This window comes from Hemicordylus capensis, chromosome 3 (assembly GCF_027244095.1).
Source record: "Hemicordylus capensis ecotype Gifberg chromosome 3, rHemCap1.1.pri, whole genome shotgun sequence".
Lineage (NCBI taxonomy): Eukaryota > Metazoa > Chordata > Lepidosauria > Squamata > Cordylidae > Hemicordylus > Hemicordylus capensis.
In genome coordinates this window covers 320938580-321082758 of record NC_069659.1, presented here as the reverse complement: position 1 = coordinate 321082758, position 144179 = coordinate 320938580, and the positions used below count along the sequence as shown (strand labels likewise).

Here is a 144179-nt window from a genome sequence, read left to right as displayed (position 1 = left end):
TATTGAGAGGCTGGCTGCCTCTGAGGCTGGAGGTGGCCTATAGCCCTCCGACTAGTAGCCGTTGATAGACCTCTCCTCCATGAAGTTGTCCAAACACCTCTTAAAGCCACCCAGGTTGATGGCTGTCATCACATCTTGTGGCAGAAAATTCCACAAGTTGATTATGTGTTGTGTAAAAAAGTACTTCCCTTTTGTTGGTCCTAAATTTCCTGGCAATCAATTTCATGGGATGACCACTGGTTCTAGTGTCATGTGAGAGGGAGAAAAATTTATCTCTGTCCACTTTCTCCACACCATGAATTATTTTATAGACCTCTATCATATCTCCTTGCAGTCGTATTTTTTTAAAACTAAAAAGCCCCAGGTGTTGTTGTCTTGCCTCATAAGGAAGGTGCTCTAGGCCCCAGATCATCTTGGTTGCCCTCTTCTGCACCTTTTCCAGTTCTACAATGTCCTTCTTTAGAGGTGGTGATCAGAATTGTATGCAACACTCCAAGTGTGACCACACCATAGTTTTGTATAAAGGCATTATAATATTAGCATTTTTATTTCCAATCCCCTTCCTAATGATCCCTAGCATAGAATTGGCCTTTTTCACTGCCACACATTGAGTGCCACACACAGCTGCCACACATTGAGTCAACAATTTCAACAAGCTGTCCACCACAACCCCAAGATCCCTCTCCTGGTCAGTTTCTAACTGCTCAGATCCCATCAGCATATACTTGAAGTTGGAGTTTTTCATCCCAATGTGCATCACTTTGCACTTGCCAACACTGAACCGCATTTGCCATTTTGTCACCCACTCACCCAATTTGGAGAGATCCTTTTGGAGCTCCTCACAATCTGTTTTGGATTTCACAACCCTAAAGAGTTTGGTATCATCTAGCGATGTGCAAAAAATTTCGGGCACAGAATGATCTGTGCCCAAAATGAACAATTTCGGGTGATTCGGGGCTGAACCGAAAAACCCCCGATGTCCCCCGATATTTTTCAGGCACGAGCCGAATCACCCGAATTTCGGGCATGAAAAATTCAGGTGATTCGGTTCACGGTTGATTTTTGGTGATTTTTTAAAGTTTTAGTGACTTTGGGGCAGTTTGGGGGCATAGCATGGGATCTGGGCAAAAGTAGTGGGGTGGGGTGGTAGTGCCTAATGGGTGCAGGCTACCACCCCAATTTCAGGGGGATTGGGCAAAGGGCTGATTTTTGGTAAATTTCTGAAAATTTCATGTCTTTGGGGCAGATTGGGGCATATTGGGGCAGAAAGTGGGGCCTGGGGCAGAATAGTGGGGGGGTGGTAGTGCCTAATGGGTGGAGGCTACCACCCCAATTTCAGGGGGGTTGGACAAAGGGCTGATTTTTTGAGAATTTTTGAAGTTTTAGTGACTTTGGGGCAGTTTGGGGGTAGAAAGTGGATCTGCCCCAAAATAGTGGGGTGGGGTGGTAGTGCCTAATGGGTGGAGGCTACCACCCCAATTTCAGGGGGATTGGGCAGAGGGCTGATTTTTTGAGAATTTTTGAAGTTTGGGTGTCTTTGGGGCAGATTGGGGGCAGAAAGTGGATCTGCCCCAAAGGAGTGGGGTGGGCTGGTAGATAGTGCCTAATGGGTGGAGGCTACCACCCATCCCCAATTTAAGAGTGATTGGGCAGAGGGGTGAATTATGGTGAATTTATTTGTATGAGGTTTGTCTTCATAAGGTGAAGTGTGCTAAATTGATTACTTCCTCACATTATTCATAGTAAAGGAAAGTGTGAAAAAGTGAAAGTGGGGTCATGAGAGTTGTTTAATTGAAAAGTATCTCATTTGCTATGATAGAATGAGAATTCACACCTATGATAGAATGAGAATTCGCCCAATCCCCCTGAAATTGGGGTGGTAGCCTGCACCCATTAGGCACTACCACCCCACCCCACTACTTTTGCCCAGATCCCATGCTATGCCCCCGAACTGCCCCAAAGTCACTAAAACTTTAAAAATTCACCAAAAATCAGAATTTTGCCCAATCCCCCTGAAATTGGGGTGGTAGACTCTACCCATTGGGCACTACCACCCCACCCCAAAGTTTTGCCCCTGGGCCCCTTTTTACCCCCCCGAATCGATTCGGATTCGGATTCGGATTAAATCCGAATCCGAACCGAATCAAGGGTGATTCGGGTGACCCAGATTCGGGCACAAAACAGAACAGGGGTGATTCGGTTCGGGTCCAAGCCGAATCACCCGAAATCCCGAATTGCACACCCCTAGTATCATCTGCAAATTTGGCCACCTCGCTGCTTACCCCTGCTTCTAGATCATTAATGAATAAATTAAAAAGCACCAGTCCCAGTACAGATCCCTGGGGGGAACCCACTTCATATTTCCATCCATTGTGAAAACTCTCCATTTATACCTACCCTCTGTTTCTTGTTCTTCAACCAGTTAGCAATCTACACATGTACTTGTCCCCTTATCCCATGACTGCTAAGTTTCCTCAGAAGTGTTTGATGAGGAACTTGTTGAAAGCTTTTTGGAAGTCCAGATAGACTATGTCTACTGGATCACCTTGATCCACACATTTGTTGACACTCTCAGAGAACTCCAAAAGTTTCATGAGGCAAGATTTACCTTTGCAGAAGCCATGCTGGTTCTCCCCCAGCAGGGCCTGTTCTTCTATGTGCTTTACAATGTTATCCTTGAGAATGCTTTCCAACAGTTTGCCTGGAATGGACGTTAAGTTAACCAGCCTGTAATTTCCCGGATCAACCCTGGATCCCATTTTGAAAATCGGTGTTATATTTGCTACTTTCCAGTCTTCCGGCACAGAGCCCAATTTCAGGGATAAGTTATATATTTTAGCAAGGAGGTCAGCAATTTCACATTTGAGTTCTTTGAGGACTCTTGGATGGATGCCATCCAGCCCTGGCAATTTGCTAGTTTTCAGTTTTTCCAGACAGTTTAGAATATAATCTCTTCTCACTTCTATCTGACTCAGATTTTTAGCCTCCATCTCCGAAAAGCCTCGTTCAAGAACAGTTATATGCTCAGTATCCTCTGCTGTGAAGACAGATGCAAAGAACTCATTGAGCTTCTCTGCAACCTCCATATCCTCCTTAATAATCCCTTTCACTCCTCCATTGTCTAATGGTCCAACCGCCTCCCTGGCAGGTTTCCTGCTTCTGATATATTTAAATAAGTTTTTGTTATTCCCCTTGATGCTTTTAACTAAATGTTCCTCAAACTCTCTTTTCACCTCCCTGAATGTGCCTGCTCATTACATAATTTAAACAAGTTGTTCTAGTAAGAACTAATCAGCCTACTTTCCTTTCACTGTCTCTACATCTGGACTACATTTGGTGCAAATACAGGTCCACAAGTTAGATCTATTGTACCTCAAATGTTTATGTGTCTGCCATCTTGGATGGGTGTGGATGTCATCATTACAAACTGCACCATTGAAGTGTCCCTGTGTGTCACTCACTACAGCTGTTCCAAATTTGGTTCCAACCGGTTAGACACTCCTCAAGTTAGTGCACTTGAGCCTCAAGGGTTTATGCATCTGCCATCTTGGTTCAGCATGGATGACATCATCACAAGCTATGCCATTGAGGCGTCCCTTTGTGTCACTCACTGCAGCTGTACCAATTTGGTTCAGATACATTAGGCAGTCCACATATTAGCCCACTTGCACCTCAGATGTTCACACATCCACCATTTTGAATTGGAGTGGATAACATCATCACACACCACACCATTTGGGCATCCCTATGTGTCTCTGCAGTTGTCGCAGATATGGTTCAAATTGGCTAGGCGGTTCACAAGTTAGCCAACTTGCACCTCAAAAGTTTATGTGTCCGCCATCTTGAATTGGGGTGGATGACATCATCACAAACCACATCACTGAGGTGTCCCTACAACTGTACCCGATTTGGTTCATATTGGTCCAGACGTTCCACACAAACTCTAGAGTCATTTGCATGGTGCTCCTGTGTTGCATGAATGCTTTCACCTTACAAAACCATTGCCCGGTCCCTGGCACAGGTGTACTGAGATGGTGTATTTAACAAGCATATGCTTCCAATATGCCTTTGTATCAGTACTTCAAAGGAACACTTCACTGAATACACATATGGTTTGCAGAGGAGATGCTGACTACTACAGAAAGCAGTTCACCATATTAAAAAACCAAGAAGAAGAAAATGCATTCACACATATTTGCATCATAGTCCTCAAATGTCTCCAGAGTTGATCCTTCATCTTTGGGCCTCTGACTGCGGTCAATTGGAGACAGTATTTTGGAGACAGTAATCAGAGATGTGTTTGCTGTAATCAAGCAAAACAACCATCTAGAATGAAAAAAATGTCTTGTAATGGACAACCACTCTTCTCATACACATGAACAAGAAGGGATCCCATTGCCAAAGAGCCCACAAACTGTCAAAACATTCCACATTGGCAGTAGATTCACAAACCCATACAGAGTTGAATCCCCAAGTCTGATACTCTTAGAAGAAACTCTAAAGGGTATGTTTTAGTATCCAAAAACAACATTGCTGTTGGTATCCAAGATTAAATATTAAAACATCTCTTATAAATCCTATAACTTTGTTTATAATAAAATAACATTTTATTATGAACAAGCAAACAGAAATACAAGACCAAGAACTAAACAAAAATTACAAGAAAAATTCTTCACTACAAACGAATGTCATCACAATTTAGATAAATAGATTAAAAATATGCCATACATTCACAAAACTGAAGAGCACAGATAAGCAAGGATACTGAGAGGCAGCGTGTTGTAGTGGTTAGAGTGCTGGATTAGGACCCGGGAGACCCAAGTTCAAATCCCCATTCAGCCACTATACTAGCTGGGTGACTCTAGGCCAGTCACTTCTCTCTCAGCCTAACCTACTTCTCAGGGTTGTTGTGAAAGAGAAACTCAAGTATGTAGTACACCACTCTGGGCTCCTTGGAGGAAGAGCGGGGTATAAATGTCATCATCATCATCATCATCATCATCATCATCATCATCATTGAGAATCCCTGCTAAAGGGCAAAGAGGCACCTTTCAAAGTGGTGCTCTCAAGGAGAGAGCCACTCTCTTTGTTTGCCCAACATAGCATCCCTATTAATTTGGGGTGTGTGTGTGTGTGTGTGTGTGTGTGTGTGTGTGTGTGTGTGTAAATGGGGGTACACTCAGTCTAGGTGTGTCCAGTTGTCTGTGGTCTGGTCTCTGAGTCTACTCTTCTTCAATCTTCTTCTCAGTCTTCAGGTTTGTGGGGGCTGGGGCAAAAGCCTTGAAAATCTGGAGGGAAATGGGGTGGCTGGCCAGGTGGCCACTGGCCAGTGGCCACAGGGGCTGGGGCTGGTGGCACTGGTGGCTGGCACAGACAGACACAGCAGGAACAGGCAGGCAGCGATTTGCTCAAGGGGGTGAGAAAAAAATCTTATGGAGCAAAAAGCAATGCAGCAGATAAATCAATTCCAAGGCTGAGATGCAGTAGTCATGGCAGGCTGGGCTCAGGCTGGCAACACGGCAGGCATAGGCAATGGCATGGCACCTCTCAAGGGGGTAAAAAACATTCTTCTGGAACAGCAATGCAGCAGATAAATCCATTCCCAGCTGGCATGCAGTAGCCAAAGCAGGCTGGCAGGCTGGGCTCAGGCTGGCAACAAGGCAGGCAGGCATAGGCAATGGCATGGCATCATCATGGCAACTTGAGACATGCCATGCAATGCAAACTAGTTCTCTCTCTCTCTCTCTTCAGAAAGGTGAATGCAGAAGAAGTGCAGATAGGCCACAGCTTATTTGAGATGGCCCAGGGCTTCTTCCATTGCCATAGCACAGTGGAGAATGTCAGTTCTTCATAACATCAAGTAATTTATTAAATGTCTTTATTAAGAATAATAAAATGATTCCGCAGGGATAGATTATTCATAAAGAAAAGCATTCTACCGGTTGTTTCCAGCAGTATTCTATATTTTACCTAGCCACCCCTAGCTGGAACCAGGAGAGCAAGGCAACCAGTTGGGGTTCAGGGATCAAAACCAGTAGTAAAAAGTCAGTAACATGCCAGAGGCCCTGAGCAAAGAAGCACCTTTTAACGTGGTGGATCTCTTCTGTTTAGCAGGGGGAGAACAATTGCCCCTATCCATCCCCAGCTCAGCATCCTTCCATGTCTACCTTGTGTTTCTTTTTAGATTGTGAGCCCTTTTGGGAGCAGGAACCACCTTATTTATTTATTTTTCTGAGTAAACTGCTTTGAGAACTTCTGAAAAGTGGTATATATTTGTAGAGTAATAGCTCAAACTGAGCAGACAATCAGGAGCCTGGGACAAACCAGGAGCCAAAGGTCAAGAACTTAAGAACATAAGAATAGCCTGCTGGATCAGGCCCAAGACCTCTCTAGTCCAGCATCCTGTATCACACAGTGGCCCACCACTTGCCAACATGCCAAAGGTCAAGCCAAGCAGACAGGTCAAGAGGTAAGTAAGAACAAATGCACCAGCCACAAGCGAGACCTTGAAACTAAGGCCACATTCACATGTAACGCATAACCAGAGTTTCAAGGGGCAGAGATTTTCTTATCATTACATGTGAATGTGTGCAATTCCAGTTCTGCGTGGCGACTGACCTGAGGTTCTGTTTTTTAATCTGAACCCTAGGGTTGTAGTGAGTTTCATCACTGCAAGACACAGCCTGCATTTTGTCTGAATTTGGAACCTCAGGCTACATCCCCTTCCACTGGAGTTGAGGGAGGAAGCTCCTCCCTCAGCTCCAGCTGTGACTGTGATTGGCTGTGAAGGCTGTTCTTCATGCAAGAAGAAAGCCCCCACAGCCAGTTCCTCTTCCTCTCTGCAGTCTCACTGACTGCAGAGAGAGTGATCTCCATGGAATCTGAATTCAGACAGGGGAGCAGAACTGCTGATCCATTAGACCTGCAGTCCCACATTATATGCAAATGTGGCCTACAGAAAAATATGCTTCAGATAAGTACGCTTCTTTTACTCTTCCTGTCTGCAGTGAAGTCAATAACATGCCCTTGAGGGTGCGGCCTGTTTTTGGTAGGGATGTGCACGAAGCATTTCATGCACATCCGGGGGGACTGACCACCCAAGATGGCTTCTGTGCATGCGCAGGTGCCATTTACATGCTGATGCTGCCCACAGGCTGCTGGGAACAGGGAACTTCCTGTTCCCAACCAGGAAGAAGCCGTGTGACGTGGCTTTTCAGAACAGACAGTGCAGCTGCTTAATATGGACTGCGCTGGGGCAGCTGGGGGGGTTGCATAGGAGCAATGGAGGTGCAGGTAAGACCTGCCTTCATTCTGTTAAAGCGACCACTCACCCCCACCGAAATAATTTGGCTGGGGCAGCTCGAAGCATTTCAGCACCTCGAAATAGAGGCACCGAAATGCTTCGTGCATCCCTAGTTCCTGGAGACTCAAAAGTTGCTACAGTGCATCAAGTCACCAGAAGGGGCAGTGGTAAACAAAGTCTTCACCTCAGGGAACTCTGACAATAGTACATGTGGCAAGTGTAGTTACAGTATTACTATTATTTAGAATATTTACATACCCTTGATAAACAAAGAATTCACAAAATGGTTGGTTCACCTGGAAGGCTTACATAGGTAAAGGCTAACTCTGTGGCCCACATCCTGTAGAAATCACAGCCTTCCACGATTAGAAATACAAGGAATACATTGTTATATGGGTGGTAGAACATGAATATCAATACACTGCACATTTCCTTCAAGAGCTTAATGAAAAAATACTCTGAGTCCTGTCCTATAATCCTAATGTCCTAATTTATGGTTTGTTTGTTTTTCCATGTTACATTCTAGGTACGAGTGGATACATATTTAATAATCCCACCTTTCAATACAGGATTTTATACAAATGCTAGCAGCACAAGTATAACACATATATGCAAATTGCAGAACATACTGAGAAACTAGAAAGAGAGCAATTGTTTTCAGAAATGTGGTGGGTTTCCCACCCACCCCTCCCCCTTAGGACTTCAACTTGGTAGGTAATGCTGTATAGAGTGGATTTGTTGGACCAAGTCCATGAAAATGTATTTTCCATATGAGACTCCGTGGTTTAAAGAGCAAAGGGGTTACATTTATTGTGTTTTGACTGGAGACGTATTTATGTATATGGGTTTGGAGAGGGAGAGCGAGGTGGGGGTGCAGGATGGAAAGAATAAAGAGCCAGTTTGTTGGTTGCATACATATGGTGCAGCTTGGTTAATAGGTAATCTGAATATAATTCCTTTTTTATGAATTCCACAATATAACAACTCTAACCAATGCTTTGCTATGCAAAAAACAACATTATTTTGCAAATGACCTCCCAGACAAAATATAAGGAATCTGATCTGAACTTTAAAGTGTGTTGTTGTTGTTTTAATTATGGACTGCAAATGAGGAAGAAGGGTGCCTACAAGAGGGGAGCCATTTGGCACAGAGGCCTTGAGCTGCAAGTGAATATTATCTTCCCCATCTGCGAACACACCCACCTGTGGTGGCTGGGGGCAGCACTTTGCCACCCCCTGCACTCCTCCTCACCTGCACTTGAGGAGACCGCCTTACCGTGCCTCATCGAAGGTCCACTCCTGTTTACTGCCAAGCTATTAAGCTGTGATCCTCCTTTAGAAATAAGAATGATAGTTTACCTAAGCATACTAACAGGATTCCAATTTTGGAGATTTTCACTGGCAAATCTTTCTTTCAAGACTTCAGTTTATAGGGCCTTTCCAAATGCATCTGGATTACCTCTGTTCAGAGTAGACATGGTTTCTGTCTCTTCCTCTTTCTGGCACCAGGCTTACATACTGAAATGCCTCCTCTTCAGAAAAATACCCTCTTCACATAGGAAAACGGTATATTTCATGCTCAGATTTCCCTTTTCCAGCCTGCCAAGTATCTAGCATGGCCTCAAAGCTCTCCCACATTCTTCATATAAAGCATCTTACCCACATTCCTTTACATGCTGGGGCACATGTGTGTAAGACAGGCCCTGGCACTGTCAAAAATGAAGCCACAAACACCTCCTCCCTATGTCTGCATTTCCAAGGCAAATTCAATTATTCAAGTTCTGGAAACATTAAAACAGTCGTACATTGGGCATTGGCGGGGGGGGGGGGGGCGGGGGAGAACTGAACAGAAGGAGTACTGTCAAGTAAAATTCACTGCATCAAATTATTTGTTTGAATCACGATCATATGTATTTTTATTAAATTCTGTAAGACCATTAAAATGCAAAAAAAATCTATTTGAATGCCCTTATAGTAAAGTCATTTCAAGACCAAGAAGAGCACAATTGATTAGTAATAGTTAACCTGTCAGGTAGCTTGCCATTGTGTCTTGGTCTGGAGTATGTATGGCAATGTAACGACAGATGCAGGAGTGAGTAGCTGGTGGCAAATGGACCACCAGAGAGACCTAGGTCACCTTCATTGGGGCAGTTGAAGTTGAAGACAAATGGTTCCCCAGGCTTTCAGCTCTCACAGCTCATGCTGATATGGCCCTTTCCCCTCCAAGGGCTATGTTATCTTTTGTCTGATTTGCAAAGGAGCCTGTGATCTGTAAAGAGCTAACCCTCTGTAGTTGCAGGTTCAAGGAATGGAAAGATACAGTGGCCATTGATGTGCATCCTAAGTCAGCTAGGTGGTGAATTGAGGATAACACAAAACCTCAATGGGTCTTGTGATACTATCTGGGATACCTTTGAGCTTTTTAAGGCTGATGATGTGGGCAGGATTCTCCCCAACATGGGCACAGCAACCTATAGCCTGGACCCTTGTCCCTCCTATCTTGTTAGGGCTGCGAGGGAAATGTTCTCTCCTGGCTTTAGGAGACAGTTAATTCTTCTCTTCAGGAGGGGTTTGTTCCATCAGCCCTAAAAGAGGTGGTGGTCTACCCTCTTCTGAAGAAGCCTTCTCTCGACCCTGATAATCTGCATAACTATCGTCCGATCTCCAATCTTCCTTTTGGGGGGTAAGATTTTGGAGAAGATGGTTTGTGCTCAGTTGAAGAGGGGGTGAGTGTTCTGTGCCCTGGCCCCTTTCTTGTGGGGTTCCACAGGGCTCAGTCCTTGCTCCCATTCTTTTTAACGTCTACATGAAGCCACTGGGCCTCGTCATCCATTGGCTTGGGGCAAGTTTTCCTCAACCAATCAATCCATCCATCCATAAGCTGATGATACTCAGGTTTATATCTCTACCCCTGGCCAAACAGGTGATGCTGTCCATATGCTGGCTCAGTGCCTGGAGTCTGTCAGGACATGGATGGGACAAAACAAGCTCAGGCTTAATCCCTCCAAGACTGAGTTGCTCTTGTTCAGTGTGCGATCTGGCCAATTGCTGTGTGTGATGGGGTTGTGTGTCCCTTGAGAGAGACGGTTTGTGATCTGGGTGTCCTTCTGGACTTGCAGCTCCTGCTTGAACAGCAGGTGGAGGCTGTGGCCAGGGGTGCTTTTGCCCAACATCAGCTGGTTTGCCACTTAGGCCTTTTCTCAACCGGCAGGCCCTGGCAACAGTAACTCATGCCTTTGTTACCTCTCGTTCGGATTACTGTAACATGCTCTACCTAGAGTTGCCTTTGAAAATGATTCGGAAGCTTCAACTAGTCCAGAATGCAGCGGCCCACCTCCTTAAAGGTGGCCGTAGATTTAATAGTGTCACACCTCTTTTATGGTCACTGCAATGGTTGCCTGTTCGCTTCTGGGTCCAATTCAAAGTGCTGGTCCTCACCTACAAAACCCTTATGAGCTTAGCACCTGTATATCTCTGGGATCACCTCTCTCAGCCGATTGTATCATGTCCTGTGAGGTCTTCTCAGCTGGCCCTCCTTAGTGTCCCAAGCCCCGGGGTAGTGAGTGGTGCCTGGGCCTATAGGAGGGCCTTCTCTGTGGCCGCCCCTCTTCTTTGGAACATTCTTCCTCCCAAGATTTGTCCATCCCCCTCCTTAGTTGCTTTTAAGGCCCTTCTTAAGACCTAACTGTTTTGCCAGGCTTTTGCCCTTTAATTTTTTTTTAATTGTTATTGGTATTGTAGTTGTTCACCACTTAGAGTCTTTGGAGGAGGCAGTATACATTTTCAAATAAATAAAATAAAATAAAATAATATAATATAATATAATGTTTACCAGCCCAAAGCAATCTAGAATTGGGAGTTCCTTTGGGCTCTGATGGTCTCATGGACCCCAAGACTCAGGTACTGATGCCTCTTCTGCACATATTTCAGGTATGTGTTGGCAGTGAAGAGCAAAGACCAGTTATACAACTGATATGGTGCTTGGAGCCAGGATGGATTTGCACATGAAAAGCTACCGACAGTTCATGTATCTCCACTGAGTTTGTGGAAGTTGGCTTTAACTAGTTAAGAATGGTGTAGAATGGTGCATTTTTATTAATTTCACATTAATAAAATTCTGTCCTAAAATGTATTTTCTGTGCCTTTTGTCTTTATTCCAGGCATATGGAACACACATTAACGAGAATTTTTGGAGGGTGTATTATCTTGTGGCAGATTCAGGGCTACTGGTGAATCTTCCTTGGGCCTCCCAAATGGACAGGTTCCACATCGTGTGTGTGTGTGTACACACGCGTGCGTGCGTGCACATGCAAACAAGGCCTTTCTAGCCCTCTGTAGACCATGCTGGACTAATGCATTTTGCTCTTGTCTATCTTCTCTTGGCTTATTGGGGGACCAGACAGATGGCAAAATGTCCCCACCACTGCCATCAGAGCAGCTCTTTGAGATCAGTCTGACCCTTGCAAGCTTTGCGAGGAGAGCCTCTTCCCAGGGGCGTAACTACCATTCGGCAAGGGGAGGCGGCTGCCTGGGGGGCCCCACGCCTTGAGGGGGGCCCCCCAGAGGCAAGTCACATGTGAAGTGAGTTTGTGTGTATCAGCGAGTGGCCCATTTTAAAATTTTGTCTCTGGGCCCACTCCAGCCTCGTTACGCCCCTGCTCTTCTCACACTCTTTGTAAAGCTTACAAGACACACAAGGCAAGAACAGGCGGCTGCTGGCATCCTTTCCTGCCCTCCAATTCTCACTCCACTTTCAAAGCTTGCAAGGATTGGTTTTGAAAGGAGTCTGACCCCCACCAGAGCATGATGGGGCAAGGCTGCTTTTGGTGCATCACCTCAGGCCCCACAATATCTCAGGCCTCCCTGGGTTCTGCAAGCTGAGATTTTAAATGTAGTTCCTACAGTGCCAGTATTCACTGCTATCCCAGTGTAATAACTGATGACCATCCTGTAGACCAGGATGTGTGTATCTTTATCAGATCTCTATCAGATAAAGCCATTTGAAGCCATTCGGCCATTGATCCTGGGCTGCTTACAACATACTGAAATTCTGGCCTGACTAAAAGTTAGATGATGAGAACATCACAGATAAAGAGAACAGCAAAAGGAAGTTTAAAAGTTTCTAATTTGGATTATTGGTCACTGTAACTGAGGAGTAACATTTCTCAGGGATCTCGTTGCCATAAATATTTTATTGGGATACTTTAATGGAATCAAACTAGAAGTTAGCTCAACACTCCTAAATTTCTTATTCACTAGAATTAATATTGCTTCTGTGCAGCATTTCAGTTCTAACAGAAAATCACAGCTCAAGTAATTTATGGAGAAGATAAAAGGAAACAATAAAGGGAATAACATGTACATCCAGAAATTCAGTGGAAACCTGATGTTTATTTGTCAAAGCTGTACAGAAAGGAAATGAAGCGAAACAGTTTAGGCTGTTAACTTACCCCCTCCAGGGGTGTTCTCCAAGATGGTGCAGGGGTGGTGGTCTGTGGAGGTTTACAAAATGGTGCAGGGGTGGTGGTCTGTGGAGGTTCCCCCTCACCCAGCCGGCCTCCCTTCTTTCTAAAACTGGCCCGTTTGGTTTCCCCCAGGTTTGGTTTCCCCCAGGTGCGGTGGCTATTTTGGAGGCCACCGCACCTGCACAATGGGCCTCTGTGTGGCCTGAGTCATACCTCCTTGCCTCTGGGCGGGCAGATCACCCTCCCAGATGATCACTGGCTGCTGTTAGTTACTCCAAGGGCCAGGGTGCCAGGACATTTTTTTTTTTTTAAAAAATGCTCACGGACCGAACCAAACTGAACCGGGGGAGGGGCGTTGAGGGGGTGCTGGGCCAAACTGGCACAGTCTGGTTTGGGTCCGGACTGAAGTCAAACTGGACCAGCCAGTTCCATGCACAACCCTACCTACCACCTGTTCTTTTGACCCTTGCCCGACATGGCTTATACTATTGGGCAGTGGGGTTGTTGTAGAAAGCCTAGTAGAGATAATAAATGCTTCTCTGAGGGAAGGCAGGATGCCTCCTCATCAAGGAGGCAATCATTAGAACAATTCTGAAGAAGCGTACCTTGGATCCCTCATAGTTGAGCAATTACGGGCCTGTCTCCAACCTTCCGTGGCTGGGCAAGATAATTGAGAGGGTGGTGGCCTCCCAGCTCCAAACAGTCTTGGAGGAAACTGAATATCTAGATCCATTTCAGACTGGCTTTCAGGTGGGCTATGGGGTTATTCTTACAGACCACAGCTACTCCACCTTCCCGCCCACAGTCCCTCACCTGCTCCTCAGCAGAGTACCCTGGAGGGAGAAGCTGGGACCAGACTGGGCCACCAGCCTCCTCCAGCCAGGTCTCTGTAATACATACCAGGTTGGCGCCTTCATTCAAAATCAGATCATGGATGGTTTCTGATTTGTTCTGGACCAACCTGGCATTATAAAGGAGCAAGGTGAGGTCCCAAGGTCGGTTGGCACTGCTCCCCAAGGTCATAGAGCTGGCAGGACATCTGGAAGGAGAAACAGCTATTAGATTTCCAATTCCCTTTCCCCTGTAAGGGCCCACTGACCTGGCAATGTTACTTCTTCTGTTCACCACCACAATTGCTGCCCAATAATCAGTGGATATGCCCCCTGTCTCCCCCCATCTCCAGATAAGCCCAAACACATAAAACAGGACTAATTAAAACATAATCACCCAGGACTAATTAAAACAGAAGCTGCACTATTAAATACCCACCAACATGTGAATTCTTGGGCCAGGAAACCTGGCCCTCGCCCTTGCTGTCCCCCAAAGGGGCGACCTTCTTTGGTGTCACCCCTTCGATGGTGACGCCACTGGTGGCGGGCCCACTGCCACAAGCAGCATTCCTTTATAGGCCCAGAGATGGCAACCCTGGTCAGATGGTATGCAGGGACTGCTGAGTCACTCCTGGGCCCTCCACATAGAACATATGTGGTATATGTTCTATATGGGACATCTTGAGTACATGTGGAGTATATGTGGAACCAGTTATATGCAGATTTCTGACAATATTTATATTCATAAGTGTGTCCTCTGTAATTCATCTGCATAGTGAACTGTAACAAGACCATACATGCATTCATCTGCTCATATAGTCCATATGCACTGTGGTAATCTCTTATAAATAATCCCTAGCCCATGCAAGTGTGAGCTCCTACTGCCTGCTCAGTTTTAAACCCCTGCTAACTGGGCAAAGAGGCACCTTTTACTGTGGTGATTCTCTTTATTTAGCAGGGGGAGAGTAACTGGCCCTATCCACCACCAGCACAGTACCTCCAGTGACTGTTGCTGGTGTCTGTCTTGTGTTTTTTTAGAATGTGAGCCCTTTGGGGACAGGGAGCCATCTTATTTATTTATTATTTCTCTATGTAAACCACCCTGAGCCATTTTCGTAGGGCAGTATAGAAATCAAATTAATAATAATAAAAATAATAATAATAACCCCCAGTGAGGCACTACCTTGGCGTGGGTGTGGGGCTTGTGTGCTCTGAGGAAGGTGAGAGCTATGCCAGAGGTCCAACCATACTGGACAGGTCTTACCAGAACAGCCAGACAAAGAGTGCCACTCCCATCAACAATATGGTGAGACGTAACTTTAATAAATCTATACCGGATCGGTCATTGCCCGGGTCAACAAGGACCGTGCCAGGTGCTGGAGTCCCTGGACATCTGGTGGCAGTGGGCAACAGAACTCAGGATCTCCAGTTGAGCAACCAGGGCTGGAGACTGCAAAGTTACTGGAAGAAACGTCGCTTAACCGAAAAACATATACGAAAAATGCCAACAAGGAAATAATGATCTGCTATTTCAAGTCTAGTCCAACTAGAAGAGGTTATTTAAAAAGAATGTACCAAATCTGGAAAGTGAAGCATCCAGATACAGAAATAACAGAACAAAGGCTAGTAGACCAGAGAAGATTCATAATAAGAAATAAAGTATTCACAGGAGTTGAGCTGGAAGAACTGCAAAGAGCAACACAGGCTCAAGATATGGAACAAGAATTACCACCAACTGAAGAAGTTGCTCAGGCGCAGGTGGAGGAGGTGTTGGAATTAGAGGATGCCACTGTTGCTGAACTGTTTCAAAATCAAAACCAGGCAACCTCCCCTTTGCCTTCACCTCAAAAACCCAAATGCCGTTTAACAGAAAAGCAACAAGAACTAAAGCAAAAAATAACTGAGCACATGAACCAAACAACCACCAGGGTTCGACTTCCAGCACGAAAAACAGTTGCCAAAAAACAACTTGCTCAGGCATTAAAAGATGTCAATGCTGCACTTGCAGAAATAACAACCAAGAATTTGCAAGAAACAAACCAACTAATGTACAGTGCAGCAACAATAACAACACAAGAGCTCGGATATAAGATCAGTGGACCTGTAAAAAAAGAAAGCAGTGCATCACTTAAATGGAAGATTAAATTAGAAAATAAAATCTCCAGGCTTAGATCAGATGCTAGTAAACTGAAAGATATGAAAGACAAGAAGCTGAAGAATGAAAACACCAAACAGTATCTGATCCAAAAATACCACCTAGATTCAAGGAGAATTAGAGATGTCCTGGAAATAATAAAGCATCAAATAACAGCAGTGTCAAAGAAGATTAGCAGATACGAAGACAGAATTACGTAAGACAGGCAGAATCTCCAATTCCAGTCAAATCAGAGACATTTCTACCAAAGCATAGAAGGAGAAACTGCAAGAAATGTAGAAACGCCAAATAAAGTAGAAACAGTGCAGTTCTGGGGGAAATTATGGGACAATCCAATAGACTATAATAAAAAAGCAGGCTGGGCGAAAGAGGTCAAAAAATGTAACCAACAAATGCAAGATCTAATAATAACATCAGAATTAATAAGTGAAAGAGCAAAGAAAATTAAAAATTGGACTGCACCAGGTAACGATGAACTGCATGGCTTTTGGCTTAAACACCTAACAAGCCTTCATAAACAATTATAGACCGATAACCTGCCTGCCAACCATGTTCAAATTATTAACTGGAATAATAGCAGATGAAGTGATGCAACACTTATTAACTAACAAACAGCTTCCAGTTGAACAGAAAGGAAATTGCCCGAACACCAGAGGCACAAAAGACCAGCTGCTGATTGACAAAATGATTTTAGAAAATTGCAAGAGAAGAAAAACAAATCTAAGTGTTGCATGGATTGACTACAAGAAAGCCTTTGATTCATTGCCTCACACATGGATACTAAAATGTTTAGAAACAACTGGTGTCAGCAAAAACATTCAGATATTTATTTTAAAAGCAATGAACATGTGGAGTACACAGTTAACAATCAATGGCGAGACACTTGGACATGTTAGCATTAGAAGAGGCATTTTCCAAGGGGACTCACTATCCCCTCTGTTGTTTGTAATCGACATGACCCCACTTTCACAAATACTAAACAAAACAGGCCTCTGATACCAAACATCTAAAACATTGAGTAAAATCAACCATCTGCTGTACATCGATGATCTGAAATTGTATGGAAAGTCCCAGTCAGAAATTGAATCACTGCTAAACACTGTTCGTATATTCAGTAGTGATATGGCAATGGAGTTTGGACTAGACAAGTGTGCTGCATTAATAATGAACAGAGGAAAAATAAGAAAAACAGAAGGAATAGAAATGCCCAATGGAAGCAACATCAAGAACCTGGAAGAGAAAGAACATTACAAATACTTGGGTATTCTCCAGGCTGATAACATTGCACACACTGAAGTTAAAAGAAAAATTGGAAGTGAATACATCAGGATGGCAGGAACACCATACAAGCCATAAACACCTGGGCTATACCTGTTATCAGATACAGTGCAGGAACAATAGACTGGACCCAGGCAGAGCTAGAGACGCTAGATCGTAAGACCAGGAAAATCATGACCATCAATCATGCTCTGCACCCCCGCTATACCTCCCTCGCAGCTCAGGTGGAAGAGGAATGCTGAAAGTCCATCAAACAGTAGAGGAGGAGAAAAGAGGCCTTGCAGAATATATCAAGGACAGTGAAGAAGATGCACTTCAAATGGTCAATAACGAGAAACTATTCAACACCAATGAAACAAAGCAGGCCTACAAGAAAGAACAAGCCAAGAACCGAGCAGAAAAATGGAAAAATAAGGCACTGCATGGTCAATATTTGCACAATATAAGTGGAAAATCAGACATCAACAAGACCTGGCAATGGCTTAAGAATGGCAACTTGAAGAAAGAAACAGAGGGTTTAATACTGGTTGCACAAGAACAGGCACTAAGAACAAATGCAATAAGAGCAAAAGTCGAAAAATCCACAACAAACAGCAAGTGCCGCCTTTGTAAAGAAGCAGATGAAACCGTGGACCACCTAATCAGCTATTGTAAAAAGATCACACAGACTGACTACAAACAAAGGCATGACAAGGTAGCAGGGATGATACACTGGAACATCTGCAAAAAATACAAGCTACCTGTAGCCAAAAATAGGTGGGACCATAAAATTGAAAACATTGTAGAAAATGAAGATGTAAAAATATTATGGGACTTCCGTCTACAAACAGACAAACATCTGCCACACAATACACCAGATATAACTGTAGTTTGAGAAGAAAGAAAAACAAGTTAAAATAATTGACATAGCAATACCAGGGGATAGCAGAATAGAAGACAAAGAAATAGAAAAAAATCACAAAATATAAAGATCTACAAATTGAAATTGAAAGGCTGTGGCAGAAAGAGACCAAAATAATCCCAGTGGTAGTTGGTGCCCTGGGTGCAGTTCCAAAAGACCTTGAAGAGCACCTCAACACCATAGGGGCCACAGAAATCACCATCAGCCAATTACAAAAAGCAGCTTTACTGGGAACAGCCTATATTCTTCGATGATATCTATAACAACAACAGCAACAACATTGACAATAAAAATCAGCCATCCCAGGTCCTTGGGAAGGACTCGATGTCTGGATAAAATAAACCAGTCAGTAACACCTGTCTGACTGCGTAAACAAGAAGTAATAATAAATATATAATTTGTAGACTTCTAACTACAAGAAAACTTTCACAATCCTGAGATCTTATGTGTGTTAGCTTTCAAGATACTGCATCCTCTCTAAATGGACACCTGCAACAATATGAGAAGCCTACTAGTTCAGACAATGTGTTTGTCCTTCAAGCCAACCTTGAGGTTCTGTTGTATTTATAATTTAAGAGAGGTAATTCATCTAGTTATATCTGGCTTATAAGACATCAAGTCTCGGATTTTAAAACATCTAAGGAACCAGTGATCTTGAGTATTATTGATTTAAAGTTCTCATTTAAGCTCTGCATAGATCCCAATCAATCTTCTTTACTGTTAGTTACACATGGTAGCCTCTGTGTAATTTATAGCCACATTACACATTTAATAATATGCCTACTGGGAATTTCCTCTGTAGAGAATTCCACCACCACCACCACCCCCAACTAAGTTTGCTTTGAAGTTTTCAAGGTCATACTGCAGTCCTTATTCCACATGTACTTGTTTAGCTGAACCCATAACACATATTCATTTTTCATGCTTGTTTATATGCAGCTGTGGTTTTTTTAAAATGCAGAAATGTTAATTATTTTTGTGTCACGTTCAAGCTTGGTTGGAGTATAAAACTACAAATTTATTATGAGAGTGGAGTTGACAGCTACAGTTGGGGCAAATAGCAGCTGTGAGTATGTCAGTTCCCACACTCAGGCATGATGGGCCTATAAGGCACAAGGCAGAGAACGTGAGTCAGGGACATGGGTAATTGCTGATGCTAGAGCAGGGGCAGGCAAGGGAGAGCAAGGCAGCAAAGAGGTTACTGGTGAATGGAACTATGGCAAGGCTGGAATCAAGAACAGAAGGCAAGATTGAGCAGCATCTTAGAAGGAACAGGCTCTCCTTCTGCAACTGCAGGGTTAATATAAAACCTAGAAGCACCTTCCCTTCCTGGAACTGGCTGGGACCTGGTCTATGGTGTGCGACTACATTCACTTCCTCCATCTCCCAAATAGGTACATCAGAAGGGAGGTCATGGACAGCCAGGAGGTCATTCCTTCACCAGTACGGGATATTGGCCCTGATTGTGCCCTATCATTTCTCTTGTGGTCCAGTGGACAGTTGGAGAGGGTCTGAATTGGGCCCTAGGTCTGACTGGGAGCGTCAGATCTCCTGAGATTTCAATCTTCTCCTGCAGGTCAACTCTGGTTGTTTTCCAAGAAATGTGATCATTCTTGGATCATAGTCAGTGCCAGAGGCTTTTGCACAGGTCAGCTCCTCTTTCGTCTCAGAGGAGGCTTTCGTATTCAAGGAGTCCTGAAAATGTGGGACAGTACAGATTTGAACTATGTCAGGGGCAAAGGGTTAAAACTCGCCCCCCCACATCATGGGCCCGCCCTACCCATGATATGCAGACCCCAATTACACAATCAGTATATCATTAAGCTTCTCCCTAAACTTAAGGTTTATGAGCAGAAGTTTTAAGCTGTTACGATTTTCATGACATGCTTTGATGTCAGTAACCAGAAAAAGGCAGTTTTGCTTTGTTTGGGGTTTTTTCTCAGTCAGAAACGACCTTTAACTTTATTTGATATGCTGCATTTTAAACATCAGCCAGGGACAAATGTTTCAGATCATAAGCTAACATTGGCATTGTGCTGATGGCTTGACATGCCTAAGAAGGACCATATGACTAAGTCATTTTCTGTTGCAGTCCGGTTTATGGTGGTGCATATCAAATTTATGAAGCAAAACTGCCCTTTTCTGCTTACTGACATCAAAGCTTGTCATGAAAATGAAGCATTTTCTCAGTGCTCTTCTTTGGCATTCCCAAGCATTCAACTTGTGGGGTAAAATAACCCAACTAATCTCTTTTTATCTCATCAGGAGAAAAATGCAAGAGAAGCATAAAGCTGAGCAAATCAATATGGAACCAGTTTTATGCAGGGTTTCTTTATACACGTCCTACATGCTGTGAGTTTCAAATTGCCATTCAGAGATTCGAAATAAATTTGCCTTTCAGCTTAATTCAGTTATTTTCTACAGTGTAGCTTTACAGCCCACTGTTATAGAAAAGGGGAACAGATTTTGAAAAAACTACTAACCTTTGAACAAATCCCATTCTTCCAGTAATAATATTGCTAATGTTGTTCTCTGTTAGAACACAGAATAATTCATTCTTTCCAGCCAAAATGCTTAAATATACAAAGAGAATGACCAGATAATTACTAGACAATTGAAGAAGACTACAAAATTATCAGTTGCACTGAACTGTCTGTGGCCATCTTCTTGCTGAAAACCTGATTAGGAGAGAAAGTTAGAAAGGAGCTGTTACTTACAATTTCCATAGTAATTTTGTCGTATAAAATGTCTTACAGTTATCTCTTTGAACATTACAATAAGCTCCTGGGGCAGATAATTACTTTACAGATGGTGTAATTTATGTCCAAACTACTAAACGTGATGGCACAAGATCTGTGATAGGATTTCCATGGTTTTAAAAACATTGAATAGCAACTGCAGGAGCCCCTGATTCACTTGGGGGCTGTGTTTCTGGGTGAAGGGCTATTGAACCCTTGGCTATCCACACTATTTCTCCATTCACCACCAAGCTACAATCTGAGGCTATTCTCACGATGGGGAAAAACTGGGCTAAAGGAGCCCAGCCCAGTTTTCCCCCATCGTGAGAACCACCAGGCTCACAGGCGAGCCCAGTGGTTCTCTGGCGGCTAGCCTTAAATGAGGTTAGTGGAGCGAGGTTACTGGAGCGCTCCACTAACCACGTTTTCCCGATTGTGAGTCACCATGGCACAGCTCCATGCCACAGCGACTTACGAAGAGACCCTCTCCAGGAGGCTGAAACAAGCCTCTCAGTCTTGGGGGCATCCTGGGACTTCCAGGGGCTGGGCGGCCCCCAATGCATACAGCCCCCACTGGCTCTGTGGTGGAGCCGGTAGTCTTGTTGGCTGCCCAGCAATGAACAACTGCTCATCTGTGGGGAGAGTGGGCTAAGACCGCTCTCCCCGCAGAGCCTGGTAAGGCTCTCCACACTGCTCGTGTGGAGAGCGTCTTTGTCATTCTACCTTATGTTTCTTTTTAGTTTGTGAGCTTTTTGGGGACAGGGAACCTCTTATTTCCTTTTTAATGTAAACTGCTTTGAGCATATTTTTCTTGAAAAAGCAATATATAAATATTTGCAGATAGATAGATAGATAGATAGATAGATAGATAGATAGATAGATAGATAGATAGATACTATCTATCTATCTATCTATCTATCTATCTATCTATCTATCTTCCCATAGCTATTTGTCCCATATGGTATATAAGTTTTCCCCCATAAGACAAATAGCAGCTTTAGGGGAAATGGCTTTCATGGGGGAAATCCAAGGCATCTTTCCCACACATGCTATTCAATTCATTTAAAATAATGGTTGATCATCTTGCATATCTTGCAATATTGTATCTAGTTGCACTCAAGTTGGAACTAGACTGAGAGACAATGAGGCTGTTCTGATGATCAGCCAAAATCTGGCTAAGAAATCCAAGCCCGGTCTTGACTGATCATCAGAACTGCTGGGAGCCATGTGGCTCCCAGCTAGTGGTGTGCCCGGACCGGTCCAGAGCCATGGAAAAGGCCTCCGGACCGATCCAGAATTTGGCCAGTCCAGCAGTCCAGCAGCGGGGGGGGAGTGTCACTTTAAGGGTGGGGGGAGTACTTACCCCTCCCGCCGCTCTTCCCCCTCCCGCCGCTCTTCCCCCTCCAGTGCTCATCTTTAAACAAATGTTTTTTGGGCGGCAGGGTTCCTGCCTGCCGCCCCTGCTCCCATCGTTGGCTGCAAAGCTCTAAAGTAAGTAGAAGCTGGCGCTACTCATGCGCCCGGCATGGCGCGCACACACCCATTGTTGCCACCGGCACGCACACCGCATACGTCATGCGTGAGCGCTGCATACGTCACGCGCACACGCACCAGCGGCGGCAACAACGGGTGTGCACGTGCCGCGCCGGGCACATGCATAGCGCGAGCTTCTACTTACTTTAGAGCTTTGCAGCCAACGATGGGGGCATCTTTAAACAAAGACGTTTGTTTAAAGACGAGCGCCGGAGGGGGAAGAGTGGCAGGAGGGGTAAGTACTACCCCCCGCCCTTAAAGTGACACTCCCCCCAGTGCCGGACCACACCTCCGTGGTTCCGTGCACATCCCTACTCCTGGCTGCAAACCTTCCTCCGGAGCCCACCTTTAAAATGAGGTTATGGGAGCAAACATTCCCTTAATCCCCCCTTTTTTTCACCATCTGCCAGACCCAGATGCACTTGCATGGTGCATTATGCAAGTTCCAGAGGCCTCCCAGCCCCAAAGCCTCCCTGCTGCCAGGAGCAGCCAGCAATTGTCTGGGCGGCCAATCCGCCTGCCCAGCAAAGTGAGGGAGATTGTCTGAGGGGGAGGTAAGCTTTTTGAGGCTTCCTCCACTGCCTCTTCAAGCCCTTTCTAATGGATCGTGAGAAAGGGCTCAATTTGTTGCTCAAGGCCACCCAAGGTCATAAGCTCAGATCCAGGATCCATCTGACTGGCCGATAGTTCAGGGGATGAGACAAATTCTATGACTTAGACCATTAGTAACTCCATATCACTGTAGCTCCCAAAAGAATTAGGGGGATTATAGCAAGCAGCCCCACCATGATGGGCCTGCCTTCATCCTCTGACTCAGAGGAGTCCCTTGAGGAACTTCCAGCCCAAACCAGTACTTAGAAAATTGGGCAGGGACCCTTTAAACAACAGAGCTTTCCTCAGAATGGTAGAATGGGTGGGATCAATCTATTCTACCTGGACAGCAGTCATGAAAACTGGCAGTCAGCTCCAAGCTTCTGCTGGAGCAACGTCCATGTTACATTGTTATACCCAGCTCTCTGGCTTTCCTGCTCAGAGCTCTCTGAGGTTCTGACCCACTTTCACTATCCCAGGTCTGTGTCCCTCTCAGATCAGCAGACAGCTCAGCTCAGCCTGGAAGAGGATACCAAACAAGCTTGTAGATGAGCAAGGAACCAAAACAGTGAACCCACTGAGTCTATCTCACAATTTTGGAAAATTAACTCATAATCCCACAATGTATTAGAAACTAGAATCTATAGAAGGAACAAATTGTGTGGTGGTCAAAACCATACTCTCTTGTGGGTGGTTTCCCCCTTCATAATCCAAACAATGTGAATAGAACCTTAAACATTTGGCTAAGCCTTGGCTTTTGAGGTTTATGAAACTTGAGCACTGTGGCCATCTAGGTTTGGAAGCATGTATTGTGCCATTGTGCTGCCAACAAAAGGAAGGGCATTCAAATCAACAGGATTCAAATCAACAGGTTTTAGAGATTAAGAGGTTTCCTTTGTAAATCTTCACAGTCATAACAAATCTACATGAATATTAGGATTTCTGTGGCAGCTACACTATATAGTAGTTACCTTTTGTCACGCAGATGTAAAAGCTACATTTACTAAAACCTTTTTATGTTTTTCTTGGTGGTGATACTCAATCCTTGGCAGAAAACTACCAAAATTTGCTCTCCATAGCCGATCCAACACTGCCAGTTCTAGGAGAAATTGGAGGTCATTTCTACTGTTCATTAGTCTTCTTCCAAATTGCCATTGGTCTTCAGAAGTCAGACTTTTCAGTGGTTTGGCTGATACATCTTTGCAGGGGAAGCAAGCCCTGGAACAGTCTTTCAGTTGGGTTGGAAGAGGATTATGTGCATCTTTATTGCAGACAAAAAGGAGCCAAACTGAGCAATGGATTTCTGGAAAAACTATTCAGATCACTGGAAAAGTATATTATCCCATGGCTACCATGGATGTGTTCTATTTTGCTAGTTTTCTTACCCAAACCTGAGAGTGCTGCTTTTCCTCCATCTGCCTCACCTTCAGATTTGATCCCATTTCACCAATCCCATCTCCTGAGGCTTGAGCATACTCCTGATGTGCATGTGTTGCACAGCATTATGATGTCGCAAATTCAGTGACACCCTCTGATGCATCATATGAACATAGGTTAGGCGATTCTGGCATTTTTTTAGTTACTAAATGAAAGGGGTGTTTGCTCAAGAGAATATGATGCATCTCGGTGCAACACTCCCTTGCACTCTGAAACACTCTGAACATGTCACAATAAACCCATCACAATGACACATTCCTTATAGTTGATCAGGGTCTCAAACTGTGTCCCTCCAGCCGTTCTTAGAGTACAGCACCCATCACCACCGGTCACAATGGCCAGTAGTCAGGGGAGATGGGAACTGTAAATCAGCCTCTGCAGGAGGGCAGCAGTTTGAGATCCCTGTGGCAGATTATCATCCCCTAGGGGATGACAACATCCCCATGTAGACGCCTGGATGACATTTCCTATACAGTTGTGTACATGTATCTGGCCACAGAGTGAAAATGGAGCTGGGAGAGCAAATTCACATCCTCTGCACTCCATGGCAAGGAAGTCACGAATGCAAATGAAGCATTACATGGCTAAATCCCTCAATGTCCAAGTGAAATACTACATCATCTGCATTTAATTGTTCCAAAATTCTAGTTTGCCACATGCTTGCCTAATAAATCAAAGATAAAATGGTTGGCAGGCTCATTAGGCTTCTGTAGTGCTGACAAAAGCTTGCCTATGGTAGATTTCCTACAGTGAATTCACTACCTAGAACTTAAATACAAGGCCCTGGCCTCCTCATGTTTAGCTTAGTAAATTGAGAAACATCAACCACTCATGGAAAAATTGAGGGGAGGGGGAGGGGGGGAAATGCTATGTAAGGACCTAACCATTTTTAATCAAAATGGGTAAGGGACAATTGGAATATTTCTACATGTATCATATCTCTAATCCTATCCATTCATTTATTAGATTTTGGACCAGACATATAAACATTTTTCTAATTTGGCATAGAAAGCAGAAGAAGTTATATTAGTTTTACAGACGGATTAATAATAGATATGAAAATATTGGTTTTGAAATTCAGTCAGATTAACTTCCTGGACATTCAAGTTAAGTAATGCAGACATCAAGTAAGTATACCATGACTACAACACTTTGCTTGGATTTTAGAATCCAAACCCTAAAACACATCAAAAATCATTTACCTTGCAAGGAGTGTTTGGAGATTGCATAATTTGTCAAATTATGAAGAATTTTGTTCTTCATATAGACTCAGAGACTATATTATGATTTCCATCATGGAAGCTAAAGCAGCCCAGCAACATTCACATCTATACATATAGCTTTTTTTAAACCAAAATGTCCAGTTCACTATAGCCAAATTATGTAGCATAAAAGAGAGTAAAGCAGTGCCATTATAATTGCACTGCTTTATAATTAAATGTACTGGTATCAATTTATTCCTAAATTATGTAAGCAACAATACGGGCTTGAGTAAATTCATTTATTTAAATGTAGTCATCATTTTATTGTGCTCCTTGAAATGAAAATCCAAATCCTCGAGGATTTCCTTCTTATCTGAACAGTGCTCTGTTAACAAAATTCAATAATGTATTCAAAAGTTTAGATTCATATAAGACTTTAAACAGCTGCAATTTAAATCGATTGCCAACAAGCTGCCCAATTCGTAACTGATTCCACTAAAGTTTATGGTTTTTGTTTTCAGTTTTATTTGTTTGTTTGCTTGCTTTGTTTTTTTAAGGCACAGAACCTAGGCATTGGTTAAGGCTTTTTAGGAACAGAATTTGCTGCCACTTGATTTTGGATGTCATCTGGTGCCATTAGAAACTTGAGTTCAGGCTCAATTATTTGAGGCTTTGACATCTCCTACTTAATTCATGAATGCTCAGTATTCAATCCTGGGTATTTCTAAAGTCTTACAAATGCATATCAAACACAGGTTGCCCAAGTTTCTGCCTGTCACCACTGTTGCAGTACACAGGAAAACCAAGAGCACATAGCATAAGCAGAAAGAAGGAGTTGGGCACATGATTTGTGTGAGCTGGTCTTGAAGGTAGAGAAGAGAGCGGGTCTTGTGATAGCAAGCATGACTTGTCCCCTTAGCTAAGCAGAGTCTGCCCTCTGGAGACTAGGGAAGAGCATCTAGGTTCCAAGTTCACTCCCTGGCATCTCCATGATAGAGTTGAGAGAGATTCCTGCCTGCAACCTTGGAAAAGACGCTGCCAGTCTGTGTAGACAATACTGAGCGAGATGGACCTATGGTCAGACTCAGTATATGGCAGCTTCCTATGTTCTTATGTGTGTGTTAAAAGTACCATGTTCAACCAGCATTCTGGTTAAGAATCTCATGGACAGGGAAAATCCATAGAAAGCTGCTACACAAAACAAATCCGGGGAAGAATTAGATGTGATGACTGGCAGGCTTGCTACCCAAAAATTGCGCAAGCCCCTCCCCCATTAATTATAGGCATTATGGACATCCATAATGTGTAATTTATGGGAATGCATTATGTAATTAATTGTTTTTCACTTGATCCTAACTAAGAACTAGAAGATAAAGAGATTCTTCCGGCTTCTTATTCAATACAGGTAAGTAGTTATGAGCTGACCTGTTATGCGTACATAGGGCTGCAATGTTTAGTCAATCACTAAAACTGTAGTAGTGGTAGCTGAAGATGAAGATTAGGTAGTAGTAGTAGTCGTTGTCATCATTATAATAGTAGTATTAGTAGTAAAAATAATTTATTTAAAAATGTGCCCCAATGGACTGGGCAGATCTTTACATAATTTTTAGATTATTATTTTTTATATCCAATATCTACCAAAAAAACAACAACCCAACAACATGGCAGGTTCCATATTAAAAAAGCCAATGGCATTTCTCTTTCCATCTTACATGGGAGAAAATGTTTCTTCTAAGATGGTGCCCTCTGTGACAGATATGTGCACCAGCTAAAAAGAAAAGAAAATACGGAATATAGGAAGCTGCTTTATACTGAATCAGACCACTGGTCCATCTAGCTCAGTTTTTTCTCCACTGGCTGGCAGCAGCTATCTTGTGATAGCTCCTTCTACCAAGGACCTTCTGTTCATGCAATGATCTTTTCTGCTTGCACAACTCACCTTAGGAACATAAGATTAGTTCTTATGTTCTCAATGCGCCCTCCATTTACTGGACTGCTCCATGAGCAGAGCTGTAAGTTTGGATTTAAGGCATTGTTTTCTTCATAGGCAAATTTATGCAGAATTAACCAATTAATTAAAACAACTAAGATTTCTTTAACTAGGTGACAGCCATATTTTTAAAGTATAAACTCCTTTCAAAGTTGGGGGGGGGCCTTCAAAAATCTCCATTATGTATCTTGAATGCGGCATTGCACCCACACAAATAAAGACATGATGTAAATCTTTTGGATGTAAAGGGCTACAACTTTATTAATTAAATATATCAGTTCAAGCACACGGGGATGGACACTCCATCCTCATACAGTACAGTAGCTAGAGACTTGTCACCCAGGTGCAAGACTCACCTATAACACATTGTGTGACACACCTTGGCTCCAGATAGCATCACTAAATGGATGATGGTGCTGTCTGTCTTGGCCAATCTAAAGTCTGCCTTGGCATAGCCCACCCCAAACCGTGAAGCGTTTTGGATAGGTGAGGCTTCAGCAGACTGGAGATAGCTCCTAGTCAGCACCCCCTGGGCCATGACTAGGAACTGACAGGAACTGCTCTGAATGCCAAACATACTTTAAGATGCTCGCTGACCCTATGGGGAAGATGTTCCCATCTGCACTGTACCTGCCACTGCCACCACCTAAGAGTATGAAGTGCACAAAAAAGACTCCATACCAGGCCAATCAGCATGGAGCCAAAAAAGGCCTGCCTGGCCCAAAAGGATGACCAGTAAGTGCCCACACTATGGCTCAGGAGTGCAGGGGGTTACTCTCCAAACATGGTCTGCTAGCTGGAGTGGGCAAGAGCCTCAACAGCTGCTTGGCTCTGCTCTTTCCTTGCTGCCAGTCAAAAACTGAAGCCCCTTTGCCTTGTGCTCCATTCAGTTGTGGCTCAGGCAAACAAATATACCCAGGACAGGCTGAGCAAGCAGCTCCAGTCTCATCTAGTTACTGATGAGAGAAGGACTTACATTTGAGCTCTGTCGTTTCATCCGGTTCTTCATTCCCAGTGAAGGAATAAGACATACCCAGTAGTTTTGAAATCTGGGACACAATTTCCATAGCTGCAACCCAGGAAAAACAAATTCACTGGAGAAGCTGAAACTTCTGTGTGGAGATTGAATGCTATAACTTTACCTTACAGGAAAGAGAGAGAAAAAGAGACCAAAATAATCTTTAAAATAGGTTGGGGATGCATTCACTGCAGAACCATGCCAGTAGCAACAGAGCAAAGAGGAAGCTTAAAAGGTGAGATGTAAACAAACCCTCACTTTTATTACCGTATTTTATGGACTATAAGACTCACTTTTTTCCTCGAAAAATATCCGCCAAAATTCAGGAGCGTCTTATATGTTTTAACAGTTTAATATGTTAAAACTCTGAAAAACTGGATTAAAATTAAGGTGCGTCTTATAGTCCGTAGCGTCTTATAGTCCGTAAAATACGGTATATTTTGCTTCTCTCTGAAAACATCCTGGCTGTGCTTTCTTTCCACACATTTTAATAGAACAGACTGCATCATGCTTGAAACCAGTTTTCAGTGTTCCTGCATATACAGTAGTGGTTTACATGTCCCGCAGGCCGCAGCTTGACATGGGCATTGGCCAAACCATCTGCTGTGGGACTATAACACATGCAATGATGGTGCGGAGCAAGAGGGCAGTACAGAAACGACTGACCTCTTACACAACCACATATCGCATGCTACTTCCATTGTTTCCAGGGAAAGTAGCACATGATATGCAAACATGCAAGAGGTCAGTCGTTCTGATACTGCCCTGTGCAGCACCATTGCTGCGCATGTTAGAGCTCTGCAGTGCTGCAGATGGTTCTGCAATGCTCACATTACACAGCAGGACATGTAAGCCAGTGCATATAAAATATATCTACATAACAGCCGATTCTGATGGAATTATTTTCCTCTATTGAGGAGTATCTATGAAAAAAATACCTAATCTACCTATGAAAAAGAAGAGGCTGGTCAGAATCTAGTCTTGTGCTTGTGAATCTTTGCTACAATTACATGTGGATTTTGGCGGAACCTTTTTCCTCCACAAGTATTATTCCATGGATGAAAAACATTACATCAGAATTAGCCGAGTGTGTACACAAAACAATTGGCTCACAGAAATGTGTAGCTAAACCTTCAGGCTTTACTGCATATGTATGCAATGAATACAAAAGAAGTACTTAGAAATCCATCAAGGCAATGTTCTATAGTTTTTTATTACTAATGGGCATAATGGTTATGTTGTTTTCTCTGTAAAATGGAGCTAAGATCTTTTAAAGGTGCCATTTGTTGCACCTAGACAATCTTGTTTTTAAAAATCTAATACAAAGTTTTCAAAAAGTCAATTCAATATATTTGAAAGTACCAGACAGACACATAACCACAGTATACAGTGAGCCCTTTCTCATGGCGGGGAAGGCTGCTCAAACTTACTTTCCCCGCAGACAATTCCTCATTGCTCCCTGGGTGGGTAGATTGCCTACCTAGACAATCGCCAGCAGCCTTTGGCAGTGTGGAGGGTTGGGGGACAGGATGTATACTCCCGGCCCCCGGAACTCCCATAATGCACTGCAGAAGTGCATTATGGGCATCCTAGCAGCGTCGGCAAAAAGCAGCACTGGCTAAAAGCAGCCGGCATTGCACACGAACAGAGAGATTGGGTTAAGGGAGCAAGAGCTCTCTTAAGAGAGTGGCTGCGCAGGTGGGTTTGCTGCTGGGGCTTCACATGTGCAGGCAAGAGTGGCTGCCATAGCCTGCTCTTGGTGGCACATGTGAACAGCCTCAGAATATTGTAACTGTATTTAAAGTATGGAATGGAGCAGCAGGCTCACATATGAAAAAGGGAACTTGTAGTGGTGACAGTCTATATTGCAAAAAGTTCAAGGCTGATGAGAAATAATCTCTGAGACTTTTACATTTTCACTCCTCATATATTTCAGTCACCCATCTTTTTTGCCTGTCATCCACCCACTCCTCACATTCCTGCTGTTCTTCTTATGCCAGTTGCTGCCGTTCAGCTCATACCAGTCCAGTTTCCCTACGTGGCACATTATATGCCAGTTTTCTCATGTGAGGTGCATTGGAACCAGCTGGGAACCATACGCAGCTCATAGACTATGGTTTGGCAACCCATTAGAGAATGTGAAGCAACTGGGCAGCCCATGAATGCTACTGGACCCAGCTCCAAATGTAAAATATAAAAGCCACAACATTATATAAGTTGCCATATGAGCATTTTAAAGCATTTTGTCCATGTAACAGAGCAATAACTATTACTTAAATATGTAAATGGTTTGGAATAATTAATGTATTATCTGCTTCATGATTAATGCAGCCAAAACCAGGCTTCTCACAGTCGATATCTCCTTGGACATGCATCCATACCCTACCAAATCATGTTGGTATTCATGCTATGCTGCCCAGATATTCTGCTATAGAGTTGACCAGAGAGGTCCCAACAGAGAAATATACACATAATATATCACTTTCATAATGTTTCAGCTGACAGCTGTACATTGCTGATGCAATCTCATCTGTGGAAATGCTTTTTTGTAAACATCAACAGGAAATATTATTTCAAACATTCTGTATTGATGAAGGATCTTAAACCAACTTGAGGGGGAAAGGATGATTTTAATAGGAAATGCCAAAATCATAAACTTTTATAATTGTAAGGGACCTTGTAGGTCTTCCAACCTCTGCCTGAAAATCACTAGAGAGGAAGAGCCACCACTGCAAAAAGCAGGCTGTTCCACTGTCAAACAGTTCTTACATAGTTGGGAAATTCCTCCTAAGGTCTAGCCCGGATTTCCTCTTTGTAGTTACAACCCATCAATTCTAGTCTTGCCATCAGGAGCAACAGAAAATAAGTTTGCTCTGTTTCCTATGTGCCAGTCTTTCAGATATTTGAAGAAAGATGTCATGTCTTTTCTTCTCCAGGGTAACCATAGCCAGCTTCTTTAGACATTCCTCACACTTTGAATGTTGTGAGCCACCGATACCTAAATTGTTCACAGAGGTGCATTTTTCCACTCCTCGCTCTCCCACACCATGTTTTAATCTGGGAGAGATTAAGCTGTACTCAAAAGATGGGATATTGCATTTTCAGTAATGACTTGGGGCACATCTCTTTAAGAAAACAGACACCCAGAGGTTTATTCAAATACATTAACTACATAATAAGAGGTTTTAATTTCAATTAAAATAAGTCATTCTAAGTAGTTTTACTTACTTATGAAGCCTACTTTATGTATCTTCCAACATCCAAATGACATTAAGAATTTAGAATGAAATCCATTTGACTGTATTTGATTGCCATCCTAGGAAATCAGACTTGTTAATCCACTATGTTTTCTTACAATATAATTATAAAGGACAAGTGCTTCTAATGTGTGTTACTGCCATCTGTTTTTACGATGGAGAATTGTAATGAAAAGACCTCCATCAAGATAACCAAGGACCCTCCTCCTATGTGCTGTGAATTTGGCTTTTATCGGACTGTAAATAAATTAGTTTTAAAGGGGTGGTGCTTGTACTTTGAGTTACTTATACTGTGTGCTTATACTTTGAGTCATTACTTTGAGTGGCTGCCATCTTGTTTCAAGATGGTGGATGGAGAAAATATTCCCCCAACAGAATACCCTAGGTCACCTTCCCATGTGGTATGAATTTGGTTTCTATCAAACTGTCAACACAAGAGTGCTAAGAGAGTGGTGCTTATACTATGAATGACCATCATTTTGAAACAAGATGATGTCTTGAATTTAAAAAAAGAAAGAAAAAAAAGATCCCCATCAGGGTTCCTAGAGCCCATTCCCATGTGTTGTAAATCTGGTTTTCATTAGGCTGTAAACACAAACATTATCAGGAACACACACATACACAAACACACACAGACACACAGACACAGACACACACATGGTGATTTCATAAGCCTTCTTCCCTTCAGAAAGTAGGCTAAAAAGGGGGCTAACAACATCAAAGTTCCAAACTATATGGCAGATTAGCTATGAGGACTGTTTGATCATCTAGAGAAATGCAGAAATTCCATTAGGCTCAAAAGAACAACTAGAACTGAAATTGTTTCCACTAGCTCTTGTCTCTGGAAATTGTCATCCAGCACTATTTATACAGAATCCAGAGACTGCTTCATTAGACTGTTGCAATCCAATGTTTTTTGCCTTATCCTCTCATGTTTTTTCCAAACCTGATTTGTAGTGGGGTTGCAGTGCCAGCCTGTCTAATGTGGACAGGAAAAGCATTACTGAGGAGTTTTGTTTTTAGGGCTTGTGTGCCTTTCAATAAAAGCTTGGAATTGTAGGTCCTATCCATCTTATTGTTTACTACTGATAAATAGGAAATTAGTAATGGATAGCCTTTTAATCTTCCTTTCCTAATTATGTTAATATGAGTTCTGTTCCCACAGTTAGGCTTTAATTACCTGTTTCCTGCAGTTTTTTTCTTTTCATTTTGTGTAGCCCCTCTCAGAAGAAAGATATATTGATGAAATCTCTATAATGCCCTTATACAAAACTAGGTGAGGCCCTACTTGGAGTACTGAGTACCAGGGGCGTAACTACTATTAGGCAAGGGGAGGCGGTTGCCTGGGGGCCCCCATGCCTCCGGGGGGCCCCAGAGGCAAGTCACATGACTCCTTAACACCCGCTGAGCTTCCTTCATTATTCTGGATGATCCTTCCTTCGCACGCGTTTGAAAAGTCCAGAAGGATCAAGAGATGAGATTGCTGGGTTACAATCCACCCCGCTCCAAACACACCCACACCACCAAATATTCACCATATTCATAATGGGGATGTGAGTGTGAGTGCACTATATATTGTGAAGTGTGTGTGTGTGTGTGTGTGTGTGTGTGTGTGTATCAGTGAGAGGCCCGTTTTAAAATTTTGTCTCTGGGCCCACTCCAACCTTGTTACGCCCCTGCTGAGTACAGTTCTGGTCACCATACCTAAAGAGGGACATTGTAGAACTGGAAAGGGTGCAGAAGAGGGCAACCAAGGTGATCAGGGGTCTAGAGCACCTTTCTTATGAGGCAAGACAACAACATCTGGGGCTTTTTAGTTTAGAAAAAAGACAACTGCAGGGAGACATGATAGAGGTCTATAAAACATGCCTGGTGTAGAGAAAGTGGATAGAGAGAAATTCTTCTCCCTCTTGCATAACACTAGAACCAGGGGTCATCCCATGAAATTGATTGCCAGGAAATTTAGGACCAACAAACTGAAGTACTTTTTCATAAAACACACAATCAACTTGTGCAATTCTCTGCCACAAGATGTGGTGACAGCCAACAATCTGGATGGCTTTAAGAGGGGTTTGGATAACTTCATGGAGAGGTCTATCAATGGCTACTAGTCTGAGGGCTATAGGCCGCCTCCAGCCTCAGAGGAAGGATGCCTCTGAACACCAGTTGCAGGGGAGTAACAGCAGGAGAGAGGAAATGCCCTCAGCTCCTGCCTGTGAGCTTACCAGTGGCATCTGGTGGGCCACTGTGTGAAACAAGATGCTGGACTAGATGGGCCTTGGGCCTGATCCAGCAGGGCTGTTCTTATGACCCTGGGGCAATTAATTATCCTATTTAACCAAAAAGCCTCAGCCGCAGCAGACCACAGATCTTTCACCTTGTCAGCTGGTAGCTGAAACACTCAAAGCTGTGTTTGATAGACTCTCATTACTAGAGAGGAAATTGGACATTGTTAAGACTCTTCTGCATGATCTGTCTAAAGGGCAGATTAAGAGGGGGAGGATTGATATAACAGTGGGGAGAAGAAGCACGGCTGTGGCACTTATCAGACCTACCACAACTCCCATGTGATTCCAGGAGGAAGAAGCACAGTTAATAGAATATTACAACCACACCATATTTCTCTTGTAGTATACTCGAATAGGGTAAACTACAACAAGTGGTACAATTTCTATGCCATTAGATACTCGCTAAGTCAGCTCTTGAATTGCAGTCTGAGAAATGTAGACCTCAAACAATTTGAGAGGCTACCATCTAACCATTTCCAAAGTAGGTTTATGTTGGGTTTTTATTTTTCCTGGATCCCGAATGGGATTTTCCAAAGAAAATCCTAGATTGAAGGTTTTGAGATATTCCCTAAATGCTGTTTTGCCAATGCCATCTTGGAGCCTTTAGTTTTAAAACCTCCCAGGAAAATACCAGAGCAGCTGGGTGAACAAGAGCACCGTAAACATGCTGAGACGGAACCCAATGTGTCTGAATTATTTTCACCCATGGAATCTCACTCAGTTAACTCCCTCTTCATGCATGTTACAATCGATGAGCTGAACCCTTCAGTAATTAGCATCTCTTCAGTGATAGAAGATCTGGCTGATAGAAGTAACCAGCCTATCCGGAGGCAGTCTGTGGAGCTGACGGATAATAAGGCAGACTTTTTTCCTCCTCACCAGACATGACTAACGATCATATGCCTCCCTCACAGGGCCAGAAGGAGGCTGACTTGCAACATGAGCTGGAATTAATTAAGACAGACCTCCCACTTTTGGTACACCTTGCAGAGGTATTTAACAAGCCAGAAACTCTCCCTAAGAAAGATCGGTGGTTTAATTTGTTGGCTGACCCCAACTTCGCAGTTGCTATGCCTCTTCCGGCCAAGATTGTTTTAAAACTACAGATTTTCCAACTAAAAGCAGTACTTTTGAAAACCAAGTTGCTACAATGAACCCAAACACTCCTACTGTTCCATCACAAACTCTAGTTCCTCGCATAGAGTCTAACCCAATGGTCCTGAAGGAAATGCAAGAGAACTCCCCCCTGCCCCCCAGAAACAGGTCAAGCAATCTTGGCCCAGGAAACTCTTGGGGGTAGAGAGGCTCCATTCAGCCACTGAAGGGAGGCAGATCAGCATGGGCTTGCTTTAGTGTCATGGAATGGGGGGGGATGGGAATCTAGATCCAAGGACCCCTCATGTTTGAGCCTTTTGGACAGATTTGACATCATACTGGTGTGAGAAACCTGGGCGCTCTCTGAACTGATACTTAACGGATTTTGTGTGTTTTCCCTTCAGGCCATTAAGAGTAAGAAAAATGGCAGACCCAGTGGGGGCCTTGGGCCTTTTATCTTAACTAAGTTATGGGCATCATCAAAATGGGTCTCTTCTTTGGGTAACATAGCACTGATTGCAGAAGTTGCTCATAATCAGACTGCAGTGCTGATAGTCAATGTATATCTCCCCCCGAAATGCAGGACCCAGGAAATTAAGGAAATTTGGGGAAAACTGGAAGGGTACATTGCTGCCCTCACAGAGGAATTTCCCAATGCAAGTATAATTCTGGGAGGCGACTTTAACACAATAATGGGCCCCAATGATGAAATACTTTATGCCCAATGTAAGAGACGTCCCCCTATTTGGGAAGAGTATGTGCTTCCATACATGCACCTCTCTAAGGACAACATCTCAAACTTGAGTGGGTATTGTTTGGCCCAAACGACCTATGGCTGAGATGTATTTGTTTTAAATGGCTCGGTGGATAATGGCCATCCGGCAGAGTTAACATTTTGGGTGGGGAGGAGAGCGAGCGCCACTGACTATTCTATTATTACGAGGAGCCTGGCCCAGTGCTCTCTGAGATTGGAAGTGGTCCCACAAGTGGAAAGTGACCACCACCTAATTACTCTGCTGCTGCGAAACCCACTGGGCCCTAAACAATATGAGTCAGTGCCTTCTATGAAGACAGAGGATAACTGCTGTCATGTCAGATGGTCCCAGAGTTTGGCTGATAAATTCTCCACTCTTCTCCAGACACATCACCTACAGAAGTTGAGCCAAGAGATGCTTGATCTCTTGGACCTGGTTCAAATCCTACAAGTATATAACTCCATTACTTTGGAATTACAAAAACATCTTACATCTAAGCAGCGTGAATCCTCATGAATCCTCTAATAGACAGTGGAGAACTTCCAGACCATGGTTTGACCAAGATTGTGTGGAGTGTAGATGTCTTCTTTTGGACAGATTCCAATCTTATAAGATAGATCCTGCTTCAACATCAGTGCAAGAACTAATGTTACAGAAAAAATAATATAAACAGCTGATTAGACAGAAAAAGCGGGTCTATATGAAATCTTCTTGGGATTTGTTATTGTATTCAATCCGATCAAGACAAGAGTCCCTTTTCTGGAGAACTGTGGCAGGGATTCCATTTGGAAGACATCTGATGCCTGATGCCCAATGCCCACATCCATCCGGAGCTTTGGGAGAGGCAATTTTGAAAGTTGTACTGGGAGGAAGGGACTTCGCCAGGCCCCTTTACATTCAATGAGGAGCTATTACCTGACTGGTCGCTCGTTACCACAGCAGAAGTCTCTGACCTAATACACCAACTGAAGCCAGGCAAGGCCCCCGGCGCTGACCTAGTCCCACCGGAGTTGGTTTTGTCCAATGTGGACTGGTGGGCACCGGTGCTTGCTTCATTGTTTACTTCCATTAATAGATCAGGGTGCTTGATGCCGAAAGGGTGCCGAAAGACTGGGGCTTGTCTATCATTGTACCTATCTATAAGAAGGGGTGCAGAAGTGAGCCAGGCAATTATAGGCCAATCAGTCTTCTGAGTACAGTTAGCAAACTTTACGCTAAACACCTCTATTGGAAGTTGAGGGAATGGATGGAACAGGACAACATTCTTGCAGAAGAGCAAGAAGGGTTCAGAGAAGGGAGGTCTACTGTTGACCATTGTTTTGTTCTTCATCATCTCACACAGAAATATGCTCAGTCCTTGCATGTTGCCTTTGTAGATCTTAGGTTTGCCTTTGACTCAATCCAACGGGATAGGCTCTGGGATAAACTGAGAGCCTCCTCCATTGATCGGAGACTCTTAGCTCTAATTAGAGCCTTACACGTATCGTCAACCATGAGGGTTAGGTGCAATCCACAGGGAGGAATCAGAGCTATTCCAATTGGAAAGGGGGTCCAACAAGGATGTGTGCTGGCGCCCTTGCTGTTTTTAACTTTTTTGTCAATGATATGCCCTTGGGGGCATTGGCTGTTTATTGTAAGAGAGAACAGTTGAGCATTAATTATCAGGAAATGAAGGTGCTCTCCTTTGCTAGGAGACCTAAGAGACGGGTATGGAAGATAGATAGAGCAGGTCCAAAATTTTGTATACGTGGGGGTAGCTGTTCATTCATCAGGATCAAGATGGGCCCATGCCTCTTATGTGGCCCAGACTGCCCAGAACAGTGCCCAAGCTATTTTGCAGTTCTATAGAACCAGGGGAGGGCATTTTATCCCCACAGCCTTAAAACCTTTTCAAACAAAATCATTGGCACAATTACTGTATGTTGTCCAACTGGGTCCTTACCCAAATCTGTCCCCCCTAGAAGTGGTGCAGTCTAAATTCTTGAGAGCAATATTTCAGAAACCCAAGTGCACCTCTAATGCGAGGCTCAGATTGGAGGTGGGTCTCATTAGAGTTAAGGCCAGACAGGCGCGTAACAATGATAGGGCAAGGGGAGACAGTTGTCTGGGGGCCCCACTGCCTGGAGGGGCACCCCAGAGGCACCTCATGTGACTCCCCATTGCCCCCTGCCCAGCCCCATAGCCCCTCAGCCACTTGCCCTCTTCACCGTCTCTCCTGCTTGTTCTGCTGGCCCGCAATCGAAGCAGCAGACAAGCTGCAAAGAGCTCCTTTTCTCCCGCCTCTCAGCTGATCGGCGGGTGGGCGGGGCTTCCACGGAGGCCTCCGTGTAGGCCGCAGTGAAGCCTGAACTCGAGTAGGGCCCAAGCCAGCCAGGAAGGAGGAGGCAGCCAGAGTGTTACCCAGACCAGCATTTGCCAGGTAGAGTGTGAACTCCTTTTTGTGGTTACCTTTCCCGCCCCCCCCCCCCCGCCATATATAGGGATCTGCTTGCCATAGGGCTTGGATAGGGGGGAGGAGGGACCGAGAAGTCTCTGAATATTTATTTTGAAACAGCTTGGAAAATTTGCTGACTTAAAAAAAACTATCTAAAAAGTCCTATAAGTGGCTTGTTTCATGGCAGAAAATTGCAAAAACTTCTGGAACAGTATTATATTAATTTTATTTATTCATTCATTTATTTATAAATGCACTTATGTTCAAGTTGTTTTGCAACCCAGAAGGTCTGAGTGAGAACTGTGAAGCATGTGTGGTGCTTTTATTTTATTTTTCTTGTGTGTGAACTGCTCCCCAATAACTTGCAGGGACTTCAGGGTAAATCTGGCCAACATGTGGATGCAGCACCTCCATTCCAGAGGAGATGTGTCTTAAAGGGCTTTAAAAGCCTCCTGTGAAAAACCTCCTGCAATCAAACTTGACTGAATTTCTTCAGAATTCTGAGAAAACAAACATAGGCTCACCCTGCATGGTTGAAAGTCTCCTTTGCTAATCTGCAGCGAGGGGCCCATTTTAATAATTCATCTTTCTAGTGTGTTCTAGGCATTAAAAGTAATACAAATGTATAGTACTCAATGTATATCACTATATATTGTGACGTGTGTGTGTGTATTCAGTGAAATGTATTTGCAGGCAGCATACTTATTTTGGAATATCAGACTTAAATCCTTGGGGGCCTGGGGTGTGCGGAGGCCCTGGACTTTGGGGGGGGGGGGCCCATTTTAAAATCTTGTCTCTGGGCCCACTCCAACCTTGCTACGCCCCTGAGGCCAGATGATGGCAAATGGCACTGTTTTATTGGCTGAGGGTTTTTCCCTTGGACACAGGGCTGAGCCACTTAGTATTAGAGGATTCCTATCAGTCGACCTGGAAGTGTGCTCTGAACCAAAAGATTACCACCTTGGGCCTCGATCAGTCCGCCTTGCTTACGCAAAGTTTAGAGACAGCTAGGAAGCTCATTAAACAGAGAATATAGGATATTGAGAGACAAAGAGATATAGCTAGGGCACCTGCCTTTCAGAGCCAGGAATCAGTCAGTTATAGTTTTGCCCCAGCCCCCTATCTCACTATCTTGGAGGTGCCCCCACTTAGAAGAGTTTTTACCCTGGCAAGATGCAATGCCCTGCCTTCAGCCATCTTAGAGGGCAGATATAGAGGGACTCCCTATGGGGAGAGGCTCTGCCTATGTGGAAAGGGTCAAATGGAAACAGTCACCCATGTGCTATTGGAATGTTTGTTCTATAGAGACCTGCGTCGGGATCTCATCTACCCTTTGATGGCTAAATGCCCAGGTCTTGATTCTCCTCAGATGATTGGCAGGCTGTTGGAAGGAAGTAATTCCAGCACCACTAGACAGGTAGCGAAATATTGTAGTGCAGCCCTCCATTTGCGTAAGATAAAATGGGAAAATAGGTGATGGATTTAAGGCCAGAGCAACTTTTGCAGCTACAGTGTGGCTAACTGCAGGTGGGCATGCAGGTATTGGGATCACTTGTATATCATCAGTAAATCTAACAACAAAATTTGAATTGTTTAACCCCTCTTAGATTCAGGAATCGGGAAGGCAACTGTTTAAATTTTGATCTGTATGTAATAATCTCATAAGTATGAAATACTGCTGTCTCCTTTTATTCTTAGTTATGTATTTTTAGTAGTTCTGGTGGGCCCACTTTCAGTACCTTGATCTATGTTCAGGAGGACTTTTTAAAATTTATTTGATTTTATTGTTTGTAGTAGAACTTTGTTTTCTCTTCTACATTTGTTTTAATCTCATGCTGGTCACTGACTGAAATAAAGAGATTTGATTTGAATTATCCTATTTGAGGGGCAATTCATCACTAATCAACAGGAAGCTGTGATCAACAGGAAGCAATAAAATGGACAAGACTTGCAAACAGAACACTTAAATAACTGATAGCATTTTTTGCTGAATAAAACATACTTGTGAGTAAACATTACAGATGGATCGTGGCCACTGAGAAGCATTGCTGAATAATATAGCACTGCATTAAGTCTTGTGTGGAATCTCCATTAGAGAGCTCAGGAGGGGAAATGATTGTATCTGCCCCAGCTACAGCAGAAGTGCACAGGTAAGGGAGAAGGAGAACTGCTAATTTATATTGTCTGTAGATATGGAGTTAAAGTTCCAGATAAAGTAATTGGTTTAGGAAATCTGTCAGGGAGATAGATTGAACTACATGCCTCATTGCTAGCTAAATACAGGAAGAGGGGAAGAGAGAAGAAGGAAGTCTCTCACTCCAGGTGAAATAATGAATCCTGAGACTATCAGTCTAACAAAGGGGAATCAGAGTAGAGAAAGTCAGAGGGGGGATGCCCTTACTGGCTCTACCCTTAATTGCTGGTGCTGGTGCCATCAGGAACTGCATCTCCAATACATTTTAATGCCACTTGCAATTAATTATGGAAAAGCAATCTCTCAGCAGCACTAAAGGGCCACAGTGTGGAAGAAATTCTGGTTATCCATGCCCGATTAATCCCATTGATTTCTACAGGACTGAATAACTGCTTTCATGACTGCAGCCCAAGTCATTGGTACATCTGAATGAAATAAAGTCTAAATGGGGTTGGCTTGCACACCAAAGCTGTGGTTAATGTGCTGCATGCCATTACAATTGGTTTTATTTTTATTTTACTCTTTGGAAATCTGTGTGTCTACTTCTATGAAATGATCTATTGCAACACAGGAGCCAAAAAAGAAATTTCCATGGGTTTCTGCAGAGTATTAAGTTCAACAACAGTCATATTTGTACAAGCTATAAATGGAACCATCTAAGTGAAAGCAAGGGTTTTGCAGTGCATTTCATTTAATACACACTCAGTTGAACAAGAACCCCCCCCTGGAAAGTTCAGCATTGTTTTCATACATCTTATAGAAATGTAAAAACTGAGCTCTGCCTTAGTTTTTCATCTCAAGGTTAATAACTACAGAGGCTTAACTATAAAAGAAGCTAATGAAAAAGTGGTCTTAAAGTATCTACTGTTGTTTTCCTTCAGGAAGTCTCCCACACCAAACTTTAATGTCCTGACATAGTTGTCGGCTGAGACATCACTGTGAAGCTCTTCTCTGATGTTGCACTGATGTGACTGTTTGTATATTCTAGTCTAAAACATGGACACAGGGGCATGGTCTGGGAAATGAGCTCATGTCATGATGTCAGGGGTTGGCCAACCTGAGCATTGGCTGGGGGCCCATGCTCACAGATGCTCCATCACTGCTGCCTTCTCCCACAGAACAAACGATATAACTTGGTGTGGGAGCACTTTCACAAGAAAGCACAAGGGAAAATGAAAGGGAGACCCACCGTGTGGTGAGATTTTTTGTAAATGGATGTGACCTCTTCTAAGGTGGTGTGACGAGAGACCATGGTGCGACATACCAAAATATAACATACATGCCATGGGCAATTAAGTATCTCCTCAAAGGCTCTGTTAGGGGTGTGAACTGAAAAACAGTTCATTTCCTGATGCTACAGTATTTCTTCTGCAACTATCTTGGCACATCTGGGGAAATCACTCATGAGGTAACACAAATGGCCTGTTTTCATTCACTGGTTTGTCTCTTTTGTTCTCCGTTGATTTCAATAGGAGACTTGTACTTTGGCCTGCAACTATGCAGTTTTCCAGGCAACCCAAATGATATTTGCAAGCACTCAAGGACTCCTCCAATGGATCACACCTGCCAAATTCAGACATATAGCCCCCAAAGTACTAGTTTAACTGTCACTGAAAAGGGCATACTCAGGTGCATTAGTTTAAACTAATGATAAATAATGACAATATTTAAACTAATGATAAATAACTAATTAACTCCTCCTACTACTGCTATTAATAGCTACTCAACTAATGGTAAACAAATATTAAAATAACTTTTAAAATAAGGCACAGCAGAGAAGTACCTACCCAGGTGGACAAAATCCACACACGAAGCTCCAACACCAAACTTTGGCAAGGCGGAAGATCGGTACTGTACTTCTGCCTTAAGACCTAAATGTTGAAATGGATGGCTCCCACCTTTTTCAATTGTTCTGTTTGACATCTACTCAAGCCAAGCACAAAATGGATTCTGTACATTACATTGGATAATTCACCCTGAAATCAATGAACCTTAAGCTTTGTAAAGCTATCTATAAAAACAGGTTGTATATCAGCAGTAGAGCCTTGGCTTTGCATACAGAAGGTCCCGGTTTCAATCTCTGGCTTCTCCAGGGAAAGACTCTTTCCTGAAATGCTAGAGAGCTGCTGCCAGTCAGTGTAGGCAATATTGAGCACGATGGACCAATGGTCTGACTCAGTATAAGGCAGCTTCCTAGGTTCCATTACAATCCTAAGCAGCATACCTCTTATTCAGACTCACATTCATTTGACTCCCAGACATTCTTCCCCCGCCCCTTCCATATTATTTAGTCAGATAAAGTTCTACTAGTCACATCATATTTTTTTAATCAGCTGACATGAGATTTTGACACATAAAATGATCAGTCATTATGATAGGAAAACTTGATTTCTTTGTGGAAAACTACATGCGCCAGGTATGCCTCTAATTTCTTGCAATGATTTTTCCAAGAATTGCACTTTTACATGGCAGTAATATAAAAGAGACTGCCCAATATTGCTTAATGCAAAAACTTAATACAAGACATATGAGCTGTGCTGAGAAACACAAAGATCACATAAAGTAATTTATGATTTATAACAGATGGGTTTTTTAATGCCTCTTTATAGTAAAAGTCTAAACATGACTTCCTTAAAGGTAACAAATGGATTGCAATGGCTGTATAATGCAAACTGTGCAAGACCAAATCTAGGATATTCAAATGTAGCAAAAGTCTTCTCTAACTTTTTAAGGCTATTATGGGGAAATAACACACCATTATACACTTAGTGCTTCCTAAAATGATCTTATGAAATGGCTAACATGAAAAGCATAGGAAGTAGATACTGCTTGAATATAAAAAGATACATATTTTAGACTTTGCAGTGTTGTCCCTGTAAGATTAAAGGCTTACAGGGCATATGCACCCAGGTGGATGAATTCCAATACATAGTCAATCCTTCCCCACACCAACAGACCATGGGAAAAGTATCTTTCTTCCCCACTCATCCATGCTGTCTCTCTCACTCACCTTTTCCATCACCTCAGTTTCTGCCATGCTTCCCGGATTTTTGACCTGCTTGCTTCATATGTTGTACACACATTGTGCATCACACAGAGCCTTTGGATGGGGTGGTACAGAAGTGTAATAAATTAAATAAATAAATAAATAAATAAATAAATAAATAAATAAATAAATGTGTTGGTAGTAGCAGCTATTACATGGCCTGTGCATGACTGAAAAAAATCAGAATGGATCAGGTTGGATTTGAAATCATAAATGTCAGTATGAGACCTTTTGTACCCTTCAGAAGGTCAGGGTCGGTAAAGTTGGGAGAGATACAATTGGCAAAAATCCCCATTGAAGTCTATGGGGAAACAAAAACAAACAAACACCCAACCAGTTAGGCTATGAGATCTCAAAGCTGGCACACAAGAAGATAAGGATGGTTGGACTCTGTGTTTTTAATTAGAAGTGAATGCAACTATCCTTTGATTTTAAATTAATATTTAAAAGTAACTGAGAAATGGTACTCACAGAGAATACAGAAGAAAAATTATGTCACATCTGATAATCACAGAGGAATTGATGTAACATCAAAAAATCTCAGGGGAAATGACCTAACATCCGGGAATCTTCTGCTTTCTCTTTTAAGTTGTAAGTAAATTAAAGGCTACAGCCACCTAATGGCACTTGCCTAGGAGGCAACAGGCTGCCGATTCGAATCCCCACTGGTATGTTTCCCAAACTATGGGAAACACCTATATCAGGCAGCAGCAATATAGGAAGATGCTGAAAGGTATCATTCTCATACTGCATGGGAGATGGCAATGGTAAACCCCTCCTGTATTCTACCAAAGAAAACCACATGGCTCTGTAGTCACCAGAAGTCAACATCAATTCAACGACTCAATGGCACAACTTTACTTCAAATGAAAGGTTAAATACTTTTTAAAAATTAAAAATAAATAAATAGGCAGGCAAGCGAGCAGGCAGACAGAGAGGTGCCAGAAAGTGGGTCTCTCCCCCATCCCACCCACAGTGATCCGGGGGAGCAGATTCCCACTGCCATTTGGAGCTTTTGAAATGCTCCATTATTATTTTTTTGAACAGGGTTTGAAAAGTGTGACCCTAACTAGACCGTTCAGATTCTCTCTGAAGCCCTCCAATTTGGGTATGTCTGATTTTACATACATGGAGGACAGGGTGGACCCCGTGATAATACAGTGAAGTCTTGTTTGTAGGGGTGTGCATGAAACAATTTTTGTGTTTCAATCTGGACCTGAATCAAAATACCCCCATTTCATTCCAAATCTAACCCCACCCCCCAAAACACCCCTGTTTTGTTTTGTACCCAAATTTTTTCAAATCTGAATCCGAATCAATTTGGATTTTAAAAAGGGTCCTGGAGCAAAAAGAGTGTGTGTGGGAGGGTAGTGCCTAATGGGTGGAAGCTACCACCCAAATTTCAAAGGAATTGGGCAACGGGCTGATTATTTGTTATTTTTTGAAGTTTACACGTCTTCAAGATCTTTCCAAGATTTATAGGGAATAATGGGGATTCCAGCAAATGTATCGCTTCACGTCAGGGGGGAAAATCCTTTGGAATCTGGGTGGTGGCAAGCACCCATTAGGGCACTACCATCCAACCCACTCTTCAGCCCCTGAAGCCCCCTTTCTGCCCCAAATCTGCCCCAAAGAACATAACAGCACACATCAACAACAACAGCAGAGCTTTGCAAAGAACCGGGTTTCCAAAGCAAGCATGATATCACACAGATGCAGCAGACTAGGCCCTATGGCCAACCACAGTGCCCTGCCCTCTCAAGAATTTTTCGTCCACAAGCAACAGAGACACAGCTACATCTGTGGCACTCAGGCATCAAAGCAGGTTGAGTAAGGAAGGGTGCAAACTGTAAGGAACAGTGAGGTTTGGACCCCCTCCCACGTACCCAAGTAGAAGAGTGATGATCCTGACCACAATGGCACACAATTTTTGGCACATTTTTTTGACATTTCTGCAACAGATTGGAGCCTGTGACAACACACAACCTATTTGATGCAAGCAAATCTAGTTTGAATAAAAATGATGATGATATAAATCTCAATATGATTGCTTGCCCCAATCTTCATTGCAAACAAGAAGTCCACACACGAGAACCAGGATGCCCATCCATGAGGTCCCCAAAATACAGCAGAACAACCATCCAAGGTATTTGAATTGAGTAATATAGATACATTGTAACTAGGAAACAGATACAAGGGAACAGATAGGGAGCAGTAAGGGAACAGAGACACAAGCAGATACAAACATGCAGCAGATAAATCCATTCTCAGGCTGGCATGTAGTAGCCATAGCAGGCTGGCAGGCTGGGCTCAGGCTGGCAACAAGGCAGGCATAGGCAAAGGCATAACATCATGGCAACTTGAGGCATGCAATGCAAACTAGGGATGTGCAGAACATTTTGAATACAAAACGTTTTGTACCCGAAACAGGCCATTTTTTTTTTGTAGACAAAACGAAACGCCCATTTTCCAGATCCAAAAGTTTTGTATGCAAAACAAAACGCCCCTGTTTTGGCTACAAAATGTTTTGTTGTTTCGGACCTCCATTTTGTGGTGATATCTGAGTCACTCTCCATTTTGTGTTTGACATCTCTTTGAATTTCCGACCATTCCAGCCTTCCAATCGGTGACCTAAAGCATGGGTTGACTGGCTGACGATTCCTTCCTTGTTCCCCATTGGCTCTTTTGCCTCTTGCCACTCTTTACTGACCACACATTGGCCAGGGGAAGGGTCAAAGAAGAGGCAAGGGTGGGGGGGGAGTTCAAGGAAGGTTTTTCAATTCATTCAGCAAGTTAGTAGTCACCATTCCACCTTTCTGCCGAGAGAGAGAGAGAGAGAGAGAGAGAGAGAGAGAGAGAGAGAGAACTAGTTTGCAGCATTGCATGGTTCAAGTTGCCATGATGCTATGCCATTGCCTATGCCTGCCTTGTTACCAGCCTGAGCCCAGCCTGCCAGCCTGCTATGGCGACTGCATGCCAGCCTGGGAATGGATTCAGGGCAGTGGAGGCTCTTCCCTTTGGGCAGGGTGGGCAACTGGGCAACACCCACCCACCAAAAATGACCAAAGAAACTAATAAAAATGGTGCAAAAACAATTATAATTGTCAGCCATTCTGTCCTCTGCCACCATTTTAGTTCTGACTGACTCAGTCACTGCAGCCCTGCACTCCCCTGCCTGTAGCTTGCAAGCCTACAGTGTTGACATATTGTGGGCACTGGTAGTAAAATTCCTTAAACACCTATAAGAACACATGAAACAGTTTCAGATAACAGTGTTCATAAGGCAGGAGCCAATCCCAAGGCTGGCCTTTATTGTCAAAAGATGGGCTGAATTGTCTGCCTCTGACAGCAATCAGTGTGGCCGGGGGCAGTCCTTGTTCTAGTCTTCTGAAGGAAGAGAGCCGCAATCGCCATTTTGTTCACTCTTGGACAGTGTGCTGAGAGAAGAGCTTGCTGAGAGACCATTTATTTTGTTTATTTAGCCTCAGATTATGTGAGTTAAGTTTATATAATTGTCAGATTATGTAAGTTATGTAATCGCTAGCAGCAATTATAGTGTGGTAGGTAGCAATGTGCGTTTGGGCACCTTTGAGGAACTCATCGACACAAAACGAAACAGGAGGGGGTAGTTTAGAAGCTTTTTACACCCGCCTCCCTAGTTATGCACTCTGAGGCCCTGCCAAGCCACACACCACCACCCCACCGCCGCCTCCTCATTCACTCAGCCCACCAATTTTTCCGTGCGGGACAGTGGAATAGGCATGGCCCCTCCCGCCCCTGGAAAGAGCAAGCTGCAAGTGTGAGAAATAATTATAAGCCCCTCATGCTAGTACTATGTGGAAATAACAACTTGACTTAATTTGTGGAGGGTTTGGGGGGGTTTTTTTGTTTTTGTTTTTTGTTTTTTTTTAGCATTTTTAAATACACCAAAGCTGCAGAGCCAGACAGATGGTTTTCTAGGCATTCAGGGTTACAAGTAAAAAGAGAGAGGGAAATGATCGATAAATATTTTAAAACTCTCTGCTAGGCATTTCTGAAATAGTAAAAAGTGGCAGGTGGGCCAGGCTTCCAGAGAGGCCTATGCATAGGCCTCGCTGGAGTCTGAAGCTCTCCAGGCAGGCCTTGGAGATCGGTAGGAGCAGACAGTCAAGAAAGGGTTAACTTTTCTCCCAGCCTTATTGGTTCTCCTGGAGTCTTGTGCTCCTCCCCCGCTTGGAATTTGTATGGAACTGCAGAGCCCAGGAAGCTGGCTGTTGGACTGAGGGTCTCCCTCCAACCAAGAAGGAAAGGAAAACATTTGCTATTTGAAAGTAAACCCTTTGCTGTTTGTTTTGTGTGTGTGTGATTTGTTCCCCTTGGTCATGCTACCATGTTGCTCACTCTCCCCCATGAACTGTGTGTGTGTTCCACATGGGAGAGAAGTCCCATCGTGTGTGTGTGAGAGAGAGAGAGAGAGAGAAAGAGAGAGAGAGAATTTTTAAGCTTTAAAAAACAACCAATTTTTTTTTCAAAATATCCCAGAACTATTCTAGTGCAAACTTGTAAGAAAAACCCTCCCCATCAGTATACCTTGTTGTGAGGAAATTAGTTAGTGCAAAGGTATTAAAAGCTTTGAAAAGAATGGGGGGGGAAATGCGTTGGCAAAATGTATCTGTTTTTGTTTTTGTTTCTGCCTTTTATTCCTGAAGTTACACTGGCTTATAGCTCTAATCTGGTCTCTGAGTGTGTTGTTTTCATCCCTCCCCCCTGCCCCCGCTTATTAAAAATATTTCTGTGCTGATTTTTTAGCAACAGAGTTCTCACAATGGCTTGAATAGCAAAAAATGAGAAAATGGTTCTCTTAATGTTTCCCCTTTTAAACATTAATACTTTATTTTATTTCACTTTGTGCTTGTAGCATACTCCCCCACCAAAAGTCTATTTTTGTACATTTGCTTCAAAATAAGGCTTTGCAAATCCGTTCACAAGAAACTCATTTTTAAATTGCACATGAAATGGTTGTCTTTAAATTCTGCAAAACTGAGATAACTCCATATGAGATGCAGCTCCCTGCCCCAAGGAGCTTACAATGTATATTTAAACAGTGGGGTGGGGGTGGTAGGCAACCACTGGTAGTAGTGTGACAACAAAGGGAGAGAGCAACATTTATTTTTCTCATGACATCCTCTAACCTTCTGGACCTGCTTCTCTGATCAGGACCGTTGTAATAGCCTTGGGAAAGTCCCTTTATCCCCTCTGAGAGCATATACTCTCCCCAGCCTTCAGGCACTTCCAACTTTCTGGTGTGTTTCTTCAAAGACTTTGTTGCGATATTTGTAGCTAGTGAAGGGTGCATGGCATAAACAAACAGGCTCAAGTAATTTTCTCATCTGCAGAACAAGACTGAAGGCAAAAAGCCTTTCTTGGGAGAGTTCACAGATCTCCATGGGGAGGGGTGGGCAGTAGGAGCCAAGTTCTGCTGCAGCTGTTCCCCAAACAGCTGTGATAGGACAGGCAGGAGGCATCTGGCCTTCTATGCATGGAACTGGATGGGCAGATGTAGAGTCTGCTGTCCAATTCCTCTCACTTTGGAATTTACTTAATGAAGGTGACTGGTTCTGTGAGGCTGAACTCTACTGTTCATAAAAGGATGACCTTCCCATAGTCCTGCAGTCCCTCTGAATGGAACAACAAAAATGCCAAGAACTTAAAACTGAGTTCTTGCAAATGGAGGGGTGAAGGGGAACAGGTCACAACAATCCCCAAGCTGAGTGATTAGCAAAGAGAGTTTTGAGGAACTGTGTGGATCTCTGAGTGGAACAAAACATGCATGTGTATGAATGGATGAATTGTGTGTGTGTGCTCTTATGAACATGGATGTGCGTCTACATGCGCGGATAGAATTTTGGTTTATGTGCATGCTCTTTGGACTTCGTGTACACATGTCTGTAGCTGGTGACAAGGTCTCCGAGAACATGAGCACACAGCCCTGTATACAAAGTGTGTGTCATAGTGAGAATGTGGGAAAATCCATGTCAGACATGTACTCATGTCATGTTTTTATAACATGTTTTTATAACTGTCTGAAAATGGGTGTCCTTGAGTGTAGAGGCTTTTACAGGTATGTTCCTTGGAATGACATAGCCAGCTAATGGCGCAGTGGGGAAGTAACTTGCCTAGGGAGCAAAAGGTTGCTGGTTCGAATCCCCACTGCTATGTTCCCCAGACTCCTATATTGGGCAGCAGTTATATAGGAAGATGCTGAAAGACATCATCTCATACTGCATGGGAGGAGGCAACGGTAACCCCTTCCTGCATTCTATCAAAGAAAACCACATGGCTCTGTGGTTGCCAGGAGTCGACACCAACTCAATGGCACAACTTTACCTTTTACTTCCCATATGCCCACAGGAGTCAGTGTTGTTGTGTTTTGTTTTTTTGTGCCACCCACTTTAGCTCTGCCCACCTGACTGGCACCCACCCAGTCCCAGGAGTCACCAGCCGCCACTGTTCAGGGGCAGAAGAGTGGGTTGGGTGGTAGTGCCCCAATGGGTGCCTGCCAGGCTGCCACCACCCAGATTCCGAAGGAATTGGGCAAAGGGCTGATTATTTGTGATTTGTTGAAGTTTACGTGTATTTAAGATTTTTCCCCATAGGGAATAATGGAAGTTTCAGCAGAGCCATAACTCCACTTGAGGGGCACCAGGGTGGCCCAGAGTGAGTGGTGGTGTAGTGCACTTAGGGTGCCAACCACCCCCATGAGCTGCTAACCCATGAGTTGCTGGGTTCTGTTGTTTCTGAGGTGTTCTGAGTGTAGATTTACCACTGCGCCTGGTGGCGCAGTGGTAAAACTGCCGCCCTGTAACCAGAAGGTTACAAGTTCAATCCTGACCAGGGGCTCAAGGTTGACTCAGCCTTCCATCCTTCCGAGGTCGGTAAAATGAGTACCCAGAATGTTGGGGGCAATATGCTAAATCATTGTAAACCGCTTAGAGAGCTTCGGCTATAAAGCGGTATATAAACGTAAGTGCTATTGCTATTGCTATTGCTATTGCTATTGCTATTGCTAGATTATCTGGCAGCGTATGAGATTTTCAATGACAAACCAAGAATCCAGAGAATCTACACTCAAAACATTTGTTTTGTATACAAAACTCTCAGGTCTTGAGAAAGGGCGATTCGTTTCGGCTACAAAACACCCGAAATGGCCCGTTTCGAGTACAAAACATTTTGTACTGGACACACATACACACATGCCAAAAGAGAAACATGTTGCAAAAATGCTATGTTGCTCCACTTACTTCATCTTCATTGTCCGAGTTATTAGATTTTTTAGAACATAAAGATACACCTCTTCATTAATCTTATCATTCCAGTAATAAAGAGACAGAAGACTTTTAAAGAAAACTCCCCACATAAACATGCACAGTAAGTGAATACAGTAAGTGTGTTATAAGGTATAAAGTTATTCTCTTTAAAAATGTGTATTTACCTTAAGGGATGCATACAATTTTAACCTGGTTTTTCCTGTGAAAGTCACAGCCAGAATGGTAATTGACTTGAAGAAGAATGTTCCATAACTAACAGAGTAGTATGTAAAAAGACAGGATATGACAATATGTGCCATATTGTCATAACCTGTCTTTTTACATACTACTCTGTTAGTTATGGAACATTCTTCTTCAAGTCAATTACCATTCTGGCTGTGACTTTCACAGGAAAAACCAGGTTAAAATTGTATGCATCCCTTAAGGTAAATACACATTTTTAAAGAGAATAACTTTATACCTTATAACACACTTGCTGTATTTTTCACCCCACAAAATCCCTGAGGTCAATAACATTTTAATGGTCCCAGATCCATATCTGGCAGTTATAATTCACATATGTTTAAACACTTCAATCTTAAGCACCTCAGCTACCATACCTAAAATGTCTTAGGAAAATTCTTGCACTACTGGTCTAATGTCATGTTTTCCAACACTGCACTAGTGTTTTAAGGAGATGCAAATCTTGAACAGCTGTCTATCTGGTTAGAAAAGAAAAATAGTTGCCAAGGAAACGTTACTTCTGGTACATGGTAAGATCCCCCTTACTTCTTAACAGGAGCCAACAGAATGGAACAAGCCACACTGCCATGGCTATACAGTTTCCTGTTTAAGGCTGAACAGGGTCTCCATAAGTACACCAGACCAGACAGCTCCAGGGGCTGGAGCCAAGCAGAGTAACAGGGCTGAGTAATGCAGCAAAACAATAATGTTTCTCTCTGAGTCTAGCACAGAGACAGGCAAATTTGGCCCTCCAACTGTTTTAGGACCACAACTCCCTGTACCCCCAGCCACAATTTATTGTGTTTGGGGCAGATGGTTGGGAGTAGTAGCTCATCAACAACACCTGAAGGGCCAGGTTTGCCCACCCTGCTTTAGCAACAGACTGCCAATTCTTACTGCTGCTGCCTAGAAAGGGTGAATTGGCCCCACCCCTTTCCTTGGAAAGCCCCTTAAAGGGGCTTTGCTCAATTCCTCATCTCCAGTAACATACAACCAGTATGTTTCTGGAAACTCCAAGCCAGAGGGCAAAGTCGGGGTTGTGTCCTTGTGCTGAGTGGGGCTGCTTGTCTGGAGGTTCCAGGGTCAAGGGGGTCTGGATCATAGATTGCTCCCAGCCTTTCATCCCCTGAACTCTCTTCATCACCCCCAAAGTGTTGGAAGTGAAGGACTATACGCTGTCTCTTGTCTCAATGACATAGGAGGACAGACTAGTGAGTCAGAGGGCTAGAGGGTCAAGACATTGGTTATCCCTGCTCTGACACTATCCCTTGATATGTAGATTGCTATTCTTAGGGACTTCCTTCCTTCCAGCCACTTCCTACTTCCTTCCCTTCTCTTCCCTTCCTTCTTCCTTGCAACATGCAAGCTCCTCTCTCCCTGCACCATGTGTGCAGAGATGCAGAATCCATCTGCATCCAGATAGCTAGCTAGATTAGAGATCCTATCTCTTCACTTTCCTATCTAGAATGGAGTTCTTTAATAAACTCCTTATACTTATTTGAAACTATGAACTGGCTCCAAGTTATTTTACTCTCAGCATACACGCATGCCTAACTAAATTCCGTTGTGTTGTGCCTCTGTGCACTCTGCTATAATGAAAAAGGGTTTCTCTTAACAGATAGAATTCCCAACACAAAGGGGGGGGGAGATCCTGAAGCTGAGGTCATGACACACATGAAATCACTCAGTTCACAGCTGAACTGACTGTTGGACTCCACTGTCCAAGCTGGCAGTGGCATATGACTCTCCTCCAAGTAATCATCCTCCAGGAAGAGAAGGATTACTCCTACACAGACCTCTACAGCGCCATCTGCCCCACATCATATGGGCTGAGGTGAATGGCAGGCCCTGCATGTATACTGAGGGGCACAATGGCAATGCTGGCCATGGAAATTGGTGAAAGTTGCTTACAGGATATGCAAGAGAAAGAAGAGTTTTATGACACATATCAGAAAACAGTGATAGGACAACCCTTCCCAACTGATGAAATATGCATTCTGCACTCAGGTATCTATATCCAAATACAGTGTGCGTTATGAGACGTCATCCTCATAGGACGAGTAAGTCCGAACTAATTGAAGGAACATAGTTTTACCTTTGGTTAATTGGTAACATGGGAGGCACTCTTTGAAGTTCCACCTGTTCCACATAAAGCCTTCTTATGTCTACTGATGCACAACTCTCCTTGTCACAAGGGAATTCTAACCACAAATCACAATAATTTCATGGCATCCAACAGCATAAAGGCTCATAGCTATTCCTCTTCCTCACCCATATTTACTTGTATATCCACTAAGACTGTGTCATTTATTATTGTGCATCATAAATATTTACAAGGTGCTATAATTTTTCCATACTTCATTTGAATGGAGGTGTCCAGCAATAACAGAATAAGAAGATAACTGTGAGACTGTTTTAAAGTCAAAACTGACAAATTATTTACAAGTGATAGGAGAGAGAAAATGGGCAGTTTCTCAGAAATATAACCTCTATTAGTGAGCATCTGGAAAAAGAAATACAGTAATATTGGAAATTAGCTTATTAGACATGTATTTATTTATCCTTTTGGATAGATGACATATTATTTAAAAAGCTTGTTTATTTATTATATTTAACATATTTATATACTACCCAAAACCTGCATCTCTGGGTGGTTTACATTAAAACAGCACAAATTAAAACAAAATTAAAACATTAGAACAATTTAAAATTTAAAAGCATTAAAATCTATTAGTCTAATTAAAAGCCTGAGTGAACAAATGTGTCTTAACCATTTTTTTAAAAAGTTTTCAGAGATGGAGAGGCAATCCCTGGCCTGGTATAGATAACTATAGATCAGTTTCTTTCTCTCTCTCTCTCTCTCCCCATTTCCTACCAACTCTATTCCCTGCCCAAATATCATTACTGGCAACCTTGCTGAGGTGCTAACCATTGGCTTTACTGTAAATCTTTGCTCTTCAATAAAACCTAACCTTGCTGTCATGAAACATGTCTGTACTTTATGGTGCCCTTCTGAGTGTATTCTGGGTGTATTCTGTTCATTGCCAGCTTTCTTGGTACCTCAGTTTATAATTTGGCTGTATGCAGGTTTGCACTAAATTGAATTAAATTCCCCACATTAAGCCAAAGCATAGTCACAAAGAGTGGTAACTACCACCCTTCAGAGCAAACCTAATAATAGATTAAGTGGTAAATGTGCGTGCAGCCATTAAACTGGTAATAGTTATGGACGGGCAGTCCTAAATCTCTTAACAGTATTCCATCTTTAAGCTTCCGAGGTTGTACAGTCCTGATACAGATTTACTCTCCCTGTCACCTAAATAAATGCCAGTAGAGGATAGATATCAAAGCAACAGTGAAATTACTCAGTTGAGAAGCATTCTATTTTTTTTCCCTTTAGAGGGTAAAGTACAAAGGTTTCTGGGAACCCAATTATAACTCTGCTGCTGCTAAGATGAACACTATCAAAATACTTTCCTGTGTTTACTTAAGATTACCATTCACAATCTACCCGTTTATTGTGCAATGGCTTCAATGGAGACATCTGCATTTCATGTCAGCAACTTGAGTACTTTTACAGGTGACAACAAAGGCATTGCCTAGCACAGTGGTCTAGTCAAGAGAGTGAAAAGGTACATTTCAAGAATGATGTTCCTGTCATTGTATGTTGCCTTTTAAAGTGGTCAGCTTCCTTCAGGTTCCCAGGCAATTACAATAACATATCTCCTTCTCAACTGTGAAAATATTTCACATGTCTTATCCATATGCTCTTGCTTTAACATATCTGGTAAATGCTAAAGATGTTGGAATGGAAACCGAGTCACCAATTTACATGACCAACAGCTGCATGCAGTGCTACCCCATAAACCTTCAAATGGGTCCTATGCTGTGTCCTGTCAAATTCAAGCCAAATTATTCTCCATTTACATTCCAGTCACCTGCCCTGTTGCTTCAGCCCCTGCAACTCCTCTGTATACCAAGGGGCCATTTCTTAAGCAGGTCAGAAGGGCAATCATGTCTACCACCCTGGTGAGTTCCATATTCCAGGTTCCCACCCAGATTCTGTCAGGGCTTTGACAGAATCACTAGCAGCACCAACATTAAAACCCTCCAAGGCTTTTTGGAATCCTACAGGATCCAGCAGCCTTTTTGGGTGGACCATTCTAATAGGTCCACCACCCCTGCAGGGGTGGATTGTGGCTGTGAAACCAACCTTAACCAGGTAATGGTCCGTCACTATAAACTGGTGAGAAAGGAAGAATGCCATTAGGTCCAGAGATAATGAGACATTCATTTTGAAACTCAAGGGTCAAACGTCCTTTTTACCCTTCACATTAAATTTGCATGTGATTATCATAGAGGACCTTTGGTCTTCTCTTCTAAAATGCTGCCAGTATGTCAGGATTACTTTACTGACTTCAGCCTTAGGGTTTTTGGCACCCTAGGCAAAATATGCCTTTGGCACCCCAGCCAAAAAGTGCAGAGCCCTATGTATTCCCAGGTAGCTGCTGGGCATGTGCAGGGCTCCATGTTTCTTGGCTGAGGTGTGTGTACATGCCTTCCCTGTCCCCAGCTAGCTGCTCGCTGTTGTCACCCTGTAGTTGCCTGCCCAAGCACAGTCCCCACCACTGCTCAAAGAAGAAGAAGAACTTTCTCTTTTGTTGCAAACTTCTGCCTGTCCTTCCCCACAACAGCTGGGATGGTAGCATGGCAGCACTGGGGCCTCTTAAAACTCTACACTTCTTGGCTTGGGAGTGTACCCCTTAAAATCCAGCACTCTAGGCAACTGATGGTCACCTACATGGCTGGGGCAGTCCTGCTTCAATACTTAAAATAAAATAGCTCAATAGCCAAAGTGTGATATGAATATTCACATAAAGAACAGAAGACCTAACATTGTCTGGAATGGAGCTCAGTTTCAGAAAGGTTCCCTGTTATTTAAAGCTCATAGTGGAAGTTACTGAAAAATAGCAAAGGATGTAAGGAACACCCATATCACTTTGCTGAGGTTACTTATTCTCTCTCACCTAAATACAATTGCAAAAGAGTTTGAATGTCCTTCATGCTCAGCTAATGACTTCAGGTTTCTGTGTTGCTTTTAGCAAGCTCATGGGGATTGACAAGTCAGAGGTCACACTAACAGCTTATTCTCTTTGGTGTGTTTTTTTTGGGGGGGGGGGGGGCGTTTTGCCAGATGTATTTTTGTCCCACATCCATAAAACTTACTTAGGCATAAACATTACTACTGATTATTCTCTTGTGGTATACGATTCATGGAAATGTTTAAAGACACAACATTAATGCCAATGTTAGTCAAAGCATCAGAGGACTAAAGTTTGTATATTTTAAGATGATCACATTTACTGTAAATGCTTCTCCTGCAAAGGAGTGGGGGAGAAATCCCCTTAATAAAGGAAACTGGCATAGCAGGGAGAAAGCTATGCCTCAATTCTTCTTTCTCCTTGATATGCTTATTTTCTACTGGTAAGAAGTTCTGTATGCAGGGGCGTAACAAGGTTGGAGTGGGCCCAGAGACAAAATTTTAAAATGGGCCCCCCGTCACTGCCTTCCCCAAAAAACTTTTAAAAATATATTCAAGGAAGCTTGGGCGGGCGTTGGGTGGAGGAGACATGTCTTGGGGGGGGCAAGGCAGTGGGCCCCGAGACAACGGTCTCGGGGCCCCTATTATAGTTACGCCCCTGTCTGTATGAGTATGAGAAGCAATCAGCTATATAATTCTCCCCTTGCAATCTGAAGTAGTGCAGTTTCAGGTGTGCTGTACCTGCTTTTTCCAGTCATGTAGAGGGGCCTAAATAGATTAATTCTGTTTTGCTCTATATAATCCCCACAGAGTCTTGCACTTCCTTCTAAGGGAGCAGGGAGAGAAGGAGAATAACTGCACTACACTAGTGACTGGCTAATAGGAAGAAAGTGGTGCAAGGAGCGAGAGGGAGGTATAGCCAGGAACTACCACCACATGCATGTATGCCTGATCATAGCCCTCTTCGGACACTGAGGTGAGTCTCACGATTGCCAAAAAGTGGGCTAAGGGAGCCTAGCTGTCTTTTTGGCGATCGTGTGCTGCCACGGTGGCCGCGCGGCTCTCAGCAGCAAACCGTCAAAACTACCCCTCCCCTTAGCCGAGGTTAATGGAGCGAGCACTCTGTTAACCTTGGGGTTCTGCCTGTGTGTCACCGTGGAGAAACTAATTATATATATATATATATATATTAAGTCAGATTAAAAACCACAATTATTAAGTTCAAATTAAAACTGAAAATTATAAAGAGCTAAAGAACTGAAGTACTTGGAGTACCGCATGCTGTTGCAGAGAAATTACTTATCTTCCATAAGAAATTGTACAGCAAGCAACTTTAACTGAGTAACAAGAGTTTGATATTAATTACTAACTGAAATATTTCCAGACCAAAATTTTGCACAAATTGAACACTATAATGAACTGCTCCCCTAGATTCGCTGATTCACGTGCATTAGCCCCAAACGTTAGTCAGGAGTGCATAACCAACACTCCAGGGCAGTTTCATTAACACCATGGCAAAATCCCAACATTCCCCTTCTCATTGTCTCATTCTTGAATTCATTATTATTAATTATTATTTCTTGTTTACACAGTCAGACAGGTGTTATTGACTGGTTTGTTTTATCCAGACATTGAGTCCATCCCAAGGACCTGGGATGGCTGAATTTTATTATCAATATTGTTCTTGTTATTATAGATATCGTCGCAGAATATAGGCTGTACCCGGTAAAGTTGCTTTTTGTAATTGGCTGATGGTGATTTCTGTGGCCCCTATGGTGTTCAGGTGCTCTTCAAGGTCTTTTGGAACTGCACCCAGGGTGCCAATTACCACTGGGATTATTTTGGTCTTTTTCTGCCACAGCCTTTCAATTTCAATTTGTAGATCTTTGTATTTGGTGATTTTTTTTCTATTTCTTTTTCTTCTATTCTGCTATCCCCGGTATTGCTATGTCGATTATTTTCACTTGTTTTTCTTTCTTCTCAACTACAGTTATATCTGGTGTATTGTGTGGCAGATGTTTGTCTGTTTGTAGTCGGAAGTCCCATAATATTTTTTTTTCCTTCATTTTCGACAACTTTTTCAATTTGATGGTCCCATCAATTTTTGGCTACAGGTAGCTTGTATTTTTTGCAGATGTTCCAGTGTATCATCCCTGCTACCTTGTCATGCCTTTGTTTGTAGTCAGTCTGTGCGATCTTTTTACAACAGCTGATTAGGTGGTCCACTGTTGTTGTTGTTGTTGTTGTTACATTTATATCCCGCTCTTCCTGCAAGGAGCCCAGAACAGTGTACTACATAATTAAGTTTCTCTTCACAACAACCCTGTGAAGTACGTTAGGCTCAGAGAGAAGTGACTGGCCCAGAGTCACCCAGCAAGTATCATGGCGGAATGAGGATTTGAACTCGGGTCTCCCTGGTCCTTGTCCAGCACTCTTTTATCTGTCTCTGAATCTGGCATGCCTTCAATTTTGTGCCAATCTGTAGGTTATGGCATTTTCTCTTCTCTGGATGCCAGTGACAAACCTTTAGGTCGAATTCCTTTATTAACTCTGCTTGAGCATCTCATTTCTTGTTCCATTTCAATCTCCCCTTCTTGATTGGAACTTTCTTGTTCTATCTCAATCTCCCTTTCTCAACTGAGTTTCTCTATTATATCATCTATATATTTAATTCTCTTACGGCCGACCTGGTAGAGAACTCCTTGGGATGTCGAGATGTGTCTGGGTACGTCTGGATGCCTGCTGGAACTCTTGAGAGGTCCTGCGAGAGTTCCAAACATTGCCTTGGGAAGGAACGGCAGGAGCAGGAACATTGCCTGGGGCGGATGTTTAACGGGCGGCGAGGTGCCCTTTGGAGGCTGGGTCAGGTGGAGAACAGGTGGTGAGACAAAAAGGGGCATAGAGGAGGCGGCGGGCGGCTGAGCCGCACCACCGAGAGGATCCCAGCTAGGCGGGCAGCGGCAGGGGCGGGCTCCTGAAAATGGCCAGGCAGAGGCTGGCGGAGCAAATGAAGCTGTTGTGGCAGGCATGGGGGCTGGGAGGGGGGAGAATGGTGGAGGAGGGAATGGGGCAGAAGGGAGGGGGGAAGCAGCACAGATGCTGTGTGCCGGGTCTGCTAGTAGTCTATGATTACTTGTTCATTTTGTGCTGTGGTTGCTGTCTAGCCTTTTCACTTATTGGAAAATCCAAGTCACAGTCAGACATCACACTGGTATTTGACTTTTGCCTCTCATCAAAATATACACAGTCTAACAGTCTTTGTGATAGGATCAAGTATTTTGTAGCTTTTGTTATTCAGTTAATAACCTATGAATATTCCTTCTTCACTTCTTCAATCTAATTTTCTTCTTAGTTCTTTAGGAATATATATATATCCTTTGCATCCAACCAAATATGCTTTAAGATAGGTTTTGTCCCATTCCACATTTCAAAGGGTGTTACTCCTTTGATTTTAGTTGGAAGTCTATTCTGCAAATTAGTTGCAGTAATTACAACTTCTCCCCAGTATTTGTTTTCCAGATCGGAGTCAAGAGGCATACTTCTAGACATTTCAGTCAAAGTTCTTTTCTTTCTCTCTGCCACTCCATTTCACACTGGAGTATAAGGTATTGCTCTTTCATGTTTAATTCCTTTGGAATTAAATGTTTAATTCTTTGGGAAAGAGGTGAATACAGGTAGACATGATACATATGCAAGGAGCAGAGGGAGTGGGCAGAGGGAAATCATTCTCCCTTACTCACAACACTAGAACTAGGAGTCATCCCATGAAGGCCAGGAAATTTAGGACTGGCAAAAGGGAGCACTTTTTCACAGAGCACATAATTAATCTATGGAATTCTCTGCCACCAGATATGGTGATGGGCACTAGCTTGGATGGCTTTAAAAGGGGCTTTGATAAATTCAAGGAGGACAGGTCAATCCTGGCTACTAGACTGGTGGCTATAGGCCACCTCCAGCCTCAGAGGCAAGTTGACTCTAAATGACAATTGCAGGAGAGTGAGAGCAAGAGCAAGAGAGAGGGCATTCCCTGACCTCTTGCCTGTGGACTTCTCGGAGGCATCTGATAGGCCACTGTGTGAAATAGGATGCTGGACTAGAATCCAGCAAGGCTGTTCTTATGTTCTTATGAGGGCGCTGTATGTTGAATAACAAGATGGAGAGAATGCTGGTGCATTTTTTAAAGATACTCAGCTGAAGACACAGGAAACAAAGCATGTGGCATTACATTTTGGCTTAATCAATACTTGTACAGGAAGAGACTTAAGTAAGGATAGTAGTAAGAGGCCACATAAGTAAAGGAGGAGGAGGAAAGAATGTTAGTCTGAAACGTACCATGTGTCCTCTTCTGATGCTGAAGCATTAGTGTTGTGCATTTTGGAATTTTCTTGTTTTGATTTGTACCCAAATTTTCTGAATCCAAATCAGCCCTGTTTTGTTTTATAGCCGAATTTTCCGAATCCGAATCGATTTGTATTTTTAAAAAGGGTCCCAGGGCAAAAAGAGTGGGTGGTGGTGGTAGCGTCCAGTGGGTGGAAGCTAGCAGCCAAATTTCAAAGGAATTAGGCAGAGGGCTGATTTTGTGTGAATTTTTTAAGTTTACACATCTTTAAGAATTTTCCCATAGGGAATAATGGAGATTCCAGCAAATGTATCACTTCAAATCAAGGGGAAAGGGATGACCCAGAGCGGAGTGTGGTGGGTGGTAGTGCCCAATGGGGGCAAGGAAACTTCCAGAATTATTTCAAAGAAATTGGGCAAAGGGCTGATCTTTTGTGATTTGATGAAGTTTATGTGTCTAAGATTTCTCCCATAGGGAATAATGGAGGTTTAGGTTTCAGCAGCCCCATAATTCCACTTCAGGGGCACTGGGGTTGCCCAGAGCGAGGGGTTGTGTAGTGCACATAGGGTGCCAACCACCCCCATACCCACAAGCCTGTGGGGTACTGGGTTTTGTTGTTTCTGAGGTGTTCATTGTAGATTCTCTGGTAGCATATGAGATTTTCAGTGAAAAACAAGAATCCACTCTCATATGCTACCAGAAAATCTACACTCAGACCACCACAGAATCAACAGAACCCAGTACCCCATGGGTTAGCAATCCTTCCCCTGGCCAATGTGGGGTCAGTAAAGAGTGGCAAGAAGCAAAAGAGCCAATGGGGAACAAGGAGGGAATTGTCAGCAGGTCCGCCCATGATTTAGGTCAGCGATCAGAAGGCTGGAAGGGTGGGAAATTCAAAGAGATGTCAAACACAAAATGGAGACTGACTCAGAGATCACCACAAAATGGAGGTCCGAAACAACAAAACGTTTTGTAGCCGAAACAGGGACGTTTTGTTTTGTATACAAAACTTTTGGATCTGGAAAATGGGTGTTTTGTTTTCTCTACAAAACACCCAAAACAGGCTGTTTTGGGTACAAAACATTTTGTATCCGAAACGTTTCGCACATCCCTACGAAGCATAAAAGGAAGGATTTCTGAAGATAGCCAAAGTCATGCTTCACTATACTATGCATTCAAACGCATATGGTTTATAGCAATAGCAATAGCACTTACATTTATATACTGCTCTATAGCCGGAGCTCTCTAAGCGGTTTACAATGATTTAGCATATTGCCCCCAACATTCTGGGTACTCATTTTACCGACCTCGGAAGGATGGAAGGCTGAGTCAACCTTGAGCCCCTGGTCAGGATCGAACTTGTAACCTTCTGGTTACAGGGCGGCAGTTTTACCACTGCCCCACCACTGCGCCACCATGTCAGCTTTTAGTCCAAATTTGTCTGTTGTGATGGTCTTACACTTTGAACCATAATCTTCCCAGTGATGTCATTCGCATTGCTCTCTCCTGGCATTTTTCACATGTTAATAAGGCAATCTGAAATTCTCCTCCTGTAGAAGGTCTTTGTTGTACTGAATACTACAAGAGCTGCCTGTCAAAAACCCAGCTACAAAATCAGGCCTATCTTGACCTATAAACTGTAGCAGATAGTGTGGCACCAAAGCTAGAGGAAGTGGTCAAGAATGGAGAGAGTACCAAGAAAACGTTGTGGAATCCCATAAGATTTTCATCCATGTACATCATGGAATTATTGGGATTTCCTCCATGAGGCTGTATTTTACTTTTAAAATACAGCATAATTGTTTGCTGTATTTTACTATTCTATTGTTTTGTGAGCTGCCCAGAAAACAATGTGCTATTTATGTATTATTGTCCTAGGTTACCTTCCGAGGTAATGGTAGTAGGCAGGAGGAGGCAGCAGCTGTTGCCTCTTGCCTGCTGCCTCACCAGCTATTCTCCACCTCTGCACTGCCCCCACTGCCTCCTCCTCCTTCTCCTCCTCCTCTTTATTCAGCAGCAGACACAATGAGTTGCTCCCACTTCTCCTTCCCTATTTGCTACATTTGAAAGGAAAGAGGAGAGTGGTGGGCTAGAGCACCAGAAGATGCTCCCTCTTCTGCTCCATCCCCCTCTTCCTTTTCAAATTTAGTGAACCCAGGAGGAGAAACGGAAGCAGCTCATCATACTCTGCCACTGAGAGAGGAAGAGGAGGAAGAAGAGGAAGGAGGAGGAGGAGGAGGAAGTGATGTTGAGGGTGTTGGCAGGAGATACAATCTGATACAGGGAGTACATCATCTGGTGCCTCATCTCAGCTGTCCAAAGGCACTCCACTGCTGGGAGTTTTGGTGTCATTTTATGGGAGTTTAACGATAAATGAATGATTCTGCTTTAATTAGAGGTAGAAATGGTTAGAGGGAGGTCAGGCTGAAATCCAGCAATTCAGCTCATGGGTCAAGAATGAAGAAGCACGGTCAGACAAGCAAGCTTACCTTTGACAAAGCAGATAGCACCAACCATCTGCACAGTGCTGTGCAAGAGAGACTCCCAATCCAGTGCTGGAAATCATGCACACAAGTGTGACATGCAAAGATCCAATAACAGCAGGAGGAGGTTCTTGAACCAGAGCTTCTAGCCAGGCTAACCTCCTGTGCCACTGTCTCTGCAAACCTGGCAGATTGTGTTGAATGCAATAAGACCATCTGGACTGCAGTAATCATCAGTCCAATCCCTATTCAGCTGGGCCTATAATCCCCTGGCCTCAGAGCTTGCTCTTCAGTCTGAGCAACTCATCACAAAGAGTAGCAGCAACAAATTCCAGCTGCCCTCTCTGGAACTTGACCTTGGGCCTAGCTCCATGCCTCTTGTCACCCTGATGATCAGGGCCTGATCTGTGTTATCTATCCCTAACCTTGCCTGGTTTGGATCACATCCATTTGCCCCAGTACCTAATGATCTGGAGCAAGCCTTGGCTGAAGTCTGTCAGCCAGGAACCACATCTGCAGCATGTAACCACATTTCGATTCAACAGGGAATGAATGTACATTGCCTGCACAGGATCAGAATGCTAATTAGCATTACATACACACAAATATAAGTATGCATTAAATCCTTGTAGGCTAAGCAAAAATAAATAAATAAATAGACGATGGGAAAACTTTACTGGGTTGTGATTCTGCTCCTAGAGCAGAATATAAATTGAAAGCAACAGAGTGAAATGATGGAATGTAGTAAAATAGCAGTTGCCCTATCAGTGCCCATGACATATTGCATTCCAGTTGGAATTGCATATGCAAATAAGTGATGACATGCAATTGTTGTGGATGGCCATATCTCTATTGTCTGAATATATTTTGTTTGTGCTTTTATAAGGAGCTTGTCAATTTAAAATATGACATGGTATTTGGCTACAAAGGGGGAAATGGCATCTGAAACCAATAAAACTATGCATCCTTCTCCACAGCCAATTCTTACACATTATTGTTTGAATGTGTTTTTCATGTTTTGCAAAATCTACACCATACCCCACTTTCAGTCTTTAGAACTTTTCATGTCAGCTACATTTCCTGTAAACTAATTGACATTTCCAATAGCAAGCTCCTATCTCACTCACATTGAATGGTAACAAGGTTTTCTCTCCCCCCACCCTCTAATTTGGTTATTTTCATCTATTATGGAATAATCCTCATTACATTCTTGTGGGCTATGTACAACAGCTGATTAATATTTTATTCAATAATAAAATCCATAGAGAGATGCTTCCTCCCCACTCTGATTTCTAAGGCACAACATTTTAGTCTGAGACACTTACATGTATATTTTTACTTTATTTTAAACTTATTTATCCTTTTTTAACTTGTTATTTTAAATTTTTGTATATTTTAAACTGGTTGTGAACCACCTTGAGACTTTGGTTACTTAATACACGAAACATGTGTTAAATAAATAATAAATAGACTAAAAGAGAAGTAATTTCTCTTTAGACTTGGCATGTAGTGTTGTTTGCCACCGTGAAATAAACTAAAATAGTGGGTACCATCTAGACTAATGCAGTTCTCACATAAGAACTTTACTTGTGCAATTGGAGGCAATTTTTGCCAATCCCCATTTCCTCTGCTGCCCCAATGCCCCTTGAAGATATCCCTGAGCCCTCTAGACATCAAAGGCACCTGAAGGACGGGGTGATTGTTGAAAACTGCACCTACCCATTGCATGGGTGAAACATTCTTACAAAAGGGCCAGGTGCAGAATTATTCTGGATACTACCCAATAGTTTTTTTAACCAAACTAACAGTGATTTGACCAATTTCCAGCATCACTTTTTCCTACACACTAACAATGAATACAATCTCATTCAGAGGGATTAGAAATCTGGCTGACATAATGCACTAGTTAAAATTGGAACCTGTTGCTTCTCTTCCAGAATTCTGGAATCTAAATGAAGAAAATGAATGTGATTTTATGTTAATATTGTTTACTCCAGTAAACATACACTCTGGAGTGAACATACACTCCAGAGGTGCATAACATATATTGAAATGAGAAATAAATGCCACTAGCCATGGGGTGGAGGCAAACAAAGTAGATGATGTTAGAAGTAGTGTTCATGGGACAATGTATGAGCATTAATGAAGGAATCTTACAACTGTGTGATATTACTCTCATAGGACATTTCCAAGCACAAGAACATACAAAGCTGTTAGAAACTGGTCAGACCATTGGTATTGTCTACTGTGACTCATATCAGCTTTGCAGCATCTTTCCCAGGCCTCCTACCTGAGATCTTTTAACTGGAAATGCCAAGGATTGAACTTTGCTCATGCACAGCACGTGCTTTAAAGTTATTATTGCACTGCTTGTGCAAAGCATGTTCTTAACAGGCGTTGTTGTTGTTTTGCATGACTTAGGAACATAGGAAGCTGCCATTTACTGAGTAAGACCAGGTCTATCTAGCTCAGTATTGTCTTCACAGACTGGCAGTGGCTTCTCCAAGGTTGCAGGCAGGAATCTCTCTCAGCCCTATCTTGGAGAAGCCAGGGAGGGAACTTGGAACCTTCTGCTCTTCCCAGAGAGGCTCCATCCCCTGAGGGGAATATCTTCCAGCGCTCACACTTCTAGTCTCCCTTTCATATGCAACCAGGGTGGGCCCTGCTTAGCTAAGGGGACAAGTCATGCTTGCGACCACAAGACCAGCTCTCCTCCTTAAAAAATAATCAGGCAGTAGCTAATGATTGAAAGTGATCTTGTTTTTATGAAAGGCCAGTGTGCAAAAAACTTTGGATTCTTACACTAAAACACAAACAGTTGAACATGTATGTTCTTCTTGTGCACATAGTTTTCTCACAGTCTTGAGGCACTCTGGTATATGTTTACACTCACCATTTAGGAGAAGTGTTCTTAACATTTCAGCATGTCATATTTTATTTCTAACTCAAAAGGTCTGTGGGGTGGGGGGGATTCTGGCGTAGTATCTAGTCAACCCTCCATGTTCCAAGTAACACTTCATACATAGAAATGTGACACCACTTGCCATACTTTGGAATGTGACAAAAGGCTGAGAAAAATCAATGTTGAAGTGAGACTGTGTCAAGTATTACATCAAAAGAACCAACTTTTTCTAGCAGCAAAGTAATATCCACATAAACTGCATACTCTTCTTTAATAAAAACCTAACCATGTAACTTATTTAAATTAGGTAGATCCTTGCAAAGAACACTTTCCCCTACCATGAAAAGTGGCTGATCTCCTACAGTAGGAAAGTGGTACATTCTAGAGTACACAATTTTATTTTATATTATTTTATTTCCTTTGAAGGTCATTAAAGGCTACTTCAAATGTGTTGTATTCCATCCTATGACAAGGAAATATTTAATGCCTGTTTGTGCTGGACTTATCTACAATTTCAAATTTGCTACACAAGCTCCACACCATGAGCCAAATCATATAGCAATAGCAATAGCACTTACATTCATATACCGCTCTATAGCCGGAGCTCTCTAAGCAGTTTACAATGATTTAGCATATTGCCCCCAACATTCTGGGTACTCATTTTACCGACCTCGGAAGGATGGAAGGCTGAGTCAACCTTGAGCCCCTGGTCAGGATTGAACTTGTAACCTTCTGGTTACAGGGTGGCAGTTTTACCACTGCGCCACCAGGGGCTCCTATGCTCTGAATCCTCAGCTTGAAGTCTGAGTCATCTGTTTGTCACCACAATTTACCTGAATAGCCAGATGTTCTGAAAACATCACTAAGGTTTTGCCACTGAGAGAGACAATTGGCACCAATGAGAGCTTTTTTCCTTGGCAGCCACAGGGGACCTGATCAGAATCAGAATTGTGACTGCAGAGTGGTAGGATAAAAGCTCCCCTCTTCCCTGCTGTGGTCTATTTAACAGTAACAAATGCTTGCAAAGCACATGCTTAAAGAGGATGGTGCTGTAACTCAAGAGTTGAGCATCTGCTTTGCATGCAGGAAGTCCCAGGTTCAATCCCTGGCATCTCCATGCAGGGCTGAGAAAAATTCTTCCTGGAGAGCTGCTGCCAATCAGAGTAGACAAAACAGATCTAGATCGGCCAATGGTCTGTCAGTAGATGGTGGCTTCCTATGTTCCTAATGTATAGGTTTTGTCCTTTCTTCATGCAGATTTAGATGCTTCTCTGTTTTCTTTAGTTTTCCCTTTCAGCTGGCTAGTTTTTCATCTTGCACACGGATTTCTCTGACAAATCCTTCCATGATAAATTTACCAATGATTTTACAACATGACTATTAAAATATTTTGCAGAGTTGAGAAAAATCTGACTGTTCATCAGCACAGGAGGTTAAGGAACAAGAGTGCTCAACCTAACCATGCAATCTCATGCTCTTATAGATGTTTAACCTAAAATCTATCTTCTAGTACTTTAACCCTATCTTTCTTCATTATTATGTTAATTACCACTAGACAACTAATTTATTTGAAAATGTGCATTTGCAATCACTTGGTGAGTGGGGCTTTAGACGTTTAAGCTGCCAGAGATTTTATTTTGGAAAATATGCCCTTTCCATGTTTTAGTTATTTATTTATTACATTTGTACACCGCCCCAAACTTTCATCTCTGGGCAATTTACAATAGTATAAAACAAGTTAAAATATATACAAAAACTTAAAACAATTTAACAATTTAAAAATCACCACAAATAAAAACCTTACAATTTTAAGGAACAGAAAAAGCTTGGGTGAAGAGGTGGGTTTTCAATTGCTTTCTAAAAATTGTCAGAGATTGGGAGGATCGTATCTCAGCAGGGAGCGCATTCCACAATCTCGGGGCAGCAACCGAGAAAGCCCTTCCCTGCGTGGCCACCAGCCGAGCTGGCAGCAACTGGAGACAGACCTCTCCGGACAACCTCAATGGACAGTGAGAATCATAATTTTTAGATTGTGAGCCCTTTGGAGACAGGGATCCATCTTATTTATTTATTTATTATTTCTCTGTGTAAACCGCCCTGAGCCATTTTTGGAAGGGCAGTATAGAAATCGAATAAAATAAAATAATAATAATAATAATAATAATTTAAAAATGGCTTCTGGCTTAAACACCTAACAAGCCTTCATAAACAACTATCAAAACAGTTCAATCACATTATGAAAGGCAGTGATATTGAACAATGGCTAACAAGTGGGAAAACTCATCTCATTATGAAAGACTCAGCAAAAGGTGCAGTTCCAAGTAATTATAGACCAATAACCTGCCTGCCAACCATGTTCAAATTATTAACTGGAATAATAGCAGATGAAGTGATGCAACACTTATTAACTAACAAACAGCTTCCAGTTGAACAGAAAGGAAATTGCCCGAACACCAGAGGCACAAAAGACCAGATGCTGATTGACAAAATGATTTTAGAAAACTGCAAGAGAAGAAAAACCAATCTAAGTGTTGCATGGATTGACTACAAGAAAGCCTTTGATTCATTGCCTCACACATGGATACAAAAATGTTTAGAAACAACTGGTGTCAGCAAAAACATTCAGATATTTATTTAAAAAGCAATGAGCATGTGGAGTACACAGTTAACAATCAATGGCGAGGCACTTGGACAGGTTAGCATTAGAAGAGGCATTTTCCAAGGGGACTCACTATCCCCTCTGTTGTTTGTAAACGACATGACCCCACTTTCACAAATACTAAACAAAACAGGCCTCGGATACCAAACATCTAAAACATCAAGTCAAATCAACCATCTGCTGTACATGGACGATCTGAAGTTGTATGGAAAGTCCCAGTCAGAAATTGAATCACTGCTAAACACTGTCCGTATATTCAGTAGCGATATAGCAATGGAGTTTGGACTAGACAAGTGTGCTGCATTAATAATGAACAGAGGGAAAATAACAAAAACAGAAGGAATAGAACTGCCCAATGGAAGCAATATCAAGAACCTGGAAGAGAAAGAACCTTACAAATACTTGGGCATTCTCCAGGCTGATAACATCGCACACACTGAAGTTAAAAGAAAAATTGGAAGTGAATACATCAGGAGAGTCAGAAAAATCCTCAAGTCCAAACTCAATGGCGGGAACATCATACAAGCCATAAACACCTGGACTATACCTGTTATTAGATACACTGCAGGAATAATAGACTGGACCCAGGCAGAGCTAGAGACGCTAGATCGTAAGACCAGGAAAATCATGACCATCAATCATGCTCTGCACCCCTGCAGTGATGTCGATAGGCTCTACCTCCCTTGCAGCTCAGGTGGAAGAGGAATGCTGCAAGTCCATCAAACAATAGAGGAGGAGAAAAGAGGCCTTGAAGAATATATCAAGGACAGTGAAGAAGATGCACTTCAAATGGTCAAGAACGCGAAACTATTCAACACCAATGAAACAAAACAGGCCTACAAGAAAGAACAAGTCAAGAACCGAGCAGAAAAATGGAGAAATAAGCCCCTGCATGGTCAATATTTACACAATATAAGTGGAAAATCAGACATCACCAAGACCTGGCAATGGCTTAAGAATGGCAACTTGAAGAAAGAAACAGAGGGTTTAATACTGGCTGCACAAGAACCGGCACTAAGAACAAATGCAATAAGAGCAAAAGTCGAAAAATCCACAACAAACAGCAAGTGCCGCCTTTGTAAAGAAGCAGATGAAACAGTGGACCACCTGATCAGCTGTTATAAGAAGATCACACAGACTGACTACAAACAAAGGCATGACAAGGTAGCAGGGATGATACACTGGAACATCTGCAAAAAATACAAGCTACCTGTAGCCAAGAATTGGTGGGACCATAAAATTGGAAAAGTTGAAGAAAATGAAGATAAAAAAATATTATGGGACTTCCGACTACAAACAGACAAACATCTGCCACACAATACACCAGATATAACTGTAGTTGAGAAGAAAGAAAAACAAGTCAAAATAATCGACACAGCAATACCAGGGGATAGCAGAATAGAAGAAAAAGAAATAGAAAAAATCACCAAATACAAAGATCTACAAATTGAAATTGAAAGGCTGTGGCAGAAGAAGACCAAAATAATCCCAGTGGTAACTGGCACCCTGGGTGCAGTTCCAAAAGACCTTGAAGAGCACCTGAACACCATAGGGGCCACAGAAATCACCATCAGCCATTTACAAAAAGCAGCTTTACTGGGAACAGCCTATATTCTGCGACGATATCTATAACCATTGACAATAAAAATCAGCCATCCCAGGTCCTTGGGAAGGACTCGATGTCTGGATAAAACAAACCAGTCAATAACACCTGTCTGACTGTGTAAACAAGAAATAATAATAATAAATTAATAAATAATGAAGAAGACGTTCTCTTAGATACCCAGGGCCTAAGCCATTTAGGGCTTTATAAGTTATGACAAGCACTTTGTATTTTGCCTGGAAACCTATTGGCAGCCAGTGTAACTCTATCAACAAAGGAGTGATGTGGTCTCTCCGAGATGACCCCAAGACCAACCTGGCCGCCGCGTTCTATACCAACTGAAGCTTCTGGACTATGTACAAAGGCAGCCCCACATAGAGCTCATTGCAGAAGTCAAGTCTGGAGGTTACCAACATATGTACCACTATTTTGAGTGTTTCTTATGTTCCTTATGAATTCCTTATGTTCCTCATGTTCCTTATGAATTGATAAATAGTACAGATCCTCAAATTACATCTAGCAAAGTTATTTATCTAAAGAATGCACCTATCCATTACAGGATGTCCTGCTTAAATGTTGGTATATCCACTTATTTGATTTAGATTAGAACTTTATTCTACCTTGCCATAGAATACTGTGTGTGTGTGTGTGTGTGTGTGTGTGTCTGTGAGAGAGAGAGAGAGAGAGAGACAGAGAGAGACAGAGAGAGAGAGAGAGAGCTCTACCTTCTCCTCTTTCTTAAACAGTGAGAGGTTTACCTTGAGCCAATCAACCCTGCCAAAACATAGTTTAATTTCACTAGAAAATTCCCTTGCTTCTCTTTAGTAATGAATCCCATCCAAAGCACTATTCTTCACTAAGAAAAAAAATGTGCCAGGATTTGTTGGCAAAGCAGTAAAATCAGCATGGGTTTGTCTAACAGCTTGTACGTTTTCTCAAAAACAGACCCATTATATTGCAACCACGTTAAAAGGCACATGTTTTTGCAACAGCTCCTCTGAGAATGATAGTTTTGGTTTTCTGTCATTTAATACAGCAAGAGTAAGAGTTGACTTTACTCTACACATAATATACCTTAGTTTCATGATTCTAAAGATATGGGGCAGGCTTCCTTTTCGGCAGACCCAACACCAAGAATAATTGGCACTAGGCCAGGGAGTTCTGCACCCCATACCTCTTTACTAATGACCCAGAAGCAACAAGGAACATAACTGGTTCCTAGGAAACTACCCACATAATTTTCTGAGCTCTGTCTCCATGCCTCCACTCAAATGTATTTTTTTTTTAAAAAAATCTTAAAATATTTGTATCCTACCTTTGTGCCAAAGCACCCAGACCTCTCCTGGCTTTAGGAACCCCTGCAAGACTGCTCTCCAGTGGGCCATGAGAGAGTTGCTATATCACCACCACACAAAACTGATGGGCACAGAGATGGCTTCAGACATCCGCCTTGAGCTTTCAGCAGCTGCCCCGCTATGTCAACTCTCTTGACACCAGCCCTGCAAAACAATCCTAGGCAGGTCACAAGATGAAAACCAAAATTCATATTAAAACATACAAAAATAAAAAACTCCCCAAAAATCAGCAATAAAGCCACAGTATAATCAGCAGCAAAATGCATGCATGCACATGCACACAAACCAAAACACCAGCCTTAGTACAGAAGCTCAGAGGTAACCAAAAGGCTCTTTCAAATAAAGTAATCTTTGCTTCCTGTCTGAAAGCAAAGGGCACTTCCCCTTGGACAGCACTCCAGAGGTGCACCACAATGGAAAATGCCCTGTCCTCGATAGCCCCCTCCTATACCCCAAACTGGTTTACACTGACTGAGAATCAATCTCTTTAGAGAGGGAGTAGAGCTATTCCTTTAAACATCTGAACGAAATAAATGCCTGGATAAAATTTAGGCAAAAAAGGGTCAACATGCCAGTTTTCAGCCCTTTTTAACTTGCTATAGCTGTGGTAATTTTTTTTTTCAGAGTTCCTTGACATTAGGCACATTTGTAGACATCATCACGGAGATCACACATGCCAAGTTTCAAGTTATTGCTAAACTGTTATCACATTTATAAGCAATAGAATTTTTAGGCTTATAATGGCAGAACCTTTTTTTGGCTAATTAAAAGAGTCCTCTCGTGCCTCTTTAACAACAAATCAGACATGTGTGGAATGGGAATGCCTCTATCTAGATGTCATCTAGTCAGATTCTCTGTACTAAAACAGCTTTCACCATATATATTCCAAAATGTTCTCTCTAGCATAGAGAAACTAAGCAAACAAGACGCACTCCTCAGTGTAAATGCAGTGCTTCTGAACAGAAGAACTGCATTTGTCAGTTCATCCAAGGGACAAGTATAAGAAAAGCCCAAGTTCACCACTGATTCAATAACTTGTCCAAGTGCAGTTGGTTACAATGAAGTTATATTTATATTCATTAATGAAACCTTTGCCACAGGATATATTTGCAGTCTACCCACTTACCTTATTAACTGGACAAAGAGACACCTTTTAAAATTTAAAAAATGTTGCTGTCATATTTTTCAGGGGAAGATAAAAGGTCCCTTTTCAGCCCAATATTCTGTCCTTCCCAGTGGTCATTGCAGGTGTCTCCATTATGATTATGTTGTTTATATTGTGAACCCCTTTCAGACAGGGATCTTCTCATCCTTTTTTGTACAAATGGTTGTCAACCTCATTATTAGCCTGGAATCTCCAGGAATCTGTATATATATAATTCTCCTAAATGTACCTGGCACTAATCCCATGTGTGGCAGCTCTCACAAGAGCAGCTGCCTAGGGAACAGTGACGGGGATGGGGAGACAATGGCGGTGGCAGCTGGTTGGCTGGAGGAGGTGGCGGTGGGCTGGTCCGGCCGGCAAGAGCAGGAGGTGGCAGCAGCCTCCCACCGGGAGGAGGGGGCAGGCCAACCCGGCCCAGCCGTTGGGAGGAGGAGGCAGCGGCAGGCCGGTCCGGCCACCAGGAGAAGGCAACCACTACCGGGAGTGGGCAGGAGGAGGTGGCAGGCCCGTTTTCTGGCCCACCAGTCAGAAACCATGAGGTGAGGGTGAGAAACAGGGGTGGGGTGGGGGGAGAGGAAGCGGGCTGGCTGGCCGGCCCACCAAAAAGCACGGGGTGGGGGAGAAGCGGGCGTGGGAGAAGCGGCCAGTCGGCCAGAAAGCTGGGTGTGCGGGGGGGAGGGAAGCAGAAGTGGTGGGTGGGCCAGCCAGAGGCACAGATGCTCTGTGCACAGTCCAGCTCGTTGAAATTAATCTCCAGGTGACTATTGAATCCTGGAGACATAAACGACTCGATATTGTGAAAAATATTTGGAAAAATCTCCCATCTCTTCAGAGTTAGCAACCTATACATAAACTTATTTGATAACTTCTTTATTCAAAAGCAATGAATAATAATAACAAACAACAACAACAACAGAATACAGGAAACGTGTTTGATGCAATGCAGCTAAGGAGAAACGCCTGGCTTGCCCACATAGCTCCCAACTTGTCCTTACTCATGCAATCCTTATCCAGCAATCCAGTGGGATCCAACAATAGTGGAGAAAGGAAAGGAGGGAGACCTTTTCCTCCTGCCTCCATTTCTTTCTGTGCTGCAGAAATATGCACCATGACACAAGCCTCTGGTGTCCCTTGAAAAATGTAATTTTAATTTTCTAAGGGCTAGCTACTGAATTTCTTAGGGACTTCTGTCCTGGTACACTGCTATGCAGAATGGCAGATACTAAAAAGGGGATAGAAGGGAGAGACCCCCACTTCCCTCACTCTGCCACCACTCCTAGGTTTGACAAGCATTATTGGGGGGAAAGCGGAGAGTGGGTTTTTGGCTTCAGGTTGGCAAAAATCAGATTGACTTGGAAATACACTGAGCTATTTCCCAAAGATTTCCCCCCTAAGACAATCCAGTGTGAAGGGGGGGGGGGAGCTTGTCCATCTCTAGTTACAAAAGGACCACTTCAAGATATTTGAAGGGAGAAACTCAAAATGGCACCTCCTATCAGCAAAAAAAAAGGGGGGGACAATATTAAACTGCTAAGTATTTGCTATAATAATTAGCATCTAAGATTAATGGTGTGCACGGAACTGGCGCCTGCCGGTTCAAAGGTGGGGGGGGGCATATCTTTAAGGATGGGGGAGGGTGCTCTTTCCTCTCCCACCACATTTCCCCCACCAGCACTGTCTTTTAATAAGGTCCAGTGGGGCGGAAGCATACCTCCTTGCCGCCCAGTGCCTCTTTGGACCAGAAGTGCCCAGTAGGGATGTGCACAGAACCGGGGGGGGGGGTGTTCAATGCCGGGGGGTGCTGCTTTAAGAGTGGGGGAGGGTGCACTTACCCCTCCCTCTGCTTTCTCCCCACTGGTGCTCCTTTTTTCTAAAATCCATCGGGGCGGCAGCATACCTCCCTGCCACCCCACTGCCCCTGTTTACCAGATACAACCGGAAGTATCTGATGCGCCTGCACCAGTAGGGGAAGAGCAGAGTATGAGACTGAAAGTATGCTTGCTGTTGGTGGTCCAGTATGGAGATTTCTTTCAGCTTTCAGCTTTCCTTTTTCCCTTCAGTTAGAGACTCAAAGGAATCTCTAACTTAATTGAGGCTTTCCACATGGTCTTTTTTGTGCAATTAGTGTTACTGAGTTACTTCAAAGAGTCTTGCTCAAGGTAGCATTTCTGTGGCAGAAATAACACATTATCCACATTGTGGGGAAATGTTATTCTTCCACCAGATACTGGCAGTGATTTTGAATGCCATGTAAGATGAGTGACTCAGACACATACTGGGCATTGCTTGTGATATAAATGGTGATCAGTGACAACTCCCTTCTCAATGCCATTATGAAATTTCTTAAATGTTTTAATTTTTACTTCAGAGGTTGAGCAGTCCTCTGCAGCAGAAATTCTGTATAGGAATACTCATCTATGGCTCTCTATTTCTTTAAGTAGCACATAACAAATATAATATTCATGCAACAACACCCTGCTATTTTATGGACCTTCTGCTTCATTTTATTCATTAAAACAATACTTAAGCCCCTACCTACCATTTTAGCTTACAAAAAATTTAAAATACCATCTAAGACAAATTCAAACTCAGGGGGGGAAATCCAAGCACAGATCAACAACAGACACAGCAAATCAAAGCTTTAATGCCATGCACTGCATCTTACCTTTCCCAGGAGGCTATATGTACTACACTTCTTTTAAAGAGAGCATTTTGGCTACACCTTTTCCCCTTCCCATGGTCTGCTACATAAGGATTGCCTTTTGAGCTGCTGTCTTTCAATCAGGCAAAGAAGGATATGCATCCATGGTTTAAGAATTAGTGCCTTAGGAAATAAAAGGAAGTATTCCAGAGTATATTCTGACAGGTAGTGATTTCTGGCAACTAGCAAAATCCAAAACACTACCCATTAAATTTTGCTACCAGTATTTATTTTATTTATTTGATGTATGTATATGCAACCCCAAACTCACACCTCTGAGTAAAACTCATGTCTCTACAGTAAAACAGCACAAATTAAAACAAAATTAAAACACTGAAACAATTTAAAAAATTTAAATAATGTTAACATATATGAGTCTAATTAAAAGCCTGGGTGAAAAAATGTGCCTTACCTGCCTTTTAAAAAGTTATCAGAGATGGGGAGGCTCTTAATTATAAGTTATTTTGACAGGGAGTGCATACCAAAGCCTTGGGATGCAATGGAGAAGGCCTGTCCCTGAGTAGCCACCAGACCGGCTGGTGGCAACTGCAGACAAACCTCCCCAGATGAAGGAGGAGGAGGAAGGAGGAGGAAGGCATTCTCTTAAATAGGTAAGCAGGCAGTGGTGAAGAGAAACATTCTCACAATTAGCAATATTTGTCCATCACAAATATTGATGGACAGATATTGCTAATTTTTATTAATTATAAATAAATTAATTTTATTTATTGCTTAATAAACACACTTTATTTTTTATCCTAATTTCACCCCAAAAGGGAGATAAGTGGATTAACATTTTTCCAAAGTGTTTGAGAAAGGCATGCAGGTTTCACCAAGAGACGAGTTGAGAGGTGCAAGGACAGGGTAGGAATGGGGAAACTTACAATGTGTTCCTAAACATGGTTTCTCAGAAGGCACATTGATTCCAATGGGACTTACTGTAACTTCGTAGTTACTGTGCATTGGATTGCAGCCTAAATAAGATTTAGATAAGATTTGCAAGATTTAGTCTGGTTACTGAGTGGCTTCATGCACATGCAGGGGCCTACCCAGGACCAGCCAGTGCCTTCTCCTTCAGTAGCAGCAGGATGCAGATCAACTTGTATTGTTGCTGCTGCCAGTGGACTCATCCCTGAGAAAAGGGATTGCTCCAACTGGCCATTTTTCAATAAGGGGGATAGAAAAAGAAGCCACCACATGTATCTCAAGTTGTGAAACAGCATCTCCTTGTTCTGTCTTCTCCATCAGTCAATGAAATTTCTCCCAGGCCTTTGAGTCTTCACAAGGCCCTGCAAAGTGCACTAGCCAAGGAATCAGGGGAACATCACCACTAAAAGACCTCAATAGAAGCTCCTGTTTGTTCCCAGCCAAAGGGGGAAAGGAGCTGGAGCTGTAACTGCTGCAATCACGGCCACTTGGTCAGCCACGAAGGAGATGGGGTTGCCAGAGGATCCTTGGGAGAGGTCACTCAGGCACCCTTGGGGGAGAGGAAAGGGTCCAGCCTTGCCCTGGAGCAAGCACAACCTGGCACCAGCCTTGATGCATGAACCAGGGTGAGGTGGTTGCCACAGGCATAGGTACGGGGAGAGGCACAGGGGCAGGACGTGGGTGCTGCCCTGCCCTGCCCTGCCCTCCACTGCCACCACCCTTCCTTGCCCTGAAGGGGCATTCATTGATGGAGAGTTTCATACTGTTCTTTGTCTCAGGCAGCAAAATGTCTTGGACTGCCACTGGGTTATGCCTAAGAGCGCCATGCCCCTCGGAATTCCGTGTATCACCCAGATTTTAAGCATCTCACATGAGTTGCTTAGCCCGGATTTCAGCTTTCATTTTAAAAAGCAAAACAAAACAAGCCAAGCTCTAGCCCTTGTAGAAGTGGAGTTATGGAGCAAAATGTGCAGTCACTATTCTGCTCAACCGCTGGACTTGGATTAAGAGAGGCAGCACAGGAGACTCGCTGGGAGGGTTTCCCTTTCACAAATAGAGTAATCCCCTGAGGAATGTTGCCTTGTTTGTTTTCAGCAAGGGATCTCTTTCCTGCAGTTGAAAGGGCAGCTGGCTTTTGATCTGAATCACTACCTGCCTAGCAGGCTGTGTATTGTAATGTTTAAGGACTTTCTTGACTTTACGTTCAATGTAGGCCTACTTAGAAGTAAGCACCTTAGGTTTCAATCAGATCTTCTCTCAAATAAGAGTGTACAGAATTGCAGCCTTAATTAAAAAGCTGTGCTTGTTGTTGTTGTTGTTGCTCTATTGCTGCTGTTAACATGTCAAGGAAAATGGTCAGGCGAAGATATCTTCCCCAATTATTGTTGGTAGATATCCAGAGCAAATACAAGTCAACTGGAAAGTGCAGCTGCTAATTCACATATGCAAAATTATTTTCAAGCCAATTTACATAATATGCAAACTAGACACTCAGATTTGGAGAGCAAGAATATGGCAACCCTAGTTTTGCCCCAAGTCAACGTTCCTGGGATATGACAGACCTACTAAGATTCTGGGATCTGGCATATCCCATATGAAGTATTCCTTAGGTATTCCTTAATGGCGAAGAGGGAAACCAGTTCATGTCTCATAGATAATGATGAAGGGTTCTGCAGAGACTCAACTTCTCCTGCTCCCACCAAGAATGTGTATGTGGTTAGTGTAAATACACTGCATGCAATCAGTTTCTGAATGAGACAGAGACTGAATAGAGAAGCAGAGAGAGGCAGGGTGGAAAGCACCTTATGGTGCACTGCAAGGGTGTCTCTCGGGGATCTGAAGTCATCTGTTACTGCATGTGGAAGGAGAGCTGGCCTTGCAGTAGTGAGCATGATTTGTCCCCTTTGCTAAGCAAGGTCTGCCCAAGTTTGCATTTGGATGGGAGGCCACACATGAGCTTTCTAAGATAGGGGGCTATAGCTCAATGGAAGAGCATCTGCATGCAGAAAGTCACTCCATGGCATTTCCAGGTAGGGCTGAGGGAGATTCCTGCCTGTAGCCTTGGAGAAGCCACTGCCAGTTTCTGTAGACGATACTGAGCTAGATGGACCAATGGTCTGACTCGGTATATGGCAGCTTCCTATTACTCTATGACACCACTGTTCAACTCTTATCTCATGCTTTATATTTGTTTTTTTGATGTTTTTTAAAATATCACAAAGAGTGATGTCTCCAATGTTCACTCATGGGAGCCCATTGGTGGGTGGCACTGTCCCCAGAGGTTCTCACCACTCTGAGAAGTGGGGAGCATGCATAAGAACAGGGCATGAAAATCTGGAGAGCAACAAAGGGGAAGACAGACTACATAGGAAAGGAGCGAGTGTGGGAAGATGATTTGAGAATGGAAAGGATGAGTCATTTCAAAGGGATAGCCTCCAGGGTGAATTGGGAAAGAAACAGATAGTCAGTCAGTAGATTGGGAGAAAGCTGAATGTGCAGAACGGAGGAAATTGAAATTAAATGGAGGGAACAAGGGGCGGAGTTGACGTCTAGACGAGCGGAGGAGCCCACAAAGACTAGGGATAGGCAAGGAAGAAGAGTTATTTCTTTCCACGTGAAGCGCGGTATTGACTGTTTACAGAGGTTTGCAAAATCGTGCAGTGGAGGGAGGAGAGACTCTGAGGGGTGGAAGGTAGTGAAGATGGAGGGAAGTGAAGAGGTCTCGAGGGAAATGAAGGGGTCGCGGAAGGTTTGTCGGAGAACGCAGCAGCACGGAAGAACTGGGCAGGAAGCTCTCTAGAAAAGGATGGCATGACAAAAGTAGGAGAAGATTCCCCCACAGTATGCACCACGCAGGACAGTTCGAGGGAACCTCGTGCGGAAGAAAGAGTCTCTCATTCTTTCTCCGCAGCAGGTCTGGAGCGAATTGGAGGAGCAAGCAGCGTCTACACATGTAGCGCAGCGCACCTCGCGGCGGTTCCCCCCGCCCCCAACCCCCGCGCTTCTAGCCAAGTCAGGAGGAGACGCTCTCTAGAACCCAGAGAGTTCGCGCATCCAGGGGGTCGGAGGCTGAGAGGAACGCACACACGCACGCGCGCCCTCCCAGGCGGCAGCCCTGCGAGCTGCAGGTCGACCCCGAGCAGGCTGCCAAGGAGGCCTGGCACGCGGCCAAGGCGAGGAGCGCGCCGGGCATAGAGCCCTGTTGCAGCGCACGAGCTGCGCCCCACCAGGCTGGCCGCCCGCCCCGCCGGCTCCAGAGCAGGAGGCGTGTCTTGTCGGGTTTCCTTCGCCGCCTTCCTTCCAGCCCCTCACCTCTGCAGCTGCTTCTCTCTCATCCTTTGGTTCCTCATAAACCTTGCCTTGCCTTTCCATTCATGAGCGGTCTCTATGTGGCAGAAGGAGCCGCCGGCGTCATAGCCGGAGAGCTGCTGAAACATAAAAGGGGGCGGAAAGTGCAGGTATGCTTCCTTTTACTTCTTTTCCGTGAATGTTAAGAAGAACCCTTTTCTTTGGCTCCAGACTTTTTCTTTCTTTGCTCTGCCTCGCCTTTTGCTTCTTGCCTAAGGGGCTATGCAAGAGACCCTGCTTGTAGCAACAGTGCTGAGGGGATGTGGGCTGAGGTGGGGGTCAGCTTCAAAGATTCTCATTAGAATTTTTTTTTTAACTTATCAAACATTTTTTGCATATAAGACTTTATGTGTGCAACCCTAGGGCACTTATTGAATCCCATTGGCTGTGCAGCTATAGCTTCTTTGGGAGGTTCATTAAACTGACACTTCACTGCAAAACGAAAACTGGAAGGAGGGGGTGGAGGAAGGACAACTGGGTGGGTTACCTCAGTACATTTCCAAGATTGTTCGAGTTACCTGATGCCAACTGTTGAATGTGCCTTCGCTTCGCCAAGCGTCCTTTTGGACACGTTATTGTGTGTATGCAACCACAGACAACTTAATTGTGAGAGTCCACGAACGAGAGAGAGAATATAACAAAAGCAGATTTCCCAACATGTATGGTGCTGATCATAGACCTTGTCAGTTAAAAGTCCAGGAAAATTTGACATCAAGTGGGAGCTGTCCTAGTGCAGTAGCTAAAAGCAGGAGCTAAGAAGTCCCCCTTTCAAATCTCTTCTCTGTCATGGAGTCACTCACTGAGTCATGTGCATGGTTACTGATAAGTTAGTGGGGTTGCTTCAAGGTAAATGTGTATTCTGTTTCAGTGTTAAACGAATCCCTGCCTCTTCACCACAGTCTCTTAGGAATTTAGGAAGCTGCAATATACTGAGTCAGACCATTGGTCTATCTAGCTCAGTATTGTCTTCACGGACTGGCAGCAGCTTAGGAACATAGGAAGCTGCCATATACTGAGTCAGCCCATAGGTCTATCTTGCTCAGTATTGTCTACACAGACTGGCAGTGGCTTCTCCAAGGCTTCAGGCAGGAATTTCTCTCAGCCCTATCTTGGAGATGCTTCCAGGGAGGGAACTTGGAACCTTCTGCTCTTCCCAGAGCAGCTCCATCCTCTAAGGGGAATATCTTAACAGTGCTCACACATCAAGTCTCCCATTCATATGCAACCAGGGCAGACCCTGCTTAGCTAAGGGGACAAGTCTTGCTTGCTACCACAAGACCAGCTCTCCTCTTCTCTTATCTTATAGGGATAAGGCGGCCTGCGTTGCATGCTCAACATATTAACTATTAAGACCCTGTGCTAGAAATCCTGCTTTTAGTGCTAAACTAATACCATCTCCAAAATATTAAATGTAAGCATTCCCACGATTTAGCAAGATGGTAACCTACCCACATAGGAAACACTGTTTTCCAACATAAGATTTTATTATTGCAAGCCTAAGAACATGTACAAGGAAGTAAATCGCATTGAATTTAGTGGAACTTACTTCTGCATAAATAAGGATTGCACTTTTTTAATTACATGTTGACCTAGCTTTTCTCTTCTCTCACAGTCTCAGGCAGGAGATGGCAGAAGTGAGGGGCATTGCTTGCATGCTCTAAAAGAAAATGGGGAAAGTAGGATACATTTTAAATGGGATAAGTGCACTTGCTAATTAATCAGGGCAGTCATTTTCTACACTCTTTTTTTAGGCCTGTTTTACTTGGCAAGGAAGGACTCTACGTGTTCTTTGGCAAAGAAAAATAGCAAGCAGATTTATGAATGCTCTAAATAATGAAAGTGAGTGTTTGTGGAGGGGGGTTATTTGTAACAATAGGCTCACTAGAGTGTCAGATTTCAGTTAATACCTGTCAGCAAGAACCCCCTACTCAGTAAAAGCAAGAAGCTGTGAAGGAATGCTTTGCGGGGTGGGGAGTGGAGATGCCAGCATATTGCACAGTTTTTGTTTTGTTTTTTAAGGAAGGAAATTCTAGTCTTTCTCCTGTAAGGCTCATAAGCTGGCTTTTAGTCTAAACAAGTTTGCAGATCAAGAATACACATTTGTGACATCACATCTTGAAAAGATGCCTTGTGCTGTGTTCTGTTTTTTAGAGTTTCAGTAGTTCATGCTTGCTACAAGGCATGTTGGTTTAGGACTGTCACGCAAGATGAAAGCAACTGGCAGAAGCAAGCTCTGCTTACTAGGATTTCTCTTTGGTTTCTGCTTGACTGCTCTTTCTGGCAGCAGCGTCTGTCCGAAGCTCTGTGCCTGCTACGTACCTACCGAAGTGCATTGCACATTCCGATATCTCACCACCGTACCACCGCACATCCCTGAAAATGTGGAGCGTATCAACTTAGGGTATGTTTGCACCATTTTCTTCTAATGGATGTATACCAATGAGGCCTGATTGCCTCATTTAATACAATTAACATGTTTTTTAAAAACCCTTACAGCATCATGCATGAGTCCAGGGGTATAGCTAGGGGAGAGGGGGCCCTCTCCCCAGCGGCCGCTCTGAGTAGGGAAATAATGAAGGAAATAGGGAGGAGTCGAGCTGGGGTTTCTTTGAACCCATCCGCTCAATTATAGCTACACCCATGCATGGGTCTATGGAGCCCCCATATTATTTGGAGGACAATCAAATATTATTTGACTGAAGGCATGATGATTCATCTGTCCATTTTCACCCATATTCATCCATGACTGACTTGATTATCTTTGTGGGGTTTTTCTCCCCTAGTCTGAATTAACCAAGTCAGCTAAGTCTGAATTTGTCTGTCGTGATAGGATGCACAATGCAAGCAGATTGTCAAGTACACCTGTCATCAGTTTGATTACATGTAGCTGATGACAATTGCACTGGAAATCTGGGTGTACAGCATGCTCCACCACCTGACCAGTCACCATGTAGAAATGCAAACTAGATGGTCGAGGGGAGGGACACCTTACTAAAAGCAAGCACACAAACCTGTTTTTGAATAAGAAAGAAAAGGATGTTGTGATCATTCATAATGGAACTTTATCATAATGAAATTCATTTCTTGGTTTTGACCTGGAGCTTTTAGCAAATTTTACAGCATTTTAACTATGTGAAGTGCTTTGCAATGATGTTATTCACACAATCAAAAACTGTGTTCTGCCTGGCTTTGGGAACTGTGTGTGCTCCCAATTTTCAGGTTGTGTGGGAGCAAGGTTAGAGGAAAAACTGGGTAGAAGTTATTGTGTGGGAACAAGATAGAGAAAAATATGGATAGCTTTGCCTTCTACCTTGCTTCCACACAGTAACTTCTACCCAGGTTTCCCTCCAAACTTGCTTCCACACAAACAAAAACTGGAAGCATACACAGCTCTCAAACCTGGGTAGAACACAGTTCTCATCGAGTGCACCATTTTGTCTCCAACATTCCTGACAAATAATCACTCCCATTACATAGATGAGCAACAGATTAACAAAAGATAGTGAGGTCATGCACACAATCAAAAAATATATTCTACCTGGATTTGGGAGCTGTGTGTGCTCCTGATTCTCCGTTGGGAAGGAGGAAAATCTAGGTAGAAGTGATTGTGCGGAAGCAAGGTAGGAGGATAAGCTACCCAGGTTTTCCTCCTACCTTCCACACAATCAGTTCTACCCAGGTTTTCCTCTTACATTGCTTCCACACAACCAAAATTGGGAGCACACACAGCTCCAAACCTGGGTAGAACACAGTTTTTGATTGTGTGAATGATCTCAATGGCTGATATCCAGCAAAGCATTAGGAGGCAGAGCAGAAGCTGCACCCTCACAGCAAGGGTTGCTACATATTCAACCAAAGTCTTGTTGAATAGCAGAGTGTAAACACAGGGGAAGGAGAGAGCTATTTTTGCTGCTGACCCCTCCCTCCAAAAGTCCTCTTTGGCTTCTAGGAATATGTCCTTGAAGGTCATGCAACCTCTCAGGAAGAAAGGCAAACACTGTCATTGAGAGCCATAATTCTCATGACCTCCAGTTACTCAAGGTGCACCACATACATATGGAGATCCAAGACTGCTTCAAAGTCTGCAACCTTGGGGCCATAAGGGCCATCCACGTTCCCTCTATAAGGAACACAAAGTTGCTTGACAGAATGGAGGGTTCCACTCACAATTTTAAGGTCACAGGCCTAACTAAAAGCCTGTTCTGCCCTGTGCCTCTATAGTGCATCCCTTGCATCAAAGAATCATGTCAGCTACATGTAGCAGCCCTCTATTTATATTATTGGAGCCACCCCTCCATCTCTAGGAGACAGGAGGTGGAGGTGGCCTTATTCACAGCCTGGTACTTGCAAATCCATTTTTCACCAGACTCTAGAGCAGAAGTAGGCCACCTTGGCCCTCCAGCTGTTTGTTGACCTACTACCCACATCACCCCAGCCACAATGGGTCTGGAATAAGATTAGGATCAGGGGATGGACACCTAAAAATTGAAAGCCTCACCCACTGTTTTGGAGTTTACTGCCATCGCTACAATGTAGTCTGTGATCACTCAGCTTAAAAGTTATACATGCAAATAAGCCCTCAGAAAATACATTTGCCAGACATCCTCAAATTTTGATTGGCCTTAATAGCAACTGTTGTGATCACCCTTCACTCAGTCCTTCTTTGGAATCCTCTGGAATGCAAAGAGGACTTGGGAGGGATTGTGTCAGCCTCTCATCTTGCACTGTGTTTTGCAGACATGGAGGCGCTTCACATGAGCACTGTGAAGCACCATAAGGGGGTTTATGGGGAGAGCTGGCTTGACCCGCTCACCCCACACATGAGCAGGCAGCTCGCCCTGGGTGCCTGGATCAGCCACCCAGACAATTACCAGCTCCGTCACGGAGCCCGTTTTGGTGGTGGGGATCAGGGGCCTCCCGGCCCCCAAAAGTCCCATAATGCCCTGCGCAAGTGCACGGGGCATTCGGGGGAGCCCCCCAATGCCAGGAGGCTTGTTGTAGCCTACCCATTGGGGGGGCTTATTCATGAGTCACGGCACTGCAGTGACACATGACCAGGAAAACGGGGCTAGCGAAGTGCGTGCTCAGTTAACCTTGTTTAACGGGGGAGACATTTAAGAGGGCTGGCTGCCGGGATCTGTGCAGCCCCCGTTGCAGCACACAGCCAGCCGAAACCGAGCTGGGCTCCCTTAGCCCAGTTTCGGCTGGTCGTGAGAATCGCCTCATGTAGAAACAGAAATTCTCAGTGCTTCTGAGTTCCTTCAAAACATAGCATAAAGCAAATGAATGATCCTATCCTTTCTCTGAGATCCAGAGAACTCAGGAAAAGAGCAGGTTCATTCTCTCATATTGTACTGAGCTTTGCAGACTCTCCAAAACAGAGAGAATCCATTCAGAACACTATCCATGCCCAGCACAGTACCTCCAGTGACTGTTGCTGGTGTCTATCTTGTGTTTTTTTTAGAATGTGAGCCCTTTGGGGACAGGGATCCATCTTATTTATTTATTATTTCTCTGTGTAAACCGCCCTGAGCCATTTTTGGAAGGGCGGTATAGAAATCGAATTAACAACAACAACAACAACAACAACAAAGCTTTCATTGTGCCATTCTTTGAAGGCATGCTTTCAGGGAGATTCATGCTATGCTGGAGTATCTGCAAAGCTCAACACTCCTCTAAGTTCTATGTTCATGCTGAAGGATTAGGGGGAAGGAGAAAATGTTCCTTTCTCCTGCATGTCACAAAGCAAGGGACACATGCCTGCACTGTGTTCTCTGCAGTGAGAACTGGATTGGATAGGCGGTCACTAAGAAATAGTGTTATTGTTACTAGTGGTGACCTGGTGACAGCATTTGGGGAACAAATATATACATTTATATAGATTGTACAGATCTGCATATACTGGGAAGGCCAAGTACAGTTCTGTTCACCTATTGCAAAAAGGTTATCAAAGAGCTGGACAAGGTGCAGAAAAGTGAAATCAAAATTATCAAGGGGGTGGGCACTTTTCTGTCCCAAAGAAGACCCTATTGGAAGAGGAGGAGCCTGCCCCAACTTAGATCCCTGATTCCGACAACAGACCTTCAGTTCTCTCAGGAGCCATAGCCAGTTATTCCACTGGAAGAGCCCTGGAGCACTAGGGGCCGTTCTCTCATTTTTGTCATCTGTGTGCGGAATGAGTTTTGTTCTGGGCAGCAGTCTCAAGCTAGTGTGTGTTCAGAGTGGGGCCTTCCTGATTCAACCTGAGTGGATCTAAAATTAACTGAGCAGACATCAAAAAGCTTGTGAGCACGTGTGCACACACCTTAGAGGGAACACTGCTGGGGACCCAGTGCCCCCCAACAAGGCTCCTTTCTCATCCTTGGGACTCTCTCCACTGCCTGGGTCTCCAGGAGCGGAAGTGACGCCACACCAGGGCTGAGCTTCAGCTCTGGGTGGTGTGCTCATCTGGCTGCTTGGGGCTTCCTCCTGATTGGCCTACTCAGGAGGAGGTAGAGGTCAGATCAGGTGGCTCTTCTAGGGCAGGGCTGATATGAAGATCCAGGAAGTGATGGGGCTTTTTCTAGCTATGTAATAGCTTCAGTTGGCATCAGCCTTTTGCTGATTCAACAGTACCCTTTGTGAACTGGTCCCTCTAGCTACTTTTTCTGATCTGGGTGGAAAGGCTTAAACATTTTACGCTTCTTGGTTTAGGAAAAAATTGGATAAGTGGCAACATGAGAAGCTTTAACATGAGTGGTGTGGAGAGAGAGAAGAAACATGAGTGGTGTGGAGAGAGAGGGAGAGAGAGAGAGAGATTGTTCTCCTGTCCATAATATTACTTGAGGTTATCCAAAGAAATTGATTAACAGTAATTTCAGGACAAAAAAGTAAAGTATATGTTCACCCAGTGTACTTCTACCAGATGTGGTCATGGCCACAGACTTAGATGGCCTTAATTTGATACAGTGTGTTTTCATGCTTATATTGTAACTGTTCTGTTGTATTGCTTAATGTTGTGAGATGGTTTGGCAGCGATAGCTTGGAAACCGAATCTTAAATTGAAAATAAAATAACTCATGTGCAACAATGTACAACCCTGGATGGGTGATAGCCCTGGTATACGAGTGTGAATTTAATCTAGGGAAGCCATACTTCAGAATTCACATCTGCTATTTCAAGACAGTTAAAATTTGCCATGTCAGATTCAGAATAAAATCTACTTCTGCATTTGCAAAAGAGAGACTCTGTTTTTGTTTGTTTGTCTTACCTTTGAACTATAGCTGACTGACTAAACCCAGATCTGGAATGAAATGTTTGTTACAGTTACAACAGTTTGGTTAAACTGACTGAAACAGATTTTTCTGGCCTGGAGAAGTTGGAGTTGTTGATGTTGCATAGTAATCAGATACATACTATCCAAGACAGGACATTCTCCAATTTACATTTGTTACAGGTAAGGATGAGTTGGAAATTATCCACCATTGGTTTTGTTTTACGACATGGCCAACTTTCACTCTTGAACATTTCCAAAGCCAAAGGTGTGCTTTCAAGGAACATAGGAAGCTGCCTTCTATCACGTTAGACCATTGGTCCATCTAGCGCAGTACTATCTACACTGACTGGCAGTGGCTCTCCAAGGTAACAGGCAGGAGTCTTTCCCAGTCCTATCTGTAGATACCAAGGAGGGAACTTGGGACCTTCTGCATGCAAGGATGCAGATGCTCTTCCTAGGGCGGCCCGATTCCTTAAGGGGAATATCTTACAGTGCTCACATGTAATCTCCCATTCAAATGCAAACCAGGGTGGACCCTGCTTAGCAAAGGGGACAATTCATGTTTGCTACCACAAAACTAGCTCCCGTGAGGTATAGCGGAGTATAGAGGTATTTGAATTACAGATTTGCTGCAGCCCACGTACCCATAATTTATTTGAAATGCCCCGGGTATTTAAGAGAATGTCTTCTTCACCATGAGCCCCACTGCCTGTTAAGATCATCTGGAGAGGTTTGTCTGCAGTTGCTGCCAACTCGTTTGGCAGCTACTCAGGAACTGGCCTTCTCTGTTGCTGCCCCTAGACTTTGGAATGCGCTCCCTGTTGAAATAAGAGTCTCCCCATCTCTGGCAACTTTTAAAAAGGTACCGAAGACCCATTTATTCACCCAGGCTTTTAATTAGCTTTATGGTTTTAAATTTTTAATGCCAGTTTTAAATGATTTCAATGTTAATGTTTTTAATGTTTAAATAATTTTAATTGTTTTGTTTTGTTTTTGTTTTGATGTAAACCGCCCTGAGCCATTTTTGGAAGGGCGGTATATAAATCAAATAAATAAATGTAGCTGTTATTACAGAATAAATTGCAACCCCCATTGCTTTTATTTTACATTTGAAAACAATGAATGAGAACTTGCCAGTGTCTATATTTTAGTACAGTTTCTTTTTCCTTTTCATTTTGAATCAACAGGTCTTAAAGATGAGCTATAACAATGTCAAAGTTGTTCAAGCAGACACTTTTCATGGTCTCACAAGTCTGGTACGATTGCATATGGATCATAATCAAATTGAATTTGTAAACCCAAATGCTTTCTATGGTCTTACATCACTGAGGCTGGTCCACTTGGAAGGAAATTTACTTAAACAACTTCATGCAGATACTTTTGTCAGCATACGCTACCTCCAGATATTCAAAACATCTTCCATAAAGCATGTTTACTTGTCTGACAACTTGCTTACTTCACTGCCAAGAGACATTTTCACTTACATGTCTGAGATAGAGAGCATCTACCTTCATGGAAACCCCTGGATTTGTGATTGTGTGCTGAAGTGGTTTGCTGAATGGGCAGAACAGCACCCAGGTATTGAACACTCCCTCTTTGTATATATATTCTACTTTTGGAGCAATATTAAAGGTACTCTGTATCAGCCACAGAAGTGCTGTTCTGTTCAACAGCATATATGCCAGGATATATCTGAGACAACTGATAGTTTCTTTAAGGATATTCTAATTTTCTCACAATCTTTCTGTTCCCAAAAGTACAGGAAATTGTTAGAATTTCTAGCAGAATTTCCTATAAAACTTTTCAGAGGTTTTTTTTAAATTGAAATCATGTTCTCCTTCAAATAAAGTCCAATCACAAATGAGGAACATTTCTATAAACTGTTTTATGTTGCAGTGGAGCACAGACTTGGGTGCATTTCTCTCTCTCTGTGAAAACAGCAGGGTTTGTAAGATTTATAGAATGTATTATTTTATAACTAATTGTAAACAGAAGATTCTTTTTCTGAAATATTTAAAAATATATTGGGTGACATAATTTTGTGGAAAGATGATACAGAAGTGAAAGATTTCTAGAAAGAACCTGGAGACGTTACAACTCTTAGGCAGAATTCCCATGGGAGACAAGCCATTTTACCCCTCTTATTTATATTTTCCCATAGTTACAAAAGAAAAATGCAACTTTCCTCCCACATTCCAACTTTACTAGTATGTGTCAAGAGGCTTTGGTTATTAATTATATATTCTGGAGCTGCCAAAAGCTGGAAATAAATTAGAGGGATCAGTCTCAAATCAAACAGTCTTTGGCAAGTCCTCTAAAACATATGTTTAAGATAGGAGGATAGATAAATAGGAGGATAGATAAACCCTCTGCTATTCTATGACCAAAACTTGTATATAAGATTAGGAGATAGGAAAAACACCAATAAATTGCTCTGATGGCTTCCTATTAAGATACTGGGTAAAATGATGCAGTATGTCTCAAAATTAGGAACCATATTCCTCCAAACTTCCTGGCCCCAGAGCTGTTTCTTTCTAACATGATTTTCCTTCAAGAAGGTTGAAGGAAGGGATGCCCATGGCAGAATGCACACCATAACCACACAATAATAGCAACAACTTTATTTGTTAGTCACCCCCTAACAAATTGTTCTCTGGGTGGCTCATAATAGAACAATAATAGAACAACAATAACAAAGATCCACAAAACAATAGGTTCCTTCTATCTAGGGTTCATCTATGCAGGAGCTATGTGAACTGCTTTGACAAGGACTGACATCCAGCACAACATTATGAGGGCAGAGCAAGAGCTCTGCAGACCTTAGGTTCATATTCCTGGAATGAATGAATGATCCAAAGTGCACTGGGAGAGCAGCAAAAATTGTTCTCTTCTGCCCCTGCACATGTGCTCTGCTGCTCAACAAGCCTTTAGCTGAGCAGTGCTTGCTGTGAGGGTCCAGCTTCTGTTCTGCCCTCATAATGCTGCACTGCATGTCAACCAGTTTCCTTTTGTTAAACATTATGAACAGGATCCAAACTAATGCTGCACAGAAAAAAGAACATTTCACATACACAAGTGAATGGCAATTTTTTGTGATCTCCCTTCTTTCTTCTGCCACAGATGCCCCCCACCCCCAAATATGTACCTGAGGATTGGGGACTCCCTGAGCCATACAGGTGAATCCCATCACCCATGGCCCCAGCACCCACGGTTTCGCTCATCCATGGTCAGGCCATGGGTACCTGACCTGGGTATATACAGTTTTAAAGGGGGTTAAAAACTGTATATCTGTGGTTCCTAGGTGGCTGGAAAGGACCTCAGAGGTAATTTATACCTACCATTTTGTGGGTCTTTCTTGGGGAAAACTTTCCTTGATATTTTCTGCAGGGAAATGGTAGATTTGGGGTGTTGGGGGGCATTACCAGACAGCTGGACTTGCAGAGCATAGTACAGCACTTTATTTCTATTACTTCTTCCATTAGCCATTTTTAGCCCCCCCCTTTTTTGGGGGGGCCTGCAGGAACCTAACCCCCTGCCCACCAAATCCCATTGCCTCAGTGTCTCATTATCTGCAGTTTTGCTATCCGCAGTTTCAGCCAAGAATGGAACACCCATAGATAACGAGGTCCACCTGTATTTTCAGGGGCATATGGGCAGCAGAAAGAAGGGGAGATAATCAAAAGTCATTCCTTTCTGCTTGCATAAGTGACATCTTCCCCACAGCTATGTCTGGACCGTGCTCAACATGTTTAATAAACACTGCTTATCACTACCGTTATTTTTATAGCATTTTTCTTACAAAAATATTTCTGTCTAAAGGTACAGGATGACAGTGAATATTGCAGTATGCAGTAAATGGAATCCATTTATCTGCTAGCACATCTGAAAAGAATAGGCTATTTCTCCTTCAAGCAATATCTATCAATATATTTAATTATGCGGTTCCAGAGTGGCTATATTTATTTATTTATAATATTTATACCCCACCCCTCCAGTACAATGCTGCTTGGGCAGCTAACAAAGTCAATACAACCAATACAGTATAAAACAATATAAAACTAATAAAATACAAACTATAAACAAATCCAAGGTAAAACCAACATTTAAAATTACAAGTTAGAATGTTAAAAGCCCACTAGATGCCTTTCTAAAAAGATGGGTCTTCAACAATTTCTTAAGGACCCCAAAGCAGGGAGCATGGCAGAGCCCTTCTGGAAGGGCATTCCAAAGTTGAGGGCCCACAACCGAAAAGGCCCTTTCTCTAGTTTACTTAATCTACTACTCATTCACAGGTGGTGATATGGGAGGTTCCCATTGCCTAGCAAGAACTATCATTGCAGCCACTTCCAGATCCCTATAACAGATATATAGAATCTTTTATCTAAATTATTCAGTAAAATTGCACCTGGATCTGGATGTATTCTAATGCTTGTTTTTTGATAGATTCATTTGGACTTTTCATTCCAATGTAATATTTGTGCATTCTTCCTTGGAACTCATTTCAAACCACCTCAATGGTAGAACATTTTTACACTGGAACCATTCCCAAATCAAAGGTAAAGATATTTGCCATCTCCAAGGCCTTTTTTTGCAAAAGTCAGATTAGAAATAAGAATAAACTAGCAGAGCATCCCACCCCAGACCACTTCTCCCCCACCCTCACCCGCGGTTTCTGGCTGGCCTGTCACTGGAAAACATGGCCACTGACCTGCCACCTCCACCCACTCACCCACCAGCCAGTTCCTAGCGGCCAGCCCGGCCTGCTGTCGCCTGCTCCTGCTGGCCGACTGGCCTGCCACCCACTGGCAGAAGAAGCCTGCTTCTTCTGCCCCCACCCCCACCCCCTGCCCAGCACTTTCTGGCTGGTGGGCCAGACCCTCCCCCCTCCCACCCACTGCCTGCTCCCGCTGGCCAGCCTGCCACCATCTGCTGCTCCTGGTGGCTGGGGCAGCCTGCTGCTGCCTAATTCCGTCGGCCAGCTGCGTGCTGGCAGCCAGTATCCCTATTTTCTTCCCATACCATTGCTAATCGGCAGAGGCTTGCGAACTCTCGCAAGAGCTGCTACACATGGGATTCGCGACGGGTATGCCTAGGAGAAATAAACATATAGATGATGATATCATGCAATGATATATTCACATGGTTACTCAATAGAACATGGGCATCAGAGCAAAATTTGAACCAGATGGTTTCAGAATAAAATATGGGTTATGGACAACAGGCTTATGCCATTAGCTCTGTCTCCCTTGTCTGATCTTGTGCCTTTGTCATAAAGCTTGTATCAAGGAGCCTCTTGCTCATGTGTTCTGTTCTAAGCCCCAAGTCTTAGTCTGTTCTCCTTCTGATGCCTGACAAGTACTTTCTGCAAGAACAGTGGTACATTTGTCAAAAGGTTACATTGGCTCCTGAATAACTCTAACTGATTGGGCACCTAGGTATGCCTCATTTCCTAGACATCAGACATTTTTCAGGAACTATTGCTTTTAAACCATAATCAAAACAAAATGTTTTTTGCTTTTTCATCTCCTTCTCTCTAGATATTGTGAAGTGCAAAAAAGACAGAGGTCCTTCTAGTGTTCTGCAGTGTCCATTGTGTGCGAATCCCAGGAATCTGAAAGGAAAACAGTTAGCTGATATTCCATCTTTGGACTTTAATTGTGTTAAACCGAACATAGCTCCAACCTTGAAATTCAAGAACACCACTGTGCCAGATGATAGCGACTTTACTTCAGTATCTCCCAAAGATTTTATTGCTCCCATAGGTTCTATGATATTGAACATGACCGACCAAGCAGGCAATCAAGCAAATTTGGCATGCAGTGTGCAAAATCCTACAAAAATGTCCCCAGTCACACTTAATAGAAGTTACAACACAGTACTTGAGATATCTTTATCAACATTTCTTGTGTGCAGCATTGATTATGAGCACATTCAGCAACTGTGGAGCATACTGGCCCTGTACAGTGATACTCCATTAAAACTGAAAAGGGATCTCTTACTGACAAAAATGCCTTATATCAGTTATAAATACAGACAGACAGACTCCAAAAATGAAGAGCTGTTCACTAACATAGAAGCGGAACTGAGAGCTGAGCCTCCTTGGCTAATGCAGAGCCACATATCCCTGCAGTTAGATAGGACTGCAACCACACTCAACACTTTACATATTCAGTACTTAATAGATGCTCAAATCACCCTCCCAGTTGCTACCCAAAAAGCAGCAAGACAAAACTGGGCCATGATCATACGAGACAACCGCACAAGAACTGAACACTCTGTCTTAGTAGGCGGGTCTGTGGAATTGAACTGCCAAGCCTTTGGGGATCCTACCCCTGCCATTGAGTGGATATTAGCTGATGGAAGCAAACTCAGAGCTCCCTATATTAGTGAAGATAGGAGAATCACAATATCAAAAAGTGGGAAGTTCACACTACGTCCAGCAGATAATTTTGACACTGGTGTTTATCATTGTATTGGAACTAATTATGATGATGCAGATGTCCTGACATTTAGAATTACTGTGACTGACCCTTATATGGAACACAACCATTTAAATGGACTTCAGCTCTCACCACTTTTAGGTGAAACAGTCTATCTTCCATGCCAGTCTGTGGGTGTCCCAGATGCCTCTGTTAATTGGATCTTACCCGAGCACATGGTTCTTCAGCATTCTTCAAGAAATAAGCTTCTTTTTCATAATGGCACATTAAAAATACAACCGGTGACAGACCGTGACAGTGGTTACTTCAAGTGTGTAACAGCCAATCAGTATGGCGTTGACTTTTTGGTTTATCAAATACTAGTTAAAAGGGATTCAGACAGGTCTCAAAAACTAGATCTACAATTAGAAGATCAGGCAGCAGAAGGATCTGGCAATGAACAACTTGAAGTTATTGCCAAACCTCACCATTCCCCACCTATTGTCCAAACCCAAGTAACTAGTCATGCTTCTACTGCAGTTCCATCTACAAATCGTCCGACACGGAAGAAAACTAATAATTACAGAGAGGTGTACAAGCAGGACAGAGACAAGATAAAGAGACGGTTCAGAGGGCACAGGAGGCAGTTTGGTCTCTCCTCAAGGAAAATTGATCCATTGCACTGGGCAGCATTGTTGGAAAAAACAAAGAAGAATTCCACATTATCAAGGAAACAAGAAAATGCCACAGTGAAACCAACTGTAAAAGTGCTTCTAGCCTCAAAGATTTCTGGAAATGATGAGGAAATGTCTGGAGGCGATATACTTCCAGAAGAAGAATTTATGCTACTAGCAACTAAACGACCGGCAGTACACACTCTGAGAGAAGCAACAGGAAATGTAGTGACAGCAGAACTTGGAAGCATATCAAAGAATTACAGTTCTCCAGCAACATTTGTCATGGTTACAGAAGCAGTAACTCCAGTAGCCAGTCCACTGGTTACATATTCTCAGAGACCCCAGAAGTTACATGTGGAACTTAAACCTGAAATGGCAAGAGCTACTCTTGATGCATACCAAATGACATCTACAACTACAGAGTCATCTGCTCTGTCTCGTAATATAGCAGAAACTTTGAATACTTCACAGAGATTGATATCATCTGAAGAAAATGATTTGCACTTAAAAACAATGACACCAACAATGGATGTTACTAAGAACATTAGCTCTGTGACTTCTCATGGGATTTCTGAAACCCCTGATTTATTTGCAGAGGCCATTGAGAAAGCATCAAGGAAATCAAATCAACAAGTATCTGTAGTGAAAGTCAGTGTACCAGATGATGTATTTAGACATATTTATGTATACAGTACACAGAAAATAACAACTCCTCAACTACCTGCAGGCTCAACCATTGTCACTCATCAGCAGATTAAGATAGTTAGGGATGCTACAACTCACACCCCACTCTCCAGACGATATGGCAGGCGAAGGAAAATCTCTGGAAGAAGACGAATAGTTAGACCTGATCGTATTCCCAACATTGTAGGTCATAGATTTGCTTTAGTTAGACCAGGATTTGCTCAAGAAAGTAAAAAACTGTCTTCTGCAGAAGTGAGCACACCTACTTTAACTCCCCTCAGCAAATCTCTTGAACAGATTACCTCTCAAGTGCCTATTTCCACTTCATACACAAAGCACTATCCAGAAGCAACAACTGTTAGTCAAAACTTTGCATTCCTAGGAAATAAACTTATTGCAGCTGAAGAGCATACAACTGAAGAGCATGCGACTGCCACAACAATGCCATTTTATTTTGGAAGTACTAAAGTTGCACTACATAGAAAAGTAGAAACTGATAGACCATTACAAGAAGCAACTGACACAGACCCACAATTCAGCATCAGACCCCCAGCGGCAACAAACCATAGCCCAAGTGTTGCTAAGGAGATTGTATCTACTAAAGCCACTTCACTTATTAAATCCAGTCCTGCAGCTCTTAGAATTAACACTTCTCCAACTGGGGAAATTCTTTGGCATAATTCCTTTGGAAGCAACCAAGATCAAAAGGTGTTCCTGGAGCTCAGATTACACAAAAGTGCAGAATCCTCAAATACTGTACCTGTTACATCTTTTCAAACTGCAGTACCAACACACAACATTTCACCAGTACATACAACTCCTGCTTCAAAATGTGAGAACCAAACTGATGATATTATAACACTTAATGAACCCATAAGTGAAAACACCATGTTGGAAAAACAAGTTCCCACTATTTCACTTGGTTTTACAGAACTGACATCTTCAGCCTACACCTCTAGTCTTACAACTGTTCTAAATAAGGAAACCGAGGGCACAAGCACCAAGCCAGTTCTAACTACCACTGCTCATGTAGAAACTAAAACTTCCAAACTCAGAGCATTAAGACCAGACAGAAGGAGAGGTCAGAGGAGAAGACGGCCTCTGAAAAGACGGCCTTCACACAAAAGCATTGTCAGTGAAAGAATTGCTACCTTTTCCAAGCAAACTGTACCTTCACCTAATTTGGTAACTGCTAAAAAAGATACCTTTTCTACTCATTCAATACCAACTGAACTGCTTTCTACACATACTGGCACAAATGCAATTACAGCTAGACTACATCCACCAATTATTAGCACAACTGAAATACTCGGAGGTAAATCCACATCCATCACTCAGATATCAACAAGAAATACCGCAAGTATAAATAGCTTCATTGCTAAGGTACCAACAGATAGGTCTTCTGAAAAACCTACCACTGCAGTCCCATTCACAGAATCATCCTTGCATTCTTCAAGCATGACCACAGTGTTACCACATCCCTTGGTAACACTGACAACAGTATCTACCAGGCTAACACAGACTGCTATAGAAATAGATGAGGAATCATACCCGAGTGTTGGGGGTACCTTTGTTCAAAAAAACCACACAGCTAAAGCAGCTACTCCTGTTAAAAGTCAGTCAAGGACCCAAGCTCCTATTGAAGCAGGATACCCCACCACACAGGAACCGAACTCATTAGCATCCCAAACAGTGATTATGCCACATGCAGTTGTCACACAAACCATTGCATCTCCCAGGTGGGAAGAAAGGTTCTGGCATGAACCATCACCAAAAATTGCAGGAAGTGGCAACACCCTCATGGGCAACACACTGACCACAATGAAATCTCCTCAGAGCTCCACTGAATATACTCCTTTGTGGGGAGAAACCAAGAGCCATTATGTCAAAAGTTGGTCTGAGAAACCAGCAAGCCAGGTAACCACAACTACAAATCTGATAAGCTTAGATCATCTTCACAAAACCAAGGCAGCAAGACCCAGGATAATTGGAGGGAAACTTGCAGCATTTACAGTCCTGGCTAACTCAGATGCCTTCATCCCTTGTGAAGCCAATGGAAATCCTCAGCCAACAATACACTGGACTAAAGTATCATCAGGTAAGCTCCCCAAGTATATATAAGTAGTGTGTCTTAAGAGTGCGTGTGTGTGACTATATTCTTTAATGAAACTTATTCTGGAATATTCATGTTCTGCATTGCAGCTCTGATGTTATCCTTTGAATTAATAGGATTAATCCTAACATAACATCTAAGCTAAATACTGTAAGGAGTTAAAATGGAGCAATTCCAATGGAGTAGTGCACATCCTGAAGGGTCTAACTCCTGCCAACTGGGTAAACAGGAACCTTTTGAAGTGATAGTTCTTTTATATTTAGCAGGGAGAGAGCCCTATTCAGTCCCAGCACAGCATCCCTCCAATGGCTGTTGCTGACTTGTATTCAGAATGTGAGCCCTGTGGAGATGGGGAACCATCCTCTTCCTCTTATTCGTTTTATTGTGTAAACTGCTTTGGGGGACGGGAAGCAGTATACGCCTTATTATTATTTATTGTTGACTTTTTCAGCAGCAACTGGTAGTGACCAAATCCAGGCCCTGAAGTTAGAGCCATCTCCCTTTGACCATGAAAATAAAGCAGCTGTAGGGAAAATCCAGTGCACTGTCCCAACCCTAACTCAGGTTGTTACCACAGCTAATGTTTCTTTCCATGAGCCATTTCCCTATATTTTCTTATTTGCATTCTCTCTCTCTCTCTCTCTCTCTCTCTCTCTCTCTCTTTTTGCATTTATATTTTTATTAGTTTTCTATATACCAATGTGACTTCCAGTTCATCTTTCAACTTAGTTATACTGTAACATTTATATTTGCTCTTGTATAAATATTTTCTTCATATTTTACCATCATAATCCTTTAGTTTCATTTCTCAAACAAATTCCCCAACTGTTATTTTTACATTTCAAGCCCCACTGATAAATCCAAGTTTACATTATTTTTTCCTATACCACAAAGAGGGTTTCCAGTCTTCTAAAAAACTTCCTGAATGGCCATCTCTTACTAATGCAATAAATTTAGAAATTTCTTATTTCTTTTGGGATTTCTTCATTGATTAAGCCCAACAGAAAGGGTTCAAATCTCTTGTGACATACATTTGAGAATCTTTTAAAATTCCTCATAAATCATATCCTAAGGCCTCCTTACTTCTCTACAAAACTGCCACATATGATAAAAGGATCCCTCACTTTCTCTACATCTCCAACACTTATTAGATACATTTTTGTAAATTAGAGCCAATTTCTTATGTATTAAATGCCACCCATCAATTTTATCAAATTCTCTTTTACATTATGTCACACTGTGAATTTGAAATCTTTCTTCCACCGCTTCTCCCAAACCTCTAAATTAATATTATAACCTACTTCATGTACCCACTTTACCATTATTAATTTTACCACTTCGTCTCTTGTTTCTTCACATAATAACAAATTCTTATTTGCATTCTCAACACACATGTGAGGACAGTGCCAGAAATCCGTGATGGATAAACAACAGAGAATCTCCCCAGAGTTTTTCCAAATGAATGTCTCAAACCATGCAATACAGGTTTTCCTCTGGAAAACTTCATGATCATTCCTGCTTCTTCGATTCCGATCATATCATTCTCATATTACAACAGAGCCACACTTGATCTCTTTTAAAGACCTTGAGGCAGTCACAGGGGACAGAAATATCAAGGTGATGAGGCTGGGTTAGGCTACGCATGAGAACCACCAGAATCAGGCCCAATCCTGGCAGTCCAGGGCTGCCTAGCCTGGCCTTTTAGCCTGGTTGCTAGTCAAAGCTTAGGGAGCAAGCGCTTCCTAAACCTGGATTACTTGCTCATGTGTGAGCCAGGCTGTTTCCAGCCTGGCTGCACACAGAGACGGGCACCCAGAGCGCCCATCTCTTGGGGAAATCCCCCAATGCATCATGCATGTCCCACAGTGCATTGTGGGATTCCAAGGGGCTGAAACAACAGGTCCTGGTCTCAGATTGATCTGCCCTGCTGCGTGTAGCATGGAACACGGCTGATCATGTGGAAGCGCACTTTGCACTACCACTGAGCAACAAATGTTTGTCTGGGGGAAGGCAAAGTTTGGTAAGCTTTCCCCACTCCGCCTGCCCACCCAGTAGGTCATATGAATGGCTCCTGTGTATGATACAGTAAGCAACCAAACTGGAAATGATGAAAGTACTGTTTTGGATATGTTAGTAAACTGAGGTTAGGACTGCAAAGGCTGCCTTTAAGAACTGGTTGGGGGAGAGGCAAAAAGAGCATTTTTCAGTGTTACAAACAACTGACATTCTAGATACATTCATAACACTGAATTGTATTTGACAGTTCTGCTGTAAACAAACTTGTTTTCCATTTCTAACATATATTTAAAATCTGTGTATTTACTAGAAATATACTGTAAATACTCAACTGATTTTAAGCTCCTGAATGCAATAGAGAAACCTAGGAGGATAGACATTGCACAATCCAGTTTGAAAACTATTATTGTACCAAGCAAAGCAAACAAATGCAGGATTTTAGTATTGATGTCTACCTAATTTTATTTTTATCTTGTTCAATTAGGGGTTGATGCATCAAAACACAAACGTGACAACAGATTTGAAGTTCTTCCCAATGGAACCCTTTCCATCCAGAATGTGAAGATCCAGGACCGTGGACAGTACCTTTGTGTAGCTGCCAACCAGTTTGGCTCCGACAGCCTTCTTATCACATTGTCTGTGGTAGCCTATCCACCTAGAATTCTAGAGGGAAGGTCCCAGATTATTACTGTTCATTCTGGCAAACTGGTGAACATAAAGTGTACAGCTGAAGGCCGACCCACTCCTACAATTTATTGGGTCCTTGCAAACAAAACTTACATCTCAGAATCTTCTACAGGAAATGAGCCTGTTTCTGTGCAAACAGATGGCACATTGATAATAAAGCAAGTCAGTGTTTATGACAGAGGGGTTTACATGTGCACAGCAAGTAATCCAGCTGGTTCAGATACAAAGAATGTAAGACTGCAAGTAATTGCTGCACCACCTACTATCCTGGAAGAGAAGAGACAACATATACTAGGGAATATGGGAGAAAGCTTGAAGCTTCCCTGCACTGCCAAAGGAAATCCTCATCCAACTGTTCACTGGGTCCTTTTTGATGGAACTGTAGTGAAGTCTTTGCAGTATATAAGTGGCAAACTTTTTTTGTTCCCTAATGGAACCCTTTACATCAAGAATATAGCCCTTTCTGACAGCGGAAATTATGAATGTATAGCTACTAGCTCCACTGGCTCAGAAAGGAGAGTGGTAATCCTCAGAGTAGACTATAGAGAAGCAATCCCCAGAATTGCAGCTGCATCTCAAAGATTGACTCAGTTGAAGTTTGGAGACCGATTGTTTCTTAATTGCTCAGCTACAGGCGAGCCAAAGCCCAGGATAATCTGGAGATTACCATCCAAAGCTGTTGTTGACCAATGGCACAGGTAGGACTATATTGTCATGTGCTTGTGTGGTGGTGGATGAAGCCTCTGACATGATTAGTTCTGTGTTATATTGGGGTGAAACCAAGGAGAAGAGTTGTTGGGCTGGCTGACTTTAGCTGACCTGCTCTGATATGAAGAATTTCAAGCACTGGCTGAGATGATAGAGAAGTGCAAGCAGAGAGATGTCAGGGAAGTGGCATAAAAGCACTGGCCTAGGAAAGCAGCAACCTAAAAGAAGCAGAGTAATTTAGGACAGGAAGCTTTGCAAGCGAAACGGGTTGAGAAGAATAAGGGGAGAGAGGATAATTTAGAAGGAGCTAGGCACTAGAAGGCATTCGAGAGGGACTTTAAAAACAAAAGTGGTAATAGACAAAGAAAGGGTGGAGAGATGCTCAGAGGGGTGCATTTGTTGGCTGGTCAGCTTTCCTGCATTGGGAACTATTGGAGGGAGTGGGGAACCAAGAGGGATAGCCCACTACTACCAGTAGTGCCCCGAACTGGGAAAGCTAACCCGGCACCATCCAAAGGATGAGCACATGTCATTGGGCCAGCATTATTTTATTTATTATTTATTTAATACATTTCTATACTGCCCAAAACGCAAGTTCTCTGGGTGGGTTACAAAACAATAAAAACAGCCAATAAAAGATTAAAACATTTCAACAATTAAAATTGAAAAGTTAAAATTATTAAAACACAATTAACACACAATTAAAACAGTATATAATTAAAAGCTTGGTTGAACAAATGCATCTTGACTGCCCTTTTAAAAGTTGTAAGAGATGGAGAGGCTCTTATTTCAGCAGGAAGTTCCAAAGCCTCGGGGCAGCAATGGAGAAGGCCTGTCCCTGAGTAGCCACCAGACGAGCCGGTGGCAACTGCAAACGAACCTCCCCAGATGATCTCAATGGGCAGTGTGGTTAATAGTGAAGAAGACGTTATCTTAAATACCCAGGCTGTTTAGGGCTTTATAGGTTATAACCGAAACCTTGTACTCTGCCCGGAAACTTACCAGCAGCCAGTGTAGTTTTAAGATAGGAGTGATATGGTCTCTCCGAGATGACCCAGAGACCAATCTGGCCACCACATTCTGGACTAATTGCAGTTTCTGGACTATGTACAAAGGCAGCCCCACATAGAGTGCATTGCAGTAGTCATGTCTGGAGGTGACCAGCAGATGTACTACTGTTCTGAGGTCATTTATCTCAAGAAATGGATGCAACTGGCGTATAAGCCGAAGCTGATAAAAGGCACCTCTGGCCACTGCCTCAATCTGGGACACCAGAAAGGGTTTTTTGTCCAGAAGCACCCCCAGACTGCGTACCTGTTCCTTCTGGGGAAGTGTGACCCCATCCAGAACAGGCAGATCAAAATCATCTCCCGAGTTCCGAACACGCACAATAAGTACTTCCGTCTTATCTGGATGCAGTCTCAGCTTGTTACTTCTCATCTGGTAATGCCATCAGGAGGCTCAAAACAGGACTTTGCCCACAGCCACTACCTGGTGACAGCCCTTTGAGTTGCAACTTACATTTACAAGTAACAAAACAGTACTGAAATACTGAGGCTATACACACGAGCCCGCAAAACTGGGCTAAGGGAGCCCCGTCCAGGTTGCACGCTTGTGTGAACCACCAGGATCATGCCCGATCCAGGTGGCTACACGGCAGCAAACCTGCCAAGGTAGCCATCTAGTTAAATGAGGTTAAGTGAGTGAGAATTACTGGGATCCCAGTCATGTACTGCACATTCGCACAGTGCATTATTGGGGCTCCAGGGGCAGGGCACCACACGGTAGTGCTTCCCTGCACCTGACCCCCCAGAGATCCATCAGCCCAGCAAAGGGTGAGTGATCATCTGCAGGGAGGATCAAGCAAACCCACTCTCCCTGCAGACCTCAGAGGAACTCTTCTCACTGATCGTGAGAAGAACTCCACTGTTTGTTCCAGGATGGAAAGACTGGGACCATAACCCAATAAGGTGCAATACTGATAGTGTACATGTGCAGGCTTAAAATGAAATTCAGATTCTTGGTGTATTTTGTGGAATCTGACAGATTATAATTTACTCTAGTAAAGTTGGTGGCCCTGTGCTGACCAGTAAAATAGGGTTACCCACAGACAAGGTAGAGATTTCTGCATACTGGGGGAACCTCCCCAGCTGTTCACACAAGTATTATTTTGCTTTTTTGAGGAGACAAAGCCACCCAAAACCATCCTGATAAGGGCTGCACATGTGCAAAGCCCCCTCCCCCGGGGAAGGAATGTTAGAAATAGTTAAAAGTGCTACCAGTAGTAAGTAACAAAAACAAGGAGGTAAAAGTGTTACAAAAACAGTAACAAAACTTACAGAAACAAGGAGGTAAAAGTGGTCCATTAGAGGCCAAAGTTCACCTGTTCAACAAAGAAAAAATATGAGGAAGGTGGAATAATTCTTCCCTTTCACACTGTATTACTCAGACTGGGGTCTGTATAGCAAACTCTCACTAGTGCCAAGGTTCAGGGCTGGTTGTGCAGCTTGCTAAAACATCCAGTGCTGGACACTTTGAATATAGCATGGAGAGCAGGGATGTGCGAACCAGCACAAGCTGGTTTGACATTGAACTGTTTCGGCTCGAGGGCCCACCCAGTTCGAGGTCAAGCCGAACCACTCCCCTAACATATTTTTTTAAATATAAAAGTTCTAGAACTTCTGAACTGGCTTAACTTTGAGCTGAGCTGCGGGTGGTGGTGGTGGGTTGTTTGGAGTCACAAATCTGGACATGCCTGGTTTGGTTTAGACTTGCTGAACCAGGCAAACCAGTTTTGTGCACACTCCTAATGAAGAGGGAAAGCTAAACCATATTTCCCATGCTGTACCGTTTAGTTTGGGGCTGGCTGAGCAGTCGGCTGTACATCTAGTCCTAAAACCTTCCCTCCATAGTGTCACAGCACAAATTTCAGATTGGTGATGCAGGGATTTGAATTCCTCTTCCCATGCTATACCACTCAGCTTGGGGGGCACTCCACTATCCTCCAAAACAATAGCTTTAGGGGAGAAGGAAGGCTGAGTTCCCCTGCAAATCCTCCCCTCCCCTAACATAATTCACAATGGGGCTCAGTGGTAGATTATCTACTTAGCATGCAAAAGGTCCCATGACCAATCCCTGGAATCTCCAGGTAGGACTGAAAAAAATTCCCATCAAGGTCTCCATAGAGTATTTTCTGCATCGCTGCATTCATACAGATTTTTAATCTATTGATGTTACATGCCTGGCTTGTTATAACAACATGCTTTTGTTCAACAAGTGAGGGTATTAAATCAGAGTACAATACTTGGCTTATACTGAGCCAAGCCATTGTTCCATCAAGCTTACTATTGCCTACTCAGACCAGCAACAGCAATCTAGAGTTTTAAAACTCTACCTGGAGATGCCAGGGATTGAATCTGAAACCATCTGCATGCAAAGTATGTAGAGATGTGCGAAACAGTTCAGGGGTTTGGTATGGTGGTTCGATGGTTGGGGGTCAAACCAAACCACCACCACCACCCTGGTTCCATCCAGACCGGGACCAAACCCGCCCCCCCACCAGTTTGCAATTTTTGTTTAAAATTTTTTTAAAAAAAATTCTGTACCTCTAAAACCTTCGGGGCTGTTTTGTTGAGGAGGAAGAATGTAGCCTCGCAGAGGCCATTTGCGCATTCATGGTGGAGGGCAAAATGGCCACCATGCCTACTTACAGAGGCCCGAAAAGGCCCGAAAATACAGTAAAATGGGCTGCGGCGGTGATTACCAAGGCCGGCAGGGGGAGGGTGAACCTTCGTGGACCCCCTCATGTCCTTTAGGAAGCCCCTCGAAGAGGCTAGAGGTAAAGAATTTTTTAAAAAAATTAAAAAATACCCCCCCCCCCGACCAAACCGAACTGGTGGGGGTTGAAGGAGGACCGGACTGAACTGGTCTGGTCAGGTTCGAGTGCAATTCTCACTCAAATTGAACCTGGCCAGCTGGTTCCATGCACACCCCTAAAAGTATGTTCTCTACCACTGAGCTACATTCTCCCCCCCTCAACAAAATGCAGTTAATACTAGGGATGTGCATGACACAGATTCCGAGTTCTGTTTTGAGCTCAAAATAAAAAGCAAAACAGTCAAAACATTCCATCAAAACAACGGGTGAGCCAGCTGTTTTGATAGAACAAATTTGAAACATTTTGAGTGTTTCCGCCATAGGAAACAATGGGGAACTTGAAACACCCCATTGATCTCCATGGGTAGCTCTGAGGGATGCCAAAGTGGGTTGCGTGATAGGGCATGATGGGTGCTACTTACCACCCAACCCACAAAAGAAATGGGATCCTATGGGGGTTTGGGGAAAAGGTTAAACATTTGTTAAAAGTTGCCCGCTTGCCCATTTCTTTTGTAAGCTGGGTGGTAGGTAGCACCCATCATGCCCAGGGGCATATCTAGGGTGGGGCAGGCAGGGCACCATTTTTTAAAATTATTTTTTTTAAATGGCCACCAAAAACAAAATGGCCACTGCACATGCTCAAATGGCCTCTGTGAGGCCCTCGGCCATGCCAGGCCTTGCAGAGGCCATTTGAGCATGTGCGGTGGCCATTTTGTTTTCAGTGACCTTTTTAAAAAAAACTATTTTTTTAAAAGGCCACTGCACATGCTCAAATGGTCCCTGGAAGGTCCTAGAGGCCAGTGGCGGGAGGGGGAACCTTTGCAGACCCCACCCCATGGCCTTTAGGAAGCCCCCCAAAAGGGCTATAGGTAATTTTTTTAAAAAAATAATAATATTATAATATAAGTCACTGTACACATATTCAGTTTGGCACTATGTACAGAGAATCAGGGCTTGTGAATACTGAGCTGAAGCTTATGAGCTAGGATTGTATTTATTTGCTCTTACTTTGCTTCTTGTGATAAGTGAGTTAAATGTGATGTCTTAATAATATGGCTATTAATGGTGAATTTGTCTTTGAATCAGTGTGAAATCTGTAGTATTAAGGCCCATTGGGAGTTTCTTGCTCTCTTTCTCTCATTTTAACTGTCTTTCTGAAATACTAGAATATATTCCAAGCAGTGACACAGTTTACTCTGCATATCCTTTAATTCTTTTCAGAGTATCTGGGAAAAGGCAAATTCTCCATTTATTTTACAGCTTATGTAATAGTGATGCTACAATGCATAGTAGAGAATTAGACAGGCACTTCTGTTTAGCTTTCCAAGTATACCTCCACATAGTATTTGGGTATTTCATGAGCCCCAGCATACTGAAATTTGTAGTTTCCCAGCATTTTTTGGTCTGGCTACGTCCACTGCTAAATAGTTTTTGAAATATTAAAAGATTAATGAGCTTGACTTGTATTTTTCAGCTGATATTATGGTAAAGTTATCTGAAAGATGGTTGTCAGATGTTTGGACAGGGGGCGCAATTTCAGTGCTTGCCCTAGGTGCTATTTTCCCTAGATACGCCTCTGATCATGCCCTATCCCACAACCCACTAGGAGTTACCCAGGGGGAGGAATGGGGTGTTTTGAGTTTCCCATTGTTCCCTATGGTCAGAACAAGCTGCACTCACAGAGTGCACTGCACACAAGTTTTGCATTGCAATTTGCAATGCATTTTGCAACCCTGCCTTGAAAAACACTGCAGAAGCACATAGTAAAAGGGAATCTGTCCCTCCCAACACAGAACACACATTTGGGCCAAAAATGGCCAAAAAACTCCACTGACCCAAAATCCACTTCCAGCCACAGTGCCTGCACTGCAGTAACATCATTGGCACAAGTTGCTCTCTCGCACACAGTTATGACTCCTTATGTTACTCCCTAGCACTGCAACAGCTGCTACAGCAGCACCCTTACTTAGCAGCAAGCATAGCCATAAGCTCAAGTAGAGCAACTTCAGCCACATTTTTGACTGAGTACATCTTGCAATGCAAATTGCAGGGCAGACCGGAGCAGTGAGTGAAGCACAAGTTAGTCTCAAGGCTAGATATGGAGCTTCACAGCTATTACCAAGAAAGAGAGAGAGAGAGAGAGAGAGAGAGAGAGAGCTGCCACTACCAGTTTCTCACCACAACACTCTCTCGCAAGCAAAACAAACCACAACTCAAGGAAGGAAGGCACCTAGGTTCTGCCTTTGTCAACCACAGATCCAGCAAAATCAGATACTTAGAGCAGCAATAGCACAGCATGTTATACTTAGTATAACATGAAAATAAAACCACAAAATCAAATCTTCCTGCCTCCTGTACTGATTTATCCTCTTCTTCAAGAGAGGCACACTATAAGGGCTCTCTCTCTCTCTCTCTCTCTCTCTCTCTCTTTCTCTCTCTCTGCCTACCAGTCCCTTTGAATATATTTTGGATTTGAAATCCCCCCCTTTTGTGTTGCTCCCCCTTGCTTCCTCCCCCCAGCCAATGGGGACACAGTTGCCCATAAGAATTAATTTGTATTATAACAAGCCAATCAAGAAGGAAGAAGATCACAAACCACTCGGAAGCCAGTGGCAGAAAACCAATTAGCAAGGAGAAAACAAACCTCCAAAATGGTACTTGGAATGGGGCTTGTTCTGCTCTGAGCTTGAAACAGGCCCTTTATTTAAAGGGTGTTCTTTTGAGCTCAAAACACTCAAAACGGCTGATTTAAAGTCTAAACATTTCACCAGCAAAATGTTCTGCACATCCCTAGTTAATATACATCAAACATATGGCACATTAAGTGTCATAAAATAAAATACACTTATCTAAGAAGTATTAATTTATTACAGGATGTGTCTTTTAGGTCAAAAAAAGTTCTAGGCTAAGCCTTATAATAATGAAATGAAATGTCAAGACATGATTTGGAGGTCTTTGCTGAGAGAAAACATCTGGGGAATTTCTCAAGAAGCAGTTTGGCTAAGACAAGCAACAATTCTCACACTCCTAAGTTGCTACCATGTATTGCTTAAAGTGAAATTCCAACAACAACAAAAAAGAATGAAGATTCCTGTTCAGTATAAGTACTTAAAGAAAACAAAGAGAATTTTTACATATCTAGTAAAGTTTTTCAGTTTTTACTGCATATCTCTAGTTTTAGCTACAATGACAGCTTAATACGCTAAACCTGCTCTAACTGGGCAAAAGGAAACTCTGTCTGAGGGCCAAAGAACACATTACTAAATTTAAATGTACACAGTAAGTACACGTTACCAAAGCTAAAACTGACACACACACCTTCTTTTTTCATAAAGTTAAATACCTGTTGGGAGTGCTGATCAGGGCTGTGACACAAAGAAATGAAATATTTAAACCTTTCCCACTATAGCCTTGTTGAAAATTATGTCCCAAAGCAGCTATTAAGCCCTGAAAGACAAGCTTCCATTGGCATCAATGGAAGCTTCCCCCTGGGCTTAATAGGAGTTTTGAAGGCACAATTTACATTGAGACTGTAGCTTGAAGGAAAGGTCCCACATTCCTGATCCTACCTAACAGTGACTGCCATTTAGAGATGTGCACAAATTGGATTTTGCAATTTGATTCAATCTCAAATCATGAATAGTTGAATTGATTTGTTTTTACCACGGAGAGCTGGTCTACCTATTAAACTCAACAGGTAGATCAGCTCTCCCCAGAAAAACAGTGCCATTTCGAGGACCGTTTTTCTTGGGAGATCTGGTCTACTAGTTGAGTTTAATGAGTAGACCAGTCCTCTGAAAAAAGCAATTGGTAGTCTAGCTCTCCCTGAAAAGGAGAGCTGGTCTGCCAATTGTTTTTCTCAGAGTGCTGGTCTACCTATTAAACTCAAATGATAGACCACCTCTCCCAAGAAAAACAGTCCTCAAAATTGCATTTTTTCTGGGGCGAGCTGGTCTACTCATTGGATTTAATGGGTAGACTAGCTCTCCCAGAAAAACAATTGGTAGACAAGCTGTCCCCACATCAAATAACAATTTTAAAAAATCATTAAAATCACTTGATTGCCCAGTTGCACTGTGGGTTGGGTGGTGAGTAGCATCCATCATGCCCCACCACCCAACCCACAGAGCAATTGGGCAATCAGGCAATTTTTAATGATTTTTAGAATTTAGATTTTTAGATTTTTGTCAGCGTTATTTCAGGTCATTGACCTACTGTCCCCAGGATTGGTTCTGTCTGAAAAAATGCCTTGACAAGCAGGGCTTGGCTTCCTCTTCTGCCACTTATTCATGCTTTACTGGTACAGCCTAGGAGCCACATTACCATGCTGTGGTCCTGCACTGTTCTTCTCATGTGGTTGCAAAATGGAAATGCTACCAGAGGAAATGTTGCAGATTAGATTAATCCCATACAAATATCATCTGGAGCCCAGGGAATGTGAAGGGACCATGGGAAAGAAATCACCCTTCCCATGTGGTTTCTCCATCTGGATGTTGGGATTACATTTGGAGAAGAGGCTCCTGAATGCTTAATGAGGTTTCCAAAACAAATGAAATCAAGTATTATCTATTGAGCCTGTGATGTATGATTGTACCAAGTGAGCTTCCAAAAGAGTTATATGTATTCAGTGCACTTGTATCCTAACTGCTTTTATATTCTTATGTTACCATTTGAAAATCAGGGCTTTGTTCAGCAACTGTCCAGTCAAAGTCTTGCTATTTTCCAGCATAGGAATAAACTAAATAAGTCTCCTGTCTCCCATCCCTTTCTAGAATGGGGAGTCGAATCCATGTGCATCCCAATGGAACCTTGGTGATCGAAACAGTAACAGAAAAAGATGCCGGTGACTACATATGTGTTGCAAGAAACAAAATGGGAGATGACCTGATCCTTATGAAAGTCAGAGTGACAATGAAGCCCGCAAAAATAGACCAAAAGCAGTATTTTAAGAAACTGGTGCCTTATGGGAAAGCCTTCAAAGTGGATTGCAAAGCTTCTGGGTCACCTGAACCAGAAATAACTTGGAGTTTGCCAGATGGTACAATGATCAATAATGTAATGCAAGCAGATGACAGTGGGCACAGATCTCGAAGATACATTTTGTTTGACAATGGGACTCTGTATTTCAACAAGGTTGGAATAGCAGAGGAGGGGTACTATACATGCTATGCACAAAATACACTTGGAAAAGATGAGATGAAAGTGCACATAACAGTAGTAGCAGCTGCACCTCAAATAAAGCAGAATTCCAAGGCCTATGCAAAGGTAAAAGCAGGAGATACTGCCCTGTTGGACTGCGAGGCCATAGGAGAACCAAAACCAAAAATATTTTGGTTGTTGCCTTCCAATGACATGATTTCAGTTTCAACTAACAGATATTTTCTGCATGTTAATGGATCATTGTCTGTAACGAAGGTGAGGCTGTTAGATGCTGGAGATTACATATGTGTTGCACGCAACTCTGGTGGAGATGACACAAAGCTTTATAAACTTGAAGTGGTTTCTAAACCACCTCTGATCAATGGACTGTATACAAACAAGACAGTCATTAAAGCAACAGCCATCAAGCATTCAAAGAAGCAAATAGACTGCAGAGCTGAAGGAACACCCCAACCCCAGATCATGTGGATTATGCCTGACAATATTTTTCTAACTGCCCCATACTATGGAAGCAGAATAACAGTGCACAGAAATGGAACACTTGAAATTCGTAATGTAAGATCCTCAGATACAGCAGAGTTTATCTGTGTGGCACGCAATGATGGGGGAGAAAGCATATTGGCAGTCCAGCTGGAGGTATTAGAGATGCTAAGACGCCCGATGTTCAAAAATCCATTTAATGAGAAAATAACAACAAAACCTGGACAAACCACCTTCTTAAATTGCTCTGTAGATGGAAACCCTCTTCCTGAAATCATCTGGATGTTACCAAATGGTACACGGCTTTTCAGTGGTGTTAGAACACCTAAACACTACTTGAGGAACAATGGCACACTTGTTGTCTATAACCCTTCTAAAGCAGATATGGGCAAGTATCGATGTGCAGCTAAAAATAAAGTTGGCTACATTGAAAAGTTGATTGTACTAGAAGTTGGTCAGAAACCTACAATTTTCATCCACTCAAGAGGAGCAATAAAGAGGACAAGTGGTGAAACCGTATCCCTTCACTGTCTTGCTGGTGGAAGTCCCAAGCCAACCATTATATGGACAGTTCCTAGTGGCTATGTTCTAGACCGGCCTCAAATTAATGGGAGATACACGTTACTGGAAAATGGTACTTTAGTTATCAGAGATGCAACCGTTCATGACAGAGGAAGCTATGCATGCAAAGCTCAGAACTATGCTGGCGATTCAACAGTAGTGGTTTTTGTAATGGTTGTGGCACATCCACCACGGATTACAAACAGACCACCGAGGAATATTCGCACTAAGGCTGGGGTATCTGTTCAGCTTAACTGCATGGCACTGGGAATACCAAATCCAGAAATTACATGGGAGCTGCCTGACCACTCATTACTTTCCGCAGGCAGCAAAGTCCAGCCATCTGGAAGTGAACTTCATCCACAAGGAACATTAGTCATTCAGAATCCAAAACCATCAGATTCTGGCATGTATAAGTGTATGGCTAAGAACCAGTTTGGCAGCGATTCCACAGTAACTTACGTTCAAGTAATCTGAAATGAGAAATTCAGTCTGAATAATTGATTTTTTAAAAAGTCCAATCTGGACCAAATTTGGCTATTGAAGAAGTTTAATCAAAAGCAGTCAAAGGCATGGCAGTCGTATTACAATTATAGTTTTCAATTTACAGTCAATATACTAAAAGACAGGCAGCTTTAGGGGAAAATCTACATTATGAACTAGTGTTTTAATAGAGATTTTTAAATCAACCTTACATGTAAGGCACTTAATTTTGCTAGCAAAGCAACAGTGCATACCAACAAGAAACTACCTTAATTAAAAAGTGCCTATAACATAACTGAAAGTATTTAGTATAAGATTTGACCCTTTAAAATGCTAGGTTCTTATCTCCCATTTCACAGTAGTATAAACATGGCACATATTGTAAACATATGCAAAGACATGTAAAAATAAAAGGTTATTGTTATTTGTTACCTTACATATGAATATTTTGTAGTTCTCTTACAAATATTTTAAAAACAGCAGTATGTGCTGACCTATTTGTAATACTAAAATTGTGTTCTTCCATGCAGGAGTCCTTTTTTGTGGGGCAATGGAGGAACCAATAGAAAATAGTTTAATGATAGTTTGTTTTTTAAAGAGAGACAATATGGATTATTTTTCTAAAATAAAGAGAACAATCAAACCTGCATTATGGAGAAGTGTCAATGTGTTTAATGTTTTACATTTTAAAAGGAAAGAACAATTAGCTAATTAAAAATAAGAATCATTTTAAAGAGTATACAAAGCATTATCAGTTGTTGGGGGGCAAACAGCAAGGTGGTGGGGTGATCTTCATGCCCTGCTTGTGGGTTTTCTGGAAGCAACTGACTGGCCAATGTTGAAAACAGGGTGGTAGACTAAATGGACCTTTGCTTGGATCCAGCAGGGCTCAAGAACAACTATAGACAGCACAACCATGAAATTGCTTCATCACTTTCCACTGTAACCATATAAGTAAGCCATAATAGGTAGAGCTTTGCACTCCATGGATGAAATTAACTTTGAATGTTTAATGTCTTTGGCATGGTGGCACTGCTCTGTGGCCTAGGTCACCAGAATAATAAATAATAGTAATAGAATAATTTGAATGATCTTGGTCATATGTGCCCAAATTATTCAGACTCTATCAGAGACTGATGCCCATACAACTGCTTTATTCTTACTTTTGTAGTCTTATAAGCAGCATATCAGAACAGAAGGGGCATTATCAAGTTTGTTACAGATTTAGTGTAAATGTAGGTAACATGGTACCAATCCTAACTTCTCCAACTTTAAACTTACAACAGTTGCTTCAAGTGTGTAATTATAATGGACCCCCTAGGCTAGCTGCCTAAAGTGACATTGCCATTTCCCTTGGGTACACAAGAAGAAAGGCAGGAAGTAACAATCCATTCTGTTGGCTCAAGATGACAGCCACTCACCTGGGACTTTCATTCATTTTCAGCCAATTTTCCTTAATGAAAGTAAGCTTATGAGATCACCCAGCACACACAGAGAGAGAATGTGAGTAACAGTAAGTGAGTCCCACCCTATCAACTTCACAATGGCTGGACCAGTATGAACCAAATTGGGTATAGTTGTAGGGGCACATCGGGATATCCCAATGGCATAGTTTGTGATGATGTCATGCACCAATTCAAGATGGTGGATGCATAAATGTTTGAGGCTCAAGTGGGCTAATTTGTGGACCGCCTGACCAATTTGAACCAAATTTGCTACAGTTGTAGACACATTGGGGCGCTTCAATGATTTTCATGGTCCAGACCTCTGAGTCAGAAGAGTCAGAGGAGGAGCAGGAGGACTTGGTTGGGAGAGCAGGCTCAGAAGCACAGCAGGAGGACCTGGCTGTGAGAACAGACTCTAGAGCTGAGGTGAGGCGGCAGCAGACAGGGTATTCTGAACAGCTGGCAGAGATGAGGGCTGAGACTGATCAAGAGGAAGCTGGAATTTCACCTGTGTTAAGATGTCTCAAGAGAAAGGCTCAGAGGGAGACACACAGGCGCAAGATCTGACAGGAGAGGAAATAGAAATACTGAGTCAGGAAAGCCTGATTAGCTGCTGGTTATCTCGAGCCCTATATCAAGCGGACGCTGTTCCTGAGACGGTACTGTGAGCAACGTTGCCTTCTGCAGACAGTGTTCCTCATACTTAGAATTGTTCACCCTTTCTTGTTTCAGCCTGTCCTTGTTCTGTTCCTTCCTTGCTCCTTTGTTTCAGTTATTGCTCAGATATGTTGGGGGGGGGGTACCTAGTTTAGTTTCAAGGGACTTTATTTTGCTTATACTACTTTATCTTTGACAGTCATTCTTCGCTTTCATCCGTGCAGCTAAGCTGCTACTCTTATCTACAGAATTTCAATCTTGACTCACAGAAGTAGAGCTGGCGGGATCGTAAATCCTGTCGGGTCAGCCCTGCCAACAGATTTACAACAATGATGTGGTTTTATTTGTTTGTTTTGCATTTTTAAACCACTTTTTAGGTGAAGATCCTAAAATTGCTTACAAAAAAATTAAAAGAACAACATATCAAGCCAGATGTTTGCATCTTTACATGGGCCTTAGTCTCACTTCTTTCTTCTCTCCTTCCCTCAGAGCAAGATGGTCCCTGGTCTCTCTGTGGTGGCAGTTGGGGGCGGGAAGGGCCACTTCAGTTGAAACATGGTAGCTGGATAGTGACAGCTTCCCAGCCGGCCTGTCTGTCTGTCTCTTCTCCCCTCCCCTCCCCTCCGAGCTATATGGTCCCTGGTCACTCTGTAATTTGCTACCGCTGTAGGGACACACAGGGACACCTTAACGGCAGAGTTGGTGATGTCATCCACCCCGATCCAAGATGACAGTTGCGTGGCCATTTGAGGTGAAAATGGGTTAACTTGTGGACCATCTAACTGAGCTGAACCAAATTTGGTACAGTTGTAGTATAGGGACCCATCAATGGTGTAGTTAGTGATGATGTCATCCACCAGTTCAAGATGGCAGACGCATGAATGTTTGAGGCACAAGTGAGCAAACTTGTGAAGCACCTAACTGATTTGAACCAAATTTGGAACAGTTTTAGGGACACACAGGGACTCCTCAATGGCTTCATTTGTCACCCACCCCATTCAAGATAGCTGACGCATGAACGTTTGAGGCATAACTGTGCTAACTTATGAACTGCTTAACTGATTTGAATCAAATTTGCTACAGGTGTAGGGACACATAGGGACAGCTCAAGGGTGTAGTTTGTAATGTGATCCACACCAATTCAAGATAGAAGACACGTGAATGTTTGAGGTGCAAGTGGACTAACTTGTGGACCACCCAACCAATTTGGACCAAATTTGGTGCAGTTGTAGTGAGTGACACAAAGGTCCCCCCAATTCAATTCAATTGGGGTCCCACCCCAATTCAAGATGGCAGATATGTGATTGTTTAAGGCTTAAGTGGGCTAAATTGTGACGATGGTAATTATCAATTAAGATTATAGTGAAAGGAAAGTAGGTAGATTAGTTCTTACCAGAACTTGTTATTCATGAAGGAAAAAATTGCATTGCACCTCGAAGACACAGAGTGGGTGACAAATGTAGTCATGAATAATACTGTTCAGACATTTTCAATCCATGGGCACTATCCCCAGGTACAATGCCAATGGGAGCATTCTGACATGCCCCGCCCTCCTTAACTATGCCCTCTCTCTCTACAGATACAGAATCTGTCTGTAGACACAATCAATCTCTGGAAAGCAGAAGACATGGTTAAGGAGCACAATAGGAGAGGGGTGGGATTTGCCAGTGTGTTCTCACTCATGTTGTACCTGGATTGAGAAAACCTGAACAAGGTTTATATTAAGACACAAATACTACAATCCCACTCTAACCCTCAGCATAAGCCACAATCACCAAGACAGGATATAAAATGTTTACAATATTTGTAAGGATTCTGTCTGTTGGTTTTCACAATTTTCTAGTGGAAAAGAATTATGTACCTGTGGTCAGCTAAATATGATCACCCTGAATAATTACCTCAGTATCTATATATATAATTTATCTATATCTATAATTCTCTAAGGCGTACCCATGGCTAATCCCATGTGTGGCTGCTCTCATGAGAGTTTGCGAGCAGCAGCTGAGAGCTGTGAGAGCTGGCGAGGAGGGAGGGAGGGAGACGGAGGAGGAGAGGAGGAGGAGGAGGAGATGCCATTGTAAGCTGTTGAGGACAGATGAGCAGGCAGTGAAAACAGGGCTGCTGGCCTCACGAGGAGGATGAGAGGACAGTGAGGGAGACTGGCTGAGCCCTGAAATGGAAGAGGAGGAAGGGAGAATTAGGAGTGCAGATGTTCTATGCTTGGATCAGCTAGTAATATTTAATACAGAATGTTCTGGTGTGAAGATTTTGAGAGTCTAAAGCAAAAATGACCTGCATTCAACCTTAAATTTAAGTTCTCAGTTCATAGTATAGAAGAACTACAGGTTGCTTACCTTTAACTGGAGTTCTTCTGGTGTTCATCTGTCCAGTGACACGGATGGGGCTTCACGCCTGAGTGAAGAAACCTCTGGAACACTCACAAGCTGATCTTTTTCTGGCTCTTGATAGGTATAGGCCCCTCCCCCTTACACTTTGATCATGTGCTCCACACCCTCCTCCTCCTCAGTCCTAGAGTCTACTGACAAAGGCTCTGCAGTGGGGCAGGCTGGGCGGGTGTTTGACTGAACAGATGACCACCAGAACTCCAGTTATAGGTAAGCAACCTGTAGTTCTTCTAAGTGGTCTCTGTGCATCAACAGATGGGCGCATCACAAGCTCCAGGACTTCGGAGGAAGGAAGCAGAGCCCAAAGACCAGGAAAAGATCCCCAAACCTGTTCCTAAACCAACAAAAGAATAGGCGAGATAGCTGAACACAAAACATTATTTATTGAACCTATGCAACAAGTTCCCAGCAGAAAACAAGAGAGGTCGCAGATAACTTCAGTAGCAAGAATAATGAGTGACTGAAACAATGCTTGCAAAACTGATCTTCCAAAAGCCGCATTATGAAGGACCCTAATGTTCAGAGTGTAATGCCTTATAAAGGATGATGGTGAAGCCCGCATTGCGGCAAGAGCCCCCTGTCAAAGGCCGTAGATGTGGTCACTACCCTGGTAGAGAGAGCTTTCAATGAATCAGGGGGTACCAACCCAGCCAACTGATACACCAGTTTGATGAACAATCTATGCCAAAATGGATTGAGATGATGCCCTCTGGCCCTTACGGGGCAGTCCACAGGCGACAGACAAGGTCGTGGTGGACCTGAAGGATGCTGTGCAGTGGACATAAAAGGCTAGTGCCTGTCTGACATCAGGCGTGCCACCTATGATCTAGATCCATAGATGGGTCAGGGAAGAAAACTGGTAAGAAGATAGCTTGTGATGTATGGAATGTGGAAACCACCTTGGGGAGGAAAGGAATATCAACCCTTAAAACAACATTGTATTAAAACGACAGCAAAGGAGGATCACAACGTATAGCCCTTAACACCCCCACCCTCCTGGCCAACATGACCGCAACCATAAAAATGGTTTTAAGGGTCAGTAACCGCAGGTCACACATCATGGGCTCAAAGGGCTTACCCATGAAAGCAAGTAGGACACACTGGAAGCCCAATGGAGGGGCTACCAAAGGCGCATCCGGGTGGAGATGGGTCAAACCACCCTTAGGGCAAACAAGGAAGAACTCGAGTCAGGGATGATCTGGAAGGCAGAAATCGTAGCCAGGTGGACCCTGGTCGAGGACATGAAGAGTCCAGACTTCTTTAGACATAGTAAGACAGTGAGCCGGGTCTGACAATCAGTGAGACCCAGTTTGGGAAGGGAAGCGGGGAGAGCGGGCTAAGCCCACTTTCCCCGCACACGAGCAGGGCAGGAGCCCTGGGCAGCCGCCCACACGATTGCCGGCTCCATGACGGATCTGGTGGGGGGCTAGGGAGTTTGGGGGCTGCGTGGCCCCTGGAAGCTCCAGTATGCCCTGTGCGAGCGCAGGGCATACTGGAGAGACCCCCGGAGCCGGGAGGCAGCTTTTCACCTCCCCTCCAGGGGTCTACTCATGAGTAGCCATGGTGCGGAGCCACGCCGCAGCTACTCATGATCAGAAAAACCGGGTTTGCGGAGCATTTGCTCCACAAACCCGGTTTAAGGGGAGGGGTACTTAGGTGGGTTAACCGCCGTGAGGCAACCGGGCTCGGCTGTGAGCTCAGTGGCTCCTACGATCATCCAAAATCGGGCTAGGCTTCCCTAGCTCAATTTTGGCTGATCATGGGAATAGCCTCAGTATCCAGACAGCAGCGCAGTGGCAGGATAAAAGCTGCCATGCAACCTTACAAATTCCAAAAATCACCTCCATTTTGCCTTGTACAATGTCACCATAGAAGGTTTCCTGCAAGCTGCACATTCGAATGTTTGGATGAAGGATCTGTTTTTCCTTCAGAGATAGCAATGTTGGCAGGAGGGGGAAACCGGATGAACCAACCACAGGAGAGGTGGAGAAGATGAGGTAACCGAGGGCGGCACAGCCACCAAGTTGTCATCAGGATGTAATTCGCTGCTTCAAGCTCCAATTTCTGAAGGAGCCTTGGGAGAAGAGGGACTGGAGGAAACAGATATAGAAACATCCCCAACCAGGATGTTGTGAAGGCATCACCCGAAACGTCTCTGCTCAGCCCTGCTCTGGAGTAGTAGATTGGCCACTGATAACTGAATTTCTTCCCAAAAGGAGACAGAGGGACCATGTTGTCGTCCTTATCCCAACATTTCAAGTTGGGGATGTCATGGCTGGAAGAGGAAGCACTAGACTCTGGTTCAGAATCTGATGGTGTCTGAAGACTCCAATATCTTCTCTGGAGGCACCAGGCGAATAACATACAAAGCTGTCACTGTCACAGACTTCGCTGTTCGAGCCAGAGCCATGACTGGTTTAGGGTTCTCCACACGACATACTGGAGCAGGGGTTGGCACTAGTTAGGTACACACAAGTGGTTGAGCTATCTGGGATACTCACCATATCGTCCTGCTCCAAACGGCTCCTTGCTTGGGAGGCAACAGGATCCACTCTGTCTATCCAAATTTGGGTGACTGGCAACAGACAGATTATATTCAACATAACTCAGTTCAAGCATATTTGGGGCTAAATAAAAACATATTGAGTTCATATTTGCAGAGCAAGGGTCTGCCATCTATTATATCCAGACGCACCAAGTTAGACAGTCATTGCTAAGTACAGGTGTCCCTCGTTATTCGTGGGGGCAGGGGGACAGTACTCAACTATAGGCATGAATATGGGAACTGTGAATAATGAAACTGTGAGTCAATGGGAAATGGGGAAGGTAGGTTCCTAACAAAAAAGGGGGGGGCAAACAAGAGGGGCAAGAATAAAAGGACAGTGCCTTATTCTCCAGGTCCCCAGCAATGCCCCACTGAAATCCTGAAAATATTCACAATTTTTTTTAAAAAAAATTTAAGAGCCACAAAATGGTTCTCTGCTGGAAAATGTCTGCCAGAAATGACATCAGAAGTCATTTCTGGTTCATTTCTGGCCACTCAAAACTGCAGACAGATGAATTTCACCTTTTTTTCTATGCACGTATAATGAAACTTGGTCTCTAAGACCCAATCGTGGATACATGAAACTGCAGATATGGACTCTGCAGATGAGGGCCACCTGTATACGTAATTGAAAACAGAAACAAGTCCGGCTCGGCTTGTGCTGATACAACACAGTAGCATTCAGTAGAGATGTGTTTTTGTCAACCTGAATCTGTAATCTTTAAGGCACTAGATACATAAAAATATTTGCTGCTCTTAATATATTAAGTAAAGAAATAACCTACTATTAGCTGGCCCTGTGCAGAACATCTGCACCCTAATTCTCTGCCTCTCACCCCTCCCCAGACTATCCAACTCTCTGCTCTGCCTTCCCCATCCTTAAGCCGCCCCTTTTCATCTGGGATGGCAGCGGATGTGGCAAAACCTTCCCCACTCCCTCTACTCCCCCCCCCCCGCTCGCTCTCTCCTGCTCCCTGCTCTCTCCCCCCCACCACTCATGTTCTCCTCACCACCATGCTCCAATCCCACCACTTGCTCTTCCCTGCCCATATACTCCCCCCCACATCCCTCAGCCTCCCCCTCCCTTCCCTAGGGAGAGCAGTATCATGGCAGCCTAGGTTGGCTCCTACTACCAGTCTCCATCATATCACCCTGCCAAGTCTCCTCGCAAGAAGAATGGCCAATTTGGCTAGGAGAGCACACCAATGGCTGGCCTCCATCACCCTGTCAAATCTCCTTGTGAGGAGAACGGCCGAGTTGGGGGCTTCCCTTCTGGCCTGCACAGACCGCCCTCAGTGTGCTCTTCCACCCTGGCCATCTTCCTCATGAGGAGACTCAGCAGGGTGATGGAGGCCACTACTCAATGTCTCTTTTTCTTTCTTCCTTGTTGCCGCTGCCTCCTCGGCCCTCCCTTCCTTCTCCTCTGCAGCTGCCCCTCCATCCCCTGCTCAGCTCTACTCCATGCCTTCTCTCTCCTCTGGACAGCTCTCACGAGATTTGCCACATACCATGGGATGTGCGACATACATCCTAAGGCTTTTAAATATATAGATAGATGTTAGTAAAAACAGAGATGCCTTCAGTTTTGAAGCAAAAGTAGTTGAGTGTATAATCTTGACAAGAAGTTTGGAATGAAAAGTTCTCACGGTTTGCAACTAAGTGTTTTCACAGTGTACACAGCAGTTCACAGAAAATATTTATTACAGTAAAGATTCTGACATCCTATGGGAAGATATAAATGCATTGGCCTGTGCAATGCAAATTTTATTTTACATAATCTGGCTAATTTGCTCGGCAGAGGTTTAATTCACAGTACGCCTTACTGTAATCTCATCACAAGGGAAATGAAAAGTTCATACAGAAAACATGGTAAAATAGTCTCAAGTATTTTTTTTAAATGTCCTACATGATCACGTTCAAAATTTGTGCATCTAAATCTAAAAAGGTATTACAGATTACTCAAATTTCACAAAACAGTAGTAATTTCTTCTGATTATTCTTCACTCGAATATGAGTAAATATCACTTCCACAAAGTTAAAGTAGTTTTCATTTTTATAGTAAATTTGATTAATAATTTACTTGTGCTTTTGAAGCAAATTTATAAATACAGCTGTATTTACACAATAACCAAAGTTTAAACTTTTGAATACCTACCATACAAAGTAACAAGTAATTATATCCATGACTAGGGAACTATGACCTCACAACAGTCCATGAAGGGGTAAACCTGGGTCTGGATTGCACCACTTCAGACTGCAGGTTTGAATGTTCCTTCATATAAAGAAAGGTCTTCTTTCTGAAATATTGGTTAGCTATGGTTGGCAGGTTTGGGTTTTTTTAAGCCGAACTTTGGGTTACGGCCCATTTGACCCACAAGTATACCCCTTAGGTTCTGGCAACCTTACGACACCCTTGGCCAAAAATGGTGGAGGACTTTTTTGGAAGGGTGCAGGCCCACAGAACTTTTTCATGGTTGGGGCTTATCTTTTCTCTTGACAGAAAGTAGTACTGTACTTCTGCAAGTGGTAGCAGCAGCAGTGCTGGAAGCATTGCTGCTCTTCCTGGGAGACAGTTCCTGACAACCATTTGTCTTCTCCTCCAAGTCACCTAATGGCACAGTGGGGAAATGACTTGACTAACAAGCCAGAGGTTGCCCATTCGAATCCCTGCTGGTATATTTCCCAGACTATGGGAAACTCCTATATCAGGCAGCAGAGATACAGGAAGATGCTGAAAGGTATCATCTCATACTGCACGGGAGATGGCAATGGTAAACTCCTCCTGTACTCTACACCAAAGAAAAACTACATGGTTCTGTGGTTGCCAGGAGTCGACATCGACTCGATGGCACACTTTACCTTTGCCAAAGTCACCCAAAATGATGCAGCATCAAGCCAGTTTTTTGTTCCAGGTGCATTCTGGAGTTGTGTGGGGAGGTGGCTCCCTGTACGGAGCCACCCCCACACATACAGGACTGCCATCCCCACCCCCCTGAAAGTCAATTTTTGGAATGACATGCCATTCCAGATGTGTCCTGTGTAGGGAAATGGCAGCTGGCAGGAGCCGACTGCCAGGAAGAGCAATAGAGCTTGAAGAACTGCTACCGCCACCAGCAGCCATTTCCCTTCTGTAAATAAAAAAGGAAGATTCTGTAAAATATTCTGTTAAAAAAAGGTGTTTTCTGTAAATAAAAAAGGGATATTCTGTAAATATTCTGTAAAAAAGGGTATTTTCTGAAAATAAAAAGTTCCATGGGAATTGCACAAAACTGAGTCTTCCTCCCCATACCTCCAAGTCATGACCAAAAATCCACTAAAAATGATTTTGACTCATTTGGGTTACCACTAATGTGTAGGCATATTTTTTCATGAAGCATGCCATCATGTCAACTTTGGCCCACAGTCTGATATGGTGCAGCCTAGCCATAAGCTTACTACTTCATCAGCCTAATGCAAGAACTGTCTATGGGGCAGGTCCAGTGGTGGAGTACCACAGAAATATATAGTTTTCTATATATTTAGTAATTTATATTCCACCCTTCAGTGCTATTACTCCCAGAGCAGTTAAAGCATTTCAGAAAACAATTATTTCTCCACATTCTTAACTGTATTATGAAACCATTTTGGGAAATTGTGTAGAATGCTGGGAAACGTTTACTGAATGGTTTGTTTTTGGCAAACCAATTTTCTGTAACCATTCTGGAATAACCATACATCTAAGTACTAGAAAAAGGCCACCTTGAGTTCGGTTACATGTTGTGGAAGCCCTGATAATATACATCCAGTGGAGCTATGGAAAACAGATTCAAAACCTATGTATTTAATTACTCTGGTCTCTAGTACAGGTATAGGTTGTAACCTTGTGAAAAAATGGGAATACAGAAGCCTCATTGACTTCATGGTGCATGGTGATATTGCACAGGACGGGAGCCTGATATTGGCTTAAATGAGAGCTGCACAACTTCAGCCCTCCTGCAAATGTGGACTACAATTCCCATCATCCTTGACTATTTGCCACTGTAGCTGGTGATGATGGCAGCTGTAGTTCAAAATCAGTTGGAGGCCCAAAACTGTGCAGCCCTGGCTTAAATATTGTGACTTCCCCTGAAGCATCTAATGCCTCTGAGAAAACTCTACAATAATTATTCAGGCTTTGATTACTGATCTGATCCTTTGTACATGCTCTTGCCAGTGAGACTGGCACTGAAAGGAAAATGAAACAAATGTATCACTGTTGTATTGTGGCATTTTCATAGAAACTTTATGAATACAGGTAAGAATCCTCCTTTAGGAACTTTATTAACACAATGAAAGCAAAGGAAAAAATATCAGGAACTTTGAAAACACGTGGTTTCTTTTTTATAAAGTGCTTATGAAAACTACAAACATGTTCAAAATTAAACATGACTGAAATCAATATACATTTTACCAAAAACTAAGAGATGAAAAAATATGCAAAAAGAGGAAGTGCCTTTTTAGTCAGTAGTTTGGTCCAGTGCAGTTCTTAAGAAGAAAAAACCCTTGTTCCTCACAAAAAGAAATTCAGGATTTTTAATCCTCTTGGGGGGCGGGGCGGGGGAAGGTGTTAACACCCTAAAAGCACCAAATCCATATATTCAGTAGCAACAATTTTCTTCATATATTCCTACATAATCCAGATATTTATAATTAGTTAAATGCAAAAAAAAAAAAAATCACCTATTTCTTACATATTCCCATCAGTTGCAGCACAAAGAAATCTGTTAGGGGAGGGACATTTCTAGTAATAACTAGTGCATCAAGTTCTGTTTTCCTATTCTTCAGTGCAAACACTTTGTGTTATTCCCATCTTCCCATTTCAAAAATGTGAAGGGTGACCATACGGGTTCACACCTTGTTGTGGCTGGTTACCTAGGAAGAAGAAGAAAAACTTGTCAGTGTTTATGCTATGCCTAAGAGTTGATGTCCTGTGCAAAGCTGCTAATTGGAGTTACTTAGAAGAAAATGTGCAGAGGACCAAGATACAACTGATTTCAAGTGCAATTTACTTCCAAGGAAAAATGCTTAAGGTTCCTATACATATAGGTGTAGGTAGGTGTAGGTGCATTTACATGCTACCCTTCTCAGAGCAGAGGGTGAAATAGAAATATCAACAAACAAACAAACTTATAGCACATTGAGATGGATATACACACAAGTCATCTTGGGGTTATTTTTTAAAAAATTATATCCCACAGGTTTTTAAATTAGGTTTAATTAGACATTTTAACACAAAAATGTTATTTTTTTCAACATTGTCCAAGTGCTTGATCAACGTTGTCCAAGTAAGAAAAGACCTGGAATTTTTATATGTAAAACAAGTGGTGATAAAAAAAATCTTACTATTTTGCTTGGGTGCCAACTAGTGTTCCCTGTAAGAGGGATTCCCAGATGTTGTTGACTACAACTCCCAGAATCCCCAGCTGCAGTGGCCTTTGGCTGGGAATTATGAGAGTTGTAGTCAACAACACCTGGGAATCCCTCTTACAGGGAACACTGGTGCCAACCTGTTTTAAGATCACAGGCTGAACTCTTCCCAGAACCTGGAGCTTTTGGCTCCATATCAGCTTGACAAGGAAGTTTGCTGATGCCTCTTTTCATCCATTCTCCTCCCCAGCATTCCCCCAGCTCTCCTACCGACCAGAAATTCACTGGGATCCAGGGCCTGCTCCTCTTGTTCCCTGTCTCTCCATGAGTGCTTGCCTTGATCAGCTGCTGCTGTTTACCTACCTACAACTTACATACTGCTCTCAGTTAGTACTGATAGGTTTTCTTTCCTTCCTCTATATAGAGTATCTGGACCTCCTTTCTTTTTAACTCGCATGCTATTGCATGCACATATGCTGAAGCTAGGAAGCGAAAGGTACAATAAAACTGCTCTTATAAGAAGCTGCCTTTCAGGGCTGCTTCCAATGATCGATATATTGTGAGTTCCACGAAAATTCCCACAGTGTGCATGAGAACCCAGGATTCTTGGCAATGCACCAACCTGACACAGAACCCAGGATCATAATCTGGGATCTGAAGTCGGCTTGTCCATGTTGTCCATTGCCAAGCAGAAATTTCTTTTAAAACAACAACAACAACCCTGGGTTCTCATGGCAGGCTCCATAGGAGCACAGGTGCTGTGGGAATGTCAGATTTTCATTAAACTCACATTACACTGATCATGGGAATATGCCCACAGCAGATCAAACCATTGACCCCTCTATTCCACTTCTGTCTGCTCTGAATGACAGCAGCTCCCCACAGTCTCTAACAGGTCGAGACTGTTACACCAGCCCACCCCTATTGAAGGGAGAGGAGAGCTGGTCTTGCGGTAGCAAGCACGACTTGACCCCCTAGCTAAGCAGTGTCCACCCTGGCTGCATATGAATGGGAGACTAGAAGTGTGAGCACTGTAAGCAGGGGCACACCAAGGTAATTTGGGTGCCTTGAATGTCCGGCTTCAAGGCCCGCCCCCCCCCGAGCATGAGCCCCCCCATAACCCCCTTTGGGGGCCCCACTCCACCAAATCTCCACTTTAAAAAATTATTTCCATGGCCAAGGGGTGGCTGCGGTGGGGGAGCGAAGCACCCCACCCCCGCCCCGGCAACGATAGGGACCAGAAGCGATGCTGAGCCTGTCCATTCGGGCCAACATCTTTAACCAACTGCAAGGTGCTCCTGCACAGTTTAGAGATTGTCACAAGCAAGCCCGTGTGGTTAAAGATACGGGCCCGAATGGATGGGCTCAGCGTCGCTCCTGGTCTCCACCGCCACCAGGGGAGGGGGGGAGAAGGACTGCTCCACTCTCCCACCGCAGCCACCCTTCGGCCATGGTGAGAATTTTTAAAAAGCGGAGGTTTGGCAGGGCAGGCTGTGGGGTGGCTGCCAGAGGCCCCCAGCCCTGGCCATTTGGAGCCCTCCCAGACACTGGAGGACTGGACCGGGTCCCCAGGTTCCAGGGGTTAGTGCGCCTCTGACTGTAAGATATTCCACTCAGGGGATGGAGCCGCTCTGGGAAGAGCAGAAGGTTTCAAGTTCCCTCCCTGGCTTCTCCAAGGTAGGTCTGAGCGAGATTCCTGCCTGCAACCTTGGAGAAGCCGCTGCTAGTCTGTGCAAACAATACTGAGCTAGATAGACCAATGGTCTATTTCAGTATATGGCAGCTTTCTATGTTCCAATGAACAAAAGGATGAATGCATGTGGCAATTTTCAGGATTTAGCTCTTCTCACTAATAAAACTCATTCACTTTAGACCCAAACAGACTATGGTCAGATTTATTACTTAAGGGGCAGGGAAATTGGCAGAAAATATGTTCTAAACATGAAAAAAGCCAGCTGCAGACACACAAGATGCCTTTATCTAATTGCTACATACTCACTTGACAGCTGTTTTTGGAGTTGTCTGACGAGAGCAGCTGTCTGCTGTTGCTGTTGTGTCTGCTGCAAGCCTTGCCTTGGAAACTGCAACAGGCAACATCAGAATCAGTTAGCAACACACCTATAGCTGCATCTTACAAGTCAATAGCACTTTTTTACAGGTGTGAGAAGAAAGATGCTGCTCATGAAAGCCACAAGAGAGCCTGCTCATTCTGGCCTTCCCCTTGCACACTACACTTGCACCGGCTCCTTTGCCAGTTGACCATCATCACTCCTTCCCATCTCTTCCTGTTCTGCTCCTGTCTTGTTTTTATATTCTTACTTATCTAATGGAAAATAGAAGTTAGGACTGACATACAGACACACAATGTGCCACTCTAGAACATTCCCAGTGGTGACCCCCTGACATGCTTCTCCCCTCCCCCTGCTGACTTTAGTCTCCTCAGGCTCTGCACTCTCACTCTCTTTCGCCTCCTGTTTCTGCCATTGTGCACACTTTTTCCCTCCCTCCCTCCCTCCCGCCTCTCTCTCTCTCTCTCTCTCCCATCCTGTCTCTAAATCCACTTTCTCTCTGCTGTGTGCCCTATTGCTCTTGTTCTCTCCCCCCCCCCATCATCTCGTGTGCTGCCCCCGCCACCGTCGCCGGGGTCACAGTATGCATGCAGGCGCTCCTTCGCTCACTCTCCCTTATTCCTCCACCTCTGTGGCCTTGACACTCATGCAGTTATGCACTTTGTGGCCTTGGCACCTCCCCTCCTCCTGTTGTCAAGCATGCTCTCTCTCTCTCTCTTCTCCCCCACCCCCCGCCAGCGCTGTGGGCGGGGCACAGTGGGCGGGGCACTGTCCTTGCTCTCCAGTTCCATGGCACGAGCCCTCTAAGCCCCCACTCTATAAATAGTGAAGATCACTGGCCTAGATTCTTCAGTAATTCTGTAAGCCTGTAACCACAAGGACAAATTTTTTAATTAGCAGAAGCTCCCCCCCACCAATGTACAAATAAATATTTGATTTTAAAAGTCTTTCCTTTAGTTCTAATTTTGGCTATAGTTCTCCTCCATTTCTATTAGTTCTATTAGATAATTAGTTCTATCCTAAGAACATCAGGCACAGCTGACGACCCTTGAAGTTAGTCAAGTTAGCTGCGACTAATTTAAATTAATGAGATTTAGGAATTCAAACTTTGTTGGGATATAATCCAGTGAAACATCTTAATAAACTACTGATATGAAAAAATGGCCCACCCTTGTGACTGTAGCAGAGAGAGTAAGAACTGGCAACTCAGAGAGAGGGCAGATTTAGCTCAGGGACCAAAAAGCTACAAACTTCCTATTGCAACTAACCACCACTCCCAAAGAAACCCCCCCCCCCCCGTAAAGAAACCCCACCAGAGTATGAAACTTGGAGATCTATCTTCAGCTGAGAATGTATGGAAAATATAAAAGTATCAGTTATGCACATCAGGCTCCTTAGAAATATTATAAAGCCGTTAACACAGAAAAAATTCTGTAGCCAGATTGGCTCAGATCAGATGTGGTGAATTGTCCACAGGTAGCCATGCTAAAATCATATGCCATGTAAAGGATGATGATGATGATCCACTAACAATGAGCTTTATATGTGCAATATTGGTACAGCTATGACTTATCTGATGCTTTGTGTCTGAACCACATATATGGCCAACAATCTGAACAATGCTAGCATTGGAACACCACATGTATGGCAGAGATATAGGGAAACATTAGGACCAAGTCCTAAAAACTCCTTTCAATGTTTACTCAGAGGATAATTGATCTCTTTGGAATTGGTCTTTCAAGTAGTTTTTAGCAGCTAGGGTTGTACATGACACTTGCCTGGAAGTTAGTCCAGCTAATAATATTTTCCATACTTCCAGACAGCAAATTATATATTCACATTCCTCTAGACTGAGCAATAACAGGGAAACCTTTAAATACTGGAATCACGGGTGCTGTGTGTGATGAAGCTCAAAAGGATGAGGCACCTACTCAAAATCTGCAAACACAGCATTATTTCAGTTATACTGCCAAAAATCTTTTAAAGGAATCCAAGAAAAATACAAACAGTGTTGCTAAAACTAGGCTTGAAAATAAAACTAAGATCTATGGTAACATGGATTCCCACAGGTGGAGACTGATATCCACAGTCTCTCTCTTTATTCCAGCTGATCCCCCTTACATGGTTATTAGGGTTGTGCAAAGCTTCAGAGGCTGAACCAGTTCTGAATCAAATCAGCCCAACTGGCTCAGAACAAAAGCACTGTCCTGTCCAGTTCAGATCAAATCAAATCAAATCATGGTCAGTTTGGAACTAGACTGGACTCCGAAACCTCCCCATTCTTCTCCCTTGTGCTCACCTTAGCAGGAGAGGCAAGATGCCTCTGGTGGCAATGCACAGCTTCTATTTTAAATGGAGTCTAGCGAAAAGGGCTTAAAAACAAAAGAAACCTGGGGAAAGCTTGTGGTTTCTTGGATGTTGTAATCTTTTCAGAGGCATCAGCCATAAAGAAGCCTCTCAAAAACATATTTCTCAAGAAACCATGAACATTTCCTAGGATTGTAGGGCTTTAAAACCTCTTCTTGGACTCCAGCTGCAACAAAAGTTGCATGTTGCAGCTGCTGCTCTCTTGGCACTGGGAAAGACTTGCCTCTTCTGCAGCTTTGTAAGCTAAGGTCAGGGAGGCAACCACAGCCTTGGCTCTAAACCAGAGATTGGAATGGGGGGCAGGGCTCGAAGAACTGAGGCAGGCTCTGGATCAAATCTGCTCTGCTTCACATACCCCTAAAAATAATCTATGGCACTTTCCAATTGGTTAAGAGCCTGTAGCTGAGTGGTAGAGAACATGCTTTGCACATGCAGGATCCTGGTTCAGTGCCTGGCATCTCTAAGCAGAATTGGGAAACGACCCTGTTTGAAACCCTGGAGAGTCATAGCCAGTCTGTGTAGACTATACAAAGCTAGATGGACCAAGGGACACAAGTAGATTCGTGTGTTGTCTATGAAAAGTGCATATAAAGAAGAACAGGGAAGCCTTTATGGATACTCTATGCATATCCACTGCAGTCAAACTGAGCCACAAAAGTTCTAGTCCTGCTGGGCAAAACAGACCAGCCAGTAGGGATGTGCACAAAAGCAAAAATCCCGGATCGGTTCGAATTCAAACTAAATTTGAACTGAACCGGGAGGCTTAGGCTTGATTGAGCTGCCCTCTGTTCCAGTCTGACCACCAATCCCCCCAAGGCTGTTTGCAAACTGGCTCGAGAGGCATACATGTAAAGGGGAATCTGGCAAGGATTCCCCTTTACAAGTAGGGATTTGGCAGCAGTAATTGGGCGGGGGGGGGGGAGGAATGAAAAATGCTTTTCAATCTTCGCCAGAAAGAAATTGCGGTGGGTGGGTAGAGATGTAAACATGTCGCATCTCTTTACCTGTAAGCAAGAACGCAAGCCGATGGAGGCAGCAGGCAGGATGGCGGGGATGACAGCGATTGTGCCTAGCAATCTGCTGCCCATCACGCTGCCCATTGCGGCAGGGGATGGTGGCCATGACGGGGGATGGCAGCCATGGCAGGAATGGCGATGAGGTCTCCTCCAGCTGCGCCTCCTGCCTCCCAAACGCAGGATCGGCCATGCCTACAGCTGGCTTCGGGCTTCTGTGCAAGCACAACTTCCATTACAGTGAAGTCTGGGCCTGTGCAGAGACCCCAAATGGCTCAACACAGGCCAGGACCTCACTGTAATGGAGGTTGCACTGGCACAGAGGCCTGAAGCTGGCCACAGGCATGGTCGGCCCTAAATTTGGGAGGCGGGAGGCAGGGCTGGAGTAGCTCGTTACTGCAGCTGCCATTCCCCGCCACAGCTGCCACCCACCCACCCCCCGCCAATGGGCAGCGCGATTGGCGGTCGATCACTGCCATCCAGGCCTCTGCCATCCAGGCTTGCATTCTTGCTTACTGGTAAAGAGATGAAACATGTTTACATCCCTGCCTCCCTGGCCGGGGTTTCTTTCTGACAAAGATTTAAAAGCCTTTTCTTCCCCCACCCCCACCCCCACCCGAATTACTGCTGCCACATCCCTACTTGTAAATCCTTGTTGGATTCCCCTTCACAAGTATGCCCCTCAAGCCGGCTTGTGAGTCGGGGCTGTGAACTCGCCGTGTCTTGGCTCTAGGCTGTACTGGTCCATTTTACAGGGGGCTGGTTCAACTGGAGGGCAAACCTTCAAAACTGCCCAACTGGACCTCGAGCCTGTTCACACATTCCTATCAGATTCTTCCATGGATATTTGTGGGTCTTGTGGCAAGTGGATCTCATGGCAAAATTTCACAATAAAACAGTTATGCAAAAGACACATTGCTCTTCTGTATACAGTTTTATTGTCTAATTTATGCGACAAGGATATGAATAAGAATACAGTTTTGGTGAGTCTAATTGGCAGGAAACACCCCTAATTGCAGAAATTCTACTACCACCTTACCTTTGTAACACAAAGCTCTTGCTGCATTATGCCTTTTCTGAAGGACTTAATGAGAACCTGATGATACTATGTTTTGGCTATATGACTAAGAATAGATTTTTTAAAAAATAGTTTAACAATAAATTTATGACACTGACCTCAATTCGATTAGAGGCTCATACACAAATGTTTAAAAAAATTCAGCCTGCCAAGAAAATTTTTTTTTAAGTATATGGCCAACAACTCTGACCTGACAAATGGAAAAATGGCCTAATCATCTTTCCCATATGTGACTCCCATAAATCTAATATAAAAATTTGTTTTATCATTCTTGAGCATTAAATATTTCTCTTGATAACTTGAGAACTGCATTTTCCATTGCTGGGTGTAGATCAATAGCAATGCTGATGCAATAACTTAATGGAAAAATAGCATTTTATTATTTTATGACAGTCCAAAAATGATAATGTCCAATATATTTATACAAAAACACCTGTACATGTGCAGACTGTAGAGCATTCTGGCTTGTCTTGCTGCTGATATTTAGACAGTTATAAACCTGTTAACATTTCAGGGTGAATAACGACAGCTTGTTTATCTGTAACTTTGGTTCTTCATGGTTATCTGTGCCTTATACCAGAAGACTTCTTAGGTCCAGAATGGTGTGTGACCCCCCCATCTGTCTTTGGTACTGTGAAGTAAGGGGAGTAATATCCTGGGCCTACAGTAGGAGGCACCGGTTTGATGGCATCCTTCTCCAAGAGGGAGGCAACTTCCCTCTGCACAGTCCTTGTGGGTCTGGTGGTGGTGGTGGAAAACTACAGGTTGCTAACCTGTAACTTTGGTTCTTCTAGTGGTCATCTGAACTTTTACACCAATGGGCTATGCGCCTGCGCAGAGACCTCGTCAGGACCTAACAAGCTCATTTATCCTGCTTTGGGCAGGAACCCCAGCCCCAGCTGCTATATGCAGCTTCGCCACTCCTCTTCCCCTCAGTCATGGAATCCGCCTTCAGGAGACCCCGCAGGGAGGACGGGAGGGCATGTAAAAGTACAGATGACCACTAGAAGAACCAAAGTTACAGGTAAGCAACCTGTAATTCTTTGACAAGATCTCTGTCTTTTACACTAATGGGTGCATAACAAGCTAGCACCCAAGGAGGAGGGAATGAATAGAAGCAATATGTAATCTGTCATAAGTATTTATTTCAGAAACAAGTACAGCAACTGAAAATGGATTGCAGGACACTCCCGCCAAATACAGCATCATTTCGTGACCTGGCATCAATAGCATAATGGTGAATAAATGAGTGGGGCAAAGTCCAAGTAGCCACCTGACAGATAGCATCCAATGGGACTGCCCAATCAAAGGCAACAGAGGCTGCTACGGATGTGACCGAGTGGGCCTTAACTGGAACAGGTAACTGTTTATGAGCCAATTTATAACAGAGCTCAACTGTCGACACAATCCACCTAGACATGGATTGAGCAGAAACTTGGAGACCTCTATGGGGCCCATCATAGAGAACAAACAGTGAGGGAGTTTTCCTCCATTCAGCAGATCTCTAAACATATAAAGATAACACCCTTTTAACATCCAAGCAATGCAGTCTATGCTGAGCATCAGAAGAAGGGTTCTGGAAGAATACGGGCAGTGTGAGAGGCTGAGAACGATGGAACGTAGAGACCATCTTAGGAAGGAAATGGACATTAGGTTTGAGCACAACCTTGTCTTTGTGAATTTGAAGGTAAGGTAAATCAGCCCTAAGGGCCCACAATTCACTCACCCTCCTGGAGGAGGTAATGGCCACCAGAAAGGCAACTTTCCAAGGAAGGAAATGGGGTTCAGTGGAGGCCAAAGGTTCAAAGGGAGACTGTAACAAGCCGGCCAAAACCACAGACAGATCTCAGGCCGGTGCCATAACAGGATCGTCTGGGAAAACATGTGACAGACCCTTCAGGAAACTTTTTACCAATGGGTCTTTAAACCATGAGGGCCAGGAAGATGGGGAATGAGCCACAATGGCAGCCAAGTGCACCCTAAGGGTTTTAGACCAGACTCCTTAAGTGAAAGTAGATAATTACAGACATCTTGTACAAATGGATTAAACACATCAAATTTATGCAAGATGACAAATGAAGAGAAGCGAGTCCTTATGGTCATAAGATCTCCACGTGAACTTCTTCCTAGCTGCCACCAAAATGTCCTTTAGTCTCAGAGGAAGTTGCCAGGATCTTCCAGGCCGTCAGATGCAGGGGCTGAACATCCGGGTGGAGCACCTGGCCCACCTCCTGCAACAGCAGGTTCAGCAGAGCGGGGAGATTTATCCAAGTCACCGCCATCCACTTCAGAGATGGAAACCAAGGCCTCCTGGGCCACCAAGGAGCTATCAGGATGGCCCTGGTCCAATCCAGCCTCAGTTTGTTCAGCACCCTCTGAATGAGGGGGAATGGAGGAAACAAGTACATCAGAGGGCCCATCCAGTCCAGGATGGAGGCATTGCCCAGAGAGCTCTCTCCTTCCCATCCCCTGGAGCAATAGAGGGCACACTGAACATTGTCCCTGGAAGTGAACAGGTCCAGAGTCGGAACACCCCATTTTGCAAATATGTTCCTGAGAACTCTGCAGTCCAGGGTCCACTCGTGGGAGACCGTTGACATCTGCCTCAACACATCCACCTGAACCCAGTATGTAGGCTGCATGAACTATGCACCAGTGCCAAAGGTCCATCAACAGAAATAGCAGAATCCTTGAAGGTGTGCCACCCTGTCGATTGACATAGGCTTTTGCCATCATATTGTCCGTTTGGACCATCACCAAGTGAACGGCAATTACTGGCAAGAACTCTTTGAGGGTGTTGAATATGGCCAGCAACTGCAGTTAGTTGATGTGCCAGGTCCTTTCCCTGGGCAACCAATGTCCGCTCAGGTGAAAATCGTCCAAGTGTGACCCCCAACCGAGTTCCGACACATCAGTTGTGATCACCCACTGAGACCAAGGAGTTTGAAATGGGGTGCCGAAATTCAGAAGACGGACCTCGGTCCACCAAGTCGCAGCCACCTACACCCACCAAGGGGGCGTGTGCTCCAAATGTGCTTGATCCCAAAGAGGATTAAATAAGTCCAAGAACCACCTTTGAATGGCACGCATCCAAAGATGCGCCAAAGGCAGCATGTAAGTGGTGGCCACCATGTGCCCCAACAAGCACCGACTGCATAGTCTGCGACCTCACTGCCAGAAATTTGGAGGCCAATCCCCAGAGAGTACGTATACATTCGTCCAGAACGAAGACTTTCTCCACGGTCATATTGAAAATCAGGCCTATGAAGTGTATCATGCGGGCGGGTTCCAACTGAGATTTTTTGAAATTGATTTGGAAGCCCAAACCCTGCAGGGACGACTCCCAGGTCATCCAGAACTGTTTGTCTGGTATTTGCAAGGATGAGACAATTGTCCAATATGGTAGGACATGCAGACCCTTTTCCTGTAGGAAAGCCACCACCAGGGCCAGACGTTTCATAAAAACCCCGGGAGCCAGCATGAGACCAAGTGGCAAGGCCTTAACAGACAGGGGATCCCCCTATCTGAAAGCATAGGAAGCGTCGGTGCTGAGGACAGATTGAGACACGCGTCCTTCAAATCTAGGGAGACCATCCACATGTCCTTTTCTAGGATTTCCAGTATTGTCGGTATCAACAGCATCCGAAAACGCTTGTAGACCAAGTGTCTGTTCAGGACCCTGAGGTCCAGTATCGGACACTGACTTCCGTCCGGTTTCAGCATGATAAAGTAACAGAAATAGAAGCCAGGACTCTCCGGATTCATGACAGGTTCTATCACATTCTTTGACAAGAGAGTGGAGACCTCCTAGGCCAGTTCCGGAGTACTCGCAATCCTTGACACGGGTGGTGTCCCCTTGAACTCGAGGGCGTAATTCAGATGTATGACCATGAGGACCCATTGGTCTGTGGTCACCTCGTCCCATTTGGTTGAGAATGGGGCCAGGTGAGTCCAAAAGGTCTGTGAGTCATTGTTCTTCGGGAAAGCACTCAGGCACTGTTTTTGGAAGACAGGTTTGTTAGATTGGAGGCCTGGCTTGTATCTGGGCTGGTACTTGTTGCCACAAAATGAACACTCAGAAGGAGATTGCTGTTGAGACAGGGCCTTCTGTTGATAAGGGGACCACCAGGAAGGCTTCTGCTGCTTAGGTGTCAGCGAAGAATAGGATATGGACCTTGCCGTACTCTGCAACTTCAGAACCTTCTGAAGCGTGCCATCAGTCTGTTCTGCAAACGGGCTAGAACCTTTGAAGGGGAGGTCCTCGACTCTAGCGCGGGCCTCGTAGGTCAGTTCAGAGGAACGCAACCAGGCTGCCTGAGAGCCACCGACATAGCCATCACCTTGGCCACACATTCCACCGAATGCCTGGCCGAGTAGAGTTCCTGTTTGCTAACTTGAATTGCTTCCTGAAGGAATGCCTTAACCGGATCGCACTTGTCTTGCGGCAGCAGATCCAAAAAGGGGGCCACTTTCTCCCACAGAAAGTGGTTATATCGGGCATTGTAGTCCTGATAGTTGGCTACAATTTAGGTGGAGAGCTGAGGCTGAACAAAGCCTTCTCCCCAAGGAGTCCTGTTTTCTGCCCTCCTTGTCACTCGGAACCGACAGGCTGTGACTTCTAGACTCCTGTAGGGATGCTTCTACGATGATGAAATTAGGGGCAGGATGATTCTTCAAGAAAGCTGTCTCATCCTGTAATTGTACCCTATAAAAATTCTCCACACACCTATTAGGTTGGGACAGAGTCGCCGGTTTCTTCCAATGCTCCCGCATGACCCCCAACAAAACCGAGTTAAGGGGTAAGGCCACTGGTACCTTGGCCTCCACATCTATAAGACCGAACAAAGGGTCCAATTCCCCCTTCTGTTGGGTACTGATACCGACGCCATGTGTGCCACATATGAGGAATATTGTTTGAATTCCTCTGATGGAGAAACAGGCTTGGAATCAGACCGTATGTCCTGGGGAGAAGAGCCCTGGGAAACACCCTCCAAGTCCGGGGAGCTAGCGACACTCTCACATTCCAATTCAGGAGGAGCTGACAAGCCTAGGGCCGCAGCCAGCGAGAACGCAGGGAGTTCGGGCTTATTTCTATCGGTCGGTACCGAGGCAGAAAGCAATGCTGTCAGCGCCTGGACCGATATCGAGGCTTGCTGTGGAACAGGAGCCCTGGGGGCTCAATTCAATCTCGAGGAGAGCGTTGTGGTGAGCAGGAATGTGGTCTCCCTTCGGAATGAGAGAGGGGTTCACGCCAGTCTCCAGCAGTCCCCGGTTCCCCATACTCAGGACAATCATGGCACCAAGGGCCGTATTGAGGCCAAACATAATCTGGGTAGTCCAAACGAGAGTCTTGCTGGTAGCAATCATAAGAACCTGAGTCCCAATGCAAAGCTTAATAAGAGGGTGCCACCTCATCCAAAGGAGAGCGGTGCTCCGATACACAATATCAGTCTGTGTAAAGCGATTCTTGACAATCTCAGTCCCGATTGCGTCTATAGCCCGAGGAACGATCTTCAGATTCCCAGCGGGAGCTTTGATTGCCAGGAGAGGGGTGCTCCTGACGGCAGTGAATGGGTGAATGATGCCGCGGCAGCCATAACGCATCCTCTGGAACAGGCCTGCCCGGCAAATATGCTTCGCTTCCCAGTGAAACACAGTCCTGCTCATCCATCACCACTGATAGTTCTCTAGATGGGTGCGCACAATCCAGAGCCAATTCCAACAATTTCCTGGTTAGAGGAGAATCCAACTTAGGTTTCTTGGCCGAAGGGCCCTCCGACATAGAAACCAAGGGCATCTTTTTCTTCTTTGGAATGGGGGAAGATGTTGACCCACTGGTAAATCATGGAACAACTTCTGCTTCTGCATCTTCTTAGGCTTCAATACTGAAGGGGTTGGAGACCAATCCGGTGTCATGGACTGCAGCGGGGCACTCAGTAGTGTTGAGGGAATGACAACAGGAGGCGTCGAGACTAATACCTAGACCAAGTTTTCGGCTCCTACGGAGGCGGATTCAGAGTGGTCCGACTGAACTGAAGAAGCCATTTTCATTTACTTCTTCAAAGATAAAGCTTCCGAGGAATGGACAGCCAGGTCCCACAGGGCTGTGTGCAGGCGAGAAGCCCTATTCTTTCGAGCCTGCTTCGTAAACTTCTGGCAGTGAAGATAGGTCTTGACAATGTGAGATTCCCCCAGGCATAAGAGACACTTGGTATGAGTATTGGGGAAAAGGATCTTAGATCTGCAATGAACACACTTCTTGAAGTTTGCCTGGCATAAATGCCAAAGGCCGGCCAGCCACCGTACCCTGTCCCAGCCAGGATCTGGGCTCCGGAGAAGGGAAAAACCCGCCAACAAACATTAAGAATGAAAAATGCAACTATGTGAAATAAGAATAAAAAAGAAATAAAAGAAAACAGGGAAAATAAAAGGGGATACACACTGATCCTACTCATTGCTGAGCTGCAGATTCCACAATGTTGACTGAAGCGTGGACGACGAAAGACTGAGGGGATGAGGAGTGGTGCAGCCGCATACAGTGGCTAGGGGCGGGGTTCCCGCCCAAAGCAAGAAAATTGAGCTTGTTAGGTCCTGATGAGGTCTCTGCGCAGGCTCATAGCCCACTGATGTAAAAGACAGAGACCACGTCAAAGAATTCTAGGGCGTAGCCGATCCAGATAATTGTGAGGACCTAATAGTCTAGCATTATGTCTTCCCAGGCTGGTAGGGAAGGGGATTGGCGGGTGCTGATACGGGTCAAGACTGGAGAGTCATTGTTTCTTGGGGAAAGAAGACTGAGGGCACTGTTTCTGTAGGGAAGGTTTGTTGTATGAGAATTGTTGCTTCCATCCATATTGGGGGTACTTTTGGGGGCAAAATGACCAGCCTGAGGGATAATATTTCACATTTTTGGCAAGCTGGAGGTGGTCTAGACCAGCAATTAGATCTTTGGGTACAAGTTGGCTGTATTTGGTGGCTCATAGAGTGGGCTATATTATGTCATTTCTGTACCTGAGGTCTCACCTGTCTTTTTTCCATATAGAGCATCGCCATCAAACAGAAGATTTTCAATGCGTGCGCGTGCCCCAAGAACGAGGTTGGATTATCTAAACCAGGCATGTCAGCAGATGGCGATGGAAGTTGCCATGACTTTTGAGACACACTCTGGATTCTCTTATATTGAGCAGGGGGAGTGCAACTGGACCCATCCAACCCCAGCACAGCATCCCTCAAGTGGCTGTTTCTGGTGTCAACCTTATGTTTCTTTTTAGACTATGAGCGCTTTGGGGACAGGACTATCTTATTTATGTATTGAAGAGGTTGTGTATAAATTGGTTTGGTTGAAGAGGTTGTGTATAAATTTGGTTGTGTATAAATATTCATAGTACTAGTTGGTACTGAAGCATCGAGGTCGAAGGACCAACATTGAGGTCGAAGGACTATAGGCTCAGTAGGCAACTTCAGGAGTATGCTATGTCCTAACTGTTTGGCCTGGGTAGCTGCTGAATGCATGGTGACTACTGTCATGGTTGGCTTGGGAGTTTCCGTCCAAGACATCTGAATAGTTGGTGCAACAATGGCTTTAGATGACAGCAAAACCTGTTCCCACAACCACGGACGGAGCCTTGAAGCCCAGTTCTTACAGGATTATTTGGTAAAATTTAAACCGTGACTGCATGAGTCAGTCACATATGATTTGCCCAGGTAAGATAAGCACTGGCTGTGAATGCCAGAAGATGGTAACTTTGTGGCACAGCAGGTACACCTATAAAAAGTGACCTTGGAGGCCATACACCACTGAAGGTGGTGGTTTGTGAGATCCCTGAGGAAATGGAGGGGGGGGACGGGACGGGACAAAACACAAAACAAAGAGAAGACGTATCTGGAGAATAAAGAAAAATAATAAGAATAAATGAAATAAAAGGAACTTAACTGAATATGGTTTTTTGTGGTGTGTGTGTGTGTGTGTCTGGCATAAGCATGGAGTGATTAGAAGAGATGTCAGTCTGTCAGGGGATGAAGTAAGTCTGAGGAGGGTGAGGCTTGCACATGCACACGGGGTGGGGTTTCCAACTAAATTTAATAGATGTTTGGAATGTTCTGAAGTTGGGTCTCTGTAAAGGTGCAATGCCCTCTGGTCTAAGGCACAGATGACCATCTGTCAAGACAATCTGTCTTCTGGAAGAAGAAATTGGTTAATCTTGTGGTATGCAGGCATAGCAGCATTACAGGTTCACAGCCCGTAAAAAAACCAACAGATATGCACTAGAGAAAAGGGATGGAGAATCAAGAGACTATATTGTGAGAATGATGTTGCTTAGTTTACTTACATCATGTTAAAAGGCTATATGCAGTGCTGGCTGGCATGGGTAGACAGCTGCTAGGAATTCAGGAGGACCCACTGCCAACCCCAACTCACTTGTACCGAAGCCAACACCAGCCATTGAGGCTCCTAGTCACCACTGCCACTTAATCATTCATATGGGCAGATGAGTGATAAGGACCACTGGTGGCTAAAAGCAGCCACTGTTATTGCTCACTTGCCTGCTCACTCCCCAGTAGCACCTCAAACGGGTGGTCAGTGGCAGCAAGCAACACCATCACCACCTGCCCTCTCTCTGGAAGGAGAGAAGGAGGGGACAGAAGAACTAGCTGTGGTTGTGACAGTATGCCTTGCACGAAGGGAGGGTAACAGACTGCAATGATGGACCCAAATGAGCCAGGAGAGGCTTCCACAGTAATGCAACATTTTTCATTGGGGGTGCAGAGACCAACACTGGGGAGGCAGGAGGGTTGCGGATAGGTCACCATAAAGGGGGTTTCTGCTAAGAGGTTTTGATAGGTAATACTGACCCCCTCAAAAAACCACATCTTTGCATTTTAGTTCGGAACTTGAACTGAAAAACTGACATGTTCCAATAAGAAGAGAGATCCACACATGAACGACCACTTATATGCAAAACCAATACATAGTTTATATCTTAATCCATTCATTCTGTTTTACTACTTTTCCGGAAATTGGAGTAGTATTGTGGGAACAATAGGAAAAAAGAACAAGGTCACAGAAGCCTTTGTTCAATAAATGAACATTACCTCCCTTCCATTTCCTAAGGGGGTAACTGCTACAAAAATTGAGATTTTACTGCTGCTGTATGGTTTTGCAGGCATGCAAAAGGGTCCATGCACACAAATAATAATAATTAATTATTATTATTATTATTATTATTATTATTATTATTATTAAGTGGCTCAAGACAGGCAACGAAGAAAGAAATAGAGGGTTTAATACTGGCTGCACAAGAACAGGCACTGAGAACAAATGCATTAAGAGCAAAAGTAGAATAATCAACAACAAATATAAAGTGCCGCCTTTGTAAAGAAGCAGATGAAACCATGGACCACCTAATCAGCTGTTGTAAAAAGATTGCAAAGACTGACTACAAACAAAGGCATGACGAAGTAGCAGGGATGATACACTGAGACATCTGCAAAAAATACAAGCTACCTGTAGCCAAACATTGGTGGGGCCATAAAATTGAAAAAGTAGTAGAAAATGAAGATGCAAAAATATTATGGGACTTCCGACTACAAACAGACAAACATCTGCCACACAATATACCAGATATAACTGTAGTTTGAGAAGAAAGAAAAACAAGTCAAAATATTTGACATAGCAATACCAGGTGACAGCAGAATAGAAGAAAAAGAAATAGAAAAGAAAAAGAAAAAAAAGAGCTACAAATTGAAATTGAAAGGCTGTGGCAGAAAAAGACCAAAATAATCCCAGTAGTAATTGGCGCCCTAGGTGCAATTCCAAAACATCTTGAAGAGCACCTCAACACCATAGGGGCCACAGAAATCACCATCAGCCAATTACAAAAAGCAACTTTACTGGGAACAGCCTATATTCTGTGACGATATCTATAACAGCAGCAACAACATTGACAATAAAATTCAGCCATCCCAGGTCCTTGGGAAGGACTCGATGTCTGGATAAAACAAACCAGTCAATAACACTTGTCTGACTGTGTAAATAAGAAATAATAATAAAACAAGATCAGAGCATACTTCAGAGAGAGAAACAATAAGATTGTTCACACTTTTTCTCTTGTAATTGTTAAATGTGTTCACATTTGCTTTGTATGATCAATTAACTTTCCACTACCCCACACCCTTTGGAAGGCTAAACAGTATTTTTAAAAGCGGAAGGTTTAAAGTTTCTGAAAAGTTAGGAATTTGAGTATTAAATGGAAATTTCACTTGGGGAAGCATTGCCTCCATTTGCCTCCCTGTCACAACACCCTTGAACTAGGGGTGTGCACAGAACCGGCTGGTCTGGTTTGATTCTAGTCTGAACTGGACCCGAACCAGACCAGGCCAGATCAGTATGGCACCCCCTTGAACCCACCCACCCCCGATTTGGGGCGGGGGGTTCCGCAAGCTTAAAAAAATCTTTTTAATTTCCCTCCAAAAACTTATGTCCTCCTGGGGATTTGTCCGAGGTGGGGGTGAGGGTGTCCACAGAGGTTCCCCCTCCCCCCACTGACCCCCCTTAGTCAAATAATCATCCATTCAGCCAGTTTTGGGCCTTACACCCAGCGCAGTGGCCATTTTGGAGGCTGCCCCGCCTGCGCAATGAGCCCCTGCATGGCCTGGGTCATGCCAGGCAACACAGAGGCCCACTGGGCAGGTGCGGCGGCCTCCGAAATGGCTGCCATGCCAGGGGAAGGCTAAAAAACAGCTGAACAATGGCTGAATGGCCGATTTCTTTTACTAATGGAGGCCGGCAGGGGGAGGGAGAACCTCCGCAGACTCCCCACCACCTTGGACAACTCCCCCAGAGTGGGTAGGTTTGGAGGGGAAATTAAAAAAAAATTTAAAAGCCCACGAACCCCCAAACTTGCTGGGGGTGGGTGGATTCGGTCCAACGTTGAACTTGTTTGCACATCCCTACCTTGAACTTCAGTGTGGGTCAGGCAAAATATGCTCTTAGGGGGAGAGCAGAAGACAGCAAGTAGCAGTCCTACAGGATTTCTGGTTGGGAGAATTAAGCTCAAAAGATTCTAAGGGTTGGGTAAACTATATGACAGAATCATTTTGTAATTCTACTTATTTTCCTTCCCAATTAATAAGAGTATTTTGGCAATCAAAACACTTCCACTGTGTTGCAAATATTTTTCCTCTTAAGACCTAATCTCTAATTTGCTGTACTGAAAGAGTCAGTCAGGGACTTGAACAGGGGCAACTGGGACTGTTATACCCCCAAGCTCTTCCACTGACCTTGCACAGATGCAAAGCCCCTGACACAAAGTATACTAGTAGGCCAGTTAAAAACATAGACATCAGATTCACAATTGAGGAACTAAGATGCAAGTCCAGAGTAAGTGAAAACATAATTTAGCCTTAATTTAGACAAAATGCTACAGTGTGAGAAATTTTGGTTTCTTGCATGCTGATGCAATTCTGTTTAATTGAGAGAAAATATTTCTTTCTATATCTAAGCCAATATAACTGATCAAACCATTCTGATTTGTAAGCCAGTGCAATTATTTGGCTTCAAAGAGTGAAGCTGCTCAAGGGTAGAGCAGGTCGCAGCCAGGTTCACTCCCCGGCACCTCCAGGCAGAGCTGGGAAACACCCATGTCTGAAACCTTGGAGACCCACTGCCAATCAGAATGGACAATACTCAGCTGGATGGACCAATGGTGTGACTCGGTATAAGACAGCCTCCTGTGCTCCTAAGTGCACATTGGCCTTGGCCAGTGCAGAGACAGCCATTCCAACCACTCATTCCCATGCACTGCAGTGCTGTGCATAGCATTGCGAAGGTCCTTTAAAAGGATCCAGAGCTGCCTGAAATCTCAGCAACATCTAGGAAGGTGTCAGAAGTTCTACGTGAGTGCTGGGAAGTATAGTCTTTGCCAGTTATTTGAAAGTAACCTCGGTTTTCCCAGATGTTGCTGGGGCTCTGGTTCCCTTTAAGGTCCCACCCTGGTGCTATGGACAGCATCACTCTGCATGGACCAGTGGGGATGGCTACCTCTGTGTGGTCAGGGGTGACAGGCAAAGGAACAAGCCCAAGGCCCATCCAGTCTAAGATCCTGTTTCACATAGTGGCCCACCTTCATGCACACTGACTTTGAATATTCAGATCCAAATAACTGTGCAAGCTTACTGATTATTCCTTCCTTGCTTCTACTATAGAGCATGAAGGGTTTTTTTTTTGGTTTTTTTTAAAAAAGATCAAACCTTTGAAGGTTCGGGGATTCTGGCCCAGACTTTTATTTATATAATCTTATGATGCAGCAAATGCTATTTAAAGTTTCCTGTGATGTTACTTTAACTGGGCTTTAGTTACTGAAATTTTCTAAGGAATTGGGATTGGCAGGCATTAAGGTAAATCTGGAGAAAGAAAGCAGCAAATAATGAGGCAGTTCACTTTCATATTGCAAAGATGAGAGTGATGAATGGTGTACATGCCTGAGAGGGATGAATCTTCCTTTTGTGTATGCTGGAAGCCCATTGAAATCTCACAACTCAATGTGAAATTTAGAAGCTTCTAGCTATTGAGAGAACTGCATGAGCAATATTTAGCCCTCTGTGTATTCTGCAGGTAAAACCTGTAAAGGTTCACAGAGTGCTTTGGAAGGGAACCTGCGGATCAATGGGCCATTGCAAGCCTTGACATTTGCTGGAACTTGCCAGTTCTTTGCAAAAAATAGGCACGATGTGTCCTCCATAGAGAACTATCAGGCTGCCAGGGGGGGAAAGGGTCCTTCCTTTCACACTCTTCCAAAGTACTCTAAGGGGCCTGGGCAAATCCATGCAATTTAAAGGGGCGGGTGTTTCCAAATAATCCACTTAACAAGATGCATTGCTCATTTTAAAGGTGTCGGGCTCTGGAGTGCCTTTTATTTTCATCAAGTCAGGCCAGTATCGGCTGCCACACTCAGCTTCTGCTTTTCCATTGGTTTGATGTCCTGCCCATGTCTCTTATTTCCGGTTCTTGCCAATAACCTTAGTCATGAGGTTGTGTGCATGGCAGTGGACCACATGAGTACTTCTCACTGACTGCTGTTTTGAGTGAAACTCCACTCAGGAATTTCAGACATTTCTTGTTACTGCATCCTGGACAGATCCCTTAACATTCTAGAACGTCAAACTTATTCCACTCGACTTGCCCCTCATATCACTTTGGGACATTCAGGTCACATGGCCATGCTGTGAACTCCATTATGTTCATTTCAATAAACTGAAACCAAGACTGTGACAGTTATTTGCCCTTAGATGGAACTTCTGGTCTTTTATGAATATGGGAAATAAGATTCACCCACACTCATTTCCCTCTTCTTGGATATAAACATATCCTTCGGTTCTTAGTCCACATACAAATATAGCGCTAACAATGTAGTCATAACCCTATTTGACAGCACTGAAAAATCAGAGATTTCCAAATGCTTCAAATACTATTAGTACAAATACTCTGTGCTATGCTAATATACTAAAATGCATGATCATATGAATACAAACTTTTCATATCTAAACATTTGTGTTATTTTGTTGGTTAGTGTGCCTATAATGTACTCTGAGCTCATCGGAGGAAGAGTGGGATATAAATGTAAAAATAAATGTATGTATGTGTACATGTATTATTGAACATAAGAACAGCCTGCTGGATTGGGCCCAAGGCCTATCTAGTCCAGCATCCTGTTCCACACAGTGGCACAACAAATTTCTCTGAGAAGCCCACAGGCAAGAGGCGAGGGCACACCCTCCCTCCTGTTGTTGCTCCCCTGTAGCCATTGATAGACCTGTCCTCCATGAATTTGTCTAAGCCTCTTTTAAAACCATCCAGGCTAGTGGCCATCACCACATCTTGTGGCAGAGAATTCCATAGGTTACTTATGTGCTGTGTGAAAAAGTACCTTCTTTTGTTCATCTTGAATTTCCCGAACTTCAGTTTCATGGGATATCCCTGGTTCTAGTGTTGTGAAAGGTGGAGAAAAATTTATCCCTGTCTACTCTCTCTACTTTATACATAATTTTATACACCTCTATCATGTCTCTCTGTAGTTGCCTCTTTTCCAAACTAAAAAGCCCCAGATGCTGTATCCTTGCCTCATAAGGAAGGTGCTCCAGGCCCCTGATTATCTTGGTTGCCCTCTTTTGCACCTTTCCCAGTTCTACAATGTCCTTCTTAAGATACGATGACCAGAACTGTACACAGTACTCCAAATGTGGCCACACATTAGATTTGTATAAGGGCATTATAATATTAGCATTTTTATTTGCAACCCCCTTCCTAATGATCCCTATCAGCTTTTTCACAGCTGTTGTGAACTGAGTTGACACTTTTCACCACCACAATCCCAAAATCTTTCTCCTAGTCAGTTACCAACAGCTCAGACCCTATCAGAGTATATGTGAAGTTTGGGTCTTGATCTTGCAGAATCCATACTGGTTCTCCTTCAGCAAGGCCTATATGTTTAAAAATCCTGTCCTTAAGTATGCTTTCCATCAATTTACAGGAACAG

The 144179-nt window shown here is 43.5% G+C and overlaps 2 protein-coding genes across 14 annotated transcripts in view; one reads left to right on the top strand and one right to left on the bottom strand.

Annotated features, from left to right (window-relative positions):
• The first annotated feature begins 38209 nt into the window (after positions 1 to 38209).
• IGSF10 (immunoglobulin superfamily member 10) lies at positions 38210 to 111328 on the top strand. 6 transcript variants are annotated; one of them, XM_053313157.1, is made up of 8 exons: positions 38220 to 38255; positions 75759 to 75898; positions 81714 to 81963; positions 86868 to 86997; positions 88005 to 88395; positions 92355 to 96695; positions 99211 to 100111; positions 108770 to 111328. In XM_053313157.1, the coding sequence occupies exons 3-8, from the start codon at positions 81728 to 81730 to the stop codon at positions 110673 to 110675; spliced, it is 7905 nt and encodes a 2634-aa protein (XP_053169132.1). In that variant the 5' UTR covers positions 38220 to 38255; positions 75759 to 75898; positions 81714 to 81727; the 3' UTR covers positions 110676 to 111328. The 6 variants fall into 6 exon arrangements, with proteins under 6 accessions (XP_053169129.1, XP_053169135.1, XP_053169132.1 ...); XM_053313154.1 differs by lacking the exon at positions 75759 to 75898 and having other exon boundaries at positions 38210 to 38255; XM_053313160.1 differs by lacking the exon at positions 75759 to 75898 and having other exon boundaries at positions 38210 to 38255; positions 86825 to 86997.
• An 8088-nt stretch (positions 111329 to 119416) lies between these two features.
• MED12L (mediator complex subunit 12L) overlaps positions 119417 to 144179 on the bottom strand; it is a 324835-nt gene continuing 300072 nt past the window's right edge. For all 8 annotated transcript variants that reach the window (XM_053305817.1, XM_053305821.1, XM_053305823.1 and 5 more), the window contains 2 exons: positions 125118 to 125199; positions 119417 to 122623 (listed from right to left, as the gene is read on the bottom strand). In XM_053305817.1, coding sequence (XP_053161792.1) covers positions 122571 to 122623; positions 125118 to 125199 — 135 coding nt within the window. In that variant the 3' untranslated portion in view covers positions 119417 to 122570. The remainder of the gene's footprint in view (positions 122624 to 125117; positions 125200 to 144179) is intronic.

What these genes read in the sequence shown, in the direction of transcription:
- IGSF10 (XM_053313154.1), top strand. Translation starts at nt 81,728, where the DNA reads ATGCTTGCTACAAGGCATGTTGGTTTAGGACTGTCACGCAAGATGAAA. An exon ending in CCAATTTACATTTGTTACAG is followed by an intron (nt 86,998 to 88,004) that starts GTAAGGATGAGT and finishes TTGAATCAACAG; the next exon opens with GTCTTAAAGATGAGCTATAA. An exon ending in CTGGACTAAAGTATCATCAG is followed by an intron (nt 96,696 to 99,210) that starts GTAAGCTCCCCA and finishes TTGTTCAATTAG; the next exon opens with GGGTTGATGCATCAAAACAC.